The sequence below is a fragment of the Trichosurus vulpecula genome, chromosome 7 (genome assembly GCF_011100635.1).
Source record: "Trichosurus vulpecula isolate mTriVul1 chromosome 7, mTriVul1.pri, whole genome shotgun sequence".
Classification (NCBI taxonomy): Eukaryota; Metazoa; Chordata; class Mammalia; order Diprotodontia; family Phalangeridae; genus Trichosurus; species Trichosurus vulpecula.
Window position 1 is genome coordinate 105,280,389 of NC_050579.1, and position 140,730 is coordinate 105,421,118.

The window sequence follows — 140,730 nt, forward strand, 5'->3', positions numbered from 1 at the left end:
TATTCCAGCTTGCATGGAGACAGATTCTTTTCTCTAGGTAGCCCAAGGCTGGGAGTTTTCTGGTATGGCTGAAAGTGATCTGGTATAGAAATATTTCCTCTGTCCAGAGGATAAATGAAAATGGGGAGACATCAGCCCCTGTTGAAAGGACTGTGTACCTTAACCCCAAAATGAGACCAGTTCTAGACTTGCTCCCATGCAAGGGTGCCACACACTTTAGAGAAATAAACATGGATACAGCCTAATCCTGTTGTCTTTCTTAGACTGATCTCTGGAGGTTGACAGTACATAGCATATTTGAAAAAATGTAAAATATATAATCAGAAATAAATGATAAAAACAAAAGCAGCATAAATAATATATCTTGCCAGGAAGAAAATATTCTGTTCATAATGATGAATGTAGGTAATTTTTGTACAGCCAATATTAATATTGCCTTTTTAGGCATTTAGAAATTCCTAGTTATTTGATAAAATGCACATGAATTTTCATTAGTAGAAAGACTCTAAAATGTAGTAGAAAAAATTACCAATGCTCTTATATCTTAAAGTAGGTATGACACTTTTTTTGAAAAAACAAAAATAATATGGAGCCTATATTTGCAGTGCTTTGGCTAATGGGAATGATTATAGTAGTGGAATAATATAAGCCAAAATAAAACCTTTGCTGAAAAATCCAGATAAGAAAAGAAGAAGGAAGAGGAAGAAGGAAGGAGGAGGAGGAAGAGGAGGGAAGGGTAGTTTCTCTTTTCTGCTTAGCCTTTAAAAGGACTTGCAAAGAGGAAACACCAGAGAAAAAGATCCCTTCAACCCTGATTTTTTTTCTTAAATATTTAAAGGAAGTTGTTATACCACTAGTAAAGCTGAAGCTTCCAAAAAAGCAAAACCAGATAGTTAGCTGACTTTCTACCAATAGTAGGTAGGATTTTCTGGCAGCCACCAAAAAGAGATGTTGCAACCAAAATATTGACAGCTGCCAATATAATGGGAAAACTTTCTGTTAAACAGGATTTTAGGACAAAGCATCTTCATCCTCTGAGGTATGAACACAGCCTTTCATTACTTACTATTGCCAGAAAACCACTAGATTCAACCTCTTCCCTAGAAAACTAATAGCAGCTGGCAGTGGTTCATACTCTCTATCTTTTCCTCATAGACGGTACTCTCTTCCATTCTGTCTCTTTGCTCAAGAAGTTCACTGACAGAGGGGGCGGAGCCAAGATGGCAGCTGGAAAGCAGGGACTTGTGTGAGCTCCCCACCAGGTCCCTCCAAAAACCTATAAAAAATGGCTCTGGACAAATTCTAGAACTGCAGAACCCACAAAATAGAAGAGGGAAGCAGGGATCCAGCCGAGGACAGCCTGGATGGTCGCTGGATGAGGTCTATCGCACACAGAGTGGAGGAGAGTGGAGCTCAGCTTGGGCGGCGGCAGGACCAACCAGACCAGGAGCCCCGCTGTACAGGCCCTAGCACCCTGAATCAGTGATCTGTGGCAGTTACCAGACTTCTCAACCCACAAACACCAAAGACAACAGAGAAGGTTAGTGGGAAAAGCTGTGGGGGACAGAGTTCGGGGTTCGGTCACCACCCCAGGGGCAGCGGAGGTGTTGCAGCTACAGAACTACAGCTGCAGTTACTCCCAGCCCCAGGCCCACCTGGTGGGAGAAATTAAGTGGCAGATCAGAGCAGGAGTGCAGAGCCTGCTTAAGATTTGTATCAGGTCTGGGTTGGAGTTTCTTGGGGAAGGAGGAGTGCAGGTGTGGCAGAGCTGGCTGTATAGAAATAGCTCTGAAATCAATGGCACATCCCCTTAAGCTTGGAACAAAGTACTCTTTGCTCTACAAGCAGTCATACCCCAACAAAAAACTCAAGGGTCAAGTAAGATGGCTGGGAACATGACCAGGCGGCGAAAACACACTCAGATTCAGTCTCAGACTTTGGAATCTTTCTTTGGTGACAAAGAAGACCAAAACATACAGCCAGAAGAAGTCAACAAAGTCAAAGAGCCTACATCAAAAGCCTCCAATAAAAACATGAACTAGTCTCAGGCCATGGAAGAGCTCAAAAAGGAGTTGGAAAAGCAAGTTAGAGAAGTAGAGGAAAAATTGGGACGAGAAATGAGAATGATGCAAGAAAACCATGAAAAACAAGTCAATGACTTGCTAAAGGAGACCCAAAAAAATACTGAAGAAAACAACACCTTAAAAAATAGACTAACTCAAATGGCCAAAGAGCTCCAAAAAGCCAATGAGGAGAAGAATGTCTTGAAAGGCAGAATTAGCCAAATGGAAAAGGGGGTCCAAAAGACCACTGAAGAAAATACTACCTTAAAAATTAGATTGGAACAAGTGGAAGCTAGTGACTTGGTGAGAAATCAAGATATTATAAAAGAGAACCAAAGGAATGAAACAGTGGAAGACAATGTGAAATATCTCATTGGAAAAACCACTGACCTGGAAAATAGATCCAGGAGAGATAATTTAAAAATTATTGGACTACCTGAAAGCCATGATCAAAAAAAGAGCCTAGATATCATCTTTCAAGAAATTATCAAGGAGAACTGCCCTGATATTCTAGAGCCAGAGAGTAAAATAGAAATTGAAAGAATCCACCAATTGCCTCCTGAAAAAGATCCCAAAAAGAAAACTCCTAGGAACATTGTCGCCAAATTCCAGAGCTCCCAGGTCAAGGAGAAAATACTGCAAGCAGCCAGAAAGAAACAATTTGAGTATTGTGGAAAAACAATCAGGATAACACAGGATCTAGCAGCTTCCACATTAAGGGATTGAAGGGCTTGGAATACAATATTCCACAGGTCAGTGGAGCTAGGATTAAAACCTAGAATCACCTACCCAGCAAAACTGAGTATCATGCTCCAAGGCAAAATATGGATTTTCAATAAAATAGAGGACTTTCAAGCTTTCTCAGTGAAAAGACCAGAGCTGAATAGAAAATTTGACTTTCAAACACAAGAATCAAGAGAAGCATGAAAAGGTAAACAAGAAAGAGAAATCATAAGGGACTTACTAAAGTTGAACTGTTTTGTTTACATGGAAAGATGATGTGTATGATTCGTGAGACCTCAGTATCATAGTAGCTGAAAGGAATATGCATATATATATACATATATATATGTGTGTGTGTGTGTGTGTGTGTGTGTGTGTGTGTGCGTGTATGTATGCATATATATACATATGTGTGTGTGTCTATGTATGTATATATGTAGGTATACATATATATGTACACACATATATAGACAGAGGGCACAGGGTGAGTTGAATATGAAGGGATGATATCTAAAAAAATAAAATAAAATTAAGGGATGAGAGAGGAATATGTTGAGAGAGGGAGAAAGGGAGAAATAGAATGGGGTAAATTATCTCGCATAAAAGTGGCAAGAAAAAGCAGTTCTCTAGGAAGGGAAGAGGGGGCAGGTGAGGGGGAATGAGTAAATCTTGCTCTCATTGGATTTGACCTGAGGAGGGAATACCATACATACTTAATTGGGTATCTTACCCCACAGAAAAGAAGGAGGAAGAAGATAAAAAAGTGGGGATGATAGAAGGGAGGGCAGACAGGGGGAGGAGGTAATCAAAAACAAACACTTTCAAAAAGGGACAGGGTCAAAGAAGAAAATTCCATAAAGGAGGATAGGTTAGGAAGGAGCAAAATATAGTTAATCTTTCACAACATGAGTATTGTGGAAGGGTTTTACATAATGATACGCATGTGGCCTACGTTGAATTGCTTGACTTCATAGGGAGGGTGACAGATGGGAGGGCTGACTGGGGAACAGGGCAACCAGAATATACGCCATCTTGGAGTGGGCGGGAGGGTAGAAATGGGGAGAAAATTTGTAATTCAAACTCTTGTGAAAATCAGTGCTGAAAACTAAATATATTAAATAAATTAAATATAAGAAGTTCACTGACAAATTATATGTGGGCAGAATTTTAGTGCAATGCAACAATCACTTAACTAGAAGCCAAGATACCTTGCTAAAGTTTTCTAGTTGTGTCAATAACTGGGACATTAAGCAAGTCACCTCTCTTTTTTCTGCTCACTTTTCTGGGAATATTCATACCCACCCACAAGGCTGCTATCTTGATACAATGAAATGATGCATATGAAAGCATTTTTAAAATTGGCAGGCAATTTTATAAGCTCCCCACTAAGCCAATAAGATGAATCTACATCTTATCACTATGCACTGGAAAACCACTCAATTCTGGATGCAGTTGAAAATCCTGATACATTCAAAAATAAACTCTACATCTTAGTGTCCTAGTGTTCATATGATATCCCAATAAGAGAAATCAACATATATGTTTCCAAAGTGATTAAGACAACTGCTCCATAGTTCCATAGTCACAGGTCTTTCTGACCAAAAATTATATTCCTGAGAGTGAAAATGAGCCAATCTATACAGCTTTTCTAGCACCACTATAGGTAGGAGTCAACAAATTCATATTCAACAAAGATTTATTAAGCCCTTACTGTGTGCTAGGCACTCAGAATAAAAAGAAAAGCATAACTCTGCCTATATAATCTAATGTGAGAAAGTCAGGAGAGGAGGAAGGGACATGTAGACAAATAATCCATGGCCTAAAGAAAATGAGGTAAGTACTAAAGAGAGGCCAAGACAAAGTGCTATGAGCAATATGAAGAGGAAGAGATCACTTTCGGATCAGTCAGACACTGGACATCTCCAAGAAGTCTATTTCCTTAACAGAGTTACAGGCAATATCACATGTTCTTCAAACACTCACTACTTAATCTAAGGCAGATGTACTCAGAAAAACTTGAAATTTAGAGAAAGGGGGGAAATTGTTTGAAGCATATCTCAAAGGCTTTTTGGCTAAATACAATTTCTCAGAAATTAGGCTCAATAGATGACAATAAGATTTGTCAAGATAAATTTATCCAACAAGTATGAATTTTAAAAAAAACAACATTATCCAGGATATTGGATCAATCTAATGTATTTTATTGTGCAATATACATGGACTTTGTTATGGAATACAATCATTTCCCTATTAAAAGTGTAAATTAATTATAGACACACTCTGTGGCATTCATTCATCAATTGTGAAACCAGAAAATTTTCTCTTAAAAAAGTTTATTAAAACATTTCCAATTTGACATTTTCAAAATTATAAACCAACTAATGTCTATGTGAGGTTGTGCGGGTTGGGAAATGTGTGTTTATATGTTGTGTGGGGTGGCATATGTTAGAGGAAACAAGTGTAGTAGATATCATTTTATCTCACACTCCTTTTCTACTAGAAATTCTGGATGATTTCCTTATTTTAAATTTCTATATGTCAATATAGTATTATGTTATATAGACATTACATTATATGGACAGACATTATATAACATGTCTATATAATATATGTGTATAGATGTTGTACATACATTTTGAGATGCAATAGAAGTATTTTAAAATGGACATCTCATGTAGTACCTACTATTTGTCAATTTCAATCTTTTATATGAACTTGAACTTAACTAGTTATCTTAAATATCTAAATAGAAAAGGAAAAAACTATGATGTTTTGTATTTGAAATGAAAACAACATTAACTGAGAACATGCTAAATCTACTTTTAGAAAATAGCTAAGACAAATCAAAGCCAATTTGACTCTTTCAAAAGTAGGCAGAAAATTCAAACTGAGAGGATACGGTAAAAAAGATCATTCTTTAATTTAGCAAATATTTGCTAAGCACCTAATTATGTCCTATGTTAAAGACTAGGACTGGGGGTACATAGAGAGAGTAAAGAACAATGTGTGTTCAAACAAAGAGTTTTTGCATTCCATTCCAGTTCCCAGTTTGAGCTGAATTATTTCCTGAGCTCCTTTGGCATCTGTAGCTCCACCAGATACCATAGCTTGTGAAACAGCCAAAAATTGCTCAGGGGGAATATGAGCAGGCATCCAGAGGCTGCAGCCAGGCATCTGGAAGAAGAATCAGCTAGATCGCCTTCCTTTGCCACCCCCACACACACACACACACATATATACACACCACCATCACCACCACCACACCACGCACCAAGAAACACCTTCAATCAAAACTGTGCATTTGGGAATTAGGAATACAAATAGAAAAGTAAATAAGTCCTTGCTCTAGAAAGAGCTCACATCCTAACTGGGGAAGCAACACATAGAGCAGGTTTTAGCTACAAGTGAGCTAAAAGTCCCATGATTCTTAGAGTATCTGTAATGTTAATTAAAGTGGGACTTTTTTACTGTTTTCTCTTTTAGAATGCTAAAGTAATCAAGTGCCTTTGATTAAGTCTTGCTAGGTGAGAAGCCCCAGGCCCACACCCTTTTGCTGATTAGGTGTGAAGTCTTCAAGGCCCTAGGAAGCGCATACTCAAGGTTAGCATTTTGCTTTGGGGCTCTCATTCACTGGAAGAGTGTCGAGTGATTTGACCAGTGATTTGACTCTGAGTAGCTGTCATTAAAGAGGATCCCCCCAGGCTTGAAAATCCAGATATTGGTGCTTCCCTGGTAACTATGAACTGAGATATTGGGCAGAAAGCTAGAAGTCTGTCTACTGGTTTGTGTTTTTTGATCTCTTGATATTTTCTTTTTGTAATTTCTGTTTGTATTTGTTCTGAAGTTCAGGGTGCTGGCTTTTCCCCCTGAACTAAGTGAATTATGTATGTGTATGTTTGATTAAAGTGTGACTGTCAATCCCTTAAAGTTGCTTTTCTTAGAAAAGCTGATCAAAGAACCTATGCTAGCAGCCCTCTTGTGTGCTGTTGTTGTTGGTCTTTCAACCCCACAACAGCTGATGGCAACACTGTTGTTACAGTATCTAGCAAAACTGATGGTAATGCATTCTTTTTAATGTCATTTCTGCTGAAAGATCACATCACTTTCAGATGTTGACCTATTTGACAGAACTTAGGACTCAGTTTAAAAATACATATTTTCTTTTCTCCCTAGGTCTTCAGTAGTTGTAACTGCAGCATCCGCAGCAGTTCAAGGCTGTATCTTCACCAGTGTTGCTTCACAGGGATGATAGTTACAGGGGGCAGGATGATAGTAGAAGGGTGAGAAGAGTGCTGTCACTTCCAAGGCTCTTGGGCTTACCTGCCAGTTGATGACAGCTGGTAACAATCGGTAAGCATTTGGTGTGGTGACATTGACAAAAAGAGGGCCCCTTCTCCACAGTGATTGCTCCCATCAATGATGGCTGTGAGGCCCAGGCTGAAGAGGAACAGTATAGTATAGGGCAGGGAGTGCTGCTATCGCATTCGAAGTCCTAGGATGTTTCTATCTGGGTCAGAAGGGAGGTGGTGGTGGTTTGGCTTGTCTGACACATACCACCTCCTATTTCTCCCTTAGGGTACCTTGATGCTCTACCAAAGCATCACAGTGAAGCTAGGAGAAACTTTTTTAAAAGGCAGATAAGTGCTAAGTTAAAGAAATTTTCAAGACACTTCTCTCAGTGATGTTAAGAATCTGATTCCCAGGAAAAATATGCAGGTAATGAGAAAACAGAAAAGGATTCAAGAAAAAGGAAGATGGAGAGTGGTTAGAACTAAATATGAATTTTTGTCTTAGACAAATGAAGGAGGGAGAGGAAAGAGGGAAATCAGTTTCTGAACAAACTGACTTGAATGTTTGTAAATGAAATCAAAAATGGAACTCAAAGACCTCAGCTATGAATTTGTACTGAGTCCTTCCCTTTGCACACTGCCAGGCAGATAGTAAGTGCTTGATAAATGTTTTACATTCATTCATTCCCAAGTAGAAGCACTTCTTTATAAGAGATTCAATTTGAAGAGAAAGGAATATTGTCATCTCATCCTTTTTCTCACAAAAAAGATTTGGGCTCTGAGAACCTGTTCTCATTAAACCCTAATCAGAATTAGTGGAAAAATGACACAATTTAAACCCTGGTATGGTGAAAGAGATCTGCCTCCATTGTCTGTATCCCCAAAGGATGGCACAAGAAATAATAGTGGATTATCTCCACAACTAAAATTTGAATCAAGGTCTGGAAGCTGTTCAATCTCATGCTTCAATGTAAGATCTTCCAATAAGCACTACTTCCCTCAAGTGAGGCAGAGGTCAGTGTAAAAGTTTTAAGTGGTCCTGTGGGGATCTGTCTTGTCCAGTAGTCATGTCTTTAAGGCAGGCACAGGGAACAAAGTGATGCTGATGAGAATGGATGAGTCTTTCAAGACATTTGATGATTTCATAGTCAGGGACAGCAAGGCTGGTAATATTTAGGCCCAACATCCGTGATACCACCTCCCTGAAGTCTACAAGCTGAAATAATAAAAAAGAATAAAAATATTATATGTGGTAAAAAGAGAACCACTATAAAGCCAAAGAGAATAATAAGCTCTGCTCAAGGATTGTACAAAATGAACAAAATAAATTCACCAAACAAATTTATCCTTAAAAAATTGATGAAGATGAAATTTGTTCTTACAACATCTCTATCCTTTTTTCTTATTTTCTTTTTTTTTTTTACAAACTCATCACTAGGCCAATTTTCCCTCCCAATTAATCACACCACAACTCCAAATGAAAAACAAAAACAAAGATGCACAGTCAAGCAAAAAAAATCCCAATAGTGTCTATGTCCAAAAATGTGTCTCATTTTGCACTGAGTCCATCATTTCTGGCAGGAGGAGGGTACCATGTTTCATCATTAGTCTTCTAATGGTTCATCACTGCAGTGATCAGAGTTATTAAGTCTTCTTAAGTTGTTTGATTCCCTTTTCCACTGACATTTCCCCTTCCTCCTAAATGTCAGGTCTTTGACTTACCATTGGCTGCTTAGATTCCTCTCCAGGTGGACATAGTGAACTTCAGACTTTTTCTTAGCATTATATCAAGGTCTTTGCAAGAAGGTGTGGAGAGTGAGTGGGAGGAAGGACTCCTGGGGAACTGCCAGTGAGAAAATGTCTTCTATCAAAATAGGTTGGCAACTGCTCTGAAACTTTACTGTCTTAGCTGCCTGAGACAGTGAGTGGTTAAATGGTAGGTTACATAGCCAGTATGGGTCAAAGGTGAAAGGTGAAGCCAGGTCTTCCTAACTCAGACTAGCTCTCTATCGATTATACCATGCTGATTCTTAGGGTCTTGTTAGATAAAACTGAATAAAATTATTGTGTTCTAGTGCCTGGTAAAATTTTAGAAAAGAAAATTAAAGGGAAAATATCTGAGCACTTGGAAAGGGAAATGGTCACGGAGGTAAGGCTGGAAAGAACTTTAGAGATCATCTAGTGCCATGTCCTCAATTTACAGGTGAGGAAGTTGGGTTATAGAGTGGCTAAGTGATTTTCCAAAGGTTACATAGGAAGTAAATAGTTTCAAATCCAAAGGTGATTGCTACAAGGCAGCATAGATTCATTAAGAGCAAGTTATGCTAAACTAACCTCATTTTCTTTTTTTTAAGAGGGTTACTAGGCTAATTAAAAAACTAGTGAATAATGGAATGATATCAATTTAAAGGTCTATCACAATACCTCAGAGCTCTGTCGTAGTCTGATTCTGTTCAATATTTATTTATTCAATAAGCATTTATTAAGTGCCTATTGTTATAGACAATGAGAATACAAATATAAAATATGTCCTTGACTGACATATATTGAGCATTCAATAAATGCTTGATGACTTAACTTCATTCTGTTGGGGGAAAACATGTACCAAGAAAATATAATGTAAAATACACATAAAGTGATAGAAAGTGGTTTCCAGTAGTTGTTGTTTGTCCTTCGTTTATGAAGAGGACCAAAGACATCACACATGACACATACATGAACTGGATTTAATTGAGGCAAAGTTGCACAGAATCATTAGCCTCACTCACTCTTTCTGAGTCACTGAAGTCCAGTGGCAAGACAAAAGTCAGGATGACTGGAGATGGCCCAGGATGCAGTGGATGTCTGACCAAGCTCTAAACGCTCCACAGCACCTGCTTCGGCCACCTTCATGGCTGGTGGAACAAATTATTCTCATCTGACCATTCAACTAGGGGAAAGTCTTCAGATGCTTGGGGTAGACACTCTCCTAACTCACTGATGGGTCTGTGGCCCATTGGTTACCCTCAACCTGGTTTAGCCTGTCTGCTGAGATGGTTTACCAGGGTGTTTCCATTGCACATGCTACAGTTTCTTGGAGCCATAAATGAGAGTTGACTGCCAGGTAGACACTAAAGATGGATAAGCAGCCCTGAAAAGGCCTCAGCAAGCCCTCACACCAGAAGTTCTAGTTCTCCTTAAACATCCATACACCCTAATTTTTCCAGGTTTCCAGGAGCAGGGCACTAGCAACCAAAGAGATCATAAGAGGCTTCCAAGTTGCCAAGTCTTGTTGCTTCTTCTTCCACATCTCTTGTATCTATCCCCTTCTCTCTATTAACATCACCCTCATTTAGGCCCTAATCAACGCTCATCTGGACTTTCGGACTAGCCTCCTCATATGACTTCCTATTTCAATTCTCTTCCATCTTCAATTCATCCTCCATTCAGCAGCCAAAGTGACATTTTTCTAAAGCATGGGTTGAACCACAGAGCATTCTCTGCAATAAACTCCAGTGGCTCTCTCTTTGCTCTAATATCAAGTGCAAACTCCTCCAACCTACCTTTCCAGACTAATTATCATGCGTTATTTCCTTCCGCACACTCTACAATCCAGCCAAAGGGATGTTCTTGCTCTTCTTCATGAATGACTTTCCATATTCCATTTCTAAGCCTTTGTTTGGCTACCTCTCATGCCTAGAATGCATTCCTTCCTCCCCTCTTCCTCATAAACTCCCTTTTGCTGTCAAATCTGAGTCCCACCTTCAATGGAACCTTTGGTGATCTACCTGCTTCCCCAGCTGTTAATGCCTTCTCCAAAAAAAAATTACCTTCTGGGGTTTGTATACATACACATATATATCTATATATTTGCATATATATGTGCATGTGTGTACATAGATATATCCACACATACAATACATATATACATGTATATATACATATGTATGTGTATATACAAATATATAGTAATATCATGTGTGTATTATGTATATAATGTATATGTGTATGTATATTGTTGTTCCGTTGTTTCAGTCATGTGTGACTCTTCATGAACCCATTTGGGGTTTTTTTTGGCAAAGATACTGGAGTGGTTTGCCATTTCCTCTTTCAGCTCATTTTACAGATGAGGAACTGAAGCAGAGTTAAGTGACTTACCTAAGGTCACACAGCTAGTAAGTGTCTAAGGCCAGATTTTAACTTGGGGAGATGAGTCTTCCCGACTCCAGGCACAGTACTGCATCCACTGTGCCACCTAGCTGCCTCTCTTATATTATGTATGTATATATGTATGTGCATATAATGTATATGTGCATGTCTATTATGTATGTGTATCTGTATATGTAATTTGGCTATCCAGGCCATTCTCCTTCCTTATGCTGTGACTTCCCTCATAGCCTTTCCTCAGCTCCTTCCTTTCTGGTTTCTTTTCAAACTAGCCATGTGGCAAGGAGGTAATAGCTTATCCAGCTACTACTCCCACACAGTTATTAGCTCATTTTGATGCTCAAAGAAACCCTAAGGGATTCATTCTCTCTGCTCTTGGAAGCTGTTCAAATAAGCTGATAACTTTTCTCCTTTAAATATGAGGCCTCCTCCAGAAATCTTACCCTGGAAGATATTGCAGTCTTAAATCTCTTTTCTATCTGGATCTTTTCCAATTTACACTCTCAACCCTACATCCAAAGCACTAATACACACAGTTAATCAATGTTTTAATAACATAAAGATTCAGGCAAACTATGAAGACTGGCCTATTGCTAGGTCTTCATAGACAGAAGTGACTCTATGTTTGGCCACTGATTGACCAGCTTATGTATCAGAAAATTTCTATGTACCCAAAAACTGGTTTAGTCACCTTCATTTAGACAAGGAAGAGTGGGCTCTCTTGGTTATAATCAGTTTAGCAAACTTCTTCTAATCAATGTATGAAAGCTTAGCAAAGTTCCCTACTCAAAATACCCTTGTGATAAATAAGAGGAAGGGAGTTGCAATTCAAGCCTCCTACCGATTGACTATTTCTAAGGCAGCCCCACTTCCACTTCGGTCCCTGAGAATCCACCCAGCAACCATAAACAGATGCAATAACAGAAACCCAGAGTTCTGCACTATTGATTGGGGTTCACATCTAACCATATGCCTGCACCACAGCCCATGCTTGCTTGTGGGACTGAAGGGTGGAGGAACTAAAGGCTTGCATGTCTGTGAGTAATAAAACTGCCTGACCTGTGATCCTTTGAATGCCTGTGCTCCTTCTGAGTGCCTCACCCATGATCTTCTCACGCAAATTTATAAGGAAGAATGGCCAAAGACTTGTGGCTTTGCAAGCCACTGAGAAAGAAACCAAGGTTCTCATCCCAAGAGCCACAAAAAACAGAGGGGTATGAAAAAACTTTCCCCTGTGGACAAGAACAAGCATCCTCCAGAGCAGGCACCTCTACTTGTCCTAGATTGCTGAGCACCTCCATATTCTCTCTGCTGTTGTTTAGCTCTGCCCCAAACATGACCACCAACTCCAATTCCCCAAACTTCCCCAACTACAAAGTCTGCAGATCAGCCCTCTGTTTGCTCCCACCACATGACTATCAACAGCCACAGTTTCTTGCCCTGCCTCTTTTCCAGCAGCACTGCCAAAGTCATGTTGGATGACCTCCTTAGCTTACCTAAAAATTACTGTGAACCAGGAGAGATATATAATGGTAGCTTGATGAGATGATATGATCAACTAAATGTTGTTGTTGTTTTTTAAGGATGGGGTGATCTGGATGTGATTGTGAACAAAATAAAAGATGATAAGAAATTGTATAGGAATGAGGAGAAATTTAAAATGTAAGAGGGGATGATCAAATGGCCAAATTCATAGAAGACAGGAATGACCGAAGGATAAAAGCAGAGGGGTTGACATCACTAAAGAGAAAGCCAACTTGTCCAGTTATTTAGATGAAGGCACTGATGGCATATTTATCACATTTATAGATGAGATGAAACTGTTAGAGATACATTGGTTGATAGAATAAGGACCCCAAAAGGTGGCTACAACTTATGACAAAATGGCAGAACTAACAAGATGAAACTTAATGGAAAAAATGTACAGTTCTGCACTTGGTCTTATAATTCAACTGTTAGAGTACAGCATAGGGAAAATATAGCTAGAAAACAGTTTAAAAAACTAAGGGTTTTGTGGACTGAAAGTTCCACGTGAAACACTAGATAATGGAGCAGCCTATCTTAGCCAATAGGATAAAATCCTGTGCCAATGTCTCATTGTGGCATGGAGATAACCTTGAGTTCCTAAAAGCTAAAGGAATGGAACATAAACTGTAGCAGATTCTACCAAAGTGGAAAGGTTTCCAATGCAGATGTTATAATAATTTATATCTGGTGTCTAAGGGTCAACTCAAGTAACTACAAAAAAGACATATACCCAACAGGTTGGTGACCCAAACAGAATTCAATCTTAGGTTGCATTCATAGTACTATAGTATCTATAGCAAAGGAGGTGACAGTTTTATTGTATTCCAACTCTGATTGGTCCTCATCTGGAAGATTGTGTTTGTTTCTGAGTACATTTAAAGAGACAGGCAAGCTGGAGTAAGTCCACAGTGATACAACCAGGGTGATGAAAGGACTCAAAATTCTGAGATAAGATTGTTTAAAGGAACAGGGAATGATTTAGCTCAGAGGAGAGAAAATTTATGTAAAGCATGATAGCTCTCTGTTCAAACACCTTGCTATCATTTAGAAGAAAGATTAAGTTTGTTTACTTTGGTCACAAACAACATAGAAAGATATATATTTGATGATACAACTAAATCTGACCAGGAATAAGAGAGGAATTTGTCTAAAAATATCAACGGGAATGTGTATGTGATATTACAATCTTAGAATATTTTTAAGATACAGAATATAGGATTAGGGCAGATAGCTAAAGATAAATACAAAACACTGGCATGGTACTGTAAGAATTATGTCAAGGAAAATAAGACTCAGAATAATTTGAGGCTGTTGAAGAATGCTAAAAATAAGAAAATTAACTTTTTATATCTATGTGTGAAGATTAAAAAAGTGATAAGAATACTTAACTGAAGTAGATAAAATGATTATTATGAACAATGGAAAGAAGGCTGAACTACTCATCTCCTATTTTGCTTTTATTTTCTATACAAAAGAAAACAATATTGAGACTGGAAGAATAGCAAAAACAATTAACAAGGTATTAAAAGCCAAGATAGTCAAGAGATATGTAAGGCAGTATCTAGTCACCTTCAAGTCATCAGATCTAAATAAATATCTGAGGGTACTGAAAGAATAGATTAATATGGTTGCTGAAAGAGGTGCCACAAGATTGAAAATGTTGACCTTACTTTCAAAAAGGAAAAAACAAAAGTCACTTCAAACCATAAGTAGATGAACTCATTTTCAATTCTTGAAAAATACATAGAAGGTGTTATTGAAGGGATGGTTACTGAATATTTAGAAAGGGAAGCGATGATAGCTAAGAGCCAAGATGCTTTCATCGATAACAGTTCATGCCAGACTTACCTCATTTCCTTTTTTGACTGGATTGCTATACTGATGAAAATGTCATAGATATAGCATACCTAGATTTCACCAAAATATTTGATAAAACTTCTCACAGTATCTTATAGATAAGATGAAGAGATATGGACTACACGATCAAGAGTTCACATAAGTGTATTCAAAACTGGTTGCTTGGATATGAGAAGAATGATTAATGGATAGATGTCAACCTTGAAAAAGATAACTAGTAATGGTCCCCTGGAGCCTTAGTGTTCAATATTTTAATCAGATTTTACATAAAACTTAAAATCCAATGCTATATTATAGATAATCTTCACCCACTTAGTTTGTCCTATGTGGATAGTTATGTTAATTTTTTAAATGAGTACAGATTTCATTTCAGAGGCTCTGCAATCTTCCTGGGCTTGATTTAATAAGCACAATGTTACTCCATAGCAGGAGTTTCTGGAGAAGCTCAACAACTATAAGGAATCCTTCTTAAACGTGGATTCTCTTAGAACTTCTCCAGTCTTATGCAAATATATATCTCCTCATTTTCTACCTTGCTTGACATAAATAATCAGAACAAAGCTATTTTCTGTTATTTGTTTCAAGAAATCCTGTTTAATTTTGACATATGCTTGGGTATGAACCTTGATGGAGAAAAGCCTTTAAAGTAGTGTTTTGCTCTACCATAGCAGTTCTTTCTTAAAAGTCAAAAAATAAGTATACTGGGATCTTGTATTCTCTACATGTTTCAGCTACTCATATGATGATAAAGTTGTGTCTATTGTGTAATATCACTTACAAAAATTCTGCCTCTTCCTTTCAAATATCACTTAGAAGGTCCCCTTTGTGTATATAGATTTTTCTAATGAAAATTTTATACATGAAGGAAAGTAGGCATATGGATTAGCAATTATTGTGCTCTTGGTTGCCTTTTATTGTTTGTTTAAAAAAAAGTGAGAAAATTTTTCTCACATTTTTGATGTCTTTCCCTCATTTAAATACCTTGAAACTCACTTCCTCAATGACCTCAAACTTGTCCCACTTCCTCTATATAAATTTGGTTTTGTTGAGCTGCTTTTCCCATCTTTGTTTTCTCCAATGCCATTTCAACCTTTCTAAGAACCACATCTGAGGTTGTGGTGTTAGGGCACAAATGTGATGATGGTTCTACTGTTTTTGATGGTCAAAGTAACAACTAATGTGGGAAGAAAAGGCACTATAGTAACCCAGAAGGGGAGACATTTTAAAATAAAAAAACATTTACACCAAATATGATACCATCTTGTACAAAACAAAGCAGAAGCAAACAAGTCAGAAGTACATGTGCCAATTATGCCAAAGTTTTTGAGAAAAGTGAGATCACAGACTTTAGAGCTTGAAGGGATTATCTTATCTAATCTATTCATTTACAGGTGGAATAACTGGGGTCCAAAGACTCAAAGGAACTTAACATGGAGTGTCACAGTAGCAGAAGGCCCAAGAATTGAACTCAGATATAGTCATTCAAAGTCCAAGGTTATTTCTACTTCACAACACAACCAGGATGTTCTGGGGTAATTTTTATTCAACGGACTAAACATTCATTAGCTAAGGAAAACTTCTACCCGTAATTTCATCCTTTCTATACCTTGCTCTCAAATGCTGAGCTTGAAGTTTCAGAAATATAGAGAGACTCTTCCTTAGTACTTAGTCTCAGGGAGGAAAAAAAATCTTCCCTCAGATTCTTCTTTTCTCTTCTTAATGTGGACAAGGTTCTACTTCTGTTGTTTCCTTTCTTCTCAGAGCAGAAACACTAGGTGCTCAATATCAGAAAAAGAAATTGAACAAGCCATAAACACTTCCCCCCAAAAAAAACCCTCCAGGACCAGATGGATTTATAAGTGAATTCTACCAAACATTTAAAGAACAGCAGTCCTCAATTTGACACATGAGTATGAGCAGAGCCAGCTAAGAGGGAAAAAAGCACTAGGCTCAGTGTCCAGTCTACGCCCTGTGGAGCTCTAGAAAGACGGAGAGATGAAAGCCAAAAACAATGGGGGTCAGGCTGCCCGGTACATGTTTCTTTATGAGGCTGACCTTCTGATGTAGCTGCCAGATAAACTCTCCTACTTACAACTAACAAGTGAATGAGTCTTTTTTTATGGTTTACATATGTGCTTGGTCTTCCATCAATTTTCTGCGCCACTGTTTGAGATTTTGTGGTCAGTTTCCTTCAACAGATCCCTGTCAGAGATAAGTCTCCCCTATTGATGCTGGGGTAGTGGTTGACTTTTTTAAATCCTAAGCAATCTGAAAAATGGCACGAATGGTGGAGATAGCTGTAGACGATATTTAAGTTTGGCCAAAGGCTCTACTTAACTTTTACAGAGTTCTCATTACCCTTCAGAAAGCACTTTGTGACTCTTAAAGTTTTAAATTTAAGTCATATTTGCTATATCATAGGGTTGTCTATCAAGCACTTGTAAATCTTTAAAGCTAGGAAAGCACATTTTTAAATTAGCACTCCCAGAATCTCATTCCATGAAGACATGGTTAAAAACTCTTAGCAAAGTAAAAAATTTTAATGCAAAAAAGACAGAAAATTTTAAATATGAGAAATATAGCAGATTAAAGAGCTAATTAATATTATGAAGCTTTTGCTTTCTAGGAGGCATTCTCTGTGGATCACATAGCCAACAAATGTATACATACCTGTTTCTCTCTTTTAGTTGTTTCTTCCAGTGTGTTCTTCAGTGTCTTCATTTCATTGGTAACAACATCTAGCATGTTTCTAGCCCTCTCTTTATCCTCCTTTGCTTCATGTTCAGTTATATCCAGCTCTGATTTAACAGATATCAACTGTTTCTCTACCTTCTCCTTCATCTTCTCCAGTTTACCCCTGGATTTGTTTAGGCTTTCTATGGTTTTGGTCTGCTCCAGGGTTTTAATCTATGAAATCAAAGATTTTAGTCAGGGAAATAAACCATTTAAGTTATTAAAACTGGATAAACAATCCAAAGCAGGTCCACTTAGTAAAATGTTTTAAGAGACCAAAACATACAATAATAATCAGAAACAAGAATATAATTCCCAAACTTTTTATACATATATTGTAAAGTATGCCTGCTAAAAAAAACCTCATTTTAGTAGAGTTAATATCTCACTTAAAAAGCATATTAGAGTACTATTGATTACAAAGCCAATGAGATAAGACAGGAGACAACTTGATTCAGAGATTGGGTAAGAAAGTGGAAATTCTGCCGATAGCTACTTGTAAAATTTTAGATGTCAATGAAAACGACTATACTTCAACTTCCTCATCTGTAAACTTCCAAGATACCTATGATGCCAAGAACAGTCAAATTCTTATGCAAAAATAAGTGTACAGTGTTGTCTTTCCCAGTGGGTAGATTCTGCTAGGCATACTAGAAAATAATCTATACAGACCAACAAAATGGTACAAGTGACTCATTGTGTGTCTCAGCCTCGAGGCTAAAACCCAGTTGAAATAAGGAAGGATAAGGGTCCCAACAAGCACAATTATAAAGTCTCCTTCCCTTGAACTTATTATAAAATATCTCACACTCTCTGCCAACACCAATTTCAGCAAGAAACAGAAACACATCAATAGCTAATTCACGTTGAATAATGTGATGTGACAGTGTATTGTGCATCATGCCTTTGGAGTTTAATGTGGTTTTCTAGTTTACCTACTCCTTCAGAGTTAACCATTTGGTCAGTGATTTTCCCTGGACTCATTGCTCCAGGACTCATAAGACCACGAATTAAACTAATGGTAAAGACTGTGAGGATACGTTCTTTAGCTCTTCCTGATAGTGGCTCTCAAGTGATTATTTTCACTTCTGAGTCATTCTATCAGAGACCTTTGAAACATATGCTTTTTACACCCTCTAAGAGGACTAGGCCTCTAAAGAGTAACTGAGAATACAAAGTCAAAACTGAAACAGCCCCTGCCTTCATGGAGCTCGTAATCTACTGAGAAGATTATACTATGTACAAAAATAAATAATTATAAAATATTTGCAAAGTAATTTCAATAATAGCTAATATATATAGAGAGAGCATATTATGTCTAGCTCTTTACAATTATTATTGCATTTGATCCCCACAACAAACTTATAAGGTAGATGTTATTATTATCTCCATTTTGCAGATGAGGAAACTGAGGAAAATAGAGGTTAAGTGACTTGCCCAGGGTCACACAGCTAGTAAGTGTCTGAGGCCAGATTTGAACTCAGCACTTCTTGAATCCAAGCCCAGCATTCTATCCACTTTGCCACCTTGAGAGACAACACTAACAAGTGGAGATACTGGACCTTGTGGAAAACGTGTCACCAAGGCTGAGCCTTGAAGAAAACTAGGTACTTTAAGAGGCAGAAGTAAAGAGGAAGGGAATTCCAGAAATGGTGAACCACCTATGAAAAGATATAGGGGTAGATCATGAGATGACACGTACAGGGGACAGCTAAAAGAACAGTCTGATTGGAACAGGATATGTGTGAAATGAAGCAGTATGAAATAAAACTGAAAAGCAATCAAGTTATTCAGGATTTTAAATGCCAAGATCCTATGTTTTATTTTAAGAGGCAATAGAAGGCAATCTTGGAAGGATACCCAGATATCTTCTCCAAGCCAGTACTCCAGGATTGCAACCTAAGACATTGATATCATTGTGAAATCCTGGGAGGCTGGATTTTGGAGGATTCCTGGTGACTGAGGAATGGAAAGAACATCACTAGGTCTAGAATGCATTCGTTACACAACTAGGATGTAGACAATGCCTAGGAGAGTATTGACACTTTCCACCTCCACAATTCTAAAGCCATTACAAGACTAGTCTTAAATAATTATCTCCTTAAAGGAGATCCTGGAAAATGGCAGAGTAGAGAAGTCAAGGAAGCTACTTCTGCGCTCACCAATCTAAAAATCTACTTATCCATGCTGAAGTATATATTTAATAATTTTTAAAACCAATATAATTTATTTTATTTGCTACTCTTAATAGTTGAAATGATGAGATTAAGATAGACTTCACACTTCTAGACCATGACAAGAAGAAATGACAAACAACATCAAATTTATTATTTATAACATTAAGCACAAAAGGCATAAATTCTCCTACTTTAAAAAAAGAATTATAGGATGGATCATGTTATAAAACCCAGCTTTAAGTTGCTTATGTGATGTGAAAAAGAAAAAAGCCATAGCTAGACCAAAACTAAGAGGTTGGTCTAAAATAAAATAAGTGATTGCAAATTCCAAAAAATAAGGGTGGCAGTAATGATACCTGATAAAGAGGAATGCAACTTAGAAAGGACTGAAAAAGACATTACATAATGGTGAAAGGAACAAATAACAAATATATAAAACTCTCAATTTCCATGTACAAAACAATTTGGCAGTTGTTTTAAAAAGACAGCTGCATAAGAAAAATATTTTTTAAAATGTAATAATAGTAAGGAATTCCAACACTTAAAAATGTGACAGAACAAATAAAAATACTCATAATAAAGAAATCACTTATTTGACTACTTAATATGTTGAAATCATTAATTACATGCAGAGAACTAAAGGGGAAAAGTAGAAAATACAGTCTTTTCAAGTATACATGGAATGCTCACAAAAACCTATCATGTTATAGATAAAAGAGAATACTGTATACAGTAACAGCAATATTGTTTTAAGAACAACTTTGAGCAATTAAGTTGTTTTGACTATTACAAATATCCAAATTGACTACAAAGTAAAATAATGATTTTACATATGTGTACATATTTGTACAGAACGGTAGCCATCTCTGGGGAGGGGAGAAGAAGAAATGAGAAAAAAGGAATTTACATAATAACTTTATTATGTATTTAAAAGGAATAGGAAATTATATATAATAGATTTGCAGTATTACGTGCATCATCTTTTTTATTCTACTATATTGTGGTATTGCTTATTTTATTTCACAAATTAAAAATAAAATTTTAAAAATTTTAAAAAGAGAAACACTATATAAATTCAAAATGGCAAAAATTATCAATACTCTACTTTTCAGGCCACAATATAATCAACAGAATTCTAATAATAAATAATATCAACAAAAATTATAAAACTACATGGATAATGAAAAACAGTTTCTTAAATAATGGTTAGATAGTAGAAATCAGAAAATGATAGATTACTTATAAGTCAGTGACAATAGTGCCACATAGTCGTCTCTCTAGGTTATAGCCAAAGCAGTTTTTAGAGGCAAATTTATATTACTTGGCAGCTATACTAATGAAAAGAAAAAGAGAAAATAAGTAAATTAAGATTAGATCTTTAAAAAATTAGAAATGGTTTTCAAGCAGACGCTAGACAACCACTTATTGAAAATAGGATAGGGATGGATTTTTGATGTAAGAGTTGGACTTGTTGGATAATAGTGAAGTCCCTTCCAACTCTAAAATCCCATGATGGAACAAATCAGGAATTCAAAAGAAAGAGATGATTAAAGAAGAGAGAGAAAGAGACGATTAACTTAGAAGCCAAAAGAAATATACAAGAAAATACTGTTAGACAATTGAATTAGTAAATAAAACCAGGAGTTGGCGCTTCGAAAAAGCCAATAAAACTAATGGACCATTAACAAATTTCATTTCAAAAGAGAGAGAGAAAAATTAAAAACAACAAAGTCACAGATGGAAAAAGGGGGGAGGTCATTAAAAACAAAAGAAATTAAGAACATTATTAGGGAATGTTGCATACAATTATATACTAACAGATGAGAGAATTTTGTATCTGAATAATTTAAATAGATCAATTTTAGAAGGGGGATAAAAGCCATCAAAGAATTATACACACACACACACACACACACACACACACACACACATTCATGAACAAACTTTTGGGCCAGATAGTTTCACAATAATAATAATGAAGATCATGATCATGATATCGATTATGTGCCAGGCACTTTGCTAAAAACTTTTTACAAATATCATCTCATTTAATTTCATTTGATCCTCCCAATAATGCTGGGAGATTGGTGCTGTTATTCTTTTATTTTAGAGTTGAGGAAACTGAGACAACAGAAATTAAGTGACTCACCCAAGATCACATAGCTAGTAAGTGTCTGAGGCCAGATTTAAATTCAGGTCTTCCTAGCCCCAGGCCCAGCACTCTATCCACAGTACCACCTAGCTGCCCAGTTGAAAATCTTTTCAAATTTTTCAAGAACAATATAATCCCTATTGCACATAGATTTGTAATGGCAAGCAAAGTGGGACTTTTTTTTTCTTTTCCATTTTTTCTTTTGCTGTTTTTTTCTTTTGGAGAGCTTCTCAGCACTAAGGCAATCAAGTGCCTTTGACTGAGTCTTGCCTTTGTTGGAATCAAGAGCCTTTGACTGAATCAAGAGTCTTTGATGACCTGCTTAAGTCACAAGAAAGCCTAAGTATCACATGAGTTTGAGTCACATGGCCGTAATGCCCTCTGACCCTGAAGAAGTATATATATACTCAGAGGTTAGCATTTTGCTTTAGGGACTCACTCGCTGGAAGAGTGTTCATATGATTTGGCCAGACCAGACTCCAGGTAGCTGTTAGGAGCACCCCCAGCTTTGAAAATCCAGATGCTGGTGCTTCTCTCTCTGGTAACTATGCATATATTGCTATGGACAGACAGTTAGAAGCTCAATCTGCAGATTTGTGTTATTTGCTCTGTTTATATAACTGCTGCTTGTAATTTCTGCTTGTGTTTTCTCTGAACTTCAGGGTGCTGACTTTTTCCCCTGAACTAAGTGAATGATATATGTATGTTTAATTAAATGGAGATTGTAAACCCCTGTAACCAGAATGGACTTTGTTTTCTTTGAATGACTCAGCTTACCTCATTGAGCTTCCCTGGATACTGGGGCTTACTCTTCCGGGGCAGGAAGCCCAGCAACCATGCTTCGGCTGTAGGCATCTCTGGCTCCAACTGGAAAAGGAAGAGAGGATCTTCAAGCTGTCCTCTCCCCTCTTATAGAGTTTTTGACATCATCAAGCGCCATCTGAACAACCAGGGCCGATTGGTTCTTGACTTGGCCCCTCCCCCTAGTGTAGACCAGGTTAACACACCTCCCCTCAGCCAGCCCCATGACTCACACAGGAAGTTCTCTGATTCCTGGCATGGTTGCTGGGCTTCCTGCCCCGGAAGAGCAAGCCTCAGTGTCCAGGGAAGCTCAATGAGGTAAGCTGAGTCATTCAAAGAAAACAAAGTCCATTCTGGTTACAACCCCTTAAAGTTGCTTTCCTTAGAAAAGCAGATCAAAGAACCTGTGCTAACAGCCCTCCTGTGTGCTGGTGTTATTGGCCTTACACCTCCACAGCAGCTGTAAGCTGCATGGTTGTTACAATATTAATACAGAGAAATATGGAATGTTATCTAATATCTTTTCTAAGGAAATTTGGGCATTGATCAAAACATATTTGCAATTTTTCCTCATATCAATCAAATTGACAAAAATAATGAATAATGAAACTTGGAGCATGTAGGGTTGTGACAAAAACAAGTACACTCTGTCATAACAGGTGGAATTTCAAACTTGCAGAATCTTTCTGTAGCACAATCTTGCAGTACGCAGTAAAGATTTAAAAAATAATTATACCCTTGGAACCACTAACATCTTTGTTGGAAATTATACCTTGTTTGAAGCACACTCCTCTTTCCCCATCTCCTTTGTGAATTAGAAGAGTGGGGTGGTTGACAAAGAGAGGAAAAAATACATGAGAATTCAATGAACATAAATACACAATTAACAGTCACTGCTATGAATGTGAATGAGATTAACTCATCCAAAAATAGAGTAGGTAGCAGAATGGACTAGAAATCAGAATCCAACAAAGTTGTTGACAAGAAATATACTTGAAATGAATAGAACAGTTAAAATGAGGATCTAAACTAAAACCTACTATGGGAGTAGTATGATCTCAGATAATGTAAGAGTAAAAAATAGTCTTGATTAAAAGAACTAAATAAGAAACCTATATTGCGTTTCCTTAAAAGCAATATAGATAATGAATTAACAGCAATAGCACACACACAATTGAATGGCATAGCATTTAAGCATTTAATTTAAGCATTAAGCATTAAATAAAATTTAACCATATTGCAGGGAAAAATTGAGAGTAAAACTTTAATAGCGGAGAGCCCTTTTAGTAATAAACAAATCTAACTAAAAAATAAAGATGCTAAAGACACAGCATAGAATTTTAGAAAAGTTATTTTTGGCATGTTTTTGGATGAGAACAGAAAGAAGTAGTTCTCAAACGTACTATACACCTGTACAAAAACTGACCAACTCAATTTTAGGGAATAAAAAATTCACAAATGTAGAAAAGAAAAATTAATAAACACATAATTTATTGACCATAATGCAATAAAAGTTATAGTCAATAAATAGTCTTTGAAGAAAAAAATTAAAATTAATTATAATTATAATAATTGATAAAAGAATAAATGACAGAAACAATAAAAATTTTCATCAAAGAACATGATAACAAGACAGCATATAAAAACTTTGGGACTAAACTTTTGGGATAGGGGATATATCTCTAAACACTTTCATCAACAAAAGAAGGTAAAGATCAATGAACTGTGTATGCAACTAAACAAAATTTTAAAAGCACAATTTTTTAAAAAAACTAAACACCAAATTAGTGATTCTAAAAGTAAAAAGCATAACCAAATTGAAAGCCAAAAAGAATACACTGAATTGATAAGTTTAAAAAGCAGTTTTTGAGTAAATAAAATAAACTTTTAATGTATGGTTTTTAAAAAGAGCAAAAGTAAAACCTATTTATATCATAATATTTATACCTACTTATATCATAAAATAAAAGAAACTATTAGAAACTACTGTCCCCAATAATATGCCAAAATTAGATAACTTAGATGAAATAAATATTTGCAAAAATATAAATTACCTAAATTAACAGAATAAGAAATTAGAAAAAAAGAAATCAAACAAACCATAAATGAACTCTTAAAGGAAGAAAAAAAGCATGACCGGATAGATTTACAAGTGAATTCTACCCAACATTCAAAGAACAATTAATTCCAATATTACATAAAATGCTTACAAAAATAAGAAGAGATCCTACCAAACTTCTTTTGTGGTCTTTTTTTCCCTTTCTCCCACCTCCTCTTATTAACTGAAAAGAAAGAAAGAATACAGAACCTCTGTTTTATGTAAGCATAATCAAGTACTACAAATTCCCACATTGGTTGTATCCAAGAATGTGTTTCTTATTCTGCATATTAGTCCATTATCTCTCTGTGATAAGGCAGTCACTGTTTTTGATCAACCAACCAACTATATATATATATATACATATATATGTATATATGCATATACATATATATATGTATATATGCATATGCATATATATGTGTATATATGCATATACATATATATACACACATTGCATTTATTTAAATGCATAGATGTTGTTTTTTCTGATAGAATACGAGCTCTTTGAGAGCAAAAGCTGTGGTATTGGTTTTTGTGTTGGCCTCTTTGTGTCTCCAGCTTAGCACAGTTCCTGGGACATTGGAGGTGCTTAATAAATGCTTGTTCACTGACTGATACAAAGAAACAATCCATCTTCAAGAAACTTCAAGACAAGACAGCATATTAATAAAAGGTACATAGAAGGTACATGCAAAGTTAATTATCTGTAACCTTAGAGGAGAAGGCTCTGGTAGTTGACAGTAGTCAGGTAGGCTTCCTGAAAGGGGGTTGGGGAGGAGGGGAAAAAGGGGGACACATTTATGAGATTGATATATTGTGAGTCCATTTTTGTTTACTCATTAATTTAGCCTTTTTAATTCTTAGTGGGGATTTTCTGATAAGGAGTTTACCTTATTCCCTGCCCCCTCTTTCCTCCCTCTCTCTCTCCCTCCCTCCCTCCCTCCTTCCCTTGCCCCCTCCCCTCTTTCTCCTTTTCCTTTTTGGTGGTTGTTCTTTTACTGTTTGGAGTATATATCTTGCTCTCTTAAGATGATAAAGGGGAACCCTGCAGGCATAGACATAACCACTCAGACATCTTGTGGCCATTCTACCCACAATCTGGAAACTTTTTGGTGACAACCTGCTTCAGAGCCACTAAATGAAACATGCAGCTAGGACAATGGATCACACTGTTAGTACTTGCTATGATAAAAAGAGCTGCTGAACATTTCTATATATGTGCGTCCTTGTCTTTTGATCTATTTGAGGTACAGACCTAGTAGTGATATTGCTCAGCCAAAGAGTATGCAGCTTAGTGACTTGGGGGGGGGGGGGCCGGGAGAGGGGCAGTGGGGCGGAGCCGAGTTCCAAATTGCCTTTTAGAATTCCTGGACTACTTTACAGATCTGCCAACAGCTCATCTCCCTATCTCTCAAGTCTCTCCCCACTTCAATACGTCTTCCACTCAGGTTCCAAGGTGATATTCCAAAAGCATAATCTGACCTGGTCACTCCTCTAGTCAATGAGCACCAGTCCCAATTACCTCCAGGATCAAATATTTAAAGCCTTTTATAACCTGGTTGTTTGCTACCTTTCCAATCTTCCTATAACTTACTCCCTTCCATGTACTCTGTAATCCAGCTACATTTTACTGTTTGCTGCTCCTTACATGCAACACACCATCTTTTGTGCCTTTGCGCTGACTGTCCCCCATGCATGAAACTCATGTATGGAGTGCTCTGCTCCCTCATTACTGCCTCTTAGTGTCCCTTGCTTCCTTCAATAATCAGCTCAATTATAATCTTCTTTAGGAAGTCTTTCCCTATTCCCCCTACCTGCTTTCTCTCTTAGAATATTTTCCAACTATTCTGCATATATCATATATGTACAAGCAGTTCTGCCATAACACAACATTTTGTTGTTCAGTCATTTCAGTTGTGTCTAACTCTTCGTGACTGCATTTGGGGCTTCCTTGGCAAAGATACTGGAGTGGTTTGCCATTTCCTTCTCCAACTCATTTTAGAGATGAGGGAAACTAAGGTAAACAAGGTTAAGTGACTTTCCCAGGGTCATATAGCTACTAATTAGTGTCTGAAGCCCGATTTGAACTCAATTCTTCCTGATTCCAGACCCAGCACTCAAAAAAAAAAAAAAACACTGTGCTATACAAAATCGCAAAATAAAAACCATAGAGCTTGTGGTGAAAAGTGGGATTAGGGGAACAAGCTCAAAAATTTCATCAGTAACACATTAAAAAAAAGATAGGAATCTCCCCCCCCTGCAAAAAAATAACAACACAATTTCGTATATGCTAAATGGTTAGAAATACATAAATACTAAAATAAACAGTGGTAGACAGCAACATCAGCAGGATGCCCAAACAAGGTGGAGAGACTATAGGTAACTTCAGGTCCTGGCTGGATGCTATGGGAAGAGGGTATGGGTTTTGGGCAGCCCAGCCTTCCTCTCCTCCATAGTTTCCACCACACTAGGAAATCAGATAGTAATAATGGCCCTTTACCTTGACAATGACCTGTAGAAGTCAGTGTCTTTTCTTCATTCTTGCTGGTTCTCCCAAGAGAAATCAAGCAAAAGCACTGACTTATCTCCCCTATTAGAAACCAAGCTTTTTAGGAACAGGGCTGTTGTTGTCTTTCTTTGTAGAATCAGTGCTTAACCAAGAGCCTGGCACATACTAAGCATTTAATAAATATTTATTGACTGATTGAGAGAGCACCCTAAATTAAGAATTGCTCACAGAACTAATCAAATAACTAAAAACTAATTGCACTGAAAAAGAATAACATTGATATAACTATCAAAATTTGTGGCATAAAAGGTACATCAGTCCATAGAGGGAAATGTGTATATCTGAAAATAAATATTCATAAAAGAGAAAGAGAAGCCTAATGATCTAGGCGTACGACTTTTAAAATTACAAAAATCCAGCAAATTAATAATCTCCAAAGGAAATAAAACAAAAAATGTAAAAATTAAAGGAGAAATAAAAATTGTATCTGACCACAACCTCCGATCCCCTTCTGCCCAACTCCTACCAAATCTATTCTTCATATTCACCATGACCTCTAGTCATTTACACCCTTCCCAACTTGGGATTCACTTTCCTTCTTTCACAACTTCAATCCTATCTATAGTCAACCAGTTTAATTATACATTGTCCTCAACCAGTCTGGAGTACACCCTGGAAAGGAATTACACATAGCTGGCCTAGGTGTCCTCCCTAGATGAAGGTTCTAAATGGAGCCATCCAATCAATCAAAGGTAAAGACAATAACAGGGAGTACTTCCAATCCAGGGCTCAAATAAGTCTTCAGAATGAAGAGAGGAAGTGTGGTAGAGGAGGGCTGGTACAGCCTGGAAAGGTATAAGAATGTAGTCCTTTGCCTTTTTAGCTTTGCCAAATCCCAACCCTGGCTTATCCCCACCATCTGCCTTTTGATTGTAGTTACATGGCATTGACCACTAGTAAGGAAATCTTACAACTGTGACATGTAGGTCCACGTAGATCTACAGCATTTGTTAACTAATCTCAACTGTGTTGTTCCACTGTGGCTGTTGTAAAACTTTTCTGCCCTGCAGCCTCCAATGACACTTGCTTCTTCCCCTCCCCTCCCCCACCTTTTGCAGCAGAGGACCTTACTTCTAACTTTACCAAGAAAACAGTGACACTCCCCTTCATAAATACCCTCATCCCCCAATTCTACACCTCAAAACCCTCAAGATCATCCTCCATTTTCTTTTCCTTTGCACCAGTCACCAAGTAAGAAGTATCCCTTCTCTTTGTCAGGCCAAGCCTTCTGCTTGTACCCTTGATTCCATATCTTCGTATACTCTAAAACTAGGAGCTTGTTCTATATACACATATTCTTCCATTTCTCTGTAAGTATGGTCCTTTAAAGTTCAATTTATCCCTATTGCATAAATTGTTCTCAAATATAGAGAAAATAAAGCACTTTTATCAAAATTCCTTTTATCAGATTAGTATGGCTATGCAATATGGTATCCATTTGTGTTAAATGTCCCTAAAAAGCATATGAATGAAGAACTTTTTCTCAATGTGACAAAAGCATTATCTAAAACCAAGAGTTAATGTTACTGTAGATGTAGAAACTTTGGAAGCTTTCCCAAAAAAATCAGGGTCCAATAAGAGCAACACTGGCCTCGTTCACATTATTATTTAACCTGTCCTAGAAATGGTAGCTAGAGCAAAAAGGGGTCGAGAGAGAGAGAGAGAGAGAAGAGAGAGAGAGAGAGAGAAGAGAAAGAAAGGAAGAGGAAAGAAAGAAAGAAAAGAAAGAAAGAAGAAAGAAAGAAAGAAAGAAAGAAAGAAAGAAAGAAAGAAGAAAGAAGGAAAGGAAGGCAAGGAAAGGAAGGAAAGGAAGGAAAGGAAGGAAGGAAGGAAGGAAGGAAGGAAAGGAAGAAAAACAGGTAATCTGCATTGGCAAAAAGGAGACAAAATTATCCCTCTTTGCAGAAAAGATGATAATTTGCTTAGAAAACCTTAAAGAATTAATGAAAATAATTGACAACAATTTCAGTAAAGTACTCGGACACAAACTACTTCCACAAAAGGCATCAACATTTCTATATGCTAATAAAAGCAAAGAGAAATTCCATTTAATATAACTATAAACTACATAAAATCTGAGAGTTAACTTACTAAGACACATATAAGATTTAAATATAAATGCTACAAAACTATAAAATAATGTTTAGAGAAAAAACTAGATCTAAATAATTGGAAAGATATTGCATGTTCATAGCTAAATCATGCTAAAATAATAAGTTATTTTATTACTAAATTAATTTGCACATTCAGTACTAAAATTATCAAATTACCAAGGAAATACTTTATAGAATTAGATAAAATAATAATTCATATGTTGGAACAAAAGGTCGAGAATATCACGGGAAATAATGAAAAATGTTTGAATGAAGAGGACCTAGCATTACCAGGTCTTAAACTACATTATAATACAGTAATTATCAAAAACAATTTGGTACTCTTTTAAAAAATAGAAAAGGACAACAATGTAGAAGACTAGAAGAGCAAGAATTAGAAGCACAGGCAGCAGAGATGGCAGCAGAAAAGGGAGTTGCAACAGCCAAAGATTCATCACCAAGTAGACAATCTATTGATGATGCTCCTCTGTGTACTTAGTCTATACGCCCCAAAACCAAGTTTATTGCCATAATCATGCGTGAAAACTTTTCAGGATGAAATAACCTACCAGAGCTTATGCACTATTGGTATAACCTTCAAGAGCCCACATCACCTCTGTGCCATAAAGCATCAGAGAAAGTTCTTGAAGCAGTTGTAGGACTTTTTAATTTAGTCAACACACAATACTAAAGTGGGACCTTGTATTTGCTAAACTTTTCAGTCAATTACATGACTATAGAAATCACCTCTGAAAGCCTACCTTTTCCCTTCAAGCAATCTTTATCAAGCATACATTTAAAAAACAGATTGAATATTCTCATATCTTATTGAGGTGTGAAAGTAGGCATGTGAGCTAGTGCTTGTTAATTTTTTAGCTTCCCTCTTTTGTTAATAATTCCATTCATTGGGGTTTTCCCCTTTTTCTGGATATCTTTCCCCTTTGAAACATCTTGAAAATGGGTCCCAGAGTGCTTCCAAGACTTTTACTTCCAGCATGGATTTTTTCTATGTGTCTTTGACATGGTCCAATTGCTCTTCCAGACTTCTCCTTCAGTAACATTTCTACTTTATCAAATAACAAAACAAGTATTCCTCCACAACACTACTATCCCAATACCTCTTTGTGGCACAGAGGTCACCATGGGTTCTTGAATAATATGCCAGCCAGAGAATATGCTCTGGTAGGTTTCTGCCATGGTAGAAAGACTTTAAATACTGTCTTTATGACAGACTGTGCCCAGGACCTTAAGGATGAACCTAGCCAAGTACAAAGGAGACTTATCAAAGATAGACTAGCCACAGTTAATTTTTTTAACCATGACAATACTGGAAAGAACAATACAAGTGGCCTCAGTCCCTGAGTGGCTCTCTTCTGGTTCTTCATTAATAGTGACAGGATGGAAGTAAAGAGAGCAGAGAATGCTAAGGATCATATAAATTTTAGACAATCTACAAACATTAATTTAATTAATTTACTACTAGAGAAAACGAAGGATATCAACAATGACATTCTCATTAAAAATGAAACCGTAAAACAGTTAATTTAAACTTTGTTTCTCTTTTGTTTTTTAGTCATTTTCATCTATTTGGTGTTTCTATCTTGTTATGCTTGTAAGCAATGCGAGAAGAAACCCTACTTCCCTTTACTCCTCACTCTAATTTCTGGCTCAATAATATGTAGTGAAAATAAAAAGAACAGCTCACAGGGGCTCTTCAGAAAAACAAATATAGGAAGTGCAAAGTTGGTTCCAAAAATGTACACAAAGCAATAAAAAACATAATATCTAGCATTGATATAACGTTTTAAGGTGTGCCAAATTACTTAACAAAAACTATCTCACTTTTACTCCTGATAACTTTGGGAAATGGGTGCTATTATTATCTTCATTTTACACATGAGGAAACTGAGGCTGAAAGAGGTTTAAATGACTTGCCATGGAAACACACGCTAGTAAGTGTCTAGGGGAAGATTTGAACTCAGGTCTACCTTGATTCCGAGTCTATCACACTATCTACTGAGCCACCTAGCTACCACATAAACATCATCTCATTGTGTACCTGATATCTATCTAGTGGTGCTTATGATGAACATGAACAAAAAGATCTAAGGCTTATGTGTACTGTACAAAAGATGAATTTTATAAAGAACTTGATGAAATCATGCAAACCCAATAACGATATTTTCATATCCAGGGACTTCAATGGGAAGTCGAGCACGGTGGAAAATGGCAAAAAAAAATTAGAAAATATATCCAAAGGATTGTAGACCACTCAAAAGTTCCAGTTCTATATATTAAAAATATTTTCTTCAAGTCAGAAGGAGCTAAATATGGTGAGCACTGAACAACCTCACAAAAAGTGAAATTGACTGTGTATTAAAAGACAGAAAATGACTGGTTTTTGTGTGGGAATCATTTCTGAATTGGCTGCCTCTATGCAGTCAGAGCATCTACTATTTAGAACATGAGTTAAAAATTAACAACAAATCAGTGACCTAGATGAAAAATGGGGGCAGCTGGGTGCTACACTGGATAGAGTGCTGGGCCTAGAGTCAGGACGACTCATCTTCCTGAATTCAAATCTGGTTTCAGACACTTAGAAGCTGTGATGCTGGGTAAGTCACACAAACCTGTTGGCCTCAGTTCTTCATCTGTCAAATGAGCTGGAAAAGAAAGAGGCAAGCCACTCCAGTATCTATCAAGAAAATGTCAAATGGGTTAACAAAGAGTCGAACACAACTGAAGCAACACAACAAAAAAGAGAAGATGCTACATGCAAGTAGTAACAGAGAGGAGAGTAGCAAATACCCTGAGAGTAGTGAAAACCACAAGATAAAAGATGAGATAGCTCTGACCCCACCCATTTAAATGAGCCGTTGACTCTGAAAATGACAAATAACAGTAAAGACATTGATTTTGATTATCATCATTTATTTGAGATTAACCAGTATAAAACCGCCACCAGAGCAAGAAGGCAAAGAGAGATTTTAAAGTGCTTCAGGCCAATATTTATTCTCTTTGCTCCCAGCTCCCCATCATCTGCTCTAGCATCTAGGAGATTAAAAAAGCAAAGTTTAACATGTAAGTTCTTTTACAAAACAAGAGCTTACATGGAACCAAAAGGACAAAAAAATGGAGAAAAAAGGTAACTGATTTGTCAGGAATTCTATAACAATCTAATTTCGCCAAGGATAAGAGTTTAGAACCACCACATTTGGATTATAAAATCAATGTACACAAGCTACGGTGTCAAAAGTTTGTATATATTCATACTCATATACACACACACACACACACACTCAAGATGTCTACTACCTATACTTTCTATGGCAATTTCAATGGTTGTTTGAACAACCCTCTACCAAATTACCTATTAAAAACATTGCTATCCAACCAAAACACTCTCTTCATTCAAAAGGACTTACCAACCAATCACAATGTAGCATTTATAATTTTCATGCCTTAAGCTTTCCTGGGTTGTGTTTAATTTTTCTTTTGGAGCCTCAAAAACTGTTTTGTTTTTTGTTTGCTTGTTGGGGGGGTGGGTTGCTTAATTAGTTTTATTTTGGTTTTGTCATCAAAACTTTTTTTTAATTTGGAGAAATTTCCAGGTTCATAGGTATTCTAAGACTCTAAGAGTTCCTGAAAACTGGTCTCCTTATCACCACAGTATGTTGTATATTATAAGTAAATAATTCTTACAGAACATCTCCAACCATGTTGATTGCACTTAACTCTGCTAGAGTCATCTTCTTCACTCCTTCCCCATCTGAAAATGGAATCTGTCCATAGAGCTACCTTGGGTTTTGATAGTCTAGCTTTGACCTCATCTCGCTTGGTTCCAGCCCTATACCACAAATATTTCCTCACCATCGCTAGTTAAACTACCTCATATATAATTCCAACCCCCACCCTTTCCAGCTCCCCAGCTCCCATTTATGTATCATCTTCCCACATTAGAATGTAAGCTTCTTGAAGACAGGGATTGTCTTGCTTGTTTTTATTTGTATCCCTAGTGCTTGGCACAGGGCTCAGCACATAGTAAGCACTTGATGCTTTATACAGCTGAAAAATATATATCCGAGTTATATACCTTATATGTATGCTATAATATATACCAATCACAGTAGCACAATTATGTATGCAGTAGTAATAGTCCATGTATATTTTGTTTCTTTTCTTTGCATTATAAGACCTTGAATATAGTGAATACACTTCCAATTCCCTTCAGACTCCTAACTATACCCAGTATAGGCACAACATTAAGATATTATCTCATAAGAGCATCATTAAATTTTTATAATAGAACCCCTCTATGTACCAAGTCACACTATGGCATCATTAGGCCAATCATGTGACATCAGGCCAACTCAGCCCCAGCTCCCATCTTATCCTCCAACTGAGGATATGCCCTACCTGGAAGGCTAGCATATTACTTCCCTCAACTCTATTCCTATTGAACCATCTGCCCTCTGTAACACTGTTTCACCTAATGCCATTTTTAATGGAACTAATTCACAATGGTGGGGATAGGAAGCAGCATACCTGCATAATTCCATATACATAAAAGGATTTCAGTAAATGTTGTTACTACAGTGACTGACCCTTCTCAGTGAAGAACTGGTGTTCATTTTCTCAGACTTGCTGTGGTGCTAATGTGATCAAAGATCTCCCCACCCATTCAATAGGCCTCAGGTGGAGCTAGTTAAGGGAAGCTTGATTAGGAGAGGTCTGTTTGTAGGAAGACCTATTTGCTAAGCAGGTGCTAGGCCCCAGGGCCCTAAACAAGGAATACATACCCTGTGGATAGCCATTAAGCTCAGACTAGAGAACTGCAGAGACCAGAGAGCTGCAAGAAGAAGAAGACAGTAGAGAGAGAGCTGCGAGAGACAGAGAAGTGGGAGAGACACAAAGACGGAGAGACAAAGAGAGAACTGGAAGGGCTCTGAGAACTGCAAGGGCTTTCAGAACTGCGAGAGGAGAGGACATAGGCAAGCAGACAGTTAGGATTCATGAGTGAGTGTTTACAGGAAGGCCCTAGCAAAAGGGAAGGTTACAGGATGGCTTGGCTCTTTGCTGTGATGCTGTGTTTTAATCTCCCTGCTGTTACACTGAGGAGGACTTACTGGTTTTGAAATACAATTACTGCTATGTCGAATTGAGGTTATTGCTTTTGGGATTTGATCCTCTGGTATCTGAATAAATGTTTTACTTCTTCTGCCTTCTATGCAGAGAGTCTCTTACACTTTGCAATTCCAAACTATACAGACGTATTCATGGTCACCATCGATATTATGAATCTTGCCTTACTGATACACTTACCTTCATTCATTTATCTGGTCAGAAGTGATTTTTCTGTCCTCACCACCATTGCAGCACTCTGTTTTTTGCTAATTGTATATTACCTACATGTATATTCCATGAGAGGCAGAGTGGTATTGTGGATAAAGAAATTACCTCCTGCCTCTGACATATCCTGGCTGTGTGACTCTAGACAAATCCCTCAACCTCTCAGTGCCCTCGTCAGCTCTCTTAACATTATAAATTGTACTGACACAGAGGACAGAATGCTGGCTAAGGAGTTAGGAAGACCTGAGTTCAAATTCTACCTCAGACACTTACTAGATGTATGATCCTGAAATAGTCATTTAACTTCTGTCTCAGTATTTTTATCTATAAAATGGGGATAATAATAACACCCACCTTCCCAGGGTTGTTGGGAGGATCAGAGATAATATTTGTAAAGTGATTTAAAACCTTCAAGTGTTATATAAATGATAGCTATTGATCTGATAACGATGATTATCCACTTTGCCACCTAGTATCTCATGTGAGCTTTGGACAGACACACACTCTTCCTGTGGTTAGCAAACTATCAACAAAGAGACATAAGCTTGGTACTTGCCTTGAGCTCATTGGTATCTGAGAGTTTGGCTTTGAGCTCAGTATTAGATTCCCGGGACACTCTCAGATCCTTCTGTAACCTTTCCACCATCTTCTGCAGTTTTCTGATGGTAAGGTTGGCCTCATCCTTCTCCACAGCCAAGGCTGTGCGAACCTGCCTCTCCTCTTCCAGCTGAATTACTTTCTGCCGTAGAAGGTTCATGTGCAGTTCTCGGCTCTCCAGCCTTTCTTTCTGAGCCTTTAGCTAGTTTAAGAGAAGAGGGAATTTTCTTTATAACTGAATACTCAGGAAATATAAGTGAATTACTGCTATCACATTGATCTTTATATTTCAATAAGACTCATTTGTACCAACCAAAAAGGTTATTGGACTTCTTTTCCCTGATTGCATTTTTTATTCATTTTTTCCAGGAATTAATTTCATGAGCTGCAAAGCCCTAGACAAAAGAACCACAGAAAATGTGCAGAGGAGGCAAGCTTTCAACTCTGATTCTCCTTAGTATTAGGTGCATCATAATAAGAATGTGAAATTGCATTTAAGACTATGAAAATGGATTCATCAAGGCCAGACTATAACAAGACACAGAGAGACTCAATCCTCCACAAACCCAATGGCAGCCAACCCTGTACTGATTAATCTCAATCACAAAGTGTTGGGTTTAGTTGGCTAAAAAAATTAGAGTTATTATGTTTTTAAATTACTTTTTTAAAAAATAACCTTGTCTTACTTGAAATGCCAGGGAAATTATTTTAAGAAGCCTTGGGTTTCATTTAATCAAAGAATCAAGCCTAAGAATTGAAAAGAATCTGAGGAGTCGTTTAATCCCACTCCCACCAGACGGGTGAATCCCTCCACAAAGCTGGATCATTCCCCTCTCCTTGAAAATCATCACCTTTACACACAACCTATTCCATTTCCAAGCAGCTCTAAATATTGGGAAGTCCTTTATTTTGAGCTGAAATCTGGCTCCCTCTAACTTCTCCTTCAGCTGGTTTGGCTCTGTGTGGAGCCAGAAAGAATAACTCTTAGCCCTCTCCCACAAGACAGTCCTTCAAATGTTTGATGAAGTTATCAGGTCCTTCTAAATCATTTCTTTTTTAAGACAAACATCCAGCATGATGTAATGGAAATAATGGTAAGCTGAGAGTCAGAACACTCTCAATGAAATCACAGGTCAGGTTCCTATCTCTAACTGTACTCTCACCTAGGAAAAGATTGAAACTTGACCAACTTGGTCCTAATGGCAATGGGTGGGAATTGCAAAGAGACACATTAGGCATGCTAAAAGGAAAAAAAATTCTCAAGAATTAAGACTCTGCAAAAAAAAAGTCTTTATGCAAAAGATGGGTGACAGTTATGAATTGGACTAGATAACCACTAATGTCCTTTTCAACACTGAGATTCTATGATGCTAACATTGCCTGAGAGGAAAAGTTGTTGCAAACAAGAGAAGATGGGGGGAGACTTCATAGGGGGAGTAGAATTTGAATTAGACTTTGAAGGACAAACAGGAATTCAACAAGTTAAGAACGGTAGGAGGACATTCCAGGTACAGGCAATAGTATGAGCAAAAGAATATAGGTTGAAAAGTTCAAGTGTTGTTCAGTAGACTAAGTAGTAGTCCAGAATGTCTACAGCATATAATGTATGAAAGATAAAGATAATACTGGAAAGGGAAGGTGGTGCCATATTGTGAAAGGCATTGAACAATGGGCAAAACAGTCTGAACTTAACTTACAGAGCCATTGAAAATTGTTAGACAGGGAAGTGACATGACCAGATCTATATACATAAGAAAGATTAGCAGAGAGTAGATATGAGAAAACCCCTTAGAAAGCTATTATAATACTCCAACTGGGTAGAGGAAAAGAAAAAAGATCCACACAAAGGTATTGGTCATGTAAATAAAAGGGGGGAAGAATCATTCTAGATATATTTTGTGAGGGAATCAACTCAGACTTGATGACTGATTAGAAATAGGAGGTGAGGAAGAGGGAAGCGGCAAAAAAGTCACAATTTCAAAGCAGGTGAATGATAGTGCCACTGACAGAAAATCAAGTCAAACGGGGACAGAGTGTTTAAAAAGAAAAATTCATTCAATTTTGGATATGTTGAATTTGAGATAACAATAGGACATGCAGGTAGAGATGTCCTATGGGCGTTAAGGGCCTGAAGTTTGAAAGACGGTAGGATTGAGGTACAAATTTGAGCATCATCTGAATAGAGCTGGTAGTTGAAGCCTTAAAAGTTGATAAGCTTGCCAAGGGAAATCAATCAATCAACAAGTATTTATTACTTGTCTTCTCTGTGCTAGGTACTCTACTTGGTGTGGGCAAATAAAAGAACAAAGCATAAAGAGAGCCAAGGACAGAATCTTGGGGAGCAACCAACTTCTGATTTAGAGAAGAGGATGAGGAGCTAAAAAGAAGAGTGACTTGGAGTGGTTGGAGACATAAGAAGAGAACCAAGAGACTGTGGCATAAATAAAACCAAAAGAACATAATGGAACAATGAGGAGGTATTTATTAAGTACCCGTCCTATACCAAGCACTGCAATAGGCAATGAGAATATTGAAACAGAAATGATATAGTCCCTGTTTTTTCCCTGGCCCCCATCAAGGTAGGCAACATGTGTGTATACATATTTGTATATATGTTTGCATGTATGTATGTATGTTTGTATGTATGTATACATTGTGGATTTGTGTCCATATACACATGCATATTATACATTGTATGGCTATGTGTGTTTCTTATGAACATGTATGTACGTATACATTGTGGATTTGTGCCCATATACACATACATATCATACAGTGTGTGACTACATATGTTTCTTATGAGCATGTATGTATATATGTACCCATGCATGCGTATACCTATATTATGCATATATTTGTGTATTGTGTATACATTGTATATATGTGTGTTTGTATGTATACATATCGTGCATGTATATCCATGTACATGTATATATTGGGCATTATGTAAGTGCATGTTTCTTATGAAGATGTATGTGTGTCTATATACACATGAGTATTGTTGTGTACATATAAATATCTATATGTAAAATACATTTAAAAATAAATATAAGGAAGTATTGAGGAAGAGGCACTAGTAACCAGAGAATCAAAGAAGACCCAACTGGGGGCAATGCTTACGCTAAGATATGAAGGAAATTAAGGTTTCTGCAAAGCATAGGTAAGGAGAGAGCACCTTCCAGGCATGGGGACAGGCCATGGAAATGCAAGAACATGGAAGACACAGTGTTGTGTATAAGAAACAGCAAGAAAGTCAGTTTAACTGGACCATTGGAGGTGTGAATGGCTAGAGCTAGGTTGCCAGGGACTTTCAAAGTCAAATAGAAGATATTTTATTCTAGGGGCAACGTAGAGCCACTGATGCTTTTTTTTGAGGGGGGAAGGCAGGGCAATTGGGGTTAAGTGACTTGCCCAAGGTCACAGAGCTAGTACATGTGTCAAGTGTCTAAGGTCCGATTTGAACTCAGGTCCTCCTGACTCCAGGGCTGGTGCTCTACTCACTGCACCACCTAGCTGCCCCACCACTGATGCTTTTTGAACAAGGAAGTAACATAGTCAGAGCTGTGCTTTGAAAAAGCTGTTGTGGCAGCTGAGTAATGAGGGGAGAGAGACAAGGCAGAGAGCCCAATTAGGAAGCTATTGCAATAGTCCAGGCAAGAGATGATGAGGGCCTGAGTTACAGTGTTGGTCCTATGAATAGAAAGACAGGGACATATGCAAGAGATTTTATGAAGGCAAAATCAACAGGACTGGCATTTATTGGATATAAGAGCTAATAATGATTAATAAGTTAATAATAATTAATTAGTTAATAATAGCTAACATTTATATAGTGCTTACTATGTGCCAAGCACTTGCCAGCTATGATCTCATTTGATCCTCACAACAGCCCTGGGAGGTAGATGCTATTATCACCCCCATTTCACAGGAGGAAGCTGAAGCACAGGTTAAAATGACTTTTCCAAGGTCACATGGCTACTAAATATCTGAGATCACATTTGAACTCAGGTTTTTCCTGACCTGGAGCTCTAGCTACTGTTCCTCTATCTACTATTCTAGCTGTGAAGAGTCAAGAACTCTGAGGCTGTGAATTTGATTAATAATGGTGTCTACAACAGGAATGGGGAAGTTTGGAAGGCGGGTAGGTTTGGCATAAAAAATGATGACTCCTAGTTATCCTCACTTCCTTTCCTAAAAGCTCATGATCCACTCCATTAACAATTTATACCAGAATTTTGCTATGATCAACATAAAGTTCACTATCTGTAGTTTACACTGTATATTTTTTCCTTCCAAAAACTACTTCTTTCCACTGTCTTGTCTTCTGGCATCTCTATTTCCCATGAGTCCTCAAAGATAGGGATTCCATGAGGAACCACTGCTAGATGGTTCAACAATAACGTCTCCAATTTTTTTTTAGTACCCTGTAGTGTAATTCATACAGGTCAAGAGATCTGAAACTTACTTAGAGTCAATAAGTGGACACTCACTACTCCCTCACCTATCTGTACTTGTTTTGTTCCACCCTTTCCAGTATGAAGATCATTCTCTCTGACACAGAAAGAAGCAAAAGACCATTTGGGTAGTTCCTCTTTCTTTAACGTCAGCCCCACCCAGGAGAAAGGTCCTCTCCTTTCTTCTTCCTCTTCTTAATCTAAAAATAGCTGCAAAAGTCCTTTTGTGTTTTCCCTATTATTTTTTTCACTATTCTCCGTTCATTCTGGGCTTTATCTTTCTTGACACTATTCTTAAAGGTTTATGAGAACATTACTTATGGAACTGGAAGGGGCTTTAAGAGGTACATAATTGGTTGGCTTACAATATCCACAGACTGTGCTCTCTCTTTCCATAAAAAATTTGTTATAAACCATTCACCATTTGTAACTAAAATTAATGAATTTTTAATTCATTAACTTGAATTAATGAATTAATGAAATTTTGGTTACTTCTAAAGAAAGTGTAATCATTAAGAAGAAAGAGACTGAGAAGACTGAAGAAAGAGATTATTGTTGTTATTATTGTCATTATAGTTAATGGTCCTCATCTCCTTAATTGAGATCCAAGTAAAAAGGAACGGATGCTGAGTATAGAGAAAGATTGATTATCTAGATAGAACCTGGGAAGAAAATGTAATCCAATTTTCCTTTTTTGATGGCAATAATATTGCAATATAAAATATCCCTAATGTTATAATGATTGTGGTATACTAAAGGTGCTACTACCTAGTTTCCTGGTAGACTCATCCACATTTCCCTATTTCTTTCAAAAAATAACCACCATGTTTTTGTCCCTTTCTTCTTTTCATGTCTGAATGAGAGGGCAGCTTTTTTTTCATTCTGTATTAACATAATCACCATCCTTCTAAATTTAAGATGAGAAATTACATTTTAGAATTAATTAAATTAATTAAAACAAAACTAGCAATCCCATTAAATTCCTACTGTAATGTTTCATCACAGTAAGGTAGCTACCCTGGCTTCTCAAAAGGAAAGCAAGTTCTGACAGACCCTACAAAGCTGGGAAGATTTCCAACACAAGCGTCTTCCTAGACTAAGTGTCTGCCATCCACGAACTAGCTTCACTAATTGGGGAGAGGCTTATCACTAGCATACTGGGTAGCAAGTGATAATTTTTTTCTTTTTCCACAGCAACTCATAAAGACCATGTAATAACTATTACCCACTTCACCTGATGACAACTACCCACTTCTATGTTTCATGCAAGAACAAATGAGAGTGTCAAAAGGAATCTACAAAGCATTACTAAGGATTATGAAATCTTAAGCAAGACTTCAACTTCAGGATAGCACTTAGGAAGCCCTTAGGAGCACAGGTGGCATTTTCATTAGTGTTGCTGATGAAAGGCAGATGAGAAGGGTAGATTTAAGAAGTTAACAGCTGATTAAGAAGATGGTATCTGAGAGCAGGGGTTGGATTTCTGACCCATGGCTTAAAGTATAGGACTGATAGGTTCTTAACACAGCATGAAGTGTGCCTAACAAACCACAAAGTATAAAAGTATTAAAAAAACAGTTTCAGATCGAAGGGTGAAGCTATATTTGATTGAATGAATGAAAAAAAGCATTTATTAAGCAGCCATTTGCCAGGCACTATGCTGAATACTGGGGATACAAATGCAAAAAGGTGAGGCATTCCCTATTATCTAGAAACCTGCATTCTAATGGAGGAAATAAAACACTGAAGGGGTGGCCAAGAACGGGAATTTTGGTCTGGGAGGTCACAGGAATTGTGACCAGAGCTATAACTATTTTACCTTTTCCAGAAACAATGATAGTATTAATTTGATACTGTTTCCAAAAGAAGAAGGGGTAGGAGAGTAGGCGAGGCCTATCAATGTGTGTGGTAGAAGGGAAAATGGTAAGATGCCAGATGTGGATGAATGAATTGATGGTTACATGGATGAATGGATGGATGGAGAGGATGTAAAGCATGACCTGAAGCCAGTTAGATATAGGGGATTAGGTAACCTTGTACTCATCCACTATATCCAAATCCCTGCCATCCCTTGAGCACTACAAAAGGCAAACGAAGCACACTGAAGTTTCAAGAGCCAGAATGCAACACTTTTACAGAGATGGGGAAGATTTCCAGTCTGTCAATGGAAGTAGCATTTATACAGATACCTGGAAGTAGCAAAGAAGCGTACCTCAGCCAAAACTAGCAATAATTATTGATAAATATGGAGTTAACATTTTTTCTTATGACGTTTGGGATCCCCAAGAAATTGATTTCTTTTTCCAACAAGGCTGAGACAGGCCACCTTCTTACCTTTCTCTGTAAGCTATGGGCCATGGTCTTGTTTTCAATAACTGCATTGCTTTCAAGACGGACCAGCTGCTCTGCACGAGCTAAAACTGCATCCAACCGCATGTCAAAGCCAAGTTCAGCAGCCATCTGGTCTAGCTTCATCTTCTCTGAAAGCTGATCTACAAATTTAAGATACTAAGCCCCAAAACAAAAATGAAATTGATATAGAAAACACAGTTAATAAGTGAATTTATCAGGCTTTCCTCTTTCTCTCAAGCAGAGAACTAACCACTAGTTACTTTTCCATGCTTAGACTAAGAAGAACATTCCAGTATCAACATATTCAATGAGAAACCAACAGGATGGAAACAAATTTTATTTATATATATATATATATATATACATATATATGTGCATATACATATATATGTGTATGTTTATTTTAAAAGCTGAGATAGACAGTAAAAATATGTTTGCAGCTATACTTTTAGTACTATTGGAATGGACCAACTATGTAATAAGGATGGGAAAAACATATGGACAGTCTGGAGTGCACAGATATATGTGTGTTATATCACATATACACACATATGTGTATATAAATGTATACACATATATGTATAAATATATACACATATATTTGTATATAAATATGTATACATATAAAGAAGGAGGGAGGGAGAGAAAAAGCAGAGAGAGAAGAAGGGAAAAAGAAAGAGGAGGGAAAGAGAGAAGAAGAGGAGAGGGAAAGAGGGAATAGAAAGAGACAGAGACAGAGAGACAGAGATTGTTGACAGATTAAGATGGCTGAGATGGTAATTAGAGGCACCGAGCTAGAGTCAAGGAGACTGGGGGCTCAAGTCTGGTCACTAGCCATGTAATCAGGACAACCCATTTAACCTTTCACTGTCCTCAGGCAATGCTAGTCTCTAAAAATCAGTGAATTAAAAAGCAGTAGCCAATCTGCATCAATGGAAGAGTCCTGAGGGAGTTTTCAAATGAGAATTCCTTATATTGATGAAATAATAGATCTAGACCAAATGCATGTATACATATGTAAAATAGTCAACAATCCTTAAGCAAAGGCACAAGGGATATTGATTTTAATGCATGGATTTTGTGATAGCTCTTTGAGTCACTTTAGTGTCCTTTTATGCTTATTTCTAGGTCTTGGTTATTCTAGAAAGTTGCTGTTACTGGAAGCCTCACCCCTGGATAAGTGGGGCACTACTGTATAAACTACTTTGTTTACATGTTAGATTGTAAGATCCAATATTTGACTCAGAAGATCAACAGACCTAGAACTTGGACAGGACATTGGCAGTCATCTAGTTGCCAATATAGATAATGACTATGACAATGTACATGGAAAGAACAGCAACAATTGAAAATAAATGCTATGAAATTATGATGACTAAGTGCAGCCCCAGAGAAAGGCTATGAGAAGCCACCTCCTTTCTTCTTTGCAGAAGTAGGGGCACTAGGGTTATGAAACATTATGGGTAAATGTCACAATTTTTCAATATGTTGGTTAATTTTGCTGAATTCGTTTTCTTTTTTCCTCTCTTTTATTCTTTGTTATAAGAAGGACTCTCTGAGAGGAGGGAAGAATGGTAAATTGGAAAATGTAAGTGATGTTAGAAAAAGATGTTAAAAATTATTTTAAAAATAAATAATAGGCAGCATGGAATAATAGAAGGAAAAATGTATCTGCTAATAAAAAAAAAGAAAGAAAGAAACTGAGGCCCAATGGGATTGATTGATTTGCCCAAGGTCAAAAGATATTAAGCTGCAGAGCTGGTAACTGCACCCCAGAACTATAATTCCAAATGCAGCACTCTTTCCACAGCATTTTACTATTTCATGACCAACATTTTTTAAAAATAGCTCAACTACAGTATCCCCATTTATTTATGCAGTCTGGGGATCTCCTATACACCTAGAGAAAGTAAACTGCCATCTTCAATGGTAGGGAATGGAGCACAATTCTAGAAAATTCCACTCAGTTATCTTTTGGGGAGGGAAAGAAAATTGAGCTTAAATTTTAACTAAAAATGTTTATTTAGCTTTAAAGGTAGCATAAGCATTCAAATAAATATGTTTAGCACCAAAATAAGGTACAACTTTTCTTCGTATTTTCATATGCAATTCTATGCTCCTTAGATCATAGGTTTTAGGGGTAGCCTAGAACCACAGATCTAGAACTAGAAGGAATTTTAGAAGGCATTTCATCCAACCTGCTCATTTTACTGATGAGGAAACTGAGACCCAGATATAAAGTGACTCACTCAAGAGTTAAGTAACTGAATTTGGATTTGGATTCAAGTCCAGTAACTCCAATTTCACTGCTCCTCCCACTGCATATTATTTGAGAATACATATAATTTCTGAGAACCACTAGGATAGAATATTAACTCAAAAATTGTTTTTAACTTACTCTATTGTCACAATATCAAATAGGAAAAATTAAAACAATCCAAATGAAATCCTTGTCTCTAAACCTTTTTTTCCTACTTTATCCTATTAATAGCAAGTAGTATAAATCTAAAACCATAGTGCTATAAATGCAAATATATATAATTTGTATATGTGTGTCTGTGTCTGTGTCTGTGTGTGTGTGTGTGTGTGTGTGTGTGTGTGTGTGTGTGTGTGTGCTGGATGGCACAGTGAATAGAGTTCCAGGCCTGGAGTCAGGAAGACTCCTCTTCCTGAGTTCAAATCTGGCCTCAGACACTTCTTAGCTGTGTGAACCTGGGCAAGTCACTTATCCCTTTGCCTCAGTTTCTATAAAATGAACTGGAGAAGGAAATGGCAAATAACTCCAGTATCTTTGCCAAGAAAACCCCAAAAGGGGTCACAAAGAGTCAGATATGACTGAACAATAACATAAATGTAATTGTACACATATATATACACATATACACATACATATATGTATATACATATATACACATACATACACATAGCATATAATTGCTATATATAAAATTATATTGCTATATGTAAAAATTTTGTATATGTATGTGTATATATATAGATACATATAGCAATAAGACTACCAAAAGTCTCAAGAATAGTAATAGGAAAAGAAGAACAAAATTACTACTTTCTGCAAATCATATAATATTACCACAAATGATATAATATTATATTTAGAGAGCAAAGATATATCTAAGTATACTTAGCCAGTATATACTTATATACTTATATAAATAATACAAATCAATAAAAAAAATAAATCAACTAAAAAACTAATTGAAATAGCTAATAATTTTAGTAAAGTTGCAGCATATCCTGTTAAGCACCAAATCCATTTCTCTCCAGCAAGTTTAGAATAGCACAAACAGCATATCTCCTCAGATGTTGTTGTTCAGTAGTTTTTGGTTATATCTGATCTTCATGACTCCATTTGGGGTTTTCTTGGCAAAGATACTGGAATCGTTTGCCGTTTCCTTGTCCGGCTCATTTTACAGATGAAGAAACTGAGGCAAAGAGGGTTAAGTGACTTGCTCAGGGTCACACAGCTACTGAGTCTGAGGCCAGATTTGAACTCATGAAAGTTTTCCTGACTCTAGGCCCAGTGCTCTGTGCACTGAGGCACTTAGCTACCCATCTCCTTAGGTGCTTAATGGAAATTCTCCAGAGTAGCTTAATGTTTGCCACCCTTGAGAGTATTCTTCAAGATATATGACTAAAATCATAGAGTGATACTGCTTTTCTTCCAGACTGAAAGGGAAAAGCGATGAAAAAGAGGACAATGAGTAGAATGAGATTCTGCTAGAATAGTCTCAGAGAGGTTAGGGTTGGAATGAAACAAGGATGTAAAACTGGTTGCTACCTTGTTTCTACCAGCGTCAATGAGGTCTGTTCTGCCCTCAGATATTCAAAGAGAGTGGATATGGTAAAGTAATTCTGTACCTAGTGGCTGACTAACTCTACTAGCTGTGCAGAAATTCACAAATCATTCTATGCGCTGATTGTTCAATGTTTAATAATGCAGGCTTCAAATGTGGAAAAGAAGACTGGTAACATGCTTTCCATTTCTGCCCCTTCCCGCACATCAGTGTAAAGACAACCTGGTACAGTCAAAAAAATTGGAGTCAAAGGACCTGGGTTCAAATCCCAGCTTTGCTACTTATAATCTGAGTGACCTTGAGCAAGTCGCTTCCCACCAAAACTTCTCAGTTTCCCTACCTGTAAAATGATAAGGTTGGTCCAACTACAAAACTATGATCAAATCTAAAAGCCCCGTGGAATCTCCCCTCCACCCCTATTTCATCACCCTCTGACTTGTCCAGCTGAATCTTCTTTTCCCCTAACCCAGGAATCTGGAAGAAAATCCTGCAATGTTATTTCCTTTTCATTTAATTCAACAATAACACATATATTTTATAATAATTTATTTGACCTGCAGAAGTAAAATAACCACCTAGAGGGGAATTTTCCTATTTCTGCAAGACAAAATTCAAGTTGGTACTTTGTGTTTGGGAGCAATTTTTTCTTGCTCCATTTTTTACTAGAAATTAAGACCCCACTTTGTTATAGTCCAAGGACTCCTGAAAACCCAGAATTGCCCCCTTCTCCAACCATGCCACCTCCTGCTTGAGATTTTTCAGGTGGACTAGGATTTAGGACTCAATCTCTAAGTACAGTATATGTTGGATGATTTTTCAGACACATTTTTATCTTATAACAGATGTTTCCATTAAGTGAAATACCCCTAGGTTATTACTTTTTGTTTCTCAAGGCTCAAACTGTCTAACAGAACATCTCCAGACACCAGCTCCCCCTCCAGGTGCGTCAATTGACCCTGAAGATTCTCAAAATGCTTTTCTGCTTTCTGGGCCCTTTGCAGAGCTTTCTGGTGAAGTCCAGTTTCATTATCCAATTGTTCAGTCAGTTTAGCTATCTGGGCTTCAAGCTGGGAAACCATCTGGAAAGAAAGAAACAGAATAGGGTTGAGCTTCATTTGAAATGCAAGAAAGTGTTAAAAAATGAGTGTTGAATCACTCCCACAAAACTATTTATATTATCGCCTTACAGATTCAGATCACTTGATTTCTTTAGACGAAAAAAATTGCTATACAAAATCTAAAACAAAATACCAATTATATTTACCTCTGATGCAAAGACAAACTCTATTTTCACTATCTAACAAAAATCTATTTATATTATCTAACATAGCCTGACATTTGGCCTGAGATAGTCAGTTATGTGACTTGGCCAGAGTCACGTAATCAATAATCAATGAATCAGGCCCATGTAGTGACTCATGCATATAATAGCTTCCACTAAGAGAGGCTGAAGCTGATGGATCACTTGAGTTTGAGGAGCTAAAGCTGATCAACCAGGTGTCTACCACATGTGGCACCAACACAGTAAGTGTTGTTGGCATGGAGATAACCCTGAGCTCTCCAAGAACAGTAAGATGGAAAATTGTATAGGATCATAGTGATCAAGAGAGAATATGGGGTGGTGGAAAGTTCACCAGCTCTGGAGTCAGAGGACCTGAATTCAAATCCTGCCCTTGATTTTTTACTACCTGTTTGACTTTGTACAAGTTACTAAATCTCTCTGAGCCTATGTTTTCTCATCTAGAATATGAAGGGTTTGAACTGTATGGCCTCTAACAACTCTTCAAGTCCTAGATCTGTAGTCTAACATAACCCTCTTATTTTACAGATGGGAAAACTAAGCCACAGTTTGCCAAAGATCATAGAATTCACATCCAGTCCTCTGACTCCAAAGGCTATGCCAGAAGAACATCAAGCTCTGACAGATTCTACTGTTATCATTCCCCTGTTAAAGAAAAAACTTCAAATGGCGATTGATTCAAGATCTACCATCAAGGACCCAATTAGATAAGTTGAGAGAAGCTCATCACCAAAGGGTTGGGTGAAAGGAAGGAAATAAGCATTTATGAAATACCTACTGTGTGCTAAGTGCTTCACAAATATTATTTCATTTGATCCTCACAACAACCCTGGGAGGTTGGGACTATTATTATCCTCAATTTACAGTTGAAGAAACTGAGGCAGACAGATTGACTTGGCCAGAGACACACACCTCATAAGTATCTAAGACTAGATTTGAACTCAGGTCTTCTAATCTGCTTCTAGGTAATGAACTGTTTTTGCTACAGCAACTCAGTAAACAGCTGACCAAGGTGTGGAAGGGCTGCAATTCACCATCAGTGGAGGTTGTACACTGATGGATGAAATCACAGACCCTTAAAGTGTTGAAGCACTTGTGATGTCTTTCACGTGCATGCTGGCTCTCAGTGAAGCTCCCTGCTGGAGGTCAAACTTCACTTGCTTTTGACAAGAAGAGCAATGGACAAACCCAGGTTCATTAAAGGTAATTAAGGGTTTCCCCAAAGACAAATGATCTATTTCATCTCATATTCATGTATGCCACTCAAAAGCTTCTGGGCATTCTGGAATTTCTAGTAAGAATGGCAACTGTTCTAGCAATAACTCTTAAACAATTTTAATTTTTTCTGTTTAAATCTTACTCATTTTTAAATTTGCTAATTTAAAATAATTTAACTCACTCTAAAAGTAGGGCTTCTTTTGATGTTTACCTTTTCCTCTATATGTTTTGCCCAGGAGCAGAAAGCTCCCCCATGAACCACATCTTATGTTTCTCTGTGTTTCCCCACAGTGCCTAACATGTCACTGTATATTTATACAGGCACTCAATGAATATTCATTTAATAAGTGCCAAATCACGATCTTTATTTTGCATATTAGAAACAGAGTACTTCATTTTTCTCCTACATATTTATTTGATTCAATGACAAGACCAGAAAAGGAATCCAGAACTCCTCTGTGGAAATGCTATTATATAAAGAATGCTCAACTTTTAAATATTAAGGAAAAAATGTAAGGAATGAAAATAATAAATTCCAAGAGTTTTTTCCAGTATACCCCAAGTAATTTCACATGGCATAGCATAGGGGACAGGAAGCTAACTTTAAAACCAGAAGATCTGGGTCCAGATCCTTCCTCTGACACATACTTGTTGTGTGACCCTAGGCAAGTCACTTAATGTCTCAATGCTCTAAGTAAATCTAAGACTTTAAGCTGTGGAGAAGGTGCCAGGCTGAATTCATTGGTAGAGAGTTTTGTTTTTTATTGAGGCATTCTATAGAACAGTAGTGTCAAACTCAAAAAGAAACAGAACCAGTAAACTATATGTAAACATCCCTGCCAATCTCCTATTAATTTAGAAAACCACACGGAATGCATTATCTGTATTCTGTTGTATTTTAATTTATTTTGTTAAATATTTCCCAATTACATTTTAATCTGGTTCAGGCTACACTCAAGGAATATATAGCCTGTGGATCATATGTTAGACACCTCTGCTATGGAACAATGAGATCACAGGCCCGATCCCTCTCTCTATCTCTAAACACTTCCCCACATGATTGCTATTTAAGCCAGGCTACTACAGCCTTGGAGATAATTTATTTAGGAACTGAAAAGAAGGCTGAAGAAATTGTACTGAAGCCAGCTCCAACTGGGTTGAGAGTCAATTGTTAAATTTTCAACATGAGCATTTTTACTCAGAAATTGGCAAATACTGCAAATCAGGGCTGGATTTATTGTTTTGTTGATTGCCAAGAATAAAAAGTGATGAAAATGTTAATACTATAGAATAAGATCAAACTTAAATGTGTCATGTATACATTTTTAAGAGAGCCAATTGTTAAATACTTAGCAGCATTTACCTATTACTACTATGCAATAGCTACCAAGTTTATATTGCTAGCTTTCATATGGTAGACTTACAGTTGATCCTCATTATTCATAGGTTCCATATTTGCAAATTGGCCTACTCACTAACCTTTATTGGTAACCTCAAAATTAATATTCAGGCACTTTTGCAGTCACTCAGGGACATGAGGAGAGTAGCTAAAAAAAATTGAGGCCATTCATGTTCCCAGCCAAGGTCGAACAAGGTGATTCTCTTACCTATTTTCATTATTACAAGTAAGGGGTCAAAAGAGAGTTGGGAAATCACCATGATATAGAAATAAAAATAATCAATAAAACTTAAAAAAAAGAAGAAATTAGGGGTAGGATTCAGACCACACATTCATCATTCAATGGGAAAGAACAAAGTAAGTTCATGAAAATAACTCCATTAAAACACCATCCAGTGCAAGTTTTATAGATTAATTTTTAATATCAGAGATGACAGAGAAATCATTATCTGTGGTTTCTCAGTAGCATAAACCATTTTCAGCCTGGTTGATTAGCCATTTAAAAAACAACAAAAGGGAAGGAAGTGTTTTCTCTAGACAACCTACACTCATTTCTGAAGGTGTTGCAACTTAACACCTCATGTCTCATTGTACAAGAAGCCATAATTTCAAGAACACCTGCTACAGGTGTCCTGAACTTTCAAGGTTAAACAACACCTAGGACCCAATTCAAATTCATGGTAACCTAGCAGCGACTATTGTGAGAAAATAACCTTAAAAAAGGAAAAGAAAAGAATATTTGCCATGGGCAGAAAGATAATAATATGAAGAAATGATTTACAGGAAAAGGGAGACTCTCCTAGGTTCTACCATGAATTCCCAAAGTAGGAGAGTAAAAGATAGGACTAGCATGCTGCAAAGGATTAATAGAAGATAATGTTCTCCAAATGGAAGCACACCTAAGTCGATTTCACCAAGCCAAGTCTGACTGCCTTTCAGCCTTCAAACTGCTATTACTCAACTATTTACAGTATGTTTTGCCACATCAGCTGGAAGTCAGCACATTGCCTCTTCCACAAATATAGATTTATCGAGTTGTAAAAGTACCAATTTTCCAGAAATACTTTTAAAACAATATGGGAGACCTGTTTTCTTCTAATGTTGCCTAAGCATGAATCACACAGGAGAGCCGTGACTATATGCTTGATTTTGGTTTTTAGAAAGGAAAAGGAGCTATTGAAAAAGATTACTGAGTAGGAAAGCCAGATAAAGGCATGAAAACGACTGAGTCATTCTCATTTTTATGGGGGTAGAGAGGGCGGAACCAGCTTAACCAATTTACATCATTTGCTTTAGAAAATAAACAAATATATCATGCTGACAATTTTATGTTGTTTCTCATGCTAGAATTAAAACAGTTTCAGGGAAAGCATTTGGAGAGAAATAGGGAAGGGAAACAATAACACGGATGTAGGAACAAGCCATTAGCGATTGAAGTCTATCCACTTCCACTTAAGGAAAAGAATTAAATGATTTTTCACGATAAAGATACATTTTAAAAATAAAGGTTATGTTATTAGCATTCCTAAATTAGCATTCTTAAAATAACTTCCTTTATTCAACTAGGCAACTATATTAAATTATTCCATAAGCAAATTACCAAAATGCATATAGTACTGTAACCAGTAATATAATGTCACATTTTCTAATGTCACATTTTGCCACATCAGTGGCATTGACCTCCTTGTTGTCAGTTTATACAACTACAACATTGTAAAAGAAAGCATTTGAAAGATTTAAGAATTCTGATTAATGCAGAACTCCAGAAGACCAATGATAAAGGATTCTTCCAATCTCTTATAAGGAGATAATAGGTGTAATGAAACTTACATTCTCATATGTGACCGATATGTGAATTTATTTTGCACGATTTTATGCTCATTTATTATGGGGGTGCCCTTTGGGAGTTTTTTCGGTGGGAGGAAGGGTTGTAGGAGGGAGGGAATAGAATGATAATGATGTCAAAAAAGACAAAAGAAAGAAAGAAAAAAGCATCAATTAAACATTTTAAAAATGTATAGAAGAGAGCAAAAGGAAGTAGCAGAACAGTGTGGGTATTATGTTAAATTTAGTGTATACTTTTAAAAAACAAACTGTGTGCAGTAAAATTTTGTGGTTTTATTTACCATTCTCTTTTCCATTTATATGAAAATCTGATGTTTTATGTTTTTCAAGTTTTTAAAAAGAGACATAGGAGGCTCCATCAAAAAAGGAAGGAAGGAAGGAAGGAAGGAAGGAAGGAAGGAAGGAAGGAAGGAAGGAAGGAAGAAAGAAAGAAAGAAAGAAAGAAAGAAAGAAAGAAAGAAAGAAAGAAAGAAAGAAAGAAAGAAAGAAAGAAAGAAAGAAAGAGAAAAGAAAGAAAGAAAAGAAGAGAAAGAAAAGAAAAGGAAAGAAAGAAAAGAAAAGAAGGAAAGGAGGGAGGGAAAGAGGAAGGAAGGAAGGAAATAGGCATTCCCTCAGTTTCCATTTCTTTGCCACCATAAAAAGAGCTGCTATCAATATTTTTGTACATTTTCCTCTGTCTCTGATCTTTTGGAGTATGGACCTAGTAATGGTATCACTGGGTCAATGGGTGGGTACACTTTAATAGATTTGAAGATATAGGACCAAATTGCTTTCCATAATGGTTGCCCACCAACTGTGTATAAAGATACCTGTTTCCCCACAGTTTCATCATCATTTATCATTTCTCTTTCATGCCATCTTAGCCCAGGTGGTACGTGTGAGGTGGTATCTCAGATAGCTCTAAATCTCAGATTTCAACATGCATTTGGATGGCTATCCCGTAGTGTTTATCCAACAGTATGTACATCTGGAACAAGCAGTACAAAGGGACAATGGGCTGGGTCCAGAGTTGAAAGGTAGGAGAAGAGTGGGCTAGATTGCCTTTGGGAAATTGCAAAGCTCTTCTACTGACCTCAAGCTTACCATGAAAGCAAAGACCCATCCTTTCAATTTTATCATTTTGCCGATTTTAACATACAGTGATGAGATGTGGAGCCCCACTGCCTCCAAATATTTCTAAGGAGTATTAGCCCTTAGAGGACAATGGAGAGGAACCTGTAAGTAGGTTACAGTGTATGACCAGTCAGGAACTCCAAAGAACAAAAGGAAAGAACATCATCAAAGAATATAATGGCAAGAAAAGAACATAGTCAAGAGCAACAGATGACCTTGGGTGGGACCTTGTGGCAAACTTGTGGAAGGTCAGGGACCTTCTCAAGTCCTCTGAGCCACCCTTCTCCTTTCTTAGCAAATGACCTCTTCTTTTCTCTTAGTGACACAACTGAGATCATCCGCTATGATGTCCTTTTATTCTCTACAAATCAAAACTCCTCTAGGTCTTCATCCATCCTCATTTCCTTGGCCCTAACCTCTGAAAAGGAAGACATATTTCTCTTTCCCAAGGCTAAACCCTCCCCTTGTGTCCTTGATCACATTTTCTTTACAAGTTGTGACTGCTCTCTCCCTCTTCAAATTACCTTGCCATTGCTTACTTTTGTGTGTCTTATCCTCTAAGTTAAATGTAAGCTCTTTGAAGGTAGAGATCGTTTTATTTTTGTCTTTGAATGCCCAGAACCTACCATAGTGCCTTAAATATAGTAGAAACTTAGTAAATGTTTCTTCAGTTGAATTTGGAGGGAAGTGTCTAGTAGAGTGCATCAGGCTCTATCCATGACCAAATTCTTTTTAACATTTTTATGGAGGACTTGGATGAAGGCAGAAATTGCATGTGTATGAAATTTGTGGATGTTATAAAGCTTGTAGGAATGGTTAATACATTAGATTAGCAGTTCTCCAGGTATTGTCTAGGGATCCCTGGGGTCATGGGATCAGCAAGGTCAAAACTATTTTCATAATCATACTAAGATACTTAATCTCTAATATAGCAAATAGATATGCCCTCATAAACAAAAGCTCTTTGGGAGAGAGAGAAATTTTAAGAGTCTAAAGGAATCTTACTAATATACTGTTGTGGACTTGTGAACTGATCCAAACATTATGGAGAACAATTTGGAACTATGCCCAAAGGGCAATCAAACTGTGCATACCCTTTCATCCAGCAATACCACTACTGGGTCTCTATCCCAAGGAGATCATAAAAATGGGAAGGGACCTACATGTACAAAAATATTTATAGCAGCTCTTTTTGTGGTAGCAAAGAATTGGAAATTGAGGGGATGCCCATCAATTGCGGAATGGCTGAACAAGTTGTCATATATGAATGTAATGGAATACTATTGTGCTGTAAGAAATGACAAGCAGGCAGATTTCAGAAAAACCTGGAAAGACTTACATGAGCTGATGAAAAGTGAAGTGAGCAGAGAACCAGAACATTGTACACAGTAAAAGCAACATTGTGCAATGAACAACTATGATTGACTTAGCTCTTTTCAGCAATACACGGATCTAAGACAATTCCAAAACACTCGTGATGAAAAATGCTATCCATATCCAAAGAAAACACTGATGCAGTGTGAATGCAGATCAAACATACTATTTTCACTTTATTTTTTCATAGTTTTTTTTTTCTTTTGCTGCTTCTTCTTTCACAACATGACTAATATGGAAATATGTTTTACATAACTGAACATATATAACCTATATGAAATTGCTTACCATCTTGGGGGGTGGGGAGGGAGAGAGGGAGAAAATCTGGAACTCAAAATTTTATTTAAAAATTGGATGTTAAAACTGTCTTTACATGTAATTGGAAAAAATAAAATACTATTTAAAAGAAAAAGAGTTTAAAGGCATCTTGAGACTAAAAAGTTTGAGAACTGACATTAGATGACAAAATTTGCATACAAATATAACTCAGACTGGAATAATAGGCTAAATCTAGATAAACTTTAATAAGGATTCTTGTAAAATCCAACACTTGGGTTCAAAGAATCATCTGCTCAAGTATAGAATGGGGAATACATTACAGACAAAAACTCATTTGAAAAGATCTAGGGGTTTTAGTGTACTTCAAGCTTAAAGTGAGTCAATACTATATGGCAGCCAAAAAAAAAAAAAGCTAACACAATATTAAGTGGTATTAAGAGAGGTATAGTGTCCAGAGAAATGAAATTAATGAATGTAAGAAAAAGCAATTATTAAACACTTACTATGGGCAAAGTATTCTGCTAAATTTATATTTATAAATATAAATACTCTCCAATGGTGTTGAGAACCAAACGTTAGATTTTCAGTGTGAGCATTTGCACCTCAGAAATCCATTCCTTGGAAGCGTGTCAAACCCAGAGTAATGGGTAGGCTAGATTGACTACATTAGATTCCTGGGGAAGGTAGGACTGTACACCATAAATAGTTTTCTTGACTGTCTATGAATTTTGGTATGCATTTACTTTGTATTCTATGTTGCATGACAAAATTGTTCTATCTTCCACATCTTCTTACTTTGATGTGGGCAAAAGAACTGAAGACACCTAGACAAGAGCTGGTCACAAAATAAAATCAGATGTGCCTGGGGAACCCTGAGTGCTACAAATCATTTTTTCTAAAAATGAATGCCTATCTCGCTCAATTAATAAATGGTTATTGTTAAAATATGCAAAAATAATTTTCAAATGCCTTTAAGCTTCCTGGAAGCATTCTGAAATGGTATATATTTATATATCATTGATGTGATTACAAAACATTCTTCTCCAATGCATCAAAAGGACCTGAAAAAGAATATATTAGTTGATGCTATCCTACTTTAAGCTCCTGGATGTATTTGAAAGAAGCAAAGTTACATATTTAAACATCCTCTCAAACCAGATTGCTTTTTTACAAATTAAGGCTAGTCTTTGACACTCTGTCTCAATCCCACCCTGATAGCCAGATTAGTGAAACTTTATTAAATTATATTTAAAATACTAAATAGAAACAACTGTCCACTTACTTGTTTCCTGTTGTCTTCTTGCTTACTCATTTCCTGTATTCTGTCCAATACATCTTCCTTTGAAGGTTTAACCATCACTGAGTTTCTACTCAGAAGGTCAGCAATTTGCTCCACAAATAAACAGAAACGGCTCTGAGAGGTCTTTGCTTCCTCCATGCTGTTCTTCAAACTCTCTTCTGTTTCACAGGAATTTTTCTTCAAGCGACTCAGCTCTTTTTTAGTGGCATCCCAAGCCCTCTGGCCTATAGCTAATCTTTCTTGTAAGATCTTGATTTCCCTCTCAAAACTCTGTTTTGCTTCCACAGCATTGGTCAAGTCCTACAGAAAGATAAAGGGGGATAGAGCAGGAAATAAAATCAGAAAGACAAGGCAGAAAGTAAAGTTTGGATAATATTTTAGGTGCATATACCCCCACATAAAACTGCCCTGAACAATGTCATTTCTTATTAACTATCTTAATACATTATGCCTAAATCCCACTATAAAGACTGAGATGTAACATCATTCAGCCAATGATGTGTTTATCCTGGATTCCTCATCATCTCTCACCCACCAAATCCAAGCTGTTACCAAGGTTTGTCAATTTCACCTTTGCAACATCTCTTGAATACATCCTCTTCCCACCTCTAATACTGCCACCATCCTGGTGAAATCTCCCATCACCTCATGCTTGGACTGTTGCAGTAGCCTGCTGGTGGATCTGTCTGCCTCAAGTCTCTTCCCACGTCAATCTATCCTCCCTCCAGCAACTAAAGTGATTTCCTAAAATTCAGGTCCAATCATGTCATACCCCTACTCAATAAACTCCAGTGGCTCCCTATTACCTCTAGGATCAAATACAAAATGCTCTTTTTGGCATTCAAAACCCATCAGAATAGACCCTTCCTCTCTTTCCAGTCATCTTACACCTTTCCATAAACCAGACACTCCATCTCCAGGCATTTTCTGTGGCTGTCCCCCATGCCTGGAACACTCTCCCTCCTCCACTCTGACTATAGATCTCCCTGGTTTCCTTTAAGTCCCAAATAAAATCCCACCTTCAGTAAACCTTCTCTGACTCCTCCTAATTCCTGCGCTTTCCTTCTTTTAATAAGTTCCTATTTTTTCTGTCCATTGCTTGTTCATACATGTTTGTTTGCTTGTTGTCTCCCCCATTAGATCGTAAGCTCCTTGAGGGCAGGGACAGTCTTTTGACTCTTTATGTATCCTCAGCATTTAGTATAGTGCCTGTCATATAATAGGCACTTAATAAATGTTTAGTGAATTTAATTACTTGTTGAAAATATGAAACTAACTACCCCCTGGAATAGTTCATCTGAACTCATAGTTTTCTGCAAACAACTAGGGATTGGAGGTGCAATATGTATATATCAAGTAAACTAATTGATTTACTTTGATTATTAATGACAGAAAATTTAGGGTGAGAGTTTTCTTTTCCCTTATCCTAATTAGTCTATCTTTTCCTCCTAAAGCACCAGTTAGTATTCCAGATACAAAGAATATACCAGGTAAATTAGGAGTTAAAGAAAAGAATCAAATCAAAATTAACAAACATTTGTTACTACTATGAGTAGGGCACTGGAGAAGAAACAAAAGTTTTAAACAGAAAATAGTCCCTACCTTCAAGCAGCTTAGAGTTTCATAAAGAGATAAGCCATCGCCACAAATAGTTATGACACACAATTTTACATGATAATTGAATTAAGGAGTTTACAAAATAAGATACTATGTAAGGTCCAAAGGGCAAGGACATTACCAAAATACCAATGCGTGTATGAATAAGGAAAAGAGAAAAGAGGCAACAAAGGTTAAAAACAAAAAATGATTAATAGAGATAGGAAGAGTATGGAGTATGGGAAGAGAGTATCCAGGAGGGACCAAGCAACAATTATAAACTGCAGAGATGTTTAAGTGGAAAACAAAAAGTACTGGATAGAGATGGATTTTGAGAGAATGAATTACAGATTATTCAGAGAAAGATGGGTGAGTTCAAATAGCCTAAAATTCTACAGGAAAAGTCAACCCAAGAAGAATGAAAGCTCTAAAACAGGGGTTCTCACCTGGAGTCCATAAACTTGGATTTTTAAAAATATTTTTGATAGCTGCATTTTAATATAATTGGTTTCCTTTTGTATTATATTTTATGTATCTTAAAATATTATTTTGAGAAGAGGTCCGTGGGTTTACCAGGCTATCAAGTGGGTGTATGGCGCACGCGCACACACACACACACACACACACACACACACACACACACACACACACATCGTTAAGAACCCTAACTCTAAAGAATGAAATTCTGAAAACATAAAGTGAAAAAATTCTAATCAGTAGGAAAAGAGGGAGTTGTCTAAGAAGACTAATGTGGATGTATTTAGATTTTTAAAAGACATGTATGGAAGCCAGAAGCAACAGTAACCAAGGATGAAGACAAATGTGTAGCATAAGGAATGAAAAGGGATTTTTTAACCATGAGGAAGAAAGGAAGAGACTCAAAGAACACATACTAGATTACTGGCACCAGATAATGAATGAAGAAAAGGTTGAACTACTATCAGCTATGTTGCTTCTTCATCCTCTGCTAAGGATAATGATCTTTGGACTGGAAAGAAAGAGGAAGGAAGAAAAGAAGGAAGGAAGGAAGGGAGGAAGGGAGGGAGGAAGGAAGGAAGGAAGGAAGGAAGGAAAGAAGGAAGGAAGGAAGGAAGGAAAGAAGGAAGGAAGGAAGGAAGGAAGGAAGGAAGGAAGGAAGGAAGGAAGGAAGGAAGGAAGGAAGGAAGGAAGTGAGACCCTTTTAAGGAATCCAAACTTAATCTTCTGTTTGGATTCTGTCAGAGGGCCACACTTGAGGACCTAGAAGGCCACATGTGGCTTACAGGTCACAGGTTCCCCACCCCTGGATAGAGAGCTGATTTTGAATTCTGGAAGACCTGGGTTCAGGTCCTGCCTCTGATACATACTGACTATGTGACCCTGGGCAAGACATTTACCCCTTCTCTCAGTGCCCCAGGAAAGTCTCTCAGACTCTAAGTTGCATGGAAGGATTAGACACCAATGAAATAATAGGTCTTTGGAGGGGATGGGGGAAGTTAATAGAATAACTAAAATAACATATATTGTGAGAAAAGCCAACTATGCCCTTCTGTTTACCCTGCTGCATGAATACAAGGGAAAGATCCAGAAGACAATTTTTAAAAAGAAATAAAAAAGCAAAAAGCTATACTTTAGGGAAAAAAAGTGTTTTCTATTTATAAAAAGCACATGTAAATAAAAATCATTGACTGATTAATCAACCTGTAAAAGTCTTCCAGTTATTTTTAGGTCAAGCAAGTTCTAAAAGCAAAATGGAGCTTCATGAATAAAAGGCAATACCCATGACTAGATGATTAAGGGATGACAGATCATAGCTTATGATTTTCACTATTTGCCCTCCTGCTTTACAGAAGTGGGTGATCACTGGGGGATTTAAAGACAACTGATATTTACATTGTACTTTAAAGTGTGCCTGGTACTCCACCTATACTAGCTTCTTTGCACCTCAGAACATCCCCTTTGGGGCAGCGACCTCAGGTGTTGTCTCCATTTATACAGCCGGAGAAACTGGGGTTCAGGGAGATTTGGTGATTTATCTATTTATTTATTTATTGTCTATTTGTCTATTCATAAATATTTCTTATCTCTTCATGCAATTAGTAAGAGTCAGAGGCACCTTAAACCTAGGTCTTTCTCCCTTCAAATCTAACACTATTCCACTACAGCCCATTGCCTCTCTTTAAAACACTTTCCCTGTACTAAGAAATTAAAAATTGAGAAATGATATGTGAAATAGCTAGGTTCAAAGCATGATGGGGGTGGAGTGTAAAAATTTGTCCTGAATATTATGGAAGATAGACTATCAGATGATTTACTGGATTGATATTTCTCTCTCTCTCTCTCTTTCTCTCTCCCTCCCTCCCTCCTTCCCTCTTTCTCTTCTTTTTTTTCTCTCCCCCTTTTTCTCTCTCCCCTTGTCCTCTCTCTCTCCTTTTCTTTCCCCCTTTTTCTTATCCCCCTTTCTCTCTCTCTCTCTCTCTCTCTCTCTCTCTCTCTCTCTCTCTCTCTCTCTCTCCCCCCCCCACATTTTCTCTTTCTCCTTTTTTCCTCTCCCCCTTTCTCTCTCTCTCTCTCTCTCTCTCTCTCTCTCCCCCCACACACATTTTCTCTTTCTCCTTTTTTCCTCTCCCCCTTTCTCTCTCTCTCTCTCTCTCTCTCTCTCTCTCTCTCTCTCTCTCTCTCTCTCTCTCTCCCCCACATTTCCTCTTTCACCTTTTTTCCTCTCCCCCTTTCTCTCTCTCTCCCTGTCTCTCTTTCTCTCGGTCTCTCTCATACACACACATCATATATATATTCAGATACACAAACTGATTTTTAAGTCTACTAAATTCTATGTGCTGTTATAAAAGGAAATTGAAAAAGTGGATGAGCAGTTAAGGTGCCTGTATCCCAGGGGTAATAACTGTACTAATTATAGAATCCATTTCTAAAAATGCCTCTGCCTCTCCTTTCAAGTTGCTGGCAATGGTTGGCTTCATTTCCCCTTTGCCATTCTAAAGCAGTCCTCTCAGAAAAGCCCCACTGTGACTACTAATTAAATTATGGGTGGCAAAGTAAGAAGCCAAGGACACTTTCTCACAATTAGAATATTTCAACAATTTGCAGACTTACTTTCATCAAGAAACATGATAAATGGTTAATTGTAGTCCCTAGCCTCAGCAATAATAAGTTTACTTAAATATATTAAGATAAAATGGGAAAAAATAAAAAAATTTAAAAAAAAAAAGATAAAATGGGGGGTGTGGTTTGATCAGAATATTGAGATTACCATTTAGGCAGGCTAAGAAAACAAAGTCACATCCAATTACCCTAGAGTTTCAAATGCAACATCAATACATAATAAGGCACTTTTATATGAGGGAGAAAAAAATCACCTGGGATACAAATGGTCAGCTTTATATGGTCAGCCAAGTAACCCACTCAACAAGTTTGAATAATCATAGATAGATACATATTAAGCATATACCATGTGCCAGACACATTTCTATAGCACTGTATAGTTTTCAAAGAACTTTAATCAAACAACTCTATAAGCTAGGTAAGACAAGGAATATCATTCCATTTTACAGATGAGGAAATGGAGGTTCAGATAAGGAAAATGAATTATCTTAGCTAGTAAATGGTGAAACCACAACTCAAACACAGGTCCTGTGAATCTAAATTCATTGTTCTTTCTACTATATACCTCACTGCCTTTCATTAGAATAAATTTGTGCTATTTATAAAAATCCCACATAATATCCTAGCATCAAGTTTAATGTTATATATTACAGACTCACCAATAGTTAGAAATTTGATCAACTAACAACCTTTACTAGAAAAATAATAAACATAGACAAAATTTCAAACCCCAATTGAGACAGCAAGCTTAATGACTCCTTAATGACAAAGGCCTAAGTAACCCTATCAAATCCTGCACTTGGTTTGGCACATAAAAAGATGTGAATCCAACGCTGTGTGTACCTCACAAGGTTGCTTTAAGAAGTGACATGTAAATCTCAAAGTGTTATAGAAATGGTTATCGGGACAGCTAGATGGTATGATGGATAAAGCACCATCCCTGGAGTCAGGAGGATTTGAGTTCAAATCTGACCTCAGACACTCGACACTTACTAGCTGTGTGACCCTGGACACTTAACCCCAATTGCCCAGGCACAAACTCGCTAGAAAGAAAGAGACAGACAGACAGATGAGTTATTACTGATAGCCCATACTACAGCTGGCCCCCAATCCCAGACATGGCAGACTCAAATACAATTTGGGGCTCTTGACCCCAACTAAAGAAATTCTGGAAATGTTACCATCTGGATTATTTTGCTCCTATCAAAATAGCTCTTAGTTCTCCATTAAACACTCAGGATGAGTATAGGACAAGTTTTATTCAACCAAGAAAACATTGAGACTAGATATGCACTACAACCTGTAGTCATAAAAATTCTTCCCTCAACTGAGGGACTCTGAATGCAGATCAAAGCATATTTTTTCACTTTATTCTTTCTCATGGTTTTTTTTTCCTTTTGATCTGGTTTTTTTTCCACAACTGTGATGAATATGGAAATATGTTGTACATGATAGCATGTGTATAAAACTACATCAAATTGCCTGCCATTTTCAGAAAAGGAGAGGGGAAGGAGAGAGGGAGAAAAATTTGGAACTCAAAATCTTGTAAAAAAGAAGGCTAAAAATTTTCTTGATATGTAATTGGGGGGGAAAATAAGATACTATTTAAAGCAGAAAAAAAAATCTTCCCTCCTTCCCAAAGAAATCTTTAAAGACTTTCCAACTTATAGCACTGGGTAGTTTAGAGTTACTCAGAGTCATTTCTAGCTCTTCTCCCAGTGGGCCTCACTTTTCTCATAGGAAATGGAATAAGAGAAACCAGGAGCCAGCCTCTCTAACCCAGACTTTCACAGTCCAAATGACTCAGAGTATCCATTAAGAAAAAAGTCTTGATTTGTTCTTTCACAACATTTTTAAGTTCTTCATTATGCCTTGACACACATTTTTCCCTGCTGTGTTAATCTCCCTCTACCCCGTCAAGGAGTGATAGGGTCAGAACTATCATGTATGTGTGTATATGTATGTGTATGTATATGTGTGTGCATGCGTGTATATGTATGTAAATATACATATATATGCATAATATATGTATATTATATATGAAATATTCATATATTTGTATGTGTAACATATATGTGTGTATTAGTTACTCTAATTAGAATGTGAGTTCCTTAAAATAGTTATCTTACCTTCCTTGGCAGTGCCTGACATATAGTAAGCACTTAAAAATGCTTTTCTATACATGTGTATCTATGTATGTATTATGTTGGCATATATATGTGACTATGTATGTACATACATATATAGATATAGATACAAATATGTCCCTGGGTCATTAGTAGATTAGAACCACCCTCCTGAAAGCAGGGGAGGCCAGAGTGGGGTAGGTAGAATGTTAAGTTATAATGAATGAAGAGGGTGGAATAGTTATGCTGGAGATAAGCCCACAAGTGGATATTCTGGAGATGGTGATATAACGCACATCTACCTACTCTACAAATGATCACACAATAATAATAACCACCTACTTCACAGGGTCGTGGTGAGGATCAAATGAACTGATTTGTGGATCTCTTTATAAGCCTTAAAGTGCTATGAAGATGATGGCTATTATTATTATTATTAATTATGTATCCCTTAGGGTCAGAGCATACTACCCCTGGGGTAAAGTCACAGTTTCTACTTTGAAGACCACTGACCTAGATTATCTTCATATCAAAATAAGGCATTGAAGCGAGAGGTTCATTTATAAACCCATTACATTTTAAATATTTTAAAAATCAAGTGCAATCCTAATATAATATTGATAATTATTACACAGGTTTGGGTATGCTATGGGATCAAATTATGTCCTCAAAATATGATGACTAAAAATGGCAGGGTTAGATGGAGTTTGGCCCTTGGAACATTTTCTAAAATTGTCTATCAGTTGACCACATCTTTCCCCATGGTTAAGATCAACAAATAGGACTGTGTGTACATTGAAAAGTTCCCAAGGCAAGATGCAGGTCCAGATGTCCTTCGTAGGTCCTTGGGAGAAGCCGACCCTAGGCAAATTGTTAGGAGGTAAGCTTTGGCAGTGAAGGCCATGTCTATAAAATGGAGCCCTGAGCACCTTGAGGAGAGGGGGAGGAGGAATGAGAAGCAGGGAGTCAGGACAAGTGATGGAGAAAAAAGCTATAGGGCTTGTGTGTTTTAGTAGGTTCTATTTTAAAAAAAAAACCAATAACTAAACAGAAAACCATGCTAGTGTCTCTTTTAACCATAGCTATGTGACGCTATAACTCAGGCATCACTATTTACCTGATGTGAGAAAATCCTAATTGCAGGCAAAATCCCTATGCAGAAATAAACAGCTTCTGGAATAATGATCTTGAAAATTTTAAAGTGACAGGAAACATTGCCCTCATAGAAAGAAATTCTTAAGCCTACTTTACTAGCCAGTCCTATTATCTAGCTGAAATAAAACTGTCACAAAATTCTTCCATATGCCTCATCAAGTCTCTTAAAATGTAGCTCACATCCACAATCTCTTTGTCCATCCTCAGTGAAGATAGGCAACAGCTAGATAGAATTAAGAAATAATATGACTGACAAGGAAATGTTTGAAATCAAAAATATCTAACTTTCTGGCCCTCTAGAATCTGTAGAAACATGCATAGCTCCCATAAAATAAAAGATTTTCTCGGTTTTAAGTTATCTTTAAAATAGGGTAAAAAAAGTTTTACATTAATAATATATCTTTAATAGTTATTTTTAAAATGTTTTTACTATGACTACTGAAGCTTTTTTTAAAGAACTTACACTAACTTTAGTGTATTTTAAATAAAGTATCAGGGTTTAATAACTAGGAACATAACAGAAATGAGCTCAAAAGAAACAATAAAACACAGAGGTCCGAAATTGTTTCTGTGGTTGCTTTTGCTGCTGCAGTCACAGCACTTAGCTCATGAAGAAATGTTTCCTACCTTGAAAACAGAACATTTAGAAAGACTTATGAACAATCTCCCTATGAACATTTATAAACCAGCAAAACTCTTTGATCGTACATTTTGTTACAGCCTTAACTCTATGAATGAATGAGTACTTTATTGTAAAATGCAAGTTTCTAGCAGCTTGTAAAAATGTTTTTTCAAAATAGATCCTTTGGCAGAAACAACATCTGCTTGGACTCATCTCAAAGTCAAATGTATCTGCAAAGTTGAAGCAACGTTGTGTCACTCATTTATAAGTAAAGCATTGAAAAGAAAGGGGATAAAGTTGTGACTTTTTGGAAAGCAAGTTATTGAGACACTCTTTAGTATGCAGCTCATGCAGGTTAGCCTCCAAAATTGCATGCTTATTGTGCAATATGGAATGCCTTCAAATCCGACAGTGGGAATAACTTAATAAATAAAAGTAAATAAACAATCAAATAAGGTATTCATTGACTGGGGGCTATTTACGGTGTTTGCTGCATTGAACAGGTATTTTTTTAAAACTGGTCAATAGCAGATTTCTATCATCTAACAACAGCACAAATACAAAGTTGGTTAAATATCTAGTGATTATTGACATTTCAGAATTTCCTAAATGAGATCTATAATCATTCAAAAGAATTGACCCTAACTACATACATGGGAAAAATCAAGTGGATGAGAGGTACAGACCATAATAAGTAACTGAATGAACAGCTCATCAAGCTGGTCCATTAGTAGACATATCTTGGACAGGCACAGCAATGGGAAGATGATCAGGGCCCAGAGTTGAAGAGGAAAAAGAAAGTTAGCTGGATTACCTTAGGAAAATTATACAGTGATTTTGATGACCCCATATAGCTTCTTCCTAAAATAAAGACCCTTCTTTTTAACACCAATATTCTTCTGTTGATGTTTTATGATTATGAGTCATCAAATACCAAAGTTTCTGAAGAATTAAAGTTGTACATCACCTAAAAGGCAATGGAGAATCTGCAATGTGTAACTTATAAAGAATTGCATGGGAGAAATATTCAACCATTCATTTATTCGACAATCATTTATTAAGTGGTTACTATGTACCAAAGAAAACAGTCCTGGTCCTCAGCCTCTATAGGGGGGAAACAAGACAGATAACAGATGCAAAATAATACTAAATAATTTCCAACAGGGAAGGCACAGGAGTAGGGATTGGGATGAGCTGAACCTTGAATGGAAATAGAAATTCCCTGAAGCAGAGATGAGCAGGGAGGGTATACCAGGCATAGAGTTAGCCTATGCAAAGGCACAAAAGCTGGAGGTAGAATTTTATGTATGGTGAAGAAGCAAATAGGTCCGTTTGATTGGACTATGGAGTACATGAAAGAAAGAAATATACAATAAACTTGGAACAATAGGCAGGAACCAGATTGTAAAGAGCTTTAAATGCCAAATAGAAGCATTGATGTCTTGTCCTAGAGGTGTTTGGGAGCCACTGGAGCAGCACAAATGATGTCTGTTATCAGATAAATGTATGACTGGAAAAGAAGATAAGCTGGTCATGTAGTGAGAGATAACCAATGGGCAGTCCATGGAATCCACTGGTATCCACACAAGATTAAGAGATCCAGAGGAAGAATCTCATCATGTTGGAAGGACACTCTATGGAGGATTTACAGTAAGACACGAACAAGATCTCATTGGACGGGATGAGAAGATATAATGAGACGCAATCTCTACCATTGTAAGGAATGTACACACTAATGAAATCAAAGATCTATTGAAGCATTAAATTTGAATTGAATGTTGAAGGACATTACTGAAAATACCTGTCAAAAATCAGCATTAATTGCCCAGGAAGTAGGGGTGCAGGGATGGATTAGAGATATACAAGAGCAACAATGGTTACAATTTTTGTTCACTTTAGATCAAGTGGACCAATGTCTACTTTAAAAAGGATCGAAATAATAACAAAAGATAGGCACAATCAATGCTAGAATGTCTGTGAATTGGTGGAGCTGTGAATTTATCCAATCATTCTAGAAAGCTATCTGAAATTACAGTAAGATAATGATTAAAATGTCAACATTCTTTGACCTGGAGAGTCTTTCACTAACAATATGCCCATAGGAGAGTAAAAATAAAAAGAAAGGTCCCATGTATACTAAAATATAAATAGCATCACTTTTTGTATTAGCAAAGAACTAGAAACAAATTAAATGCATATAGATAAGAGAATAGTTTAACAAATTAGGATATATGAATGGGATATTGCTGTACCATAAGAAATAATTAATATGAAGAATGTAGAAAAGCAAGAGAAGATTTAGGGTGAAGGAAGCAGAACCAGCAAAACGATAGAAACAAAAGTTATAGCAATGTAAGTGGGAAGAACAGCAATAAATCAGAACTATGCCATGTAATTAGACCGACCAAGTGTAACCCTGAAGAAGAGATAAGATAAGAGATAACCTCCCTTTTTGCAGGGTTGGAGGCTATAGATATGAAATATCGTATGTACTTTTGACTCGGTTGATGAGTTGGTTCACTTTGCTAAACTGATTTTTTTTCTTTTTTATTATTATTTCCATTTTACAAATGAGAAACCTGAGGCTCAGAAAAATTATGTTACTTACAAAGATCACAGACAGTTGTAAATGTGAAAGGCAAAAGGGTTAGAGCTCTCCTGACTTCAAGCCCAGCATTCTTTCCATCATACCACACCGGATCTCTGGTGCCTGTACTAAGATCAGTTGTGTTTGATGCAGCCTTATGTCCCCTGCTAGACTTAAGATCCGCAAAGGCAAAGGCTGTGTTCTATTCTTCTGACCCTCGTAGTAGTTGGCTCAGCACTTTGCACATAGTAAGCTTTGTGAATAAAGGAATAAAAGCAAGGTTAGGAACAGTGTGACATAGCAGAACTAAGAACTACTGATGAATTTTTATCATTTCATAAAGTATTTAAATCTACAGTGATTTGTAAGCCTTTCTTTAGAAATCATTGTGACATAAAATGTTTATGAATTTATGTAAACATGCTTTTAATACTTCAATGGGCCTTAGGGCCCAGACACCACATTTGGTCACTAAGTGAACAAAAACTTACTTAGTCCACTATGTCTAGCTAGCCCTAGGCCTCAAAACATCAAAGTTTCCCCTTTGCAATCCATCATCCATCAGTCTACTGGAGGGTTTTGCCACTTGCCTGATGTCTCCATCCTGTGTCTCAATCTCTGTAGAAGATACCCAGAATACAAATCCCTTGATCCTAGAAAATTTAATCCACTCATCTTTCTAACTCCTGCCTTAGGACAAAGCTGGCTTCATTAGTGAGTAAATTAATGTAAGTTTACCTAATCCAGTAAGTCTAACAGGCAAAATAACCCAGATAATCGGACCATGTTTCATTCACCTTCTCATCTTATCCGATCAGCCAAACAGGCCATCTTATCATCTGCCTGCTGCTTTGCACCTCTCCCTAGCCCTCTCCTGCCCTGCACACTTAATACCATCTTATATTTATTGTCTTACTTTATTAGAATGTAAGCTCCTTGAAGGAAACTGTCAAACTTTTTGAATTGGTATTCCCAGTGTATAACACAGCACATAGAACTTAAATAACGCTTTTTAATGCATACTCACATTCATTTATTCTTTCATTCAATGGATCTATGATCTCATCAATATGTGTGTTCCTTCCATGGGTATAGATCAAAGCCCATTCATACCTTCTCATCCTGTGAGATTCCTTTCATGTTCTCCCAGAGATCTATTGCGCTGGAGCCCTTCCTCTAGGTATTTTCCCACTTTGTAATTATCAGAACAATCAGTCAACAAGTATTTATTGTTACTATGGTACTATTGTTACTATGTAGTAGGCACATAGTAAAGAAAAGGAAAACCTACCCTTCAGGAGTTCACATTCTAATGGGAGAGATAATATGTCAATAACTAGCTAGGTACAAGATATATACAGAGTAGACAGGAGGATAATCTCAGAGCAAAGGCTCTGGAGGGAAGGGGGTAGTGAAAGGAACGGCCTCCTTCAGAGGATAAGATTTGAGTCAAGTTCTGAAGGAAGCCAGGGAAGCAAAGAGGAAAAGGAGAGGAGGGAAAGATTTCGAAACAATGAGGGACAGTCAATGAAAGGAAGAGTCCAGACATGAAGTTTCATATGCAAGGAGTATCAAGTCAGCCATTGTAGCCAGATCAGAGTACATGGAGGAGAGTAAAATCTAAAAAGACTAGAAAGGTGGGAAGGGGACATACAATGAAGGACTTTAAATATGAAACAGAGAACTTTATATCTGATCCTGTGAGTAATAGGAAACCTCTGGCATTTACCGAGGGGGTGGGGGATAATGTTATACCTATACTTCAGGAAGATCACTTCAGTCACTGAGTGGAGGATGGATTGAAGCAGGGAGAGACTTGAGACCAACTGAGGCTATCACAGGAATTCTGGGTCACATGAGTAACAAGATGGAGGACTAGACATTTTCTCTGATCCCTACAACCTCTCAAGCCTCTCCAAAATAGAAATCATGCACCAAAGATAAAGTGACTTCAGCCATCTTCATGATCTAGGATAAGGGTGGGAAACCTGCAGCCTCAAGGCCACATGTGGCCTTCTAGGTCCTTGGGTATAGCCTTTTGACTGAATCCAAGTTTTACCAAGCAAATCCTTTTATTAAGGGGTTTTGTTCTACAAAGTCTGGATTCGGGCAATGGGTTTCACTTGAGGATTTAAATGGCCACATGTAGCCCCAAGGCTGAATGTTCCTCACCTCTGGTCTAGGACACCCAAAACCCAAAAGAAGGTTAAAAAAATGATCTGATGCTAATTGACTCTAAGCTAACTCAGCACCTCTCCTCCACCTTCCATATTACTGCAATGAAGCTACACTAGCAGACCCAAATAATTAACATGCAGGCTTGCAACAAAATCCACACCCCCATATTTTAGTCACCCCCACCCTTTTTCCAGTGCCACAGAGAACCTAGTCCCTGGGTATGGAAGTTTTCTTAGACTGGCAAAAATTAGCACCACAGCAGACAACCCTGTGGCACCAATGCTGGAAAAGTACTGAACTTCTGGGAGGTAGGGGTTGGAGGGAGACAACCCCATATCGTCAGTGCTGCAAAGCTTTAAACTGCCAGTACTGGTAAGTGGCAGCTCTCTGAACTGCTGGTGCCATGTCAGAGAACTTAGGAGCAGAGGGAGCCAGACAGGACACCAGGACAGGATATTGTGTATTGGTCAGGGCGGGGGAGACAGGTGGCCAGAGAGGAGGGGAGATGCTGTGAAGTACTGCACTGAGCAAGGGAAAGAGCACATTATCCAGCTGGAGCCAATTCTGACCACCCAAAAATCACTTGAGGCAGAAGCTGGTAGACAGTGAACTGCCCAGCATGGAAAGAGCCTGAGACGTTTCCACAAGGAAACCACCATCACAGGAGACACAGTCAGAAAGTGAATAGAGGATCATTAGAGGGGGGGGAAAAGACTGAAATTACCAAAGACCTCAATAAGAAAAAAATTCAAAGAACTTGAACATTAAAAAGACAAATCATCAGGGAAAACATTAACAAAAGAAGGATATGTGGCCTACAGATCTGGTAAATAAGTTCAGATATCTGTGAAGAAATGTTGCAAAACAAAAGAAAACGATCCAATACTTGATGAGACACTGTGGAATGTAAGAACATAGAACCACAATACACTATTACTGAGTGGTGCAAAAGAGAAATGGAAAATATGAGAGCAGAATTTATGGCCTGCACAGCCAAAATAGTGAGAAGAATAGAAAAGGAGAAATCTGCAATGGCAAGTCTCACAAAGGGAAGAGAGAACAATAGACTGGGAATTCAAATATACAGAAGTGAAGGACAATATGAAAAAAGAAACAGTAACATTAAAAGAAACTATGCAAGCAAAACATACTGATCTCAAAGACAGGATGCATAGAAACAATTTAAGGATCACAGGTCTCCTAGAAGAACAGTAAGGACAAAAAACCTTAACATCATAATGAAGGAAATAATACAAGTAAACTGGCCAGAATTTCTGGACACAGAAAATGAAATACCAATTGAAAGAATTCATAGATCACCTCCAGGAAAAAAAAAACAAGAAACATAGCAATCAAATTTAATAATTCCATTCAGAAACAAGTTGGGTAAGCAATCAGAAGAAAGGCCAATGAGCACCAAGGAAACGAAATTCAAATAATGCTAGATTATTCTGCACCTACCAGAAAATGCAGGTGGGAATAGAATGATGTATTGCAAAGAGCAATGGAAATCAGGATACAGCTCAGGATGACCTACCATGAAAATCTAGGCTTAACTAAAATGAAAAAAGATCAACACTCAATAATAAAGAGGTGCTTGAAACATATTTAGAAAGAAAACCATAACTGAAGAGATTATTTGCTTCTCGAACAACCCAAACAACAGAAATGCATGAGGGAGAAGTAAATAAATGCAGCAGCTAAGGACAGCAACAGCAACAGAGTGAGAGTAGAGACACCAGTAGGAAACTTCTTTCTAAATGTACACAAGGAAATGGGGCGAAGGTGGAAGTTCAGTGGAGGTAACAGTGAAGAGGTGGGCCTATAGTACATGGTGGACAGATTATGCCAACATCTTGTCTACAGACGAATCAATGATTTTGTGGGAATATATTACAAAATAGGAGGGTGAAAAAAAGGAGGAAGGGGAACAAAGAGATAGATGGGGGTATATTATGTGATGGGTTCAAATCAAGAGATAGCTATAAGGAGAAAGTGATTTCAGAAAGAAAAGAACCTATAGAGGGAATGAGAGAGGAGGAGAGATGAAGGGTTGAAAAGGGGTGGAGAGGGAGAGGTTCCACTGATGAATGCTTCTACAGGCAAAGAGAGATGGTCTAGTAAGGGAGATGTGAACCTTGTGCTGGGTGCAGCCTAAGGAATTTTGTGCTTAACAAGTCTACTCAGGAGGGGAAGTGTGGAACTCCTGGGAACAACTGGAATGTGAGGGAGTGGTACAGCATGGACCCAAGGAAGGGATTTTTAAGATAAATGATAGGGAGGGGCTAGAGGAAGTAACCAGAGGAAGGTATAATTAGTAATGGGCTGCCTAATCACAGACACTGTGAAGAAGAGGCCCTACCATGGGTCAGTGTCCTCTCTAATACTTGAATAACTGCCACTGCTTTGAAAATGAGTCACAATGGAAAAGGGGGAATCCATGAGGTATCCATCCTTTCTAAAAGGGAGAGCCTAGAATGGATATCTTAGAAGTTCTGATCAGAGAATGAAGCTCCAGAATAAACCAAAAGAAAGGATGGATAACGAAGAGTGCGAGAAAAAACTTTTTGAAAAGGGGTGCAAAAAAATGAACTTTTAAAATTTATGAATAGGATTAGTTGAACAAGAGGAAGGGAAAGGGGAATCTGCTAGACTGAGAGGGGAGAAAGAATTATATTGCCAGATAAAAGCATGAGGGGACAAGCAAAACCCCAAAAGGAAAGGAATAACAAAAGAGGCAACAGGAGTGAGGGAAAGAGAGCCAGTGGAAACTGCCACCTTAAAAAAATGATTAAAGTAAAGTAACTGAAGAAATGTAGTACTGTGTTTATAGCAGAAGAAGGGAAAAATTCATAACTTTAAAAATATATATTAGAGGCAGATAGAGGAAAATATAAACCTAATTTTCATAACTTTAAATGGGCTAAACAGTACAATAAAATGAAAAGCAGTTACAATTGGATATAAAAACAAAACCCTACAATTTGTTGCTTACGAGAAACACATTTTTAATATGTGTGTGTTACATGTGTATGTATATATACATATGTATATATTTATGTATGTATGTATACAAAATAAAAATGAGGGGATAGGAAACCATTTACTATGTACCAAGTGAATAAAAAAAGCAAAAGTTGAAATCATACTAACTGATAAAGCTAAAAAGACACTTAAAAATAAAAAGGAGTAAATAGGAAACTATATTATGCTGAAAGGAACCATAGAAAAAACCAATATCAGGAATAAACTTATATGCTACAAATGCATTAGCCTTGAAATTCATAAAAGAAATATTATCTGAGCTACAAGAAGACACAGTAACACAACAGCAATAGGAGACTTCAATATCCCTTTCTCAGCGTTGGTTAAGTCTACCAGAAAGATAAACAAAAGGAAAAACGTGGAACTGAACAAAACACTGAAGAAACTACAGTTAAAAGACTTATGGCATCTTCTAAATGAGACAACAAAAGAATATACTATTTCTCAACATTATATAAAACTTTTACAAAAACTTGCCATATACCAGGGTACAAATATACTGTAAACAAGTATAAAAAGTCAGAAATAGTCCTTTACAAACCATAACACAATAAAAAATAGTAATTGGTTCAGAGACTACAAACAAAAGACACAGACCCAAATGGAAACTTAACAAAGAAATCCTAAATAATGGGTTGGTCAAAGAATAAATCATAGAAACAATGAATAACTATACAAAAGAAAATAATAATGATGAAACAACATACCAAAATTGCTGGGATACAAGTAAAGTAGTCTTTAGGGGAAAATTATATATCTACTACTAACATACATAAAGAAAATATAAAAATATTAATTAATTGAATATGTATTTTTAAAAATTAAAAAGCCAACAAATACAAAAACCTAAAATAAGCACAAAAAAGAGATATTAAAAATTAAAGGGGAAATGGGCAAATTAGAACCAAAAAACCTTGAAATTGATTGATAAAATTAAAAGCTGGTTCTTTGAAAAAACTAGTAAAATTGATAAGGTTTTATTAATCTAATTAAAAAGAAGAGAGCAGAAAATCAGGTCAGTAAAATAGTAAGTAAAGAAGATAAAATCATAGCAAAACTAGAAGAAATAAAAAGAATAAATACAACATATTGTACATTTATATGCTAACAAAACTAAGAACACAAAAGAAATAAATTAATACCTCCAAACATATAAAATACACAAATATCAGAAGACCAGGTAGAGATCTTAAATAACCCAATCTCAGAAAATCAAACACATCTAGCTAATAAAGGAACTATCAAAGAAAAAAAAAACATTGGTTCTGATAGATTTACAGGAGAATTCTATCAAACTTTTAAAGTTATTTCCTATACTTCACAAATTATTCTCAAAAATTGAGAAAGTAACCTACCAGAATTCTTTTATGAGACAAATATACTACCTACTACCTAAATCAGGGAAAGATAATACACAGAAAGAAAACATAGGCCAATATCATTAAGGAATATTGAATCCAAAATGTTAAACAATATCTTATCAAACAGACTACAGTGATTTATCCAAAAAAATCATTCATTATAACCAAGTGGGATTTATCCCAGGGACTCAAAGATGACTCAATATTAGGAATACAATTAATATAATTAATCCATATTAAAAACCAAAATATCCAAAACCACACGATTATCTCAATGGATGCAGAAAAGGACTTCAACACAGCACAACACTTTTATTCTTTTTAAAAAATCCTACAAAGGATTTGTAATAATTACAATAATTTACACAAAAGGACCTTTGTCAAAAAGAGTATCCAGGTGACAAGGCTAATGTTTCATACACTGTAAAGAGGTCAAGCCTGAGGAAAGATTATTAAGAGACCACTGGTAACTTTGGAGTAAGCAGTTTCAAGTGAATGATGAATTAAGAAACAAGACTACATAGGCTTCAGATACTAGTGAAAGGAGAAAGAGAGAAGATACCTAACATAGATGACTTTCTCAAGAAATTTAACTGAGAAGGGGAGAGAAGACAAAGGACAATAACTAACAGGGACCATCTGATCAAGTGAAGGCTTTTTAAGGTTGAAGGGAGACATAAGCATGTTTCTAGGAATTAAGGAAGAAGCTAGTAGATAGAAGAGGTAGAAGAGAGTAGGGGTGATAAAAAGAGAAATCTTCTGGAGAAGATAGGAGGGAATGTGGGATGGAATCAAGGATGAGTTTGCCTTGACAAGAAAAAGGGCTACCTACTATAAACAATTTGGGAGGGCAAGGAACAGTTTACCTGTCACATTTATGGAGAAAGGATGAATTTATGACCAAACAAGAGACAAAGAGTGTTGCAAAATGCAAAATGGATAATTTTGATTATGTCAAATTGAAAAGTTTTTGAAAAAACAAAGCCAATGCAACTAAGATTAGGAGGGAAGCAGAAAATTGGGAAAGAATTTTTACAACCAGTGTCTCTGATGAAGGGCACATCTCTAAAATATACAGGGAACTGAGTCAAATTTATAGGAATACAAGTCATTCCCCAATTGATAAATGGTCAAAGATATGAACAGGCAGTTTTCAGAGGAAGAAATTAAAGATATCTATAGTAACATGAAAAAATGCTCTAAATCACTATTGATTAGAAAAATGCAAATCAAAAACAACTCTTAGGTACTACTTCTTTCCTGTCAGATTGGCCAACATGACAAAACAGAAAAATCATAAATGCTGGAGAGGATGTGGGAAAATCGGAACACTTTTACATTGTTGTGAACTGATTCAGCCACTCTGGAGAACAATTTGGAACTATACCCAAAGGGCTATAAAAATTTGCATACCCTTTGACCCAGCAACACCACTTCTAGGACTGTATCTCAAAGAGATCACAGAAGTGGGAAATGGACCCATATGTACAAAAATATTTATAGCAGCTCTTTTTGTGGCGGCAAAGAATTGGAAATCAAGGCGATGCCCATCAATTGGGGAATGGCTAAACAAGTTGTGGTTTATGAATGTAATAGAATACTACTGTGCTATAAGAAATGGGGAGCAGATGGACTTCATAATAACCTGGAAAGACCTACATGATCTGATGCTGACTGAGGGGAGCAGAACCAGGAGAACATTATACACGATTAGACACAAGGTATCTGTGATGACTAACTTTGATAGACTTGGCTCTTCTCAGCAATACAAGGTTCAAAGACAGCTCCAAAAGACCCATGATGGAAAAAGCTATGCACATGCTGAGAAAGAATTATGGAGTCTGAATGCAGATTGAGGCAAACTATTTGCCCTCTCTTTTTTTCTCCTTTTTTCTTCTTTTTTGGTTTTGTCTCTTCTTTTTTCATTATTCATTCCATTGGTTATAATTCTTCTTTACAACTTGACTATTATGTAAATACTTTTAATGGGAAGGTATATGTAGACCCTATATCAGATTACATGCTGTCTTGAGAGGGAGGGGGGAGGAGAAGGAGGGAGAGAAAATTTGGAACTCAAAAACTTGTGGAACTGAGTGTTGTAAATTAAAAATAAAAAATAAATTTAAAAAAAAAAAGAAAAAAGGGTTACCTCTTCAGCAGAGACAGTGGAGAGAGAGGAGGTAGTGAAGAAATATGTCTGCATAGTGCAACATGAAAAGGAATAGAGAAGGGGCAGCTAGGTGGCGCAATGAGTAGAGCAACGGCCCTGGAGTCAGGAGGACCTGAGTTCAAATTTGACCTCAGACACTTGACACACTTCCTAGCTGTGTGACTTTGGGCAAGTCATTTAACCCCAAATGCCCTGCTTTCCCCCCTCCAAAAAAAGAAAAGAAATAGAGAAGAATGAGCTCTTGGTGAATGATCTTGATTTTTCGTGGTGAAGTATGAAGCAAAATTCTCAGCTAAGAAGAGAAAATGAGGTGTAAGGACCAGGAATCTTCACATTGACTTTGGGGTCACACTCAAACCTTATCCTTTTAGATTCACAAACACAATGTATAACCAGAAAAACATTTATATTATTAATTAATTGTATTAATAAATTCAAATAATTTGCATCATGTTTGTTGGGTTTGTTGATATCATTAGTCTGTGGAAACCAGTTCAAAGATGGTAGACAAGGTAACCTGCTCAATTCAGAGGTTATCATGTATATCATCAATTCTCAGCCATCTTGGATCCTTTATCGGTAAATTTACAGTAATAAGAAAAGGGGAAGTGCTAATGTGTTGTAGAACTATTGTTCTCTGGCTTATTCCACACCATGTTCCACTTTCACTATCAACTCTACCTCCTCCCCACTGATAACTTAAGCTCTGCCTCTGGGTCCCTCAGCTCTGATAGGGAAGCATTTGCTTTATCTTGCCATGTTCCCAGCTTCCTTGTCACTTCCTGTTTAGCTCCATGCCATGCCAATTGGTGGGTTTCCCACCTCTTTCTCCTTCCAGTCTCCCTTTAGGTTTTGCTTCCCTCCTAGAATATAAGTTCCTTGATGGCAGAGACTATTGCATAGCTTGTATTTGTACTGCACTTAGCACAATACCTGGAATATAGGGAGCTCTTGATAAATGCTTCATCTATCCAACTATCAATGAACTATTATAGCTAAATCTCTGGTCACCACTGGTCATCCAGTCTCAACTGAATATCACTGTTCTGAGTGGAGACGATCAAAGGAAATATCCTCAATGTTTAGCCCATCTTGCCTATGGATATCCTTCACCCAGCTTTTGAAATATAACCTCTCTCATAAAGTAGAACCGCCTCTACTTCTCCTCATTTTCCATAATCATTTATATTTAAACATGGCCTCCTGTGACAACGATTTAATTTTCTCTTTATGGTTTCACTGCTTCAAGTGTTCAATCCAGTCTATTTTTTGCTTTGTAGAAACTAATCATTTTAATAGTATACAGTTATATATAATAGAATAGTTAATAGTATACAATAATTTGCTGTCCCCGGATTTTAAAATTCAATGCTGAAGATAAAGAGTTAAAACACAGTACACATTTAATTCTCATTTTCAAATAGATCAGACAAAACAGAGTCTGGCAGATGAGATGATTTATTTTGCCTGGACAATATTTAGAACTAAACATTCTTCCTCTACCACCTCACTAAAAAAGGCACAGTGTATCAGAAGCATTTACTTTTCAATGATACACATTAGAAAGAAATAAATGGTATATTCAGTTCCATCGGGGCCATACAGCTCACTAAAGCTACTTTTAAGGAGATTTTGCCTTTTTTCCCTCATTGAAGTCAGTCATCTCAGAACAATGACCCTGCCTCATTGGCCAACTCTATTTTACAAACGTGAACTCTAGAAGAGTGCTTGCGCACACAAGCACACACACACACACACACACACACACACACGCACTTCACATACTGTACCTTGTTCAGCATTTCTTTCTCTTCAATGCAGGAGGCAGTTTTTTTCTGCTCTTTGTTTACTTCTGAAACCAGTCGCATGATGGTCTGTCTGCTGGCTTTTGCCTCCATCTCATGGACATTTATAGTCTCTTCAAGAGTAACAACCTGTTCTTTCCTAAGTGCGTTTTCTTTATGCAGCTCCCTAACCTGAAGAGAATAAGGAATAAAAATGAACAACTTTTTATATTTTCTATGAGCAGGTGCTGATCTCTACACAACTCACTGGGCTAACTGGTCCAAGGAGCAAAAATGACACTACATTGGCCTGAAAGATCTCATTTTCATAGACAACCTCTAAATTCTGCAGATATGAGTTTATTAAGCCATCAAGTTAATATTAATCCGAGAGTAGCCTTAGGGAAATAGTGGCAGGAGCCACTGTGACATTTTCTAAACCGTAAAATAAGGCATATATTCATCGAGTCTGACAGACGTGACAGGTACAGAAATTATCTTAATGCAATGAGGTAAGGGGGATGACAGCAGTAGGAACAAATGTCAAGTATTTGTAAGAAGACTTTTAATTCGGAATTGCATGCATCACAGCACTGCATGCAATTATCATGTAGTAGTAGTAGTAGTAGTAGTAGTACTAGTAGTACTAGTAGTAGTAGTAACAGACACTAGCATTTATATAGCACTTTATGGTTTGCAAAGTTCTTTACAAATATTATCTCACTTTATCCTTACAACAACCTTGAGAGATAGGTGTTATTATTATCCCCATTTTACGGAAGAGAAAACTGAGGCAGACAGAGGTTAAGTGACTGGCCCAGGGTCACATAGCTTATATGCATCTGAGGCTAGATTTGAACTCAGGACCTGACTCCAAGTTCAGAGCTCTGTACACCGTGCTACCATGTCAATCCTATCCATGTGAAATGTACACTTATTTCAGTAAGAGATACTTTTGAAAAGTCAAATTTTTTTTCAAAAAAAGCTCCTAGTTTTATTTATTAATTCAAGAGGTTTTTTTTTCTTTTTTCCATTCAATTCTGTTCATCTCTTCTTTGATCTTCAGAATTTCTATTGAGGACCAATGACAAAGAATGCTACCGACCTCTTAACAAAAAAGTGATTGACTCAAGATGCAGAATAAGAGCTACATTTTTGAACATGGCCAATGTAGGGAATTTGTTTTGCTTCACTATGGTTCAAAGCACTGGGTTTTTAAGACTCAGGACCTTGAAGCTGTAATAACTAAGCTCAGCCTAATGAGAAAATACATATCTCTCCCTTCTTTGTGGAAGTAATGGAGTATAGGTATGGAACCAGCAGGTGCTGGTTAATGACAAGTGGGAGATTCTACTTGGGACAGGTAGAATGCTTAGATTCCTGATAGAGACCAAGGGCAAAGAAAGCTTGAAAGAGACAAGATGCCATTTCTTTAAGGCCCAGTGAACATTAGAGACTCTTACCATGGGAATATTGTATATATTAAGTTATTTTAAGTTTTCTACATAAATCCTAAAGAACCATGTGTATTATTTATTTGAAGTAAATAATCTTTCATTTTAATTATAGTGACCGTGTTTTGTTTAATGCCTGCAACCTGATGTTAAATTTTTTTATATAAAAATCTCAGGCTGATTTTACACAATCTATACTCCTGCTTTTATAAAGATTCAAAGTGAAATGTTAATGTCATCGAGATCAGTTTTTCCTTTGGCTTTGTTTCTAACTGGAAGGGTAGGCAACGTAACTTTAAAGCACATGGAGAGCCAAATACATACATACACATATGCATGTATGCATATGTTCTGTGTTTGTGTATATGTGCGTATATATTGCATGTATTTATTCATTTGCATGTTATCTCCTGCACTAGAGGACAGGGAACTACTGTTATTATTTCTTATTTGTGTCAAGAGTGTTTAGCACAGTGCCTGACATAACTGTTGCTGTCATTCGTGCTGTTATGCGCCCTTCATTCTCAAAGAGGACCATGGCATCATGAAGGGGATGCCTTGACTTGCAAGTGAATTGGATTCAATTGAGGGAGGGATGTGCACAGTCACCAGGTTCACTTTCTCCTTCGAAGCCGTCTGATCCAGTGGCCAGATATTGATCAGGACACCTGGAGATGGCCCTAGACCCAGAATGTCTTCCCCTCCCAAACTGATTTCTTTTCTTTCTTTTTTTTTTTTGACTAGGTAAAAGAGGCCATTCTTTGTCTCATATCTTACCTAGCCTTAATCACTGAATGAGCATTGCCTCAGCCCAACTGAGACCTGGGAAAAGTCTTAACTTAAAAAGCCCAAGGTCTCCCACTGCAGCTGGGGCCTGACATAAAAAGCACTTAATAAAAGCACATTGTTTGATGGATTGTTGATTTAATTAATCAACCTACAGATATACTTAAAAAACAATTAAGAAGTCAATATAACTAAAATCAAGTGAGCTGAAAAAGGCCTTCAAAATCATATTGTCTAACTCCTTCATTTAACATATGAAGAAAATGGGGCCCAAATATATAAAGTGACTTAATCAAGGTCACTCAGCTGATTAGTGATAGGTCTCCTGATTTGAGACCAATTTCCTTCCCCCATAATTGGGGAGGGGGGGGAGGCAGGAAGTGACTTACCCAAGGTCACATAGCTAGTAAGTGTGTCAAGTGTCTGAGGCCGGATTTGGACTCAGGTCCTCCTGACTCCAGGGTCAGTGCTCCCTGTGCCACCTAGCTGCCCCACCCCCACAATTTTTTACCAGAGTAAATTTTGTTAAATTTGCAACAAACACCTTCGAAATTAAATGCTCCTGAAATTCCTCTTCGTTCTTCATGTCCATTTCTAAGCAGCCAGAAAGTTGGATTAGAAATTCCTCGAATTTCCCGCTGTTCTTAGCTGCTTGGTTCTTGCTTTCTTCATTTTCTTTTGAAAACTTTCTAACCAGCAAATAACAAATACATCGAGATTAACAATACTGGAATGTCATGTTTCGCAAATGAAATTGAGAATTGTAAACACTTCTGTATATGCTAGTTTATTGTTCTCATAGAGGTTTCAACAAGAATGTACTTTGCTAAAAAAAAAAATTGTTAGTTAGGGTTAGGAACCAGCTTTTTTTAAGCTAGTAAATTGCATGCTTTGACTAGAGGCTAAAAATCAATGTGAAGCCAGGAAGAACAAAAATAATTACAGACACACATATTCTCCTTCCCTAGGCTTGTTATAAAATGTTTGTCACAGATACCTTCGCCCATCACCAATTCCTTTCAATCATGACCAAAGCACAAAATCAGTAGTGAATTAGAGTTCAATGATACATGCATTGTAGATTTAAAATCTATTGAAAATAAAATACCCATTATTTAGCAGTTATAACATCACAGGCCCCAAAATAATGCATGTTTTCTCATCTTAGCAGCCTAGAATTTGCCTCTGTCTTTCTGCCTAGAAGGTTAGACAAAGGAGAATAAAACTCCTCCTAAAGCCTCCCTTTAAAGAGGGCCAAGTTCAGACAGTTGCTCTGCTTGGCTTCACACTGCCATCATTGTGCCCCTGTCTCGTACCCTCTGTCCTCCACCTTTTTTCTTGGCTTCACTCTGCCATCATCATGCCCCTGTCTTGTACCCTCTGTCCTCCACCTTTTCAGCTTTCCTTAGTGTGCAGACTTCCACCATTAGATAGTAAGCTACTTTAGGGCAGGGACTTTCTTTCTTTTTCTTAATTATATCTCCAGAACTTAGCACGTGCCTGGCACATTGTAGGTACTTAACAAATGTTTATTTTATTATTGAATTGTAGAATTTAACATTGGAAAAGACCTCAGAAACCACCTAATCTAACTACCTCATTTAAAAAATAAGAAAGCCAAGGTCCCAACAGATAAAGTGACTTGCCCATGATTACACAGAACTAAGATAAGAACCAAGATATTCCCTCTCCTCTTAAGATAGTTTAAAATAAATTATTTTAAATTTTTCAATATTGTCTGCTGATTTTTTTCACTTTTTGTTTTCACTGGAGCAGCAACAAATATTTTTTGGGAGCCAGGGGGGAAGCTGCTTCTTTGTATAGCAAGACAGAGATATTTTGCACTGGTAGGAATAAAATATAAAATTAAGACCTTTGCAGCTGGAATAAAGGGCATCTAAGGTGGCACAGTGGATAGAGTGCCTGGAGTTAGGAAGACTCATCTTTATGAGTTCAAATTTAGCCACAGACACTTATTAGCTGTGTGACCCTGGGCAAGTTACTTAACCCTGTTTGCCTCAGTTTCCTCATCTGTAAAATGATCCGGAGAAGGAAATGGCAAACCCCTCCAGTATCTTTGCCAAGAAAATCCCAAATGCATCACAAATAGTTGGACATTACTGAAACAACTGAACAGCAACAAGCTGAAAGAAATATACAGTAAAGGCAGAAGTGTAGGTAGGCCTAAAGCACGGAGTACATTTAATTTCTGTTCTTGCTCAACACATTTACATTGATAGACAAGAAGACCATGAGAGTAAAGTGGGCTTCCAAGTACCTCCAGCCTCCATCTAATCCTGTAGATTGTATTCGGAGGGAGAGGGAGTTAGGGGACAGGGAAGCTGGAAAGTATAGTCCCTGATCTGGTTGTAGAGAAATGGATCGCTACAAAGTGTTTAAAAGAAGTTGCAATAAATTTCTAACCCTATATTGGATAGCCATCTGGGACTATAGACTTTGAATTGGACGTAAAAGCATGTAGTTTAAAACACACACACACACACACACACACACACACACACACACACACACACATACACACACCCCTTTAGCCTAGTGCTCATTGGCTGACTTCTGTTGGCTGCCCTTAGCTAAATGCAGTGGCTAATAACTTCGGCTACAGACTAAAGAGCTATTAGCTTGTCTTTGTCAGGGAGAGACTTTTCTAGTCACTGAGCTTTAGTCGATCATTGTCAAGAACCTAGGAGATGGCCCTGGGAAACTGAATAATAATCATAATATGTAGCACTCTAAGGTTAGCAGAATGCTTTATAACAGATATGCTCTTTACAACAGCCCATGGTAGCAGAGGAAAGATTACTTACTGACTATGAGACCCAGAGGAGATGTCTAGTTGAATGGAGAAGACTCGATAGCCATCGGATAACAGAAGAAAGTGTGATCACCAGAGTATGTCAGCATCTCCACAGCATTAGATAGGTTAGTTATCCTAGACAGTCCCATAAATGTGTGCCTTCCACATATGCACCCTGAACATACAAGTTCTTAACATGTGTCCCTTCATGTATGTTCTCTGGATTATGCCCTCAATATGTGTTACCTATTCACTTGTATTCTATGCATGTGCCTGTGTGTGTTCTCCACCCCTAGCAGCATCATAGCCCATGGATAACATAAGTCACATGTGAGTCAAATCATTCTTCAAAGCCCCTCTAAATATAAAAAGATCAGGAATGGAGCTAAGTAAACAGACAATTGTCTCATCTATTGTGCTTGGCATTGTCTCTATGCCTTCCCCACCCTCTCATCTACATAAGAGAATGGAAAAAATTTAGGGTTTGAAAACTAGGAAACTTCTGAGCTGTTACGTAGTTTGAGGGCAAATAACTAATCCCTGATTTATAGCCTTGCATTCACAATTTAAATGGAAAACTCATCACTAAGTAGGGCAAGATCTCTAACAGAGGAACCCAAGCCTCTGGATCTGGAAGAAAAGTCCAAAGAAAAGACTAAGCCTGAGAATCTGAGAACATTAGTTACCTGAAAGACCCCTTCTCTTTGAACCACATGTTCTTTATCTTTTTTGTGTCATGCACTTCTTGGGCAGTCTAGTGGGACCTATGGATCTCTTCTCAGAATAATGTTCTTAAATGAATAAAATAAGATACATAGGATTTCAAAGGAAACCAGTGATATTGAAATAGGGGTTTTTTTGTCTTTTTGAATTTAAGTTCAAAATTTTAAAAAAAAGAAATAATTATCAAAATATTTTTTAACAAGCTATGGCTATGTGACTCTGGGCGAATCACTTAAATTCATGGCACTAGAGACAGCCTCTAAGACTGAAAGTTTCGGGACAGTTACAAATCTATATTAGGAAAGGAAATTTTCCTATAGAGACAAAAATCATACCTCTTCCCCGTAAAATACATTGAATGTAATGTTTTAAAACAAAAACCAAAAGGGAAAATGTTTAAAATAATAAGAAGTCTTAACCACTTACGTGTGCAGAAACCTACAGTTTTAATCTTTATGGGGCCCAGTCCACAGAATTGCCCCTTTTCCTGGCTATATACCATTGAGGTAACCTTTTCTCCCTTCCAGCACCCTATGTATATCATCATTCCCAATCATAATGCAAGCTCTTTAGCTGCAAAGAGTGCCTTTTTTGCTTTTATCAGTGCTTAGCTGAATACCTGGCACCTAGTAAGTGCATAATAAATGCTTTATCATTGAATCAATCAACAAGTATTTATAAAACACTTGTGTTTGTCCTTTGTTTTCGAAGAGGACTATACCTGACATCAGGGAAATGATGACATGATTCAAAGTTGACTCTGATTTGAGTGAGGGAGGGCTGTGCAAGGTCACCAGACTCACTTTCTCCTCCAAAGCCCTCTGGGTCCAGTGGCCTGATATTCATTAGGATGACTGGAGATGACCAAGGATTCAATGGGAGACCCTGACCCTCTGAGGATAAGGCCTTTCATGTACTCACTTAGAATGAGGTGATGCCCATTCAGTGAATAGGCCTCTTTAAGAAGTGAGTCAAGGGATGGTCCCTTTAATTAGGAAAAAAAGAAAAAGAAAAACATCAAGCTAAAAGGGGAAGACCCTCAGGGTTGCTATTCCAAAGAAAAACAGTTACCATTGACATTTACTCTAAGCCAGGAGTGCCCAAAATACAGCCATTAAGTGGAGCTTGGGCAGGACCATGTGGACCATTTTCAAGGAGGACCATGACATCAGGGAAATGATGGCATAACTTGCGGTTGACTTTGATTTGAGTGAGGGAGGTCTGTGCAAGGTTGTGCCAGGCACCCTGCTAGATGCTAGTGACATAAAAAAGGGAAAAGGCAGTCCCTTCCCTCAAGGAGCTCACATTTTGATGGGAGAGACAACAGGCAACAACTAAGTATATATACAAGAGCAATACAAGTAAAAATGGAAATATAATTACCAGAGTGAGGGGACCAGGAAAGGCCTTTTGTGGAAAGTGGGATTGGACTGAGTCTTTAAAGATCCAAGGAAGCCAGAAGGTAGGGAGGCAAGGAGGGAGAGCATTCTGGGCATGGGGCTAACGAAAAGGCTATCTCAATATTCCCATGTTTCAAGAAGAAAAGTCATCTTAGGTCATGTCCTCACTAAAAGGAATGTTTTCTTCTCGTCTCAAAGAGAACAATCAAGTTTAATCCCTGGAAATGAGAGTAGCCAGACCAAAGTCCCAATCAACTACAAGTCTTCAAGAAACATAAAGATGAGCCAGCCAAACAAAATCATTCAAGTTCACATAAGCTTGTGTTCCAATATGGAGTTTTCACTTCAGAATTTCAGATGAGCTTTCTGAAATGCCAGTGGCCATTTCTAATACTCTAAAAGGCCATTAAGAAGCATTTAATGGTAAAATGGACTCATTACTGTAATTGGTACCACTTTTTACAGACAGTAGATGGTAGTCATGATTACTGTTTTCCCTCCTTACCATGTTTATTTTTTCCCTGCAAACTCTTCTGCTGTACTCCACGTGAAATAAACCATATAATTACATGTACTCAAAGGCATATCATATTTCTATTTAGAAAAATGTAGAACAGTAAAAGATTAGTTTTGCTACGACTCATTTAGCTGTTCCTTTTTTGAGACTATAAGAATTGTATTCGTTCTTTGGGACTCGAGATAGCCCCCCCAAGATACTACATTTTCACTCTCAGCTACTCCACCAGAAAAGTGCCTAAGAGTTACGTAAGGTAAGGTTAAAAGCCTGGAAAGAATTGAGGCCATCTAAATATTCTTAATAAAAGCAGGAATATGAAACAAAGCTGATTGAGATGGAGAGCCATCTCTGAAGTAGTTTGTCGTAGAAGGTTTAATCCTTTGCCTTTTCCCCTCATACTCACTTGCATGGGAAACCATCTAAGTGGCCAGTCTCAACCCTTTCCAGGCTTTGATCCCTTTGCTATACTTCTTATCTCATGACACCCAAAAAAAGATTTACAAATTCTCTCTCTCTCTCTAAAAATAATAATGGCTAACACTCATATAGCATTTTGGTTGTAAAAGTGCTTTATACATACTAATCTCATTTCATCCTCACAACCCTAGAGGCAGGTATAGCTATCACGATCCTCATTTTACAGATGAAGAAACTAAGAGAAAGGTTAAGTGACTTGCTCAAGGTCACAGAGCTAGGGTCTGAGACCAAACTCAAACTTCGGTCTTCCAAATTCCAAGTCCACTTCACCACCTAGTAGCCTTAAAAAGTCTTTAGTGAGGTTTAAGGGAAGGTTTTAAAGGTTTAAATGTTTCAATCCTTATTTAGCTAGCTCCTCCCTTTTACAGGACAATCACAAATACAGTTCAGGTCATTTGCTAGCCTTTGCCAGAATTCAACAGGGTTGAATGAACCCTGCTTACAAATAGGTTCAAAATGATGAGTATACCCCACTGTTAATATCAGAAAAATGGTAGTTATAACTGACAATTATTCTATACTTTTAATGTTTAGAAAGCATGTAGTATAAGAATTACTATCCCTACAAATCAACCAACAAACATTTATTAAGTGCCTATTGGTGCCACAACCCGTTAGGCACTAGAAATAAAAATACAAATTTTATAGGTAAAGAAACTAAGGCATCCAGGGGAATTACTTGATTTGCCTAGGGTCATTTTAGTAGCAAAAATACGGCCATAGGGAGATTCCTACCTTAATTCTCCTTGCTCCAAACCCAGTCTTCCTTCTGCTATGCAAGGATGCCTTAAGAAATATATCAGAGCATCCTGGGTTGTGACATATCTCTCTGAAAGGGTTTATAAATGAATGATGTCTTCTACCCTTATCTTTGACTCAGCAATTTCAATTATTGATCCAAGCAGAAGTTCCAAAATGTGAATCAGATATTTAATTCAGTATCCATCCATTCTGAATGAATACTGAAGACTCCTGATTTTGTTGAGGTTATTGTTGGCATATAGGAAGAAAGGACTTGTAGAATTTTTACAGGATTATAAAAACATTTAAGATCAAAAGACTTTTGAAAACTGAATGCAAGACCACAAAAAAGTGAGATGCCCATCACATTGCTTTTGTCCCCTCAGACCATAGTCTGGTGGCTTAATATCAAATGACATGACATTTTATTTTCACTTGCTTACTTTAATTTAGCTTCTAAGTCTGTGATTTTCTTCTTCAATTCCTGGTTCTCCTGGGTTGCAGCATTAGCTGTTATTTCTGTTCTCATTTTGGATGTGGCAAGTGCTGCGGATTCTTTCTCTAGCTCCTGAACCCTGTCTCGCAATGACATGAGAAGAGACGACTGTCTTGCATTGTTTTCTTTATAGCTCTCCATTTCAGCCTTCAACTCCTGGCATGAGACTTCTTTAGAAAACATCTTAGAGCGGAGATCCAGAAGCTAACCAAGTAACAAAGAAGGAAAAAAGAAGAAACTGAGGAACTTAGCCAACTGAATTTAAGAAACAAGTATTGTAGTATCATTTTACATATATGTACATTATTCTTTCCTATTGCTGATTATCCTTTTGCATAAATCATCTTCTCTATTTGAATAAGAAAAACAAAGGGGAAAAATGATATCTAAACAATGTTATTTATTCAGCCCTTCCTAAACGCATTTAAGCAATTTCTTGAGTTTATTTTATTCTCTTTCAAAATATGTCTGTGGTACATTTTGCAATTGTGCACCCATTTCCAAAATCTGTATTGCATTGTTAATATTGCTCCATACTGCTTTTAAAAATGAAATTAGAAACAAATAATTCGTGTTGTTTGTGATTTCCTAGGTATAAATATCTACACACACACACACACACACACCCATACACACAAAAAAAAATCATTTCTTCATCATGCAAATACTGTCTCCTTGTTTACTTTCTGGTAAAATAAAAAAGTACAAATGAGAAAGAGAAAATAACATAGGCTTTAAAAAAAACAACGGCCAGAATCAAAGTAAAGTCTCTACGAAGAGTATGCTAAGAACAAATTTTACAGTGCTATGAAAATCTAAGGCAGTGGGATTCTGAACATGGTGTCCTAGTGAAGCCATGATCCCAGTAAACAATATACAAAGGGCTTTCTGAACTACCCCCCTTGGATATCTCTTTTCAACCACCAGGGCTACAACTTCAATTAATTAACTTCCAGTTAATGTAATCACCTGGCAGCCTTGCAGTCACAGTGAGCTACCCCCAGATTATTCCTATGATCTTGAAGGGCAGCCGACGATACAATGGATAGAATGTTGGGCCTGGAGTGAAGATGACCGAGTTCAAATCTGGCCTCAGATCCTTACTAACTGTGTGACCCTGGGCAAGTCTTTGGAGACAAGTCATTGGCAAACCATGCCAATATCTTTGCCAAGAAAACATCAAATAGGGTCACAAAGAGTCTGACGAGACTGAAAAGTTTTGACTCAAAAGTGACTCAACAAAGACAACATCTATATCAGCTGTAAAATGGGGATAATAAATAGCACCTACCTTCCAGAAGACTAAATGAGATAACAGTTGTGAAGCACTTAGCACACCTGGCACATGGTAAGCACTACATAAATGTTAGTTTGTTAGTATCATCATCATCATCATTAAAGGGGTTCCTGGTTCTTATGCAGAGAAGTAGTTTGGGACCAAGGCCTTCAGAAATAACTGAACCTCTTTTAGAATTTGTGAGGCAAAATACAGTGGAAAGACCACTGGATTTGGAAATAAGCTTTGGGTTTAAATCCTGGGACTGACACACCTCACTAGCTGTATAAGCTTGGATAATTTACTTAACCTCCTCAGGCCTCAGTTTCCTCATTTGTAAAAATGAGAAGTTTGAGCTAATAGCAAGATTTCTTCCAGCTCTTACTCTATGATACAATTCTTCTGTGCTATGACCCACTACAGACTTGAGCCAGGAGCCCTGAATTTCCAGGCAACAGATGAGTTCCAACATGTAATCACGGATTCCAGTCATTTCAGAGGAGTCCTCTTCCAGAAATTTTTCCAGAACCCAAAGGATTCAGAGTCATTAGGGAAAAGAAATCAGGGTTGGGCTTCTAAGTATAAGTCAGCTCAGACCAAAATAAGATATGTGTAGAAAGACTGCAGGCTTCATGAGCCCATTCTAATCCCAAAATAGTACTCAATTTTCAACAGATTTGACCAGGGACTTGTGTTATTAGGCAAAAGCATTATGCTCTGAGATACAAAGAATACCTAGTTCCTAAGGAATGTTTCATTGCGATCAAAATGTTGGGGGGTGAGCAAGCTAGAGTTAGCTATCCATTAGGAGGTGGTGTTAAGACACACTCTCTCACCAAGCCATAGATAATGGTATCTGCTATCCTGTTACTACTTACTTCTCCTTTGCTATAGAGGAAGTAAGGGTCTACTTTCACAATAGCATGTATGGTTAACTGCTATTCACAAGAATTGAATCAGCACAATTAAATTAAGAACGAAAAAGAGAAACCTTACCTCAGACTGAACACATTCAAATTTGACCAGAGATGCAGCAAGTTCACTGCGGGCATTTTCTGCAGCTTTACGATAGTGGTTTAATTGCTCACGAGTGACAGGGACATCTAAAAGATGATCCTGGAGAGTCTCCCCCTAAAAAATAAAACAGTGTGCCAGATGATACTTTCCTTCCCAGTGAGTCGATGCTAAATAAAAATTCAAATATTCTTTGTACTCCCAATGTATCAAGTAATATGCTGTTCAGAGTCTATCATTCCCATTTTCTGAAAGCTAAAATAGATCCTAATACCTTTTCGAATCCAGTGAAATCTGCTATTTACATCTTTTAGGGCATTGCATCAACTGATTAATGCTTGGGTCCCTTTCTACTCTGTTATTCCCTCACCCCGAGATGAAATCCTATTTCACTATTATTCTCTCTCATGCTCTAGTCTACGTACTAGCCAAGCAAATCAAAACTAGATAAAGCAGGGTGAGGAACCTGCAGCCTCGAGGCCACACGTGGCTCTCTAGGTCTTCAATTTCTAGGTCTGAATCCAAACTAAAGGTTTATTAAGATGTGTTCCGTGAAATTTGGATTCAGTCAAAGGGCCACAGGTTCCCCACCCCTAAATGAAGCATATAAAATGTTTTGCAAAAGGGCCAACCTTGAGAAGTAGTATGATAAAACAGATAGTCAGCCTTAAAGCCTGAAAGATATGGATTCAAATTCTACCTCCATACATATTGGCTGGGTGACCCTGGGCAAGACAATTAGCAGCTCTTTAAGATTATCAGTTGCAGAGAAGATGCCAATCTAAATTGGTTATAAAAGTTTCCTCACAGAGTCCCCTATACCAGTGGAATGCTAGCTCCCAATACCAGTTGCTTGTATTTTTATTCCCTGTACTTAGCACAGTGCCTGGCACACGATAAGTGCAATAAGGCTTGTTGTCTTGATGTAAATGTGAACTATTATTATTGTTATTGTTATTAAGTCTGTTTACATTTTTATCATCTACCACCACTAAGCCTTCATACGGACCATTCCCCTAACACTACCTTCACTCTTTCTAACCATGTCCCTTACGTCCTTGCTAAAGACTACCTTCTCCATGGAGGCTTTTCAGAGTAGATCAGTCAAAAGCCACACACTCTTATATTGGCTCACACAATCACAGAATAGAAAGGGGACCTAAGAATCGATCCAATCTAACTCATACTTGAACAAGAATCCATCCCCTTTACAATATCCCCACCAAACAGGCATCCAGACTTGGATGAACCACTATCTTCCAAAGTATTCTGTTTCAGAGATTCGAATTGTTAAGTAGTTTTTGTCCTTACATAGAGCCTAAAACTCTCTCTGCCCATTGCTCCTGGTTCTGCCCACCTGGGTCAAGCAGGACAGTCTATTCCCTCTTTTAAGAAACAACCTTTCATTGGCTCTTCTCAGCAATGCAAGGTTCTAAGACAGTTCGAAAAGGCTCATGATGGAAAATGCTATCCAAATCCAGAGAAAGAAGTACGGAGTCTGAATGCAGATCAAAGCATACTATTTGCTCTCTCCTTTTTGTTTTGTTTTGTTTTGTTTCTTCTCTCTCGTGATTCATTCCATTGGTTATAATTCTTCTTTACAACATGACTAACGTAATAATATGTTTAATATGAACGTATATGTAGAGCCTGTATCAGATTGCACCCTGCCTTGGGGAGGGGAGGGAGGCACAGAAAATTAAAACTTAAAAGCTTGTGGAACTGAATGTTCTAAACTAAAAATAAATTAATTAATTAAAATTTTTAAAAAAAGAAAAGAAAAGAAGAAACAACCTTTCAAATACCAGAAGTCAGTAATGCAGTCCCTAAGTCTTCTCAAAGCTAACTATCCCCATCTGAATCAATCAATGCCCCTATGCTGTAATCTTCAGGTCCCTCACTATCCTAGTTATTCTTTTCTGGAAATTTTCTAGCTTTCTCAATGTCTTTCCTAAAATGTGCCAGCCCAGTACTTGAGATACAGAATGACAATGATGCCTAAGACAGAACACAGTAGGAATATCATCTCACTCATTTTACCTCTCAATGCAGCCTAAGAGAGCATTAATCATTATTAGCTGCCATGTCTCACTGTTAACTCATATTGAGCTTTTGATCAACTAAAATATTTTGATCTTTTTCACATGAACTATGTTGACTCTCCCATCTTGTACTTGTGAAGTTAATTTTTTTAACCCAAGTGTACAATTTTATACCGCGGCTCAATTGACTTCTCCCCAGTCCAATTGATAGAATTACAGAAAGTAGGGGACAGGTAACTGGGACAATGAACTGTTCAGGTCTTGAAATGAATTAAGAGATAGAAAAATAAAATTCCACTCAAAACAACTACAGAAGATATAAAATATCTACGAGTCCATGTACAAGAAATATACAAGAAGTTTATGAATACAATGACAAAACACTCTCTTGCACGGTCTACTGCCTTTCACTGCCTTCCAGGGAAGTAGAGAAATACCAATCCGTCAAGCTAGGTTTCCCACCTGCCTTAGGAGAAAAAAGGGAAACACCATTCCACATGGAGTGGGTCTTTTGACTTCAAGGGAAGGAGTAAAATGCCATTCCATTAGTTTCATCCCTAATCCCCTTCCCTAATAGGACTCCAGCCTGAGATCAGATCTCAAGGGATATTGATAACCTTTCTGAACTCATTCCTCACTGATTAACAAACGCTGCCATTATTTATCTCTTCTGATTCATGTCGTAATTCCTTGTAGCAAAAGCAGCTGCTTCTTCCCAAAAGATCCAGCTTTCTCACAAGTCAAGTAACAAGCATTTATTAAGCATGAGTTGTGTAGGAGGCATTATGCTAAGTATAAGGGATACAAGAAAAGGTAAAAGACAGTCCTTATCCTAAAGGAGCTAATGGAGGAGACAATACGCAAACAACTATATACAAACAAGATATATGTAAGATTAATTGGAGGAAATCAACAAGAGGAAGGTACTTGCTTTAAGAGGGACCAGAAAAGGCTTCTTGTAGAAGGTAATATTTTATCTGAGACTTGAAGGAAGCTAGGATGTGGAGATGAGGAGGGGAGAGTTCCAAACATGGTAGACAGCAAGTGAAATTGCCAAGATGCAGGAAATGGAGCTTCTGGTATTTGACTAATTACTATAAGACAAGGATTACTCCTGCTCTTCCTTTGTAGCTCTTTCACCATACTATCTATATAATAGGATTATAGAGCCAAAGCAGGGGTTCTTAAATTAATGTCTCTCCAAATAGATTTCAGGGGGGCCTGTGAACCTAAATCAGAAAAAAAAATACATTAGCATTTTCTTCAATTATTTAAAAATATTATTCTGAGAAGGGGTCCATAGACTTCAAAAGATTGCCAAAGGGGTCTTTCACATAAAAAGGTTAAGAATTGATGATACAGAGCCAAAAGGAATCTCTGAGGCCATCTAATCCTACTTCCTCATTTTCCAGATAAGGAAACTGAGGCCCAGAGAGCCTAAGTGACTTCCCCAAAGTCACACAGGAAAGTATTATGTGAAAAGAAGGATTTGAACCCAAGTCACTTTGGCCACAATTGATAATCAAAAAATATTATTGTTCACATTACTAAGATTATGACAGGATTAACATGTGGTGAAATGATAGGAAAAGAAAAAAAGGTAAACGTGGAAAACCACTACATCTTTGTAGGATAATGTTGCTGTTCATAAACAATAAGGTTCATGACAGAATATAACCATAAGATTCACATGACAAAACCTTGTGGTTAGTACATTGAGTCACTCTCCATCCAACTTAAAATGCTTATCCCTCTACCTAGACTGAGATAGCTTGGTGTGGGGAAGAAGGGAAGGGATGAGAAGGTGGAAGTCAAAGGAGCTATAGTGTTGTGATAGGAAGCATACTTTAATTTTTATAATGTAAAAACTAGAATAAGGCATAAAGTCATCTTTCTAACTACTGAATGAAGTATTTCTGCTATCATCAAAGTGACAAGGCAGCTGACTTAGAAGTCAAAGATTGTCTCATGAATGATGAATCATCCAAGTTCTTTTACTAACCCATTTCATAATCTATTCATTCTCATTCTACTGAATTGACCTCAATAAGTTCTTATTAAGTCTCTATCAAACACAAAACACCCTGGATTAGGTCCCCTCAATTTCCCGCTTTTGTCAAGAATCAATCCTCTGCTTAGGCAGACACTTAAACCCACACCCATTAAGTACAGTTTGGTCAGGATAGTTTGGTCTTTTGTGAAAGATGCTCCATCAGAAGGCAATTCATTTTCTCTGGATCTGAAAGTAGTCTATCTACAAGACATTTAGGAGAAATACCAGTAAAACCTGCTCTGGGATAGAATGATCATTTAGCTGCTGAAACTGCTACCTGGGAGTCATGAAAGCAAACGTCACCTCAAACTTTTCAGTGGGAGTTGTCATGGCCACTATGTTTCAATATGCAAAGCCCCCAAAACAAATCTTTCAAAGAGCTTAGTAACTATTTACGTTTGTCATTCAGAAGACATTCAAAGAGGGTGATAAGTATGTAATCTTGCCCAGAAAATACATAAGATTTAACTGATTCTTCAACAAGATAACCACAACCTGTGCTGCCTCACTCAATGGCAAAAAAAAAGGACTTTTTATTCCTACCCTAAGCACTATGGCTACATTTTCCAAAATGGGTCCTACATTTGCAGATCTCTTGTGGGTGGTTTGCCCAACTTTTTTCCCCAAAAATTAATCAGAAAAATCTATTCTTTAAGACCATAAATATTTCCTTAGAGGCTTAACTTCCCAAAGATAAAAAGATAGTAGCCATCTTCCTACTATCTTATATTTCATCATCATTATCATCAGTTTTAAAAAGGGTGTTAATCCAGCATGTATGTGAGCAAGGCACTAATTGTACAGTACAAATCAGAAGTAACCCCTTCTTCCCATGAGCAGAAGGTAAGCTCTTTCATAATGGGGTAGAACTTGTTCCAGCATAAGTACATACAAAATAAATGTAAGACAGGGTTGGGGATGCTGTCACTAGAAACCTGGGGGTAACATTATAGAAAATTGGCATTGGAGCCAAGTTTTTTCAAATCAACAATTATTTATTAAGCACTAACTACACACCAAGCATTGTGCTAGGCACTAGGAATACAAATACAATCAGAAAGATAGTCACCAGCTTCAAGGGGCTTACATCTGAGTACAGGAAACAACACACAAAAAGAAGTTGAAAAGTGGGATCTTCAGGGCATGGCAGAGAAAGGTGAAAGCCTGAGAGTCAGTAGTAGAGGAATAAAGATGTAACTATGACTGGCCTAGGTACTGTCCTTAAAATGCAGGTTCTGGAAAGAACCTCCCACTCAAAAGGAAATGGCCAAGTGGGACATGAGGGTTATTTCCAATGTGAAAAGTCCAGGGATAAAATGAACTTTATCAGCCTCCACAGGGAAGACTGTGCTCCTGGAACCATGGGCTCTAATAAATGGGCTTACCTTTCCTAGAAACAGGCCTGCAAGCCACTTCCCAGCCATCTCCACATCATACTTCCCTTACCCTCTTTCTAGGTTCTCTTTCCCCACTAGAATGTAAGCTTCTTGAGAATAGAAAAGTTATCATTTGTTTATATTGGTATCCCCAGGGCTTAGCATGGTGCCTGTCACATAACTACTTAATAAATGCTTTATTTATCTATCTCACTAGTTATCATCTGAATTGAATTGATATAAGGATCAAATGAGATAATATTTGTAAAGTACTTAGCATAATTCCTGGCTTAATAGTGCTTAATAAATGTTTATTCCCTTCCCTTATAAAGAAACTCATACAAGTTGATGATGTCACCAAGTGAGAGAGGATAGAGTAGAGAAGATGAAGAATTGAATTGAAGTTCTTCCAGTAACTTTCTCTTAGAAATAGATAACACTGATAGTAAATGTATCTTAAAACATTAGTTGCTTAAATGACTATATGCCATCAAATACTATTCACTGACCTCATACGTATGGCATGGCCATCAAACCTACATAAAGTAAGTTAAACAGACAAGGTCTCTGCCCTTAAGTAAAAGCATTCATACTACAACCACAGAAACTTCCATTCAAAAATTTCCCCTGTTTTTTGCCAAAAAGAGGAGAATTGTTCATTAGTGATGATGTCATACATTAGTTCCTGGATCAATGGAAGAACTATTAAAGTGCATTTTGTGGCCACCATGATTTTTTTTAGAAAAGAATAGCTGACAGATCAAAGGTACCCTACCAATACAACTTCGTGTGGTTTTGCGGAGAAGAATAAAACCGATTTGGCCAGTTTTACAGAGAAGAAACCAGCTGGGTGCAGAATATGAAAAGGCTATCAATTACCTTAAAGAAATTCAGCGTCCACTCTTTAACAAAATTTAATGCATTTAACATTTTCCTGAGAATAATTCACCTATAGGTCATCTGATCTACATTTGAAATTGTTTTCTAATCTTAAGTTGTTTCCCAGTAGGAGCTTAGTTCAGTGGTAAAAGCAATGTTGGGGAATGGAAAGGGTGCCTGAAGTATGGTCCAAAGACCTGACTTTAAATCACAGCTTTGCACTTTACAACCTGAGCACCCATGGGAAAGTCACTTATCATTCTAGAGCTCAATTACCTCATCTGTGAAATGAAGACATTGGAATCTTCCAGGTCTAAATCAATGATTCTTTGTTCCTAACAAAGTAAATCTTCAACACGCATTTTTTAAAAGGAGACATAAAATACTGCATTTACAGAACATCCCTTGGTGATTTGCTTCTTGGATTCAGTGCAGTATGAGAGAAAGAAAATATCCAGAAACACATTTTATCAATCTTATTACAAATTTCTTTTAAACAGAAGGAGAAAGAAGGAAAGGAAGGAAGGAAGGAAGGAAGGAAGGAAGGAAGGAAGGAAGGAAGGAAGAATTCATGTTAAATCACCATTCATTCTTTAAAGGAAGGAAGGAAAGAAAGACAGAAAGAGGGAGAGAGGAAGGAAGGAAGGAAGGAAGGAAGGAAGGAAGGAAGAGGAAAAGAGGGAGAGAGGAAGGAAGAAAAGAAGGAAGGAAGGAAGGAAGAATTCATGTTAAATCACAATTCATTCTTTAAAGGAAGGAAGGAAGAAAGGAAAGAAAGAGAAAGAAAGAAAGAAGGAAAGAAAGGAAGGAAGGAAGGAAGGAAGGAAGGAAGGAAGGAAGGAAGGAAGGAAGGAAGGAAGGAAGGAAGAATTCATATTAAATCACAATTCATTCTTTAAAGGAACTTGGGGACTATAAATTACCAACACTCTTAGGCAGCATATTAACTAAAGACAGTATGAAAAGAAGTAATTTTTAGTTTAAACTAAATCATTAGTTTAGCCCAAGATGGACAATAACAGATCATCATTCAGGTGTTCACTATGACATACTACAAAACCGTAGATTCCATCATGTGAGTGAAGGTACCAAAGGTTAGAATAATTCCTGTGGTGAGCAAATGCTCCAAAATTTCCCAACTTTTCCTTTAAGAAATTTGGGGCCATCCTAGCATTTCTGGTGGGTTTTTTTATTTTTTTGAGAGTTTAACTCTACACAGAAGGCCTTACTAGAAAACTGAAGTGTTTCCTTTCTTACTACTGGGGGAACTCAATCTGCACTATATTTCAGTTACCACCTGAAGCAATCTAATGTTAATTTACAAAAGACTGCAATATAGGATTTGAGTCTGTGGCTGATTATAGGCACTGTAGAAATTGCTGCATAGGGTGACTCAGTTGAAACCTTCTATAAGAAAAGCATAGCAGAAAGCTTAGAAATAAAGAGATAAGCTGGCTCACAATTGAGCGCACAATGCCCCCAGGCCCACAATGCCTTGGACCAGCTCTGGCTCGGCTTCTATGATAGCTAGTTGTCTTATTATCCCATGAATAGAAAATAAGAAAATGAATGTCTGCCTCTACAACACAAAAGATCTTAAATTCTACTTCATATCTCCATTTTCCTATAACTAAGCTCTTTTCCCCCTGGCATTATTCAGGGTTCAACTATATAGCAAGTCCTTCTATGGAATTTCTCTCTCACTCTTTTCTTTCTGTTCTCCCTTAATCTATTCAAAATTCTGGTCTTGCTACAATTACCAATTCTTCTCCAGCTCTCTAATTTGTTTCCCCCCCCCCAAAATCCAAGGTCCTCATCTCACCTACATGGTCCCACTGCATTCTAAAACTTTTATATGTTCTCTTGTCACCTGGACTTTCCTAGAATTCACTTTAAATTATTTTAAAGCTAACACAACTTTAGGCCACACTAAAAGAAGCTAAGACTAGGAAGAAATATACTCTATCCTGGACCATGTGAAGTATTTGATTCAGTTGAGGTTATCACATTTTAGCAATAACATTGACAAGCCTGGAAATATCCAGAGGAGGGTGTCCAGGATAGTGAAGGTGCCTTGAGATCATGACATAAGGAGGACTTGATTGATGGGAAAAGGAATGTATTAGCTTGGTGAAGAGAAATTTAGGAAGGACATGAAAACTATTTTTAAACATTTGAAAAGCAAGGCCCCAAGAGACAGAACTATTGTAGGAACAATGGGGCAAAATTTCCAGAGGATGATTTAAGCTTGATGTAAGGAAAAAATTCCTTATAATTAAAGCTATTCAAAAGTAGAATATACTGTCTGAGCAGATGAGGAGTCTTTAGGATTGACCACTCATTGAGTATGTAGTAGAGGGGATTATCTTTCATTTTTATTATTTAGACTCTATCACCTCTGAGGTCACTTCCAGTTTTGAGATTCTGTAACTCTATTTACATATTAATTAGTCCTGATTTTTAAGGGGGATAGAGGTGGCGGTAGAGAAGGCTTCTGAAAGTTCTTGCTTCTTCCACTTTCTTTTTGGCTGAATAGCACCTCTACTAGAAGACAAAAAAGAGTGAAGCTTAAGTCTGCCAATGATGCTCTTTAATAGAAGCTATGGGAAAAGGCTTGAGAGGAGAATATTTTGAAATAAATTTGACTCTTACAAATTATAACTTTATTTTTCAAGTTCTTTCTGTTTCTTACTAATGCAAATGATGAAGAGCTGTCTCCATTTCCCGACTTTCTGTCTGATGGTAGCTATGCCACAGCTGTCTCCCATTCACCATGATTAACAGGAAAATTAGGGAGGTAGACTAGAGCTCTGTATGCCTAAGTTTAAAAGCCTGTAGTCCCTTCCAGTTCACTAAGAAAAAAAATTGCCCAAGGCTCTTTGCTAATTCAGGACCCCTTCTCTGGGGATCCTGAACTGTTTCCTGTCTTGTTCATTTTCTGCATTAGCCCTTGACTCTGATTTTCCTCTCTCCTCCTAAATCCCCCTGCCACCCAGCTCTACAAGCCAATTCCTCATTTATGTGGACTTAATCTTTTGCCTATGACCCTCTTGGATTCTATTTTGGTTGACCTGCTGCCGATCTCTTTACAACTATCAAGCCCCAGCTTCTGTTTCTTTCTCTATGTGTTATCACTCCTAGCCCCATGGTACTGGTGCTGTTCACTAAGCCACCTCAGCCATTAAGTAACTGCAAGGTCTTCACCTGGGAGTCTTATTCCTAAAAACATCAGTTATCTCACAAAGCCTTTTAATGACACTGTCCTATCAAAAGAGATCCCAAACCCATTCAAAGCTTAGAACGAAGGGGTGTTGGGATTAAGGATGGGGACTGAAACTGTGACTTCATTAGGCAACTCCCAGATGATGAAACTCCTGTGACTCAATGCATGTTAGGACCTTCTCTGCAACTTAAACTCTTAGTGAGTTCACTACAGCACTAAAAGGTTAAGTGACTTGACTAGGGTCATAAAGCCAGTAGGTGTCAGAAGTAGGACTTAAACCCGTATGTTCCTGGCTTTGGGGACAGCTCTCTGTTCACTACACCAATGTTTATTTAAAATTATTGGGGTCAGAGCCAAGATAGTGAAGTAGCATGAAGACCTCTGGCCAAGTTCAACCTCCACAACCATACAACTCCTTCAAATAGATTTAAATAATGCACCAGATGGAGACCTGATTAGAAAATCCAAGAAATAAATGTAGTGAGTCATTTTCTCAACCTAGATCAGCACAGAGAGAAAGATAAAATGGTCTGTGAACTCTGCAGAGAGGATTCATCCAAGAATGGCTGCATAAAACATTCTAGAATAGGGAAAGGCTATCCACTTGGATAAGAAGAGGTCCCAAATCTAGCAGATTTGTGCAGGGGGCAAAAAGAGGTGAAAACTAGCAACTCTACAACTCACTACCCAATTTCAAGTCACAAATGAAGCATGGACAGAGGAGGGGGTCTGTACCTAAAGTTGGCAATCCAGGATAAAGAGTGGTTGTGGACCTCCAGAGGAAGAACTATGGATTCTGAATGCAGATCTACATATGCTATTTTCTCTTTTTTTGTTGTTGTTTTCTGTTTTTTCTTTCTCATGATTTTTCACTTTTGTTCTGATTCTTCTTTCACAACATAACTAATGTGTAAACATGTTTAATATGATTGTCCATGTATAGCCTATATCAGATTGCATGATGTCTTGGCCAGGGTAGAGGAAAAAAATTTAGAACTCAAAATCTTATAAAAGTGAATGTTGAAAACTATAAATAAAGAAATGAAATGAAATTTTGAAAAAGAGTAGTTGTGAACCCTAGTAAGCAAACAGCATGTGGCTCAGACCCCAGAAGTAGAAAAGATTCTCAAGTTTCAGCTTCCAGCCCAGTCTTGGCCATGCAGCAGGATAACCTGGGCAGGAATCCCAGACCCAAGTGGAGCCTGAAGTTCTGTGACTCTGCACCAGTAGAGCTTTCCAGTGAGCTAACACCAGCTAGGTCTAGCAGCATTCTACTGGAATTCTAAATGGGGAAAGTTCACAGGTATATTGCTCAGACCCAAGCCCAGATCAGAAATTTGAAGAGCCCAAATGTGGAAGGTAATGAACAAACTTGTGCCCAAATCAGACCACTTTGGGAACACTGAAAACTTGCAGGTCCACAGACTGAAATGTCTCTGAGATACTGGAATAACACAATTTTTAATACCCCCAAGAAAATAGCAACAGGACCAGTCCCAGACATGCCCTCCAGAAACGTACAAAGCCCAGCCCTAACATAAAGTCAAAAATAAAAAAGTAGGCTGGAAGAATAAGCAAGCAAAAAAAAAAAAAAGATTCCCACGATAAAAAAAAAAAAGCTGTTAATGGTACAGGGATACTTAAGATACAAACCTAAGACAGGAAAATGGCTCCAAAATATCTACAAGTAAACCTTCAAAGAAAAAACATAACCTGGGTCTAAATTCAACAAGAATTCCTGGAAGAGATGATGCACAAATATTTTAAAGAGTTGTACAATATTTTTCTAGGACAGCTAGGTGGTGCAGCGGATAGAGCACTGGGCCTGGAGTCAGGAAGACCAGAGTTCAAATGTGACCTCAGATACTGACTAGCCATATGACCCTGGGCAAGTCACTTAACTCCTGCCTTTATAAAACTGGAGAACAAAATGGCAAACCACTCTAGTATCATTGCTAAGAAAATGCTATGGGAAGTTGGCCATGAGATGTCAGACAACTAAATAACAACAAATATTTTTGTAGATAAAATAAGAGTGTTAAAGGAAAAAGTCAAGAAAGAAATGAGAGCTGTGCAAGAAAGAAGTGGAAACAAAGTTAACAGTTTAGCACAAGAGATACAAAACCTTAACCAAGCAACAAACTTCCTAAGAAATAGAATTCACCAAATAGGAATCAGAAAAGGGATACATTCAATTAGCTAAACTCTTTAGGAACGGTACTTCTCTCTGGAGTTTATTTTAGATATTTGTTACTTTGTACTGATCTACATCTCTTGACAAAATTCCAGGAAGTAATAACTTTATTGTATCCTATCTTATCTAACCATGTTGTTTAAATGAGACTCCTCAGTCTCCCTGAACAGACATATCTAATCAGTTGCTCAATCTTGTCATTTTTATCCCTTCAATGTGTCTTATAAATAGCCCCTTCTCTCCACTTTTACAGCTGCCACTGATTCAGGTGCTCATCTCTTCTACAGTGAGACTTAAAATGGTCTCCTAATTGGCCTCTCTGACTCATGTCTCTTTCCCAATCCAATCCATCCCAAATAGCTGCCAAAATAATTTTCGAAGAGCACAAGTTTGGTGATGCTTGAGTACTCCTTACTCAATAAACTCCAGTGCCTCCCTATGATGTCTCAGATCATGTATAAAGTCTTCTGTTTGACATTTAAAGCTATTCATCATCTGGCCGCTTCCTACTTTTCTACTCATCTTACATTTTACACCCTTCCAAGCATCCTAGATTGTGGCCATAATGGTCTATTTTCTGTTCCTCACCCATTCCATCTCCTATGTCTATGCCTTAGACCTTAAGATCATAGATTTAGAGCTGAAAAGGACCCTAGAAACCATAGATCCCAACTCTCTTGTTTTTACAGGTCGAGCACAGAAGTTAAATGATTTACCCAGCTTAGTGATTCCCATAGCTAATAAGTGTCTAAGGCAGAATTTGAATCCAGATCTTCCTAAATCCAAGTTCACTGCCCTAGCTACTACACCACATTGCCTGTCCTACATACTAATAATACTCTCCTTCCTTACATCTGACACCCAGAATCTCTGGTTTCCTTTAAGATAGCTCAAGTATCACCTTCTGCAAGAAACTTTTTCTGATGCCCTCCGTTCCTAGTGCTTTCCCTGTGCATCTATCTTGTATGTAACTTATATAAGGGTGGCTAGGTGGCACAGCAAAGAGAGCACTCGGCCTAGAGTCAGGAAGACCTGAGTTCAAATATGACCTCAGACACCTACTAGCTGTGTCTTAACTTCTCCTCCCATGCAAGTTATGCTATTTTTTTTTTCCTTAAAAGGAATTGAAACCATCCTTAAGCCTTTAGGCTTAGGCTGCTGTTATCTAAGTAAAAATAGGCAGGAAGAGCTCCAGGCCTTCTTTCTGATACTTAGCTGGTGGAAAATGAGGAGCAACTCAGGCGAGGGAGCATCACTCAGCTAAGTCAACTCAAGGTACCCTAAATGCTCATCCTTATTGATAACCTTATCCTGCTATGGCTAAGTAAATTCCTTTTTCTTAACTATTAGATGACCTCCATGTGTCTTATTTTGTTCCAATGTCCCAAACTAACAATGTCCTGGCTCAGGTCAAACCCAGACCAGAATCAGAATAACATACATACATACATATATAACACACATACATACATGTATGTGTGTGCGTGTGTGTGTATGAAATATGTCTGTAGATGTATATACATGTATTTATGTGTAAATGTGTGTATACATACATATATGTTGCTTTTGTTTTTATACCCCCAGTTTTTAGTATTGTTCCTGGTATGCAGTGCTTACTCAATGTTTGTCTATTGATTAATTGATTTAAAAGACCATTTGAAAGCATATTTAATGAATCTAGATGGCACAGTGGATAGAGTGCTGGGCCTGGAGTCAGGAAGACTTACCTTCCTGAATTCAAATCCAGTCTCAGACACTTACTAGCTATGTGACCCTGGACAAATCACTTAACCCTGTTTGCCTCAGCTCCTCCTCTGTAAAATGATCTAGAGAAGGAAATGGTAAACCACTCTAATACCTTTGCCAAGAAAACCCCAAATGGGGTTATACCTGAAAAATGACTGAACCCCAAATTTTGCAGTTTTCATTTTCCACACACCAGTCTCTTTAGCCTAACAAGAATCTGGTGTATTCAAAGTATGGCATTTGTCATATCCTTAACAGCTTGTGCAGTGATTGAGAACCCTGACCTTCAACCTTGGACAGCAAAAGGAAAGAGAAAGAGGAAGGTATCATTGAATTTCCAACAAAATATCTGAGTTGTTTCTTTTTCAACTATAAAACCTTCTTAGCCATTTAACTCCGTGGTACATAAATAATCTCATTGACGAAATTTTATCTTTATCAGTTATTAAGGCTATAGCACAACTTCTACCAAAAAAGAAAGTCTACATCTGTGGAAAAGGCTTGCACTAACTGATGCTATTAATAGGCAGAAAGAACAACTTACCAGGATCACTTACTTCTTTGCACTCAATTAAAATCATGAATGTTTTGCAGAAGGATATAACTATAAGAGACCTGAATCTAAATGATTCCTATTCAAATGAGTTCAGCAAACCCATCTGGGAGATCAAAAAAACTGAGAGTCACTGAGATTAAGTCAGTTGCCCCAAGATCACATAGCCACAAGTAGGTGGGCAAGAATGAGAACCCAGATTTCCTGACTCCTATTCTACCACCAGTCTGTCTACACTTTCAAGCTGTCTGCTATGGCTTTGTTTGAAATGATGCCATGGTCTTCTAAGCTACTGTGACATTTACTGGCCCTGCGTAAGTGTCAGCTATGGTTAGCATCCACTGTGTTCCTATAAAAAGTAATGTCTCAACTTAGCTGTGTCTCTATGCGAAAGTCAGTTCTCATCCTAGCTCCCTCATCTGAGCTAGCTGGTTCTGCTAAGGAAACAGTGTCCCCAGCTGACCACACGCCCTACAGGACTACTGAGGATCCGCAACAGAATTCTGGTCACAGGGGTCATTAACAAAACATCCCTCTCCTGGGGCCAATGGCTAGAGCCAATCTTTGACCTTGGACATGGCACAGGTGATTCATAAGGGTAAAAAAATGAGCAGAATGCCAAATGGTAACTCAATCTGGTCCAGCACAGTACTGAGTTATAATTCTCCTCCTATACTGGAAAAACCTAGGGAACTGGGAGGCCAGAAATATAGAGATGAGAACAAATAGAGAATTGAACTGGAACTTTTATTGTCCAGGAAAATAGCACCTAACTAACCAGAAAGTGGTAAGCATTTTAAATTATTGGGTACTCTAGCTTTCCAATACACCCCCTTCTCTCCTCTGACACTGCCACCATCCTGGTACAGACCCTTATGACCTCAGCCTGGGCTGTTACAATAGCATGCTGATTGCTCTGCCTAGCATGAGTTTCTCTCCAGTCCAGTCCATCATCCAGTCAACCAATAAATAGATTTTCTTAAAGCAAAGGTCCAACCACGTTACACTACTCCCCCTACTCAGTAAACTCTAGGGGCTTCTTATCACCTCTGGATAAAACACAAAATCCCGTTTGGCACTCAAAACCCTTTGTAACCTAGCTCTTCCTCCACCTTTCCAGTCTTCTTACACTTTACACCATCACTCCTAACTCTTTCATCTAGTTACACTGGTCTCCTTGCTGTCCCATAAATAAGACAAAGATGCTCCATTTCTCCATTTTCTCTGGCTATCTCCCAGCCCTGGAATGCCTTCCATCCTCATCTCTGCCTCCTGGCTTCCCTGGCTTCCTTCAAGTCCCAAGTAAATCCCACCTTCTACCCGATGCCTTTCCCAATCCCTCTTAATTTCTGTGCCTTCCCTCCATTAATTATTTCCTATTTGTCAGGTACACAGCTTGTTTGCACATATTTGTTCACAATTGTTTCTCAAGTTAGCTTGTGGGCTCCTTGTAGGCAGGGACTATCTTTTACCTTTCTTTGTATCCCCAGTACTTAACCCAGTGCCAGGCACATAGAAGGCACTTAATAAATGCTTGTTGACTGACCGATTAATGGACTGTCTCCCAAAACTATTTTCTATTAATTTTGTATGTATGTATATATATATATATATATATATGTATATATATATATATATATATATATTCTGTATAACCTACATAAATACATGTTTCCTTTTCTGATACGATATAATGTGAAAACAGTACCACACATGGTGCCTAGCACATAGTAGGGGGAAGGACAAGGAGAGGGGAACAAGCATTTATTGAGCACCTTCTATGTGCCAGGCACTATGCTAAGGCTTTAGAGATATTAGGTCATTTGACAGGAAGGCACTAAATAAATTCATGTTGATTAACTGATCGGTTCAAACCCTGCCCTTCACTAGCTATGTGGCCATGGACAGGGCTAACAACCTCTATGAGCTTCAGTGTCCTCATCTATAAAATGTCCTCATCTGTTATAGTACCTATCCTTCCCAGGGAACAAAAGAGATAATATATGTAAAAGTGCATTTAAAAAATTAATGTACTATATAAATGTCAGCTATTATTTATGAATAAGGGTGATTTTTCAAACCCCCCTTATCAATGTAATCATGAAGGCCTAGACACCGGCATTGAATCAATCACCCAAAGGTGTAAATTAGGAGTGAATAAGTCCCTAAACAATTTGAAAGCCACATGGGAAACATCTTGTGGATGGATGAAAAAAATCAGACTCATCTCAAGGTCTCTGTTTAAGACCAGTTTGGGGCCACACAGTCCAGCAGTCTAGTGATGGAGAAGCTTCAGCATGAGAGGGAATCACTTGTGGGAGAGAGGGAGGGAGAAAGAGAGAAACAAAGAGGATACCAGCTGACTCCTTCATCCCCACCACCTATGGACCAGCCTCCCCACCACCATAGATAAAGGAATGACAACAGCCCCTGTTTCTCACCTACCCCCAGACTAATCAGTCCTCATAGCCTGCCAGTTCCTGATCCTCAAAATCAAACTTCTAAGGCACTGGATATTGAAGATTTCAACTCAGAGGGACTTTGAAGCAATTGCAAACTGGATGGACTTTCCTTGCCCAGAGAGAACAAGTGCCCTAGCAATCCTATATTCAAACCATGGCAGTATGAAAACTAGCTCATGTCCTTCTGTTTGGCTAATACCCCTGCAGTTCTTTAGAAGCTAATGGACTTAGCATTTCAAGACTTGCTGGACCAGAGAATAGTGGTTTATCTCAATGACTTTCTCATCTACCTCCTGAATTCTACCTCGTCTACCAACTGATGAAGACCACCATCCTGTGCCTACACTAGTATCAGTGATTTGCCATGTCGAAGAATATTTCAAAGTATTATAATGGGGACCAGAGGCAGAAATCTACAGTGATCTGAAAGGAACCTCAGGGCTCATCTAGTCCAATCCCTTCATTTTACAGATGAGCAGACAGAGAAGGTGAAGTAGCTTACCCAAGGTTGCAAAGGTAATAATCATTAGAAGTACAATCTGAACCCACATCTTTCCCCCTAAAGCTAATTTTCCTTCTGATTTTACTATTTCTGTTACTACAGTGTTAGCAGCATTATTGCTTCATCTCTAACGTTTAAAATCTCAAGGACATCTTTAACTCTTCTCCCTCTCCTCTCATATCCAAGAGTTGTTGAGTCCTGTTCATTCTACTTCAACATCTCTTGCATCTCTCCCTGCCTCTCTATTCCCATGATCACTATAATTCTATGGGCCACCATTACTTCTCACTTCAACTACTTTGATAACCCTTTAATAACTTCTACTTATTTCTTCCCTCAATCTCTTATTCATATAGCTCTCAGGAAAAAAAAACTTTATTATGCCTGGATATAGTCATGTGATTCCTGTTCAAACATCCTGCCCCAACAGTAGAAAGTACCCGGAAGGTTTTCAAGGGTTCTGTGGGTAAGCTCCTCTCCCCTTTCCCAAAGCATCACAGAATCTGCACCTTCTCTCTGTACTGCTAGGGAGCCCTCTAGGGCTTTGTGCTGAAAGGACAAGAACCAAATTTCTTTGAAGAAATTCAAAGCTCAGAAGAGCCAGATTTGGGGGGAAGAACGGTTCTGGTTCCTTCACTGACCTGTGCTTGTAATAACCCCCACTTCCTAAGTTGTACATATAACTTGGGGAATAGGTACATAAACCTATATGCAAGTCAGAAATTGTTATCACTCACATTCACCTGGCAGAATAGTATGATCTCATGATTCTAAGAAAAAAAACATAGGAAAAACTGATGGGCATGATTCAAAAAACACTTTATTTCCCTGAAAAATTAAGCTTTAAAAGTTTATTTTGATACTCCCATGTATTTAATTAAGTGGTTTATACAAACAGTACTTGATGTTTGTATGTAACACGAGAAAATTCAGTCAAGCGACATCTGAACTACAGGGCAATAACTACGATAACAATTAGCTTTGGTGGTGTTAATAAGGAAAAGAGGGAAGATTTCCAAACTGTCTTTGAACTCTTTTGCCTTAGATCAACATCACTAAACCACCAGTTTCAAAGGAAAAATTGGAAGGAAAACAAAGGAATAAGGAAAAGGGAACCTTGGATAACAAAGCATACTGTAAATAATTCTTGGTGCATCGTTACTCCCTTCTTCAACTAAAAGAAAAAGTTTGTCCTTGAACTTACAAAAGTAAACCTTTGGGTTAGTCTAACAACTCAAATATAAGCTGAGCAGCAATCTTTATTGTTTGTAGCCAGACGCTATAGCTGCTTTTAAAAAAAAATACAGTAAATTCATTACAGAAGCCAACGATTGATGATCCTTTGTTAAATTTTGATCACTGAAAAACTTGTTTTGCTACCTATTCTCTGGATCCTTCGTCTTTTTTTGGAGGAAGGTGAGGATGTAATAAAAGGGATGACATGATTTGTTTCCACTCGTACAGGATGGCAGCTCCTCTATAGTTTTATAGTCACAGAGAAATGGGGTTGGGGAATGACATGCCCATGATCACACAGCTGTATGTATCACAGGCATGCTTTGAACTCTCACTAACTCCAAGGCCAGCCCTCCCTATATATCTCCATTATACCACATTACTTCTCTTGTCTTACCTTATCCACAATAGTGCAAGTGGATACAGGGGAATAATTGTGAAGTGTAGTTAAAATAAATAGAAACATCCATATGGAATTAATAAATTGCTCAAGAAAAGTGGCTTCTGTCTGATATGGGGTATTATGAATAGTATTACTATTGAAACACCATAGTTATCCATGTAAAATAAAAGCCCAAAAGAAGAAAACAACCCAAAAGGTCATCTAGCCCAATTCCTGTCAACCCAGTCCACCTTTCAGGACTTCACCCAATTGATTATTTCACTCACACTCAAAATGAAGAGATTTCTGTAACACACTGTTATCTTGCTGTTTTTTATCTTAATGATTCTCCTCTATTTACTACAAACATTTGTGCAGTATTTTTCTTATGCAATACTTCACCAAAGCATAAACATTTAGTTCCTTTAATGTTTTCCTAGTAATTTCTCTGACCCTTATCATGAGATCTCTTTAATTTGTTTGAAGATTTCTAGGATAAACAATCTGTAAGAAGAACTGCTTTTTTTATCTTCACAAATAAGGAACTTCTAGGAAGAAACTATGAGTTCTTAAAGAAAAATTTCTTTTATAATTAAAATTAACTAAAAAGTATGGGAGAAATGGTCTGTCTCCACCTCCCTGCCCTACCCATACACAGAGACATGCCAAAAGATATTGAGGATTATAAAAAATTCCTTTTTTGTTTCTGATTGTACGAATAAAAAAACATACACACTCGTTATATATATTTAATTCTACAAAAGTCCAATTGTGATGCTTCATTTTTGAGGCAGCACTTTTCACAGCAACAGAGAATTGTAAGCAAAGAAGATACCCTTCTGTTGTGGAATGGCTAAAGACACAGTTAGATGAATGTAATAGAAGGTCATTGTAAGAAATAACAAATATGAAGAATTCAGAGAAAATTGAGAACAGTTGTATGAAATGATGCAGAGTGAAGTAAGCAGAACCAGGAAAACCATCTACATGAGCATGACAATGTAAAGGAAAATAACATTGAAAGAATTCAGATTCTCAAAGCAGTGACCAACCATAACTTGAAAGAAGTTGATGGTAAAGCATGTCTCAGTAGAAAATAAGAGAGAGAGAGAGAGAGAGAGAGAGAGAGAGAGAGAGAGAGAGAGAGAATAAGAAGGAGGAGAAGGAAGGAAGGAGGAGAAGGAAAGAAGGAAGAAAGGAGAGAAAAAAGGAGAGAAGGAAGGAGAGAAGGAGGGAGGGGGGGAAGGAGGGAGAGAGGGAGGGAGGGGAAGAGGGAGGGAGGGAGGAAGAAGCATTAATAAGACATCCTAAATAACTGCAAAAACAGACCAAAAAAGAAGGGAGCTTTGGTAAAACAATTCTTTTGCTTCTATACTGTCTATAAACATTTACTTCAGACTTGGTACTCTAAATGTGAGAACTTTGTCCATTGTTCAACATATAAACACTGTGTAGCCCCCTTGATACCTAATGTGGTGCTTTAAGCATAATGTCCTCAACAACATTTTTGTTAAATTGAATTATTCGAAAACAATTTTCACAAGTAAAATATGGGGAAGAAGTAAACATTAATAAAACAGAAAAATATGTGGAGTCAGCTAAGATTACAAATAAGTATTAGTTACTAATTGCACACTAATTCTTAAAAACAGATACTGCATTATGATGCACAAAAAGCAGTAGCATAAATAGAAACCATTAGGCAATCCTCACTTCATTAGCAATCTAGTCCATATTGAGTTCTGAAATTTAGAGATATATCTAAAACTAGAACAAAGTCCAAAGAGGAGCAAGGAAATATTTTGCTTACAAGATTGAAAAATAATTTATAATGAAAGGTTGGAGGAATTGAAATCATAGATTCATATATTTAGAGCTGGAAGGGATCTTAAGAGATCATTTAGTTCAATCCCCTCATTTTCATATTAAGAAATTGAAGCCTAGACAAGTTCAGTGATTTGTCTAAAGTGATCCAGGTAGTAAGTAGATGAGCTGGAATTGTAACCCAGGTCTTCTAACTCTAAATCCAGCCCTCTTTGCCCTATTCCACCCTGAATTACCGGCCCCACACATAGCATCTCCAAGCTTTTGGTCTTTGAAACAAATAATAAATTTTGAAATAGTGCTCATCTTCAGGCGAAGAAAAGTGCTAATATCAAGGGAAAAATAGAAAAACAGATATGAATATGATTTAAGTGAATCAGAGTTTACTCCTAGAAAAGAAATTCAGTTCTTACTCAGAACACTCTGAAATGTGTAAACACACCTTAAAATTGAGTCTCTCCAGTGCCTAAGTCATTCCTATTAGTTTACATTTACTATTTTCTTCTTGAATGAAAAAATAATATTTCCTGGCCCCTTAAATCATTGCAGTTCTCTTTGTACTGGGATTAAGTGCAATAGAAAAAGGATAATTCTGTTATTTTACTTGAGATTGGCACAACATCACATAACAAAAGGAAGAGAATGGCTTGAGTAGTGAAGTCTTGTAAGGGCTAGGAATAAATTTAAGTTTTTGCTTATGGGTCTTAATTTGGGGTATTTGATCTCAGCAGAGCAGCCTAATGGGTCAATTTGAGTAATTTAAGCACATTTCAAATTCATTCCCTAAAGTGAACATTCAACTACTACTCTCTACTAGCAGACATAAAATATAATTGTAACCAAAGAAACTGGCCAGTATTGAAGTTATTCTCACTAAATTTCAGACAGACTCTATTACTGGCTAGACCCAATTTATTTTTACTGGGGTGTTCTGCAGGCTACTGAGGGACCCACCCTATTTTAACCATCTCATAGATTATTTTCTTTTGAACCTCTTCCTGTCTTTTATCCTATCCCAAATTGAATAGAGACTGGACCAGTGATTTTCCTAGTGTCGGGCACTCTCCCGGTGAGGGAACTCCCTTTAATAAGGCAGGTCGGGACCTTTCTCGGCAATTTAGGAACTTGCCCAGAACACTGAGAGGTTGTGTGAGTTAATAGTCACAAAGCCAGTGTAGGTCAAAGGAGAAGCTTGAACTCAGGTGTTCCTGCCTCTCTAGTCATTTTCCCTTTCAGCTTTCTTACCCCAACAAGAACTTTTTTGTTGTTTTTTTTTGTTTTTTTTTTAATTTCAAGAGGAAAAAAGGCGGGGGGGGGGAGGAAGAGGGAGGGAGAGGGGGAGAGGGAAAGACAGAGGAAGAGGGGTGGGGGGGAGAGGGAGGGAGAGAGAGAGAGAGAGAGAGAGAGAGAGAGAGAGAGAGAGAGAGAGAGAGAGAGAGAGAGAGAGAGCGCTTTGGAAATAATCTGATAATGTGGGCATATCCATTCGCCCCTCCTGAATTTTCCACCTGCACCCACAAGTGCCTACTGAGACCATTGATACCTCGGGCGCAGCTCCTGGAGAGAAGGCATGGAAGGCTGCGTTGCTAGTCATCTCAAAGAGCCTAGAGCAGGTGGAGGCGGGCCGCGAGCTAGCCCCGCTGCTGCCGCTGCTGCTGCCTCGGCTCATGCTTGGCCAGAACGCTAGCCCGCTCCTCCTCGCCAGGTATCCGGGCCCCCGTTCCGAGTTCGAACCTCCTGCCCGGGTCGGGTTGCTACTCCGCAAGCGGTCGAATTTTATCACCTAAGAGCCGTCTCCCCTAGCAACGCGTAAACACGCGGAGATGGGCTGGAGGAGTGCGAACTCCTGTCAACTCTCGCGGGAAAAATGAGCTTGCCTGTATCCCTGGGAGGAAATGCACGCGGGGAAACATCAGCTTGCAGGCCTGCAGCACTGAATTTGTGGCTATTGCGGGAAACCGACAACTCCGCTAATCCTTCTCGGGAGCGTCTCAAGGCGGTCAAAAGACAGTGACCACGACAGGGGCAGGGGACTGACTTTGCGAATGCCACTCCCTTACCAGGAGGGAGCTTGAAGAGGCCACTTAGAATGGAGGAGCCGGACTCTTGATCCCAGCTTTGACCAAGCGCTCTCAATGTCATCATATGGCCACCCGTGGTAGTTATAAGGGAATCGCGTGTCCTCCAGTCACACGTCATCTAGAAAATGCAAGTGAGACTTTGAGTGGCTCCAGCGACCTACCAGCCAGGAGAACCTAACCCCTCTCACCTCAGTCACTGACTCCTCCCTATTTACACCAGACCACCCACTGCTGAGATCCGAAGATTCTACCGCAAATTTTCTTGCTCACCTCTTAATTGGTCTCCCTGGTAAAAACTAACCAAAGCCTCAGATTAATCTTCCTAAAGCACAGTTCAATTTACTCATCCCTCCCCTTCTTGTTCCAATCAACAACCTTTTTTTTTTTAATCAGCTACCTAATAAAGTACAAATTCCTTCCCTGGCTTTCAAAACCCTCCCATACGGGCTCCAAAGTGATCTCCCACTGTGCTCCCAACAAGTATTCTTAAGATCCAGCCAAGCTGAACTGCGGATCCAGAAATCATTCATCTCCTTCCTATATCTGTATGCCTTACCTCAAGCATTTTTCTCACCAGGGAGTTACCAGTGCCAGGAAGATCCATCACAGATCCAGTTCCTAGACTGGAATGCCTTCCCTCTGATTTCACAGCATAATCCGTTGAAGTCTTTGTTAACCTGAAAGGTCTAACAAACAGTAGCAACTTCCATAACCTTGCATTATTCCCCCCAGTCAGAAGTAAACTCTCCAGTGTCTCATAACACCTTATTCTCAAATTCTAATTTGTATTGTAATTATTTGTGTCCTTGCTTTCCATCTCCTGTTGGTTTGTAAATTGCTTGGGACTTAAGGCTATAGCATATTTATTTATTTTTGCATAGATCACTGCTTAGCACCATGCTTTTTAAAGTCAAAGGAGCCGGGTTCAAATTCTAACCTTGCTTACTTACTCTTTTGTGACCTTGGGAAAGTCATCATCTCTGGTGCTCACTTTCTTCCTCTGTAAAGAAAAGGAGTTAGACTAGATGATCTCTGTGGTGCCTTCCAGCTCTAATTCATAGAGGGACTGTAGATTTACAGCTGGAAGGAAACTTAATGGCCACCTAGCACAGCTCTCTCATTTTACAGATGAGGAAACAGGACCAGAGAAAGTGACTTGCCACGTGGTACATCTGGGACTCCAACCTATATCTTCTGGCTTCCAATCCAGCCAACCTGCTTTTGCACCATGAAGCCCAGAGTGGGTGCTTAATAAATGTATCACACAAGAAGTACAAACAGTATTGGACATATACTCAACATATGTTCACTATCCACCAAAAAAATTTTTTTTCAGAGGTGTAGCAGACCCTTCTGAATACCATAGAATCGCTACTTGCTTGGGAACTTTATAAATTAGATCTGTTAAAACTTGGGGGATTTATGTATCATAAAAAGACAAAATCATAATATCTCCCCATTTGCTTTATCTTTCAAAATTTGTCCCATCTCTGAAAATTCTCCAGAGGTTTCTTAGAAACATTAGATTTTTATAGTATTGTAAATAATTTTAGGTTATTTTCTTATTGCAAACATGATATTAAGATGGGAATTTTTAATGAACCAACACAACGGGGAAAAAGAGAGGTTGCTAAGACAATTAGCAGAGAACTATCCTGAGAGACAATGCCTACGTAAATGCACAGTGAAATTATTTCAGAGGGCAGTTCTACGGAGCATCACTTTCAGCCTTGTGAATGGCTAAAAGTTTCAGGGCATCAAAGCCATTTGCAAACAGTACATCAAAACTGGCCATACAAGATAGGAAATAGGACTATCAACTGGATATGCTCCTCAAATACTACTCAAGTGGAAGGGTGCTTCTTGGGGGGGCGGGGAGGACAGTAAAACTAGTATATAATCAGTTGGACTAGACAAAAAGTAGAGATGCCAGATTATTCCAAAGCAGGAAAATGATAAATGTTGGAGAGGATGTGGGAAACATTGGAACACTGCTACATTGTTGGTGGAGTTGTGAACTCATCCAGCCATTCTGGAGAGCAATTTGGAACTATGCGTAAAGGGCTATAAAAATATACATACCCTCTTCTTTACAACTGGACTATTATGTAAATAAGTTCAATGTAAAGGTAAATATAGAACCTACATTCGATTACATGCCATCTTAGGGAGGAGGGGGGAGGAAAGGGAGGGAGAGAAATTCTGGAACCCAAAAACCTATGGAACTGAATGTTGTAAACTAAAAATAAAAATAATTTTAAAAAAAGATTATTCCAGAGTTGCATCTAAAATCTTTGTTTTAAGATCTTTATTCATTTAAAAATATAAAACACGATTTTTACAGGATTGTAGCAAACATCGAAGATAAAAAGAGAGACAATTATTTCAGGAAAGGAAATAATTGCATATAAACAAGCAAAAAAAACAACACTCAGAGAAGAATTTGCATTAAATAAAGATATTTAGCATTTCTTCAGAATATGACTTACATATTTGAAGATCGAGGAGAAAGAATGAAGGAAAAATAGAAGCTTAAAGATGGTAGTGAGTGTGGAAGTACAATCATTACGGGACTAAGGCCCTCAAGGAGGCAGGACATGGGATGTGGAGAACAAGTAAAAAGATTAATGTTAGAAAAAAAGGAGGGATACCTCTTCCTCTTAAGCTGGAGAGTTGGAAGAATAGTTATAGAAATATTATTTCAGTTAGAAAGACAAGTGCACCTCAGTCTGGGTGAAATGAGATCATTTGGTAGTAAATGCAACAAAATCAGGACTGACAACTTTAAAAGGGTAGAGTTGTGAAACATCTGCTGTAACAGCATATGCTAAAGAATCAGTAAAAAATTAAAGTTGTGTGAGTGAGCTGTAACAAAAGTCCAATTGAAATAAGATGTTGCAAGTTTGTATTGAGCAGGATTTAACAGCTGAAACAACATGTTGTTGAGTCATTTAGTCACGTCCGACTCTTCATGACCCCATTTGGGGTTTTTTTTGCAAAGATACTGAAGTGGTTTGCCATTTCCTTCTCCAGTTCATTCTACAGATGAAGAAACTGAGGCAAACAGGGTAAAGCAACTTCCCCAGGTTCACACAGCTAGTAAGTGTCTGAGGTTGGATTTGAACTCAGGTCCTCCTGACTGAAACAAAATACCAGGGAATCAAGTGTAAATTTGTTTGACATAATCTGTAAATTCTGTAAGAGTTCAGAGAAGAGAAAGGTGATTCACAGAGTATGAGAAAATCGGTCTACAACAACAGTAGTTGACAATTATTTCCCTGCTCAAATAACTGTGTTCTTGTTGCTTCAATATTTGCTTTGGATAATACTGATTTACTAAAATCATAGTGCAACCACAGCCAGTGTGGGGTAGAGGGAACATATTCAGGGGTATAGTGGCAAATGTTTAACAACTGGTTCTCTGGGGGAAAAAAAATCCCTGGTTCATTGTTTTCCACGACCTGGAATTTCAATCTCATAAATGTGATGTATTCCAGAGAAAGAACTGGTAGAGTCCAAATGCAGATCATAGCATACTATTTTCACTTTTTTTCATGTTTTTTTTTTCAAACCGTAATTTTTTTTGCAAACTTTTTTCTTTCACAACATGACTAATATGAAAATAGGTTTTACATTATTGCAAATATATAACCTATATCAAATTGCTTACCATTTTAGAAAGGCAACAGGGAAGGGAATGAGAAAATGTAAAATTCAAAATTTTATTTTAAAAAAAGAATGCTAAAAATTGTCTTTACATGTAATTGGAAAAACAAAATGTTATTAAAAATAAATGTGATGTCAGACTAGTTGCAAGATAGTAATGGAACAAACAAAAATTAAATCAAAACAATAGTTAAACAACAACTGGTTCTCTGGGGGAAAAATGTATTCAATACACCCTTTTAAGTTTAATCTGCATTATTAACATTTTCTCCATCACTTAAGTCAACAAAATAATAAAAGAATGCCTGATTAGCACCATTTGCCAATTTCGCAGGTTTAAATATTCACACTAAGAATTCAACAATCGGCTCAGCTTTACTCATGAATATACTTGACTTGAAATCAGAAAGCCTGGGGTAGAGTTCCAGATCTGCTACTTAATAGCTGTGAAACCTTAAGAAATACATATATAACTTCTCAGGGCTTCCATTTCCTCAGCTGTAAAATAAAGAGAATGTCGTTAGAGGATTTCTTCCTTCTTCAACTTCCTTTAGCCATCCTCACATGAATCCTGAAGTTGCCATACATCATAAGGTCGAGTTTTTATTGCTTTTGTCTGAGAGCCATGGCAAGACACACTAGCTAAATTGAATGACAGGGTGTTTTTTTTTAATGTGTTTCAGGGTTACATAGCCTAAGCTTCTTGAGGCTTATGGTGACACAACATTTTGCAATGAGGGGATGTTCAAATAAATGTTGAGTTGCAAATCCACTATATGTTTATTGCAAATCTCAAATGTTACAAAATGGTTAAGAGCAAAACAAATTTAGCAAAATTCTAAATGTAAAAATAACAAATGTTTCACATCATTTTATCAGACCACTTGTCAGAAAATAACAACTCGACATCAATATGTTGTTTTCGCTGCTGTACTGTCTAACTTTAACTCTAATTTTTAAACAAGTGTTGTACCAGAAGCGAGCGAGACACACCACAGAGTATAAGTTTTAAGTGGAGAATTTATTAGCTGGCTGCCATCGGGGTACGGCACCACAAATCAATGGCAAATGTGTTGGGGTGATAGCTTGGCTTATATAGGATATGGGGGTACAGAATGGGAGAAGCAGGAACAAAGGTCCTGGCTGATCAAAAGATTCAGTCAGGTTATCGTACTAGTGGGATAATCTCATTTACATTCCTTGGTGGAGTCATGGAGCCCCAGGGATATCTGCTAGACAGGGTCTGCCAGGTTATCCTTCAGTGGGATGGTCCTATCTACTGACATTCCTTGGTGGAGTCATGGAGTCCCAGGGTGTTTGCTAAACACCAAAGATATCTGAGTCCATTCTTTCTGGGGGTGCTTGTCAGTAGCTAGGGGTTTCTCAGGGGTTCCTAATTTTCCTTGTATTACACAAGCAGTGCAAAAAAAGAACTAAAACTTACAAAGTGGTTATTCTTGTTCAGCCTTCATTTTTTTTTGAAGACCAATGATATCATGGGCTGATGTCTTGCTTTGCATGTGAATTAGATTAAGATTCAATCAGTAACTTATCTTTTCTAACATCATTTGCTCATATATTTGGAGCTAAAAGGAACTTTAGAAGTTATCTACAATTTCCTTGTTTTATACATGAGGAAGGTGACCCAGAAAGATTAGATAACTTACCCAAGGTAACATGGGTAGAAACCCAGGATTCAAACCCTAGTTCAGCAACAATATAAATCTAGGGCTATTTCCATTAATGTTGCTCAAGAAACTTTCTCAAATTCAACATATATACATATATATATATATATATATATATATATATATATATATATATATATATATATATATATATATATATTACTTATCATAGACAAGACATTCTGTTGGACACTGAACAGAGAGAAGCTAAAAAATCACCATTTCTGACCACAAATATTTGTAAAGAGTAAATACTAATTACAGTCACTCACAGAAACTTCTATAGTTCCAGCTACAAAAAGCAAAATAGGAGACAATGTGGGTTCTAACACAGGAATTCCACAGATATTGATTCAGTAGTTAGGGGAATTGAGTGACATCTGCTTCTTATCAAAGAAATGGGCATGTTTTGAAAACTGATTTGTATCAAAGTTTGTTTGCATGAAAGGTAAAATTTACCACTTAGTGATTTACTATAATCAGTTAATCTTTTAATACTACCTGGGAGTTTTTTTTCAAAATCTAAACTAGCCTGTCTGATAAAACATTCTAGCTAAAGATAAAAATCATTGGTGACTGTCTAAGAAATGTCCTGTGAGTCTAAAAAGATGAAACAGTTGAAAGTAAACAATATTGTCTTTAGCATTCTGTAGCTGGATGCAACAAAGTATTGACAGTTCCCAAGGGAAATTTTAAGTTTCTTGAAGTATTATGTACATAGGCTATGCTAGAGAAGAGTTCGGTTTACTGGAATGGAGCAGCCAGGACTAAGAACAAATGTAATAGACCTTCTGGAAACTTTTGTAAGATTTCCAGATATGCTACCTGTCTTTTATCTCAGACTTAGCTTCCTCTCCATAAAGCATTCGGACTGCAGTTACACTAATGAGGCATGTTACAAATTCTGGACTCAATCTCCCAGCCCCAACTCCATTTGCAAGTCAGATCCCCAGAACAAAGCTTCTTATTCCCCTCAGGGTTCTGGGAGTAACCCCTGAGGCACTGTGGATCATTACTCTATTGTTGTTCAGTCATGTCTGACTCCTACATCCAAAGCCTCCAAGAAAAATATGAATTGGTCACAGGCCATGGAAGAGCTCAAAATGGATTTTGAAAATCAAGTAAGAGAAGTAGAGGAAAAACTGGAAAGGGAAATGAGAGAGATGCAAGAAAATAATGAAAAATGAGTTAACAGCTTGCTAAAGGAGACCCAAAAATGCTGAAGAAAATAACACCTTAAAAAATAGACTAACTCAAATGGCAAAAGAGCTCCAAAAAGCCAGTGAGGAGAAGAATGCCTGGAAAGGCAGAATTAGCCCAGTGGAAAAGGAGGTCCAAACTGAAGAAAATAATTCCTTAAAAATTAGAATGGAACAAACTGAAGCTAATGACTCTATGAGAAATCAAGAAATTATAAAACAACAAAAGAATGAAAAATAGAAGACTGTGAAATATCTCATTGGAAAAACAACTGACCTGGAAAATATATCCAGGAGAGAAAATTTTAAAATTATTGGACTGTCTGAAAGCTATGATCAAAAAAAAAGAGCCTAGACATCACCTTTCAAGACATTATCAAGGAAAACTGCCCTGATATTCTAGAACCAGAGGGGAAGATAGATATCAAAAGAATCTACCAATCACCTCCTGAAAGAAATCCCAAAAGGAAAATTCCTAGGAATTTTGTAGCCAAATTCCAGAGTTCCCAGGTCAAGGAGAAAATATTGCAAGAAACCAAAAAGAAACAATTCAAGTATTGTGGAAACATAACCAGGATACCACAAGATTTAGTAGCTTCTACATTAAGGGATCAGAGGGCTTGGAATATGATATTCTGGAGGTCAAAGAAGCTAGGATTAAAACCAAGAATCACCTACCCAGCAAAACTGAGTACAATCCTTCAGGGGGAAAAGACATTCAACGAAATAGAGGACTTTCAAGAATTCTTGATGAAAGGACCAGAGCTGAATAGAAAATTGGACTTTCAAATACAGGAATCAAGAGAAGCGTGAAAAGGTAAACAGGAAAGAGAAATCATAAGAGACTTATTAAAGTTGAACCATTTACATTCCTACATGGAAAGATAATATTTGTAACTCATGAGACCTTTCTCATTACTAGGGTAGTTGGAGAGAACATATATACATATGGCACAGGATGAGTTAAATATGAAGGGATGATATCTAAAAAATAAAATTAAGGGGTTAGAGAGGAATGTACTGGGAGAAGGAGAAAGGGAGAAGCAGAATGAAGTAACTTATCTCACATAAAAGAGGCAAGAAAAAGCTTTTACAATGGAGGGGAAGAGGGGAGAGGTGAGAGGGGATGACTGAATCTTACTCTCATCAGATTTGGCTTAAGGAGGGAATAGCATATACACTCAATTGGGTATGAAAATCTATCTTACCCTACAGGAAAGTAGGGGGAAAGGGGATGAGAGAGGCGGGGAATGATAGAAGGGAGGGCAAATGGGAGGAGGGGGCAATCAGAAGCAAACACTTTTGAGGAGGGACAGGGTCAAGGGAGAGAATAGAATAAATGGTGGGCAGGATAGGATGGAGGGAAATATAGTTAGTCTTTCACAACATGACTGTTATGAAAGTGTTTTGCATTACTACACATGTATAACCTATATCAAATTGCTTGCCTTCTCAATGAGTATGGGTAAGGAGGGAAGAAGGGAGAAAATATGGAACTCATAGTTTTAAATACAAATGTTAAAAATTGTTTTCATCTGTAACTGAGAAATAAGATATACAGGGAATGGGACATAGAAATCTGTCTTGCCCTACAGGAAAAATAGAAGGGAAGGAGATAAGAGGGGGAGGGGTGATAGAAGGGAGGGCAGATTGGGGGAAGGGGCAATCTGAATGCACAAAGTCTTGGGATGGGGGAGGGCAGAGATGGGGAGAAAATTTGGAACTCAAAATCTTATGGAAGTGAATGTTAAAAACTAAAAATAAACTAATTTATAAAAAAGAAAGAGAAAAAAATAAGAGTGAAGAGGCTGGCAAATAACTAGATAAAAGCAGGAAAGAAAGGGAACTAAAAAGCAAAAGCCCAAAGGGAAAGGAATAACAAATAGGAGGTGGCATGAGGGAGAGGAAGACAGCTAAAGGGAATGGGGCCACCTTAAAAAAAAATCTAAAGTAAACAAAGGAACATGGTACTGTGTTTATAGCACAAGATGGAGAGAGGGGATCATAATTTGAAAAAACCCAGAAGAGAAAAATAAACGACAATATAAACCTAACTCTCATCACTTTGAATGTGAATAGATTAACCAATACAATAAAACAAAAAAAGTTACAGCTTGGGTAAGAAAATAAAAACCCTACAAACCTGTTGCTTACCAAAAAAATACATTTTAAAAGCAAAGACATACACAAAAATAAACTGTAGGGATGGAGAAAAAATTTACTGTATATCAAGTGAATCCAAAAAAGCAGAAGTTGAAATCATGCTATCTGACAAAGCAAAAACAAACATTCAAAAAATAAAAAGGATTAAACAAGGAAATTGTAGCAAGCTGAAAGGAATCATAGACCACAAACTAACATTAGTAATAAATGCTCCTTAGCATCCAAATTCATAAAGGAAACATTAATTGAGCTATAAGAAGATATGGGCAGTAACAATACTGACAAGAAACTTCAATACTTGTCTCAGTTTTGGATAAGCCTAACAGAAGGATTAGAAGGAAAGTGTGGAGCTGAACAAATTGTTGGAGAAAACTAAAGTTAAAAGATATGACATCTTTTAAATGGGACAGCAAAAAAATATAAATATTTCTCAGGACCTATAACAACAATTTGACCAGCAGCTGCTGTAGGTGTGTAAGACCCAATAAGACCAGCAACAAGAGCTGCCAGCACAAGTTCTTTTGATCTGCTTTACTAAGGAAAGTAACTTTAAGGGGTTAACAATCTCAGTTTAATTAAACATACATATGTCAATCACTTAGTTCAGGAGGAAAAGCCAGAACCCTGAACTTCAAAACAAATACAAACAAATTACAAAGACAATATAAACGGAGCAAATACAAACCAACATCTGGGTTAGCAAAGCCAGGGGGCAGTTACAACAGCTTGCCCAGAGTCACGTGCCACTCTTCCAGTGAGTGGGAGCTCCCAACGAAACATCTGGGTTTCTTCAAAGTGGGGGTGGGAGGGGGCCTCCTTAATGGCTACCCAGAGTCTCCACACTGACACTCTTCCAATGAGTGAGAGCCCTAAGGGAAAACACCAACCTCTGAGTTTATATATTCTGTTGAGGGTCAAAGGGCGTCACAACATTCCTCTCAAACCCACATGGCCTAAAAGCCTCTGGTGTCACAAACATGTTACTCAAACCTATGCAAACCAGGCTTTCCCTTGAGGCGAGGAAGTCATCAAAGACTCCTGATTCAATCAAGGAAACAAGGGCCAAACTCTTCAAGGGGACTAGATTAAATAACTGCTAAAAGAGAAAGCAGTAAAAGAAAGTCCCACCTTAATTACTGACACAGGACCACATGGAACCTTTACAGAAAATGACCATGTATTGGGGCAAAGAGATACGTCAAACAAATGTTAAGAGCAGAAATATTTGATATAGCCTTTATAAACCATAATGCAATAAAAAAAAAGTCATTGGTAACCTGGGCAACTCATTTAACTCCAATTGACTCAAAAAAAAAATTTATATCTATCTATCTATATCTATATCTATCTATCTATTTATATATACAGGGTGTCCGTAAAGTCCATGTGCAATTTAAAATAGTTGTAACTTTGTAACTATATGTGATACAAAGAATCTGTAACAAGGATTACATACCTTGATGCGTCTAGTTTATTTTTGTCTTTAGAAATTTTATGGGGGGCGGAGCCAAGATGGCAGCTGGAAAGCAGGGATTAGCTTAAGCTCTGCCCCAAATCCCTCCAAACACCTGTAAAAAATGGCTCTGAACAAATTCTAGGGCTGCAGAATCCACGAAATAGCAGAAAGAAGCAGGTCTCCAGCCCAGGAGAGCCTGGATGGTCGCTGGGAAGAGTCTATCGCACAGTGCTGGGAGCAGAGCATAGCTCATAGTGTGGACCAGACCAGGAGTCAGTCTAGAGCAGGCCTTACGGCCATGAATCATTGAACTGTGGCAGTTACCAGACTTCTCAACCGATAAACACCAAAGACCACAGAGCAGGTTAGTGGGAAAACTGCTAGATCGGGTTAGAAAGCGAGTCTGGGACCAACCCTGAGGGTGGTGGAGGTGGTGTGGCAGTGGAGCTCCAGCATCAGCTGGTTCCAGAGTCCCTGGCTCCCACAGTGGGAGGAGCCAAGAGGCAGACCAGAGTGGGAGTACAGGGTTTGCTTTACCCTGCTTGGAACTGGGTCTCAATCCTGGTTGGCGGTTCTTGAGGGAGGAGGAGCGCTGACGTGGCAGAGTTTGTTGTGAAAGTGGACTAGAAGTAGCTCTGAAAACAGCAGAACAGCCCCTAAAGCTTGGGACAAAGCCCTCTCTACTCTACAAGCAGTCACACCCTGACAAAAAGCTCAGAGGTCAAGTGGTTGGCTGGGAACACGGCCAGGAAGTGAAAAAGGATGCAGACGCAGACTCAGACTCTTGAATCTTTTTTGGTGACAAAGAAGATCAAAACACACAGGCAGAAGAAGTTAACAAAGTCAAAGAGCCTACATCAAAAGCCTCCAAGAAAACATGAATTGGTCTCAGGCCATGGAAGAGTTCAAAAAGGATTTGGAAAATCAAGTAAGAGAAGTAGAGGAAAAATTGGGAAGAGAAATGAGATGCAAGAAAACCATGAAAAACAAGTCAAAGACTTGCTAAAGGAGACCCCAAAAAATACTGAAGAAAATAAAACCTTAAAAATAGACTAATTAAAATAGCAAAAGAGCTCCAAAAAGCCAATGAGCAGAAGAATGCCTTGAAAGGCAGAAATAGCCAAGTGAAAAATGAGGTCCAAAAATTCACTGAAGAAAATACCAACTTAAAAATTAGATTGGAGCAAGTGGAAGCTAGTGGCCTTATGAGAAATCAAGATATTATAAAACAGAACAAAAGGAATGAAAAAAATGGAAGACAATGTAAAATATCTTATTGGAAAAACCACTGACATGGAGAATAGATCTAGGAGAGATAATTTAAAAATTACTGGACTACCTGAAAACCATGATCAAAAAAAGAGCCTAGACATCATCTTTCAAGAAATTATCAAGGAAAACTGCCCTGATATTCCAGAGCCAGATAGTAAAATAGAAACTGAAAGAATCCACTGATGACCTCTTGAAAAAGATCCCTAAAAGAAAACTCCTAGGAATATTGTTGCGAAATTCCAGAGTTTCCAGGTCAAGGAGAAAATAATGCACACAGCCAGAAAGAAACAATTTGAATACTGTGAAAACACAAACAGGATAACACAAGATCTAGAAGCTTCTACCCTCAGAGATGGAAGGGCTTGGAATATGATATTCCGGAGGTCAAAAGAGCTAGGATTAAAACCAAGAATCACCTACCCAGCAAAACTGAATATAATGCTCCAAGGCAAAATGCAGATTTTCAATAAAATAGAAGACTTTCAAGAATTCTTGATGAAAAGGCCAGAGCTGAATAGAAAATTTGACTTTCTAACACAAGAATCAAGAGAAGCATGAAAAGGTAAACAAGAAAGAGAAATCATAAGGGACTTACTAAAGTTGAACTGTTTTGTTCACATTCCTACATGGAAAGATATATGTGTAATTCATGAGACCTTTCTCAGTACTGGGGTAATTGAAGGGAATATACATATATATAGACAGAGGGCACAGGGTGAGTTGAATATGAAGGGATGATATCTAAAAAAAAATAAAATTAAATTAAGGGATGAGAGAGAAATATATTGAGAGAGGTAGAAAGGGAGAGATAGAATGGGGTAAATTATCTCACATAAAACTGACAAGAAAAAGCAGTTCTGTTGGAAGGGAAGAAGTGGCAGGCGAGGGGGAATGAGTGAATCTTGCTCTCATCAGATTTGACTTGAGGAGAGAATAACATACACACTCAATTGGGTATCTTTCTCCACAACAAAGTAGGGGGAAGGGGATAAAAATGGTGGATGATAGAAGGGAGGGCAGATAGGGGGAGGAGGTAATCAAAAGCAAACACTTTTGAAAAGGGACAGTGTCAAGGGAAAAAACTGAATAAAGGGTGACAGGATAGGATGGAGGGAAATATAGTTAGTCTTTCACAACAGGAGTAGTGTGGAAGTGTTTTACATAATGATACATGTGTGGCCTATGTCGAATTGCTTGACTTCTTAGGGAAGGTGGGTGGGAAGGGAAGAAGGGAGAGAATTTGGAACTCAAAGTCTTAAAATCAGATGCTCAAAAGAAACAGTTGTTTTTGCACGCAACTGAGAAATAAGATACATGGGGAAAGGGGAATAGAAATATATCCTGTCCTAAAAGAAAGTAAGGGGAAAGGGGATGGGGTGCGGAGCAGGGTGACAGATGGGAGGGCTGACTGGGGAACAGGGCAATCAGAATATATGCCATTTTGGAGTCGGGGGGAGGGTAGAAATGGGGAGAAAATTTGTAACTCAAAATCTTGTGGATATCAATGTTGAAAACTAAAATATTAAATAAATAATAAATTTTTAAAAAGAAAATTTATGTTTATTTTATTTTTAGAAATTCAACTTAAGGGGGGTGGAGCCAAGATGGCAACTAGAAAGCAGGAACTAGTGTGAGCTCCCCACCGAGTCCCTCCAAAAACCTATAAAAAATGGCTCTGAACCAATTCTAGAACTGCAGAACCCACAAATTAGCAGAAGGAAGCAGGACTCTAGCCCAGGACAGCCTGGATGGTCTCTGGGTAAGGTCTATCCTGCACGGAGCTGGGCGCGGAGCAGAGCACAGCAGAGTCCAGCATGGGCAGCATGGACCAACCACACCAGGAGCTGGGCGGAGCGTGCCCCAGCACCCTGAATCAGTGAGCTGCAGCGGTTACCAGACTTCTCAACCCACAAACACCAAAGACAACAGAGAAGGTTAGTAGGAAAAGCTGCAGGAGTGGAAGGAGTTCGCAGTTCGGCCACTGCCCCAGGGGCAGCGGAGGTGGGGCAGCTACAGAACTACAGCTGCAGTTGCTTCCGGCCCCAGGCCCACCTGGTGGGAGGAATTAAGTGGCAGATCAGAGCAGGAGTGAAGAGCCTGCTGAAGATCTAAGTCCAGTCCAGGTTGGGGGTTCTTGGGGAAGGAGGAGTGCTGGTGTGGCAGAGTTGGCACATCCCCCCAAGCTTGGAACATAGCTCTCTTAACTCTACAAGCAGTCATACCCTGCTGAAAAACTCAAGGGTCAAGTTGGTTGGCTGGGAATATGGCCAGGCAGCGAAAACGCACCCAGATTCAGTCTCAGACTTTGGAATCTTTCTTTGGTGACAAAGAACACCAAAACATATGGCCAGAAGAAGTCAACAAAGTCAAAGAGCCTACAACAAAAACCTCCAAGAAAAACATGAACTGGTCTCAGGTCATGGAAGAGCTCAAAAAGGATTTGGAAAAGCAAGTTAGAGAAGTAGAGGAAAAAATGGGAAGAGAAATGAGAAGGATGCGAGAAAACCATGAAAAACAAGTCAATGACTTGCTAAAGGAGACCCCAAAAATACTGAAAAATATACTGAAGAAAACAACACCTTAAAGACTAACTCGGGGCAGCTAGATGGCGCAGTGAGTAGAGCACCGGCCCTGGAGTCAGGAGGACCTGAGTTCAAATCCGGCCTCAGACACTTGGCACATGTACTAGCTGTGTGACCTTGGGCAAGTCACTTAACCCCAATTGCCCTGCCAAAAAAAAAATAGACTAACTCAAATGGCAAAAGAGTTCCAAAAAGACAATGAGGAGAAGAATGCCTTGAAAGGCAGAATTAGCCAAATGGAAAAGGAGCTCCAAAAGACCACTGAAGAAAATACTACCTTAAAAATTAGATTGGAGCAAGTGGAAGCTAGTGACTTGGTGAGAAATCAAGATATTATAAAACAGAACCAAAGGAATGAAAAAATGGAAGACAATGTGAAATACCTCATTGGAAAAACCACTGACCTGGAAAACAGATCCAGGAGAGATAATTTAAAAATGATTGGACTACCTGAAAGCCATGATCAAAAAAAGAGCCTAGACATCATCTTTCAAGAAATTATCAAGGAGAACTGCCCTGATATTCTAGAGCCACAGGGCAAAATAGAAATTGAAAGAATCCACTGATCACCTCCTCAAATAGATCCCAAAAAGAAATCTCCTAGGAATATTGTCGCCAAATTCCAGAGCTCCCAGATCAAGGAGAAAATATTGCAAGCAGCCAGAAAGAAACAATTTGAGTATTGTGGAAACACAATCAGAATAACCAAAGATCTAGCAGCTTCTACGTTACGAGATCGAAGGGCTTGGAATACAATATTCCGGAGGTCAATGGAGCTAGGATTAAAACCAAGAATCACCTACCCAGCAAAACTGAGTATCATGCTCCAAGGCAAAATATGGATTTTCAATAAAATAGAGGACTTTCAAGCTTTCTCAGTGAAAAGACCAGAGCTGAATAGAAAATTTGACTTTCAAACACAAGAATCAAGAGAAGCATGAAAAGGTAATCAAGATAAAGAACAAGAAAAAGAAATCGCAAGGGACTTACTAAAGTTGAACTGTTTTGTTTACATTCCTACATGGAAAGATGATGTGTATGATTCATGAGACCTCAGTATTAGGGTAGCTGAAGGGAATATGCACATATATATATGTTTATGTATATATATATATATATATATATATATATGTATATATATATATAATATATGTGAGTGTATGTATGTATATATGTATGTGTGGAGAGAGAGAGAGAGAGAGAGAGAGAGAGAGAGAGAGAGCGGGCACAGGGTGAGTTGAAGATGAAGGGAAGATATCTAAAAGAAATAAAATCAAATTAAGGGATGAGAGAGGAATATATTGAGAGAGGGAGATAGGGAGAGATAGAATGGGGTAAATTATCTCGCATAAAAGTGGCAAGAAAAAACAGTTCTGTAGGAAGAGAAGTGAAGGCAGGTGAGGGGGAATGAATGAATCTTGCTCTCATCAGATCTGACCTGAGGAGGGAATACCATACATACTCAATTGGGTATCTTACCCCACAGGAAAAAAGGAGGAAGAAGATAAAAAAAAAAGGAGGGGATGATAGAAGGGAGGACAGATGGGGGTGGAGGTAATCAAAAACAAACACTTTCAAAAAGGGACAGGGTCAAGGGAGAAAATTCAATAAAGGGGGATAGGTTAGGAAGGAGCAAAATATTGTTAGTCTTTCACAACATGAGTATTGTGGAAGGGTTATACATAATGATACGCATGAGGACTATGTTGAATTGCTTGACTTCTTAGGGAGGGTGGGTGGAAAGGGAAGAGGGGAGAGAATTTGAAACTCAAAGTTTTAAAAACAGATGCTCAAAAACAAAATAAAAGTTTTTGCATGCAACTAGAAAATAAGATACACAGGCAATGGGGTGTAGAAATTTATCTTGCCATACAAGAAAGGAAGGGAAAAGGGAATGGGAAGGGAGTGGGGTGACAGAAGGGAGGGCTGACTGGGGAACAGGGCAACCAGAATATACACCATCTTGGAGTGGGGGGGAGGGTAGAAATGGGGAGAAAATTTGTAATTAAAACTCTTGTGAAAATCAGTGCTGAAAACTAAATACATTAAATAAAAAAAAAAGATTAAAAAAAAGAAAAGAAAATCAACTTAAGAATTACTTATTTTTCAGGATTACTGTTGACCCATGGCTTCACTAGAAAAGAAAGTAAGCTGTGTTTTTTGGTTGGCTGAACTAAAATCTACTACCACTGTCCAAAGAAGGTTTAGAACCCAGTACAGGAAGGAAGCACCACACAGGAATTCCATATCCAAGTGGATGAAAAGATGTGATATGATTGCTGTCATTACTGAAAAACAACTTGAAAATGTTTTCCATGATCTACAGAATCGTATCACCCTTTGTATTAGCAATGATGGTGGATGTGTTGAAAATTAACAAGAACAATAAAAAAATTAAGTGTTTTCCTTCTTTCTTATGCTTTTTACAGATTCTTTCTATCACATATAGTTACAAAGTTACAACTATTTTAAATTGCACATGGACTTTATGGTCACCTTGTATATATGCATATATATATATATATATGTGTGTGTGTGTATGTGTGTGTGTGTGTGTGTATGCATGTATATGTATATATGTGTGTGTGTGTACCACAAAGAAAAGATACCTACTGAAGTGGAGATTTTAAAAATGAAATCATAAATAACAAGTAAGTCAAAGAATAAGTCATAGAAATGATTAATGATTATATGAAAGAAAATAATAATGGTAATAAAACTTGCCAAAATTTCTGGGATGCAGCTGAAGCAGGGAGGAAATCATATCCTTACAAACATACATTAACAAAATAGAGCTCTCACTTTGGCCTCTTCCAGTCGGTGGAGCACCTGTTAGCGCAGGCTGCGGTGTAAAAATGGCTAAATCTAAGAACCATACCACCCACAACCAATCATGAAAATGGCACAGAAATGGCATCAAGAAACCTGGGTCACAGAGATATGAGTCTCTGAAAGGGGTTGACCCCAACTTTCTGAGAAACATGCGCTTTGCCAAGAAACACAACAAGAAGGGGCTGAAGAAGATGCAGGCCAACAATGCCAAAGCCGTCAAGGCCAGAGCAGAGGCCATCAAGGCACTGAGCACCAAGGCTTCCAAGGCCAAGCTCCTCAGACCCAAGATCCCAAAGGCCAGTGCCTGGTGTGCTGGCCACAAGATGGCCAGCAACCATCCAAGCCCTAGCGTCAGCATCAAACGTCCAGGCTCCAGGATCACGAAGCCTGACTCTAAGGTTGCCAGAACCACTGACCCCAAGGCTGCCAAGCCCACTGACCCCAAAGCTAACAAGTCCACTAACCCCAAGGCTGCTAAACCCGCTGACCCCAAGGCTGCCAAGCCCACTGACCCCAAGGCCACCAAGTCTGCCGCCAAGGTCAGTAAGTCTGATCCCAAGGCTACCAAATCTGGCCCCAAAGCCACCAAATCTGATGCTAAGGCCTCCAATCTGATTCCAAGGTCTCCAAGTCTAGTCTCAAGGTAGCCAAGTCCAATTCTAAGGCCACAAAGCCCAGTGATTCCAAGGCAGCTAAGCCTACTGACCCCAAGGCCGCCAAGTCCAAACCCAAAGATGCTGGGGCTAAAGCTGCTAGTCCCAAGCCTTCAAAATAGATGCTTCAGGACAGAAGGACTTGTTTAAACCCTAAACCACCATTTTTTCCCAGCCAGGGTATGATTATTCACTGTTTTATGCAAATAAAGGAAATGGTGGGTCATTAAAAAAAATAGAAAAAGAGGACTAATGAACTGAATAAGCATTTAAAAAATTAGAAAGCCAACAAATAATCTGAACATAAACCCAAAAGAAAAATATTAAAAATTAGAGAAAAAATAGATAAATCAAAAACAAAAAATAGAAATTATAAATAAAACTAAAAACCAGTTCTTTGAAATGACTAATAAAATTGGATAAACCTTTAGCTAGCCTGATTAAAAAGAAGAGGACATAAAACCAAATCAATAAATAGCAGGTGAAATCACAACAAACCATGAGAAAGAAAATTAATAATTGGAACTTATTATGCACAGTTATATGCCAATAAATCAGAGAACACAAAGAGAGAAGAGTATCTTCAAAAATACAAAATATGCAATTTACCAGAAGACCAGCTAGAGATCTTACATAACCCAATCTCAGAAAAGGAAATAGATCTAGCTATAAAGGAACTATCAAAGGAAATAAAACTATTGATCCTGATGGAGTCAAAGGAAAATTTTATCAAACTTTTAGAGAACAATTGGTACCCATACTTCACAAATTATTCTCAAAAACTGAGAAAGTAACCTGCTAGAATTCTTTCATGAGATAAATATAGTCCTAATACCTAAATCAGGGAAAGATAAAACACAGAAGGAAAATTATAAGCCAATATCATTGATGAGTATTGACCCATTTTAAACAAAATATTGTCAAACAGACTATAGCAATTTATCCAAGAAATCATTCATTATGACCAAATAGGATTAATGCCAGGGATGCAAGGATGGTTCAACTTTAGGAAAACAATCAACATAATTAATCATATTAAAAACCTAAACATCCAAACTCACATAATTATCTCAACAGATGCAGAAAAAGCCTTTGGCAAAGTACAATACTCTAAATAAAAAGGGAGGAGCTATCTTGGAACCATACGGAGATTTTGCAGGCTGAAAGTGAGAGGAATATGGGGAGGGATATGGGGGTATCATTGAGAACTAAACCAAGAATCAGCAGATCTAGAATAACCAGTGAAAAGAGAAAGTGGCATTGAGTTGTGGCAGAGAAGGGAGATATTGAGGAGGGCCATCAGCCCTACAGACATCTCAGAACAGAAAACTCAACTACCAAAGGACTGAAGAAAATCTCAAGAAAAGAGACTCCCTCACTGCCCCTCCTGCTATCTTGTTAACTAAATCTTTCCAGGAATCTAAATTTTGCCCCAACTACAAAGAAGCCAAGGGGTAACTAGGCTTACATATAACTATAAATTAAGGCAGAGGGCCAAACATCTGCATATATGTTAGGAACTTTCTGAATTGGAGGCTCAACAATTGTGCTTGAACTTACAACTTCTCATCTAAAATAAACTCCCTAAAGCAGCAGTGGGGGGAGGGGGAAAAGTGAAGGAAACCACATGTATATTAGGTGATACTATAGCATTCCTAGGCTTAAAATAAACTAATCATTGTAATGGGGTGTTATATAATGTTACAATGTACAGTTAGAATGTGCCAATGAGCACACCAAGACAATTATCACTCACTCCTTACTTAAATTACCTAATTCGGTTATAGAATCATGATTTTTGAATGGTTTCATTCTTTAGGAAATTATTTTAGTGATATTTATAGTCAATATCAATGTTTTTCTATATTGGTTAATATTTTTCAGCTAAGGACCAGGAACTGCCTTATCAAATGACTCTTCATGATAAAAAAAAAAATCTACCTATTAGGAGTCTAGCATACCAAAGACAAAGTAAGTAAAGATTACAGAAGTATAAGTCTGAACTGAGACAGACTCAGGGACAGTAAGCTAGGCAACATGGTTTTACAAGCCAAACTAATCCACATTCTGTTCTTGTTCAGTTGTTTCTCTGTGACCCCATTTGGAGTTCTCTTGGCAAATATCCTAGATTAGTTTGCCATTTCCTTCTCCAGATCATTTTATGATGAGGAAACTGAGGCAAACAGGGTTAAGTGACTTGCCCAGGGTCACAAAGCTAGAAGGTAACTGAGGCAAGATTTGAACTCTGGTCTTCCTGACTCCAGGTCTGGCACACTATCTACTGTGCCACCTAGCTGCCCCAAATCAATGTTCCACACCATGTTATATCTTTTAGATCAATAATAAATTTTAAAAAAGAAAAGCAAACATCTATCAAAGCATGCCATGCCATTAGTATGAGAACATTGTTGTTGCTGTTGAGGTTTGTCCTTCATTCTCAAAGAGAACCATGATATCAGGGCGGGGGATGCCATGACATGCGAATGAATTGGATTTAAGTGAGGGAGAGCTGTGCAAAATCAACAGCCTCATTTTCTCCTCTGGAGCCATCTGGGTCCAGGGGCCAGATAAAGATCAGGACAACTGGAGATGGCCCAGGATGCAGTGGACACCTTGACTTTTTCAAGCTAAGGTCTTTAAGAGGTCAGTTTGACTGAGGCAATGCCCACTCAGTGATAAATGCTTAATAAGAAATGAGGCAGAGAATGGTCTCTTAACCAAGTCAAAAAAAATCGATCTGGGAAGGGAAGAACATCAGAGTTTCTGGCCAAAACAGAAACAATTACTATTTATATCCATTCTGAGTCAATCAGGGCCCAAACAATGACCAAGAATGAGAACATAATTTTATGGGGGGAGTTGAAGGGGGCACAATAAAATTAGCTAGATAAGAGGCTACCCCCAACCCTAAAATCAATAAACAAATTTTACTTTTTTTGGAGGGAAATACAAAATCAAAGACAATCCTTACCTTCAAGGAGCTACATTTTCATAGGGGAAATAACACACATAAGGGAATGTTAGTCAGGAAAAGATACTTTGGCCTTGAAAGTTATGGAGCCAGTGAGTGGGGCTAGAAGGGAATAGACCGACATACTTACTCTAAGAACAGTGGCAGAGTTAATTTGATACAAGGTACAAGACCTGGAAAACAAGGGGGTGGGGGTAGATGAGGGAAGTTACAGTCAAGTGGTTGCAAGGTAGTTGCCAAGGCTATGGAGAAGATGACCAGGGGTAGGGAGTGAAGGGAAGAAATGAAGTATGACTAGGAAGCATGAAATAGTTGTCTTCAGTTAAGTGACAGTTAACAAATATACGAAGCTGGATTTGAACTGAGGCTTTCCTGGTTTCAGGCTCTGCACTCTGTCAACTGAACCGCTTAGCTGTCCCAAGGGTTATGTAACTCTGGACACCTAATTCTGATAACCGCTAAGAATCTCTCTAAGGCATTTTCAAACTTTTGGGTGTCAGGACCTCTTTATACTCAAGCAATACTTTATACTCTCTGCCCCCAATGGGCTTTTATTTGTGCAGATTATAGCCAGGAGTATAATGGAGCCAGCTCAAATATCCTTACTAACTAGCTGTTAAATTTGAATGTGAGCATTTATACCTCAGAAATGGGCAAATTACAAATCAGGGCTTGATTTGTTGTTTCGTTGATTTTTAGACATTAAAAAATGAGGAAGAAAAATGTTAATAATGCAAATTAAACTTAAACGTGTGCCCTATATACATTTTTTTCCCAGAAAGATCTTGTTAAACATTTACCAGCACACACTTGGTTATATCTATCAGTATTTGCCATATTAGAAATTAAATTATCTTAGTATTATTAAGAAAATAGTTTTAGCTTTGAAGACCTCCTGAAATGATCTCTTGGGGATCCACCAGGAGTCCCCTACTCATGCTTCAAGAACCATTGCTCCAGGACCATAAATCACATGCAAATTACATATGTATTGGCAGCTTCCTCAATGTGAGTTTCTCTATGCTAGCATGCTGGTAGGACTCATCCAAAAAATAATGGGGGGGGTGCAGTTTGAAGTGGTGTATGGAAGATTACAAAAGCCATGGCGCCTCCAGGTAAAAAGAGCTGAGTGAATAACAATATTTACTCTTTCAAAAGTACTAGAAATTTTCCAAATGCCCACTAAGATAGCCCAAAACGGTATCTGTTGCTACTTCTTCTCAAGACTCGCTCTGCTTCCATGGGGCTCCTCTCCTCCCATTCCAGTATGACAGCCACATTCTGTCTTTGGCTTCTTTTCTCTCATGCCGCCTACAAAACCAATTAATTTATAGACCTAAGCGTTTATCCAAATTATGAAACTACATTATTTGGATCCGTATGAATTAGTTCCTCCTCACTGGGGAGAAGTGAGGAAATCATTTCAATCTTAAAATATAAATTTTTCAGTATGAATGCAAGATTATTTTTGCTAGCATATTTTCTTTCTATTTTCCAAATAGCATTTAACTAATAAAAATGGATGACAGTGCTTTAAATAACAAGTACTGATGACAGTACACTTTAGTCATAGAAACAGTTTTGAGCTTTGAAAGGACCTCAGTGACCAAACAGCTGTTGTTTATATCATCTGAAAACAGAACTCTGTATTAGATTTATTGCTTTTATCTGTATTGTTCAGTCTGAAATCAAATAAACAAAGTTTTAAAAATAGACAATGTAGCAAGAACATTTTCTAGGAAAAATGTTAGGAAGACTATTAAATGTAGATAAGGAGAGACCTTTATATCTTCTGTTTATTATTATTCAGTTGTTTTCAATCATGTCCTACTCTTCATGACCTCATTTGGGGTTTTCTTGGCAAAGATATTGGAGTGATTTGCCATTTTATTCTCATTTTACAGATGAGAAAAGTGAGGCAGGAAGGGTTGGGTGATGTGTCCAGGGTCACACAACTAGTAAGTGTCTGAGGCCAGATTTGAACTCATAGAGTTAAGTCTTTCTGATTCCAGGCCTGGCACTCTATCCACTGCACCACCTAGCTAAAATATCTTCTCTACTCCTTTGGAAATTGTTCTTAAAATTCAAGCAATTAGAATTTGGTCCCTGAACACTAAAACCTCTCCTGAGAAGGTGTTACTACATGTCAGGGAATTGATTAAAAGGGAAAAGTAATTTTTTGACCTTAGCTACCTATCAGGCATTAGTGTTTCTGGTTCCCAGCCTACCAAGTGGTGAGCTGACATAGGACCTTACCACCACATTGGAGTCATGATTCAATTTTTACTTTCTATATGATAATAGATTAGCTGGCCCTGATGTTAGGAAGACCTGATTTCAAGTGCCACCTCTGACACATACTGGCTATATGACCTTAGACTTACTTACTTATACGTATTCTCCCAGTACTCCAGTCAACTAAGACTACAACTGCAGAGAAAGTAAGTGCATTGGTATGTGATGTCCCTCACTGGGAACTCCCTACACCAATGAAATAATAAGTCAAGTTCCTATTCCTATGACATGGTGTGGTAGACAGAGAGCTACTCTTGAAGTCAGAAAGACATAGGCTCAAGATCTGCCACTGGCACATAGTAGCTGTGGAACCATATGTCACTTAACCTCAACTCTTTAAGTTATATAAAGATGGAAATAGATGACTGAAGGCACTAAGATGGCAATGGTCTGAGTTGCACATTCCCATGTTTCTACTGTCCTGGACCACCATGTTGGAAGGATAGTATAATGGATTGTTGCTGCCCATGGGGCCCCACCACAGTGGTTACTACAACCTTGAAAACACTATAACAAATATTTGAGATCTATCTGGAGCCCAGAGAGCTGGTGAAGGTACTAAAGGAGAAAACTGAGTCAAAGAGAGTCTGTGATAGCTTCCCTTTTGATGAGCAGATGAGAAGAACTTCGTGGTCATCGTAGTAACTGAAGTCAAAGCCAGGTTTGGTACTTCATCACCCCTAGAGACCTCTGTCCCCACTGCTGCCAATAAATGGGAGCCTACCATGCCTTTTGGGGGGTGGGGTAGAGAGAGTATGATATTGTAAAGCTACAAATGATGTATTATAATAATAATAATAATACTTTCAACATTGATTTATTACTTTCTGTGAAGGAAAAAAACAACAATCCTTTGGTCTAACTTTCCAGCCTACAATGTAAATGTGGCAGGTTTTCACAGGACAATTCTATCTGGTACCACAACAAGTTCTCAAAGAAAATATATTTAATTCTTTCAGGTCATTAAGTTGTCACTTGTTAGAAGTGTGGCCTGAGAAAATATTTCTTTCTATACTACCAGGAAGTGACTGGGTGGATGGAAAATCTGGTTTAAGGAAAAGAATAGTATTGGATTTGATGAACTAACTTGATTTATTTGTCCTTCTTTGGGGGTATAAGGGAAAGTTTGATAGATTTGGCTAATAAGTGTCAATATAGCACAATTGAATATTCAATGGAATATCTTCTATTCTTTGTCTGCTTTCTAAGGACCGTCTCATGTTGCTGTTGTTCACTCATTCAGTTGTGTCCCACTCTTCATGACCCCATGGACCATAACACACCAATACTGTCCATGAAATTTTTTTGGCAAAGAAAATGGAGTGGTTTTTCATTTCCTTGGATTAAGGCAGACAAGGTTAAGTGGCTTGTCCAGGGTCACATAGCTAGTAAGTGACTGAGGCCAGATTTTAACTCAGGTCTTCTGACTCCAGACCCAGTGCTTTGTTTACTGCAGCACTTAACTGCCTCCACCTAGATCGTTTCATACAGATTATAAATGGACGTAGTCTTATTTTATTTCATGTGATTTTGAGAATTTTTTTAAATTTTTTGAGTATTTAATACTCATTCTTCAAAGAAGCTATGATCTCATACATGTGGACATTTCCTTGAAAGAAACAGATCCCAACCTGTCCATACCTGTCCATTCTAGGTGACACTTATCAATGTCCCCCCATAAATTCACTTGTTCTACTGAGGCTCAGAAGCTACTTACCCAGGGTCATACAGAAAATGTCAGATATAGTGTCAGGGAACACCTCAAGAAGTAGAGGTTTCCCTCAAAGGACGAGACTGCTGAGCTCATAGGTGATTTACTCATAAAAGCTTACCAGACCTTGCTTTCAGGACAGTGGGAAGAGAAGAGAGAACAAATGAATCAGCTCTGTGGAACTACAGTCAGGATCACACAAGATTTAGCAGCCACCTCTTGAAAGGGGTGGAGAACTTGGAATATAATCTTCTGGAAAACAAAAAAGCTAGGATGACCATCAAGAATAGCCTACCCAGCAAAACTGACTATAATCCTACAGTCAGGGAAATTGATATTTAATGAAACAGACTTTCAAACAATCCTGTGAATAAGATCTTTTTAATGCATCCTGGGTTGGGGCTGAGGGGGAGGGTTCATTTGTTTGTTTTGGCATAGAGAGAGAATAGAATTGAGGCAAAATCTATATATCATTAATTACAACAAATTCAACTAGCTAGGAAATCTCCCTTCTAGCTTAGCGATCAAAAGAATCACTAGGGGCTCAGAACTATATGAATTTTATTAATAATCTGTATTTTTAAATTTTCTAACTTTGTTGAAAAAAAAAACACAAGGAGCTGGCACCCTTGCCCCAGACTGAGCTAATCTTTTTATCTCCCAGCTGAGAGACTGATTTGAACCAAGGGAACTTTCTATCTTCTCCACTTCACTCTCTATAAAAGAAGAGAGGTAGAATAGATCTCTGAATGGGTGAAGTAAAGTTTTCCTAGAGGTAGTCAGTTCCATTCACTTCCCTGGGGAAGTGAGGAGTACTCCATACCTAAACTAACCTCCACAGGTTACATACTTTGGATAACATGTATAAAAAAGGGGAGGAAAAACACACTTAGAAAGTATATTACTGCATGGGAGCTCTTACACACACACACACACACACATGCACACACATGTGCGCGCACACACACTTTAAATAAGGAAAGGTCACAGATACAGCTCTGGTATAATATTCTGTAATTCTTCCCCCTGAAACCATTATTGGTAAAACTCCTTCCAGGGTAACTCCTCACCTCCAGTAAAATATACAGGCCAAGTCATCTAGGAGAGGATTAATCTGGTTTTAAGGTTAAACACCTAAAACTTGTCATAAGCCCCCACTGGTATGTTAAACCTGCCTGTAGTTGGCCAAAGGATATAATTTGCTCAAAGCAATTTTCATTTGAAAATTTCTAAATTTTTAATTTTCATTTCAATTTTCATGACTGTTTTATTTACTAAAACAGCATAGTAAAAACAGAAGCAAAGAACATCTCCCTGATAAACTCGAGGTATATTTTCCCATAAATACACAAAATATCAGTGAGAAGAGCAGACACAGTTCAAAGTGGAAAAGTATACATATAGTGAACACGTGCAGCCAAGGTGGGTAAAAGGAGAGGAAGCACATGCTTCCCAAGCTGCAGCACAGGTGGCCACTGAAGTCCTCACACTGCTCCCACGGACCTTGATCTCTAAGTCTTTGCCACATGCCACTCAACTAGTCCCTGCCAGTGTCTGTCTCACTGCTTATTGTCATCACTCACTGTAGTCATCACTGTCTCTGGTTTGGGGCTCAGCTGATGTCCTATCTTGGGCTGCTGCTAAACGTTTGTGAAAAGGATTTGATCTCATATCCTAGAGCTGCAGGAATCTCTGCTCTAGGGCCTGCCATCTACTGAACAGGATCCCACTCTTAACTCCTCTAATCACCTTGACTCAACTCCACAGCTGGACTCTCCTTTGCCAGATGCTAACAAGTGTGGTTGCTGTAAGCTTGGGAAGGAGGGGGAACAGGGAGGAGAATGAAGGAGGAAATCCTTCCCTTCATGACTACACTCTCCAATGGATGCAAGTGAAAAGGTGAAGAATGAAATATTTCCTTAGAGCTCATCTTATAGTGGGTTAAGCTTGCTTTTTCTCTTAAGCCACAAAGAGTGTGAGTGATGCTCTCAGTTAATCATTGGAGGTTCCCTATGTTCTTCAGCTGACTTCACCTAATGGCCAAGGCCCTATAATTTCATTATATTGATGAGGAATTGGTTTCTTCTTATCTTTCTTTTTTTCCCTTTCCTCTTATTTTTCAATTATAAGTATTTTTTCCTCCTTCCCTCCTCTCCATTAATTTAAAAAAGGCCATTGTAACAAATATGCATAATCAAATAAAACAAATTCTTACATTGGTCATGTCCACAAATGTATGCCTCATTCTGCATCTTGAATCATCACTTCCTTGTCAGGAAGTAGGTTCATCATCAGTCCTTTGGAAGCATGATTGGACATACATTAATCAGAGTTCTTCAGCATTTCAAAGTTGTTGTCTTTACAATATTTTGCCATATAAATTATTCTTCTAGTTCTGCTAACTTGATTCTTTGTATCACTTCTTAAAAATTTCCCCAGGATTTTCTGAAACCATCTCTTTTATCATTTCTTACAATGTAGTAGTATTCCATTACAATTATGTACCTTAATTTGTTTAGTCATTCCCCAATTGATGGGCATACCCCTAAGTATTAGTTCTTTGACACTATAAGAGCTCCAATATGTATTATAAATATATACATGTGTATATACATATTTGTTTTTATGGGTTATTTTGATTGAAGAACTTCTTGCCTTGTGGTAAAGTTGTTTACTTACACCTATTATCAAGTTTTAAGTGTATTCTTCACATATAAATTAAAGAAAATATATTGACAAAACTGAGTACAAAGCATCAATCGATGTTCTTGAGAAAAGTATTGGAAAAGCTAACTTCATTTTTGTTTTTACCTTTAAATTGCCCTGAAATTGAAAATATTATAGGCATCTCATCTATTTTAAATTACTAAAAAGAGAAAACCATTTATTTCTTTAACAATTCCAAAGAAAATTTCAGAAGGAAGAACCAGGAAAAGAAGGAAGTACAAAATGGAAGAGGTCAATTTCTCAACCACCCCAATGCAAAGCAGGTTTAAATTTAAGAACAGCTGTAAGAAATCAATACTGCTTCCAGATTATTTCATCAGTAATTGTGTCCCAGGTCCTGAGGAACTAATGCTAAAACTTCTCCAAAAACACAGGCCAATTTGCCAAAACCTTCATTTGAAAATTATAATTTATTGTCATGTTCAAAAAGCAATTTCTGTTTTTAAAAAAGGGAGGAAACCCCCTCCATTTAAATGAACAGATACTATTTTCTTAATTTATTTTTAATCCTTCAGGATTGAAGGGGGGCAGGGAAGGATGAGTGGGGAGTGTGGGATTTGCCTGACCCTCTCTTAGACATGCTTTGGGCTTCTTTTAAAAGCATGCCAACTTCCTTTCAAATGGCAGCAATAATTCTTGTTAATAAAAAATTAAAAGAGGTGTTGAGAGAAAAGTCTTTGTTCCTCCTATGTATTGCTCTGACATCTTAATGTTAATTGTAACATCTTGCTGAGGTTTGGGGGGAAAACATTAGAACACTTTTGATGATTTTTCAAATTCAGATCAGGCTAGATTTTATTACAAATTGAGGTGCATCCAACACTATATAAGGAATGATCCCCATCTAATTCTTCTAGCAACATCATAAAAATAAATTCATCTTATTAGGTTTTTGGAAACGAGATTTTTATCTTCTGGTGATTCACAAATTTGGCCTTAACTAAAATAAACTGTTTATAAGCCTGTATTAATGGTCAAAAAACCAATTCAGTAACAGTTTCCCTCTTTCCCCTCTCTCCACCATATTTTTTCCCAAAGGAGGGAATAAATAGAAGGCAGAGCAACCAACAGCTCATTCTTTCCCTTGTGAAAACTGTATTTCAGGATACCCTTCCTGAAAGTTTTGAGATGGTACAATGTATGAATAAATTATCTTTATAGATTGTTTTTACAGCTATTTTATCTCTCTCTATTTATCATGCACTTTTATTAGACAAAGTGCTATAAGAGGCACAAAGAGAAAGCTGGCATGGGAATCAAAAGCCCCAACCTTGTGTGACCTTGGACAGATCCTTTAATTTCTCTGTGCCTCAGTTCCCCAGATTGTAAAATGAGGAGGTGGACTACATTACGTCTAAGTCTCTTCTAAGCTCCATCATCTTATGACTGAGTGAAAAAGATGGAAGGTAACCACAGCTCCAGAGGACTAAGGAATAAGTATACTCCCCACCTCTTGACAGCGAAGTGATTGACTCAAAGTACACAATGGGCCACACATTTTTGGATATGGAAAATTTGGGGGGTTTGCTCAAATTATGCTTATTTGTTACCCCAAAAATAGCAAAAGACATAGTTTTTATTCTCAAAAGGCTTACGATTTATGGAAGAAAATTGGATAAATATAAATGAACATAGGAACCACAACAAAAAATATATAAAACCAGTTACAACAAGATAAATATGTATAAAATATGATTAAAAAATTACTAGAATGGACAGGGTAATTGAAGTCAAATGGGATTAGTCACTGAAAATTTCTTAGAGGAGGTAAATCCGAAATAGAACTTTTAAGGACAGAACCTCAAGGATTAAACAACAAAACTACCATATTAGGTCAGACCTCTAGTCCACCCAAGCCAATATTCAGTTTTTGACAACAGATCCAAGTGTCATTTTGTGGAAAGGTATAGCTAT

At 37.7% G+C, this 140,730-nt stretch overlaps 1 protein-coding gene and 1 pseudogene across 1 annotated transcript; one reads left to right on the top strand and one right to left on the bottom strand.

The window, feature by feature from the left end:
• Positions 1–8,090: 8,090 nt before the first annotated feature.
• Positions 8,091–111,204, bottom strand: CCDC170 (coiled-coil domain containing 170). The gene is made up of 11 exons (XM_036769146.1): positions 111,064–111,204; positions 89,031–89,165; positions 86,706–86,962; positions 80,134–80,278; positions 77,356–77,541; positions 55,609–55,926; positions 46,677–46,877; positions 41,966–42,139; positions 35,137–35,379; positions 17,276–17,512; positions 8,091–8,291 (listed from the first exon to the last, which is right to left on the bottom strand). Exons 1-11 carry the CDS (start codon positions 111,187–111,189, stop codon positions 8,091–8,093), a joined length of 2,223 nt encoding a protein of 740 aa, XP_036625041.1. The 5' UTR covers positions 111,190–111,204.
• A 17,278-nt stretch (positions 111,205–128,482) lies between these two features.
• Positions 128,483–129,234, top strand: LOC118858780 (annotated as a pseudogene).
• Positions 129,235–140,730: the final 11,496 nt, after the last annotated feature.

Excerpts from the sequence above, each read along its gene's own strand:
- CCDC170 (XM_036769146.1), bottom strand. The coding sequence starts at position 111,189 with ATGAGCCGAGGCAGCAGCAGCGGCAGCAGCGGGGCTAGCTCGCGGCCC. Across the intron at positions 86,963-89,030 it reads TTGAATGTGTTCAGTCTGAG|CTTCTGGATCTCCGCTCTAA; the intron begins GTAAGGTTTCTC and ends TTACTTGGTTAG. Across the intron at positions 46,878-55,608 it reads AAGAAGACAACAGGAAACAA|ATGGTTTCCCAGCTTGAAGC; the intron begins GTAAGTGGACAG and ends CTTTCTTTCCAG.